Source organism: Eucalyptus grandis, chromosome 8, assembly GCF_016545825.1.
Source record: "Eucalyptus grandis isolate ANBG69807.140 chromosome 8, ASM1654582v1, whole genome shotgun sequence".
Lineage (NCBI taxonomy): Eukaryota > Viridiplantae > Streptophyta > Magnoliopsida > Myrtales > Myrtaceae > Eucalyptus > Eucalyptus grandis.
This window is the reverse complement of record NC_052619.1, coordinates 14,059,522-14,202,302: the sequence shown is the minus strand read 5'-3', so window position 1 is coordinate 14,202,302 and position 142,781 is coordinate 14,059,522. Positions and strand designations below refer to the sequence as shown.

The following is a 142,781-nucleotide window of genomic DNA, read 5'->3' as shown; positions in this document are numbered from 1 at the left end:
GGGAGGAGGAAGAAAAGGGGCGCAACTTTGCAATACCTATTTGAAGGCCAAACGTAAATGAAATTAGCTTAAATTTGAGATTGTTCGTAAGATCGAGGATTATGAGTTGAAACCTTTTCCAAATTCTCCAATTGTAGTTAGAATTTTTTGTACTCCATTTATGTTAATCTACTTTTATAGTGAGGAAATACGGTTATATTGTTGATATTAAGCCTCCAATATATAACTAGAGAATAACACTTTTTGTATTTTACTATTCTTAGTGACTAATGTAAGTTTTTGGGTAGTTTGTGATTTTTTTTCGCATTGAATTTCCACGTAAAACCTTGGTGTTGTTAGTTTTGTCTCCTTATCACTTCCACGTTATATTTACTTATCGCGAAGTTGTATTGACTAATTGTTGGGGTTAAGTGGATTTTGATCAATTTAATTTTAAGGGAGAAATTGGTCATAGATTAGGTTTAATTCTTAGTGAATTGTTAATCTGGTTTTCTCCAACACAAAGGACCCCAAAGTTCATTGGCTCTCATCATCATTGGAAATAACACCCCTCATTTATATTACCCTTAAACTTGGTTATCAGCGCTAGGTTTACAAAAAGATAAATGAAATAGAAAGGAAAAAGAATTAGTGGTAGGCGGATTCTGGATCGATCTTGCTATCGGTTCAAAACCAGCTGCTGGTTTGGATTCAACCTTGTTCCAATTGATAAATTTGTTTAAACTAGTTTTAGTCAATGCATTTGATTCTTAATTCCAAAAATCGAGAATAGAATCTAACATTGTGATTTCAGATTTTCGATCAAGAACCTACTCACTTTGAAATCGGCTGCCTCTACCAACTCTAATTATCACTTAGAATGATTCACTGGAAACAAGTCGAGAACTTCATAAATTGAGACCTGAAAACTCAGGTCCGATCTAGATTCAGTTAATTAGACAAGAATGACCCAAGCTTTACCCAAATCAATGTCTTTCCCAAGATTTCACGACTTACTTTTTCACTTTTCACCCAGAACTGGACAATTTTCCTAAAGCAAAAGGCTAAGTTGTTGCTGACTGGCCTAATCATAGCTGTTTCTGTCAAATTGGTCCTGCAAATGCAGCAGATGGCATTAATGTTTTTCAGTTTCTTGTTTTTAGATAACAGCACAATCAAACTTCATGTCCCTGTTCTTGATCGATGTATTGCACCTAACTCGATCATGCTTACGAACCCCAACGCGCCAATAGCACAAAGGGCCTCCCATCGCCTAACCCCTTGTTCCACCAAATTTGTTGTTTGGTTCACTTCGGGCAATTCCAATCCTCACTCGTGGCCAATTTAGAAGTAGACATTGAAAACCACGTTAGGGAGAAGACTCAACTCATCTATGTATAAAAACTACATGTGCCTAGTTCTTGCTTATGAATTCACCGTGAAGGTCCATCGAAACCAACCTAGATGCTCGGGATTCATCGAGTTCCCACGTGTAATGCATGTGAAAATCTTTGATGCATTGCGATGCGATAAAAATGTGAGAGTATGCATTCATTCTGATAAATTATATTTTGAGTTTGAACTGTTTATGGAACTCAACTCATTTAGAGCATTCCATCTTGTTCCTAAAAAATCTGAGGTGGATGGCCTTCTAATCCTGCGCAAATCTTGGATATATACAAAAGGAAGGGGCTCAAAGATATTCTCCAAAAGAAGTCGTCGAAGTCTCTGTTAAAGGCACGGGGGAAAGAAAAACTGAGTATTTGGTGGGTCTAGGACAAAGGTAAAAAAATTGTTGAATCATGTAAAAAGAAAGGGTAAGGGCACAAATGGTTCATGAAATGTGATCATTGAATCTTTAGTTTGTTCAATGGGATTGTTAAACTTTGGTCCAGTCTAAAACGTGACCCTTGTATCTAGACCTTTGATACATGTTTAATTTAGTTATACTTAATGTTATTATTTTATCGATTCAAATTTAGCGACAATGTAATTCAAAAGACTAGATTAAATATATTTAAAAATTAAGGTATCACAGTGTATATTGAATAAATGTTCAGAGATCACATTATGTATTTAGTCAATGTTCAAATGTTCAATTGTTTATAGACTATATTATATAAATTAAAAATTTAGAGATTTATTATACGACAAACCAAAACTGGGAACGGAATTTGTTATTAGAGATTTCAAGTTTTGTATAAGGAAATCTGCTCGGCTCGAAACCAATGGCCCCTTTTTTGTTTTGGTCGAAACCAATGGCCCCTAGTCAACTCTAGTTATTACCGAGAACAGTTCATTGAGAACAAGATGGGACCTACATAAATCGAAACCTAAAATCTCAGGACCGATTTGTATTCCATTAGCCAGACAAGATGACCGAAGCTCCAGCCAAATCAACGTCTTTCCCGAGATTTCACGACTGGCTTTTTCACTTTTCAGTTTTCACCCACAGACGAGGACACTTTCTCTAAACCAAAAGGCTCAGGTTGATCCCGACCGGCCTAGGTCACAGCTGTATCAGTCAAATTGGTTATGCAGCGGATGGCCTTTAATGTTCTCTCTTTCTAGTTTTTAGATGACAGTCCAATCAAAATTTAAGTCCCTTGTTTCCTTATCAACGTAATGCGCCTAACTCGATCGTGCTTAGGAAGCCAAGCGGCACGAAGGGCCTACGATGCCTCTAAATTATGCCCATCTTTGTGGAATCAATCGCCTAACCCTTGTTCCACCAATTTGTCATCTGGTTCACTCTGTGCAATTCCAATCCTCACTTGTGGCAAAATTAGAATGAGGCATTGAAAACCACATTAGGGAGAGGACTCAATCTACTCACCTACCTATGTCTAGTTCTCGATTACGAATTCACCACAAAGATCCACCGAAACTAATCTAGACGTTCGGGATTCATTGAGTCCCCGCGTGTAGTGCATGTGGAAGTCTTCAATGCTATGTGATAAAACATGTGAGAGTGTATATTCGTTTTGTTAAATTATGTCTCGAATTTGAGCTGTGTATGGAATCGGACTAGACTTGTTTGGAGGATTTGATCTTGTTCATAAAAAAAATCTGGTGTGGATGGCCTTCTAATCCTGCGCAAATCTGTATTCTTTGGGCGAAGGATGTTGATTTTCTTTTCCGTTGGAGAATGCCATCTCTGACAAGTTTTAACTTCTTGGATTTTAGTTTAATTACGTACAAGAGGAGGAGACCCTTCTTTTGGATAAATACGAAAGGAAGGAGCTCACGGATATTCTCCAAAAGAAGTCGTGGTCGTGGACGTCTTTGTTGAAAGGCACACGGGAAAGGAAAAATCGAGTAATTGGTGGGTCTAGGACAAAGGTAAAAAATTTGTTCGACTCACATAAAAACAAGAGATAATGACATAAATAATTCCTTAATTTTGAACAAACGTGTAATGTAATTTTTGAACTTTTAATTTTTCAATATGATCATTGAACTTTAATCTAATGTGTAATATGACTATTGAACTTTTAATTTATTTAATGTGATATCTAGTTTTTTTTTTTTTACATATTCAATTTAGTCCTTGAATAGAATTTTCAATATTGTCCTTTCATAATTTAAGTTTAAGAATAGCAGTGAACATTTTCATATAGTTCAAAAACTAAATTGAACATGCATGAAAAGTTCAATGATCATATTAAACAAATTAAATATTCTCAGACCACATTTTTATGGGGCAAAATTTTAAATTACATTGAAAAATTGAAAGTTTTTTGACCATATTACACAATTGAGCTAAAGTTCAATGATTATATTGAACAAATTAAAAACCTAGGGACCACATTAAGCATTTGTTTAAAGTTCAAGAACTATATTGAACAGATTAAAAATTTAGGGCCATATTGCACATTAATGAGCCATTTTTGTCATCATCCCATAAAGAAAATAATAAAGGCTTGGATGTTTTTAGTGAAAAAGAGCCGCTGCATGGAGAAAGGAAAAAAAGCAGGATGGGATTGACTTTAGTACGGGAAACACTCAAGCACAACTCAAATTCTCTTAATATTAGTGAAGTGTTTGTTGTTGGCTGTTCTAGTGGATTGGGTATCTAAATTTCCGACGTCTTTAATGTTCTTTATTTATTTCTCCAGTAATTTTGCGCCAATTAAACTACAAGATTCTGCCCATTTTTGCATTGATATCACGGCACATCCCGACAAAGATGTTATTTGTTTATAAACAGTATCGGATTGACTTTAGTGCGGAAAATACTCGAACATATGAGTCATTATAATTCAAATTCTCTTAATATTAGTGAATTGTTTGTTGTTGGCTGTTCTTGTGAATTAGGTATCTAAATTTCCAACATCTTCAATGTTCTTTATTTATTTCTCCAATGATTTTGTGTCAATTAAATTGTAAGATTCTGCCCATTTTTGCATTGATATCACGGCACATCCCGACAAAAATGTTATTTGTTTATAAACACTATGAGATTGATTTAAGTGCGAAAAACACTCGAACATATGAGTCATTATAACTCAAATTCTCTTAATATTAGCAAATTGTTTATTGTTGGCTGTTCTTGTGGATTAGATATCTAAATTTCCGACATCTTTAATATTCTTAATTTATTTCTTCAGTTATTTATTTCTTCAGTGATTTTGTGCCAATTAAATTGTAAGATTCTGTCCATTTTCGCATTAATATCACGGCGCATGCGGACAAAGACATCTAACAATCTCACTGTCTTTTTCCCCTTATCGATGAAGTACTGTTGAATCGTCCATTTCCACTGATCATTAGGTCGGATCAGGATCCACGTCTCGCCTGGTTCTCGAAATTTCGGCGACGGTCCCATGCACGTGCCGCTCTCACGAATCCTCGGCCTCTCAAATTCGAACTTTCTTCAATTTCTTTTCAGAGTTCCTCGTCGAAGTCGACAAAAAAGTCTCTTCGGTTCAAACTCCAAAGAGTCAAAAAAGTTTTCTTTATTCACAACGTAGAATCGGAACCCAGCCAATTCCCCCACCGAAACTTCAAACCCGGCACGATAATAGAATTTTTTACTAAAAATAACTCGTGAAAAAGGCCTATTTTGTCCATTACCAACATGCAGAACTAGCAAAACACCTCAAACTTTCTTGACTGCTTCGTATGTACATCTAGCTGCCCACAGATCGAGACCAGTAACTCCGTAGCTTTCAACGACAGGAACGAGATTATACTAACATTAAGTACAGAGAGAATTGCTCAGTTATCCTCGGCTGGATGGTGCTTCACGATCACGACGGGACACCGGACGTGCTTCGAGCAGTAGTCGCTCACGCTCCCCAGAAGAGCCCTGCCCACGTCAAAATAATGCACTTAAGAAAGCTGTCTTGGTCTCCTTCTCTCTATCTCTCTTTCTTCCTTAACGTTTCTGGTATCGTCTGTCCTTTTTATCAATCGAATGGAGGAGAAGAGAAGAGAAGGGACGGTAGAAAGAGATTTGTCGAGAACGAAAGCCGGCCGTTGAACGATGAAACGAAAGCTGATTTCAAAAGGGTTCTTGAGGAAACTGAATATAAATGACGTTTTTGCGTTTTCCCTTTGGGACTGAAAAGAGATGTATGAAGGAATCGAGTGGAGGTACCTCTTCATGAAGCCGTAGCCATGGCTTCCCATGACCAGGGTGTCCGCTCTGAGTTTCTCCACCGCGTTGCATATCACGGCTTTCGCTTCCCCTTTCCCAACGTACCTCTCCACTTTCATCTGCAGAATGAATTCCCCGAATATGAATTTATCGTCGGAAAACCAGAGTAAAGAAAATGAAAGAAAAGAAAGGCGCGATCTTTTGAATGATAGGAATATCGGAAATCAATCAAGAAAAGGGAAAGGAGGATCGAGTAGAGAGGAATACGTTGGCGCTGAAGCTCCTGTAGATCGCCTCCGCTCGTCCCATCACCGAGCTCACCAAGTCGCACCCGTACTTTTCCAGGGCCGCGTTCACGTCGCTCGAGAACATGTAACCTGCAAAAGGAATGAATTGATTAACCTCGAATTCGGTCCTTGAAGAGAACTCATCAGAGCACAACCCCGCTCCGCTTTGACCCAATCACTAATTTCCCTCAACATGCTTTTACAGCAGAAGACCCTTTTTAAGAAACAAGAAAAAGAAGCGCGAAGCAACTCAAGAAACGGCGAAAGAAAAAGAAGAAAGGAAGAAGAGTGCGATGCTCTGTTCTGTATCGAAATCACTAATTTGCCTTACACAACGCTTCCATAAAAGAAGACCCACTGAGAACAAGGAAAAGAAGCACGAAACAATTGAGAAACAGGGGAGTGTGGTACCGACGGTTCATGATGATTACCTGCGGCGTCGAAGACGGAGAAAACAGGGGGAGGGGGCTTGACGTAGAGGAGCACGAGGGTGGTGGTGCCGCCGTTGCTGGCTTGGTCGGCGGAGATGAGGTGGTTGAGACACCACGAGAGGGCGTGCATGCTCTCCTCGCTCTCGTCCACCGCCACCACCACTCTCTTCTCTTTCTTCATCGTCATGTTCATGTTCACCTCTCCGTCCATCGAACCTTCAAGAACGAACAGTAAATCCCTCTTGCCGGCCTAGGAGATCTGAGAGATCGAGAGGTTTTCTGCTTGTTCAACTGGTTTGGAGATGATGGGGAAGAACTGGCGTCCGGTCTCGTCTGCTTTATAGGAGGAAGGATTGGAATTTTTAGTAAGTGTAGCTTTTGTTATTTGGGTCTTGTGGGGCTTCTTTATGTGGTTCTCAAGACGAAATCACGAAAGTGACGGCTAAATAAGTCAATTCCGAGATTAAGAAAAAAAATTATTACACTTGTTTCCACATGAATCAGTATCTCATGAACCCCACCAAAAAAAGAAGAAGTATCGGTATCTTCGAAAAAGGAATGAAATTAATTTCCTTCTTGAATTTCTTTTTTTTTAAAGAACACGTATCTTTTTCTTTACTTTTCTTTCTTTCTATTATTTTCCCCTTCATCCTATCCCTCCTCATTCTCCTCCTTGAGGTATCGATTTAGGATCAACCCTAAACCGACCCTAAATAGGCCCAACTCAATTGATCTTGATCCAATTCTCAAAGGAATTGGGTCGATTCTTGGTCCTAAAATCCTTGAATCCTACGCTATGTGAGTTAGTCTTTAGTTCTAAAAGTTTAGGGTTTGATCATCCCGAATTAACCCTATACATAATATATATTATATATAATATATAATTTTGTTTATTCTAAATTTTAGCTTCTCATTCTCTATTCTATTCAAAGTTCAGTTTGTCTTGTAAATTATAAAGTATAAAGAAACCCAACCCTAATTTGACCCAAAAAAAAAAAAAACTCTCTTCTCTCTCCTCGATCTTGCTAGCTTGCTCGCCTCTTTTCCCTTGCCTTGTGTGTTTGTTTTTATTGTTTGTTACTTTTAACAAGTGTAAATTTCTATTATTACCTTATCTTATATTTATGTTTGATATGTATTGATATTCATAATTTGATTGTTTAATGTCGCATTGTTGATGGATAAGTAATTTGAAATAGTATGTTTGTTCTTTTAAATAATAAAAAAATGAAATAAAAAATCAATTCATCCTATCCTGAAGCTAAGGCAGACCCGCAGGGTCGGTCCGGTCTTTGATCCCAGGTTCAATAAGATCGGTCCTTAATCCTAAAAATTAGGGACTAACATTATATTAGTTGATCCTTAAGTTAGGTGCTAGACCGGACCAATCCAAATTATACTCACTCCTACTTCTCCTTCCCTAATGAAAGCCTCTCTTGCCGCCGCCAACTCTTAGCTCCACTCCATCCATTGTGCCGTGCTGTCCTCGTTCGGCAATGCCACCCACCTTGAGTGACACGGCAATAGTTATGCCAGTTGCCTCTAAACGTGGTGATAGCTTGGACAGATGTAATCGTAGTGGCTCATGATTTATATGTGTTTATTATTTATTTTTTAGAATGCAATTTTAATCATTTTCTTGATTTTACATTGACGGTTCTATGGATTAATCTTCCCCCTTAATTTGGTTGTTAATGTCTCTACGGTTGATAAGGGTAAACTTAAATTTACTCACCACTCAAATTATAGAATCTCAATCCTTCCAAACACTTCACAAAATAAGGGTGTCATTAATGGGAAATAATAATAAGTATCCACATGTGTGAATTTCTCAATTGGTTGGGACATAAAATGAGGTCTTGCTTAATGCTAAATTAAAGCTGATTGTGCAAACCTCTTTTTTATCTTAAGCGATCAAATGATATTCATAGAGAAATGATAGCGTGACAGTTTATAATGTATTATGAGAATAACAATTTATTATAAGTCACAAAAAATCAAATTACAAATAATTATAAATTATTATGGAACCTACTTCTTCAATAATTTATAACTCACAATAGATTATTATTTTTACAGTACCCAAAAACTGTTATGTTAGTAAAATACGGTATTTGAGTCAAATTTTGCATATCTCAACTTCTGGGTACTTTTAGGATGCAACCCCTTATCAATCCGGAGCATTCACAATTTTACTTTCGAAATGCTCCCAACAAAACTTAAATCCAAAACCATAAGGATAGGGCAAACTTTGTGTCATCAAGCCAACACATTTTGGTTGAGCAACCCTTGTTGGCCTTTAAGGAGATTTCACACACACATATAAAAGCCACTACAAATCTCATAAATAGGTAACGTAGAATGCATTTCGCAATCGTAACTCCCCGATTCTTAAAAAATATCACGAGAGTCGTAGCTTTCATTTTAAAGATTATGCGTATAAGTTCATTGCCAAGATCTCGTGGGACTAGCAACAAACCAAATGGTCAATAGGACATAAATTAGGTTCGGGCACATGTCGCTGTTTCTTCAGTTCAGATGCATAAACATGCCATGTCGAGGAAATGCATTTGAGATCTTTCGAAACTCCCGTTTTGTGTCAGGTACCTTTCTCATTGCCCTCAAATGCAAACTCCACAAGCGAACGGTAGAACAACCTCGCACGGCTTCTTCACCTGCAATTCCGATGCCCGAGCATGGATCTTCTTTTCCTCTCGTGTCCCTCTCATCCAATATTTCACATTGCATCAATGGCGATCCCCTTCCAAACCCGGCAACACGTCCAACGTTGCCTTTAAGTGTCCTTACCGGCTCAAGTACCAGGACAATCTCATCACAAAGCATCTCATCTCGATCGCCGGATCAACTTCGCCCGCAGTCTCTATATACTTGCAATCATGTAACCCAATACTACGTATTTTAATTATCCAATTTATTATACTTTCAAATTTTTTTTTTCAGTTGATGCACTTTTGACCGTCATCCGATTAATTTTTCGATGGAATGCTACATGGGGTCTCGTTGGATTGACGTGACATCCCACCGAACCAAAAAAGAAAAAAGAATAAAAGAGTTTTAAGAAAAATTCAAGCAAATCTTTTGAAAAAAGAAAGTAAGAGAGGGCAGGTTGCCATGTACCATCATTTGAAAAAATTATTCAAAAAATCCTAAATCTATTACATATTTACAAATTCAATTCTAAACTTTTTAATAAATTTTTTTGAGTGGAATAACAATACTAATTTGTAGTTTTTTAAACATTTTTAGTTAGGAGAATTATTCAAATTTATCTTTTTCGAAGTTTTGATCCTTTTAAGGACGCAATAATATTATCATTCTGATTAAAATAACATAAAAAATTAATTTCGTCAGAGGATTACTCGTGTAAAGTCGAATGTTCGTACTCTTGAAAAAAAAATTAGAAGAAAATTTCGTATTGACTTGTATATTAAAAAAGGATAAGAAAAATTGAATAGAAAGAAGACCAATTCAATGTATGGATATAGTCAGCAGTTTGACGGACACCTCTCTGCCCAAGAAGTTATAAATGCAAAATGGAATTGCTCTAGGGGTTTGAGGGTGGCGGCAGCCGGTTTGAGGGTGGCGGCGGCCCCTAGTCGCCTCCTCTCCGGTTGTATCCAGGTTGAAATTCGAGCATAACCTTCATATCAAACAATCACTTTTCTTATTTCATTTCCTTTTAATAAGTGCTTCGAGAGCATTTACTAAATACCCCAATAAAAAGCTTGAGTCCTCCGAAGTGTATTTCGGTGCATCGAAAATGCAATTACTTCCTTATTATATACATTAATGAGTAGTCGGTGTCCAGATAAAACGAGATGTTTTGCATTATTTGTACTTTGGTTGTAGCTGTGGAGAGTGGAAAGTTCGTGGAGGCAAGGGGGCCCAAGAACTAGCAAAGTCCATCCGTAATTTTCTTTGCGTCGACATCTTGCATTGCAAATCAAACCCAAGTGATATCTGGCTGTACCATGTCGTATTGCATATGGAGCTATGCTAGATAGAATGCACCAACTCAAGTATATTGATCATGATTTGATAATAAAAAAATTATGTTTTCAAATATTGATTTTTTCGGAAGAAAAAAATCGAGAAAGAAAAAGGTTTTTGATTTTGATCGGTTTTATCTAGGAACTTTCCATAGAATCGCTAGTATTTAACATGATCTAGTCTATTAGATAAAGTCGATACTAAATTATTCCTTTGACATGCGGGAACAAGGGCTCCAAAGCTTCCGTTACCCGCAAAGAAAAAGTGATTACTAAGCATACTTAAGATGAAATAATTAGATTTTTAAAATAATGACGACACATGACACAAGAGAAATCATTTCATTAACTATAAATTACAAAATTATCTTGACTAGCTACTCGTGGCATGTTTGGAAGGCGTCTATCATCTATAGATATTTCTAGCGCATTCGGGAGACATTGAATTTAATTGGATCGGGACTTGGCGGTCTCTTTAGATTGTCAAGTTTGAAATTCCAATGACGGAAGGTGCCTCACATCATATGGCATCCTTAGAGATTAAGAAAAAAGGAGGGTCCAAATCAAGTGCTGTTGCAAGTCACAAGTAGCCAGTGAAAAAAGTGCTGAAGGAAAATGGGAGTGCGACCGATGGCGGTCCCTTTCTTCGGCGGTCTGCGGCCATAAAAGCGCATCTTATCTCCTCTTCCTCATCCCATATTGAGTGGTTTAGGAGCAATCCTAGGCTAAAAAAGGCTTCAATCTACCTAGAAAGTTGCATCATCTTTCTTTCCGGTCGCATAGAAGGAAAATAGACCAATGATTGTATTTATTTCGTAAAAAATGAATAATTTAAAAAATACTTTTTAAAACATAATCGGTGTATCACTTTCAAAATGAATGAATGAAAATTTTTATTCATCGTCGACGAAATTATTTGAAAATAAGTTGTTGATAATTAAAATATTTTTTATTGACTAATTATTTCAAGCAATACAAACAATTATTTTTAGAAATATATTCTCTAAATCATTTATTTTTTACGACATAAACGGAGTCAAAGGCTACATTTAGTCGTTTAGATTTTTAATCAGGAGAGGACTGGGTTGGCTAAGATAGGATATGAAGTCCGATGATTTTATTATATGCTATCTAATATTTGATGAATTGTAGTAATAAAGTCGAATATATTCATATCATATTATGTACATTATTTAGTATAAACGACATATCAATGTAAATAAACCTAAAAGTTGCTCAAACGGAGATGGTAAAAATCTTTTCCGATACTCTTGCCTATTTCATTTTTATTTTTTTTCCATTTTTTGAATTATTTTATTTTTTATTTCTTTTTCCCTCTTCCATCGTTTTCTAATAAAACTTTATTAAATAGTAAACACACTATACTAACATTCCTAAAAACCTAAAATATGTGATAAATATAAATATAAATTTATATTTATATATTGAAATTATATTATAAGATATAATTAAATTAGAATATTCAAATACAAATGAGATTAAATTTAAAAAGAAAATTTTATTTTTTTGTTATTTTAAATTTCTTATATTATATATTATTTATATTGAGATATAATTTTAATTTTATTAATTCAAGAAGTTTGTGATTCACGAAAAATAACTTTTTTTTTATTATGAATATTAAAAATCCTATAAATTTTTATTCCACCTATTTCATAAGATAATTTTGAGCAAACTCGTTAGCCTGGCATAGCGGTACACCACCCTAGAGCTTGAGTAAGTTGGAGTGATCTTTATCCATCGCAAACAAGTCGAACCATCGCCCTTAAGAAACTGCGATTTCTTGAAATGGAGGAGCGACCAGGGGTCCCGACTTCTCATCAAATGAGATGGGAGTCACTTTTAACCAACCGGCCTACAGCCTCAATGCAGTCAATCCCAGATATTCAATTGGAAACGAAGTTTCATATATCATGTATACGTAATTGCCGCACAAATCCCGTCACAAGCCTGTCATATTTACTGTTGACTTGATGGTCACCCAGGGCAGATAATTACAGCTCTCAAATCAATGACGGATAAGATTGCTTTCGGAAAGTATTCTTTTACGCCGCCTCTTTAATGTTTATGCTCTCGTTTTCCCTTGTTTTTGGGCTCAAACTTTGTGGAATAGACTCGTCAATAGAAACCGGGCAGCTCATAATTGAATCATTTTTTGATAACCGGCAGACCCATCTAACTAGTGGGTCGAGTCGGGTCACAAATAGTCCAATCCATTCAAATTCATTTAACTCATTTTCCACACATTGCAAGTCTAATGATTCATACTTGACCAACCTACAATGCTAGAACACTTTCATAATATCCAAATTAAAGTGAGAGTATCGGCGAGCAAACCTAAGATTGAGTGAGGGCACGACGGAATGAAAAGAGTCATACAAGTAGGTTAGGTTTAAGTAAGTCTTATATTATGATGGGTTTTATCATTATAAATTCATTTATGACCCGTTTATTGCATATAACTAACTCATAAACAACTCAACCAATCGTGTATGGGTTAAAAAATAAATCTAATAACCCATTTTGATTGGTCCAATCGCCGGACCCAAAAAAGGCTCCGTTCAGCTGTTCAGAGTGTTATTCCCCAGCCCATCATGCCGTGTTCGCTCGATTTTCTTAGGTGAAATAGAACACTAGACTATAAAAATTGAAATATGGTTGAGATGGGCCTAAAAGTTCTATTGGAAAACAATCGCGAACCTAATTCCGAAGTCATGGGCCACACCCCTACCACAAAAGTTGTCCGACGGTAGGTGAGCTTCTGAAGGCAACCCTTCTCCAATCCGGCGGTTCACCCACCATCCTGCCCACAAGCCAATCAATTCACTAATCTTAAATGTACTCCATGCATTTCAAAATTTATATTACCCATCCCCACCAAGATATTCATTGACATGTTGGCTGCCTTCTTCATTATCGTACTGCTTTGTCTCTGCTTTTCTGTTAGGCAAGTGAATGAGATGGTGAGTGCCTTTTGTCCTTATAGGACAACGACTTCATTTTGAACCATTGGTCATATAGGTTTAAGAATCCCACGCCTTAAAACCCTTTTCTTAATGACATAAATTTAAGCTTTTCTATATCTTGACTTTTTTTTATCAAGTTTTTCGATTTTCAACTTATATGAAGTCATCAATTCGGATTGAATAACGATGTAAATTCAGTGTTTTTAAGTTTTTAATCATTTTATGCAGTCTCCACTAACAAAAAATACGGTCCAATGTGAGCTCGAGTCCATATGTTGGTATAATGTGCGTCCCAAGCTTCAAAGTTGACATTTTTCAAGCTTGCTTCTAAGGAAAACCTCGTCAACATCTGACCGGTCAAAATCCGCCCTCCATTCTTCTTCTTGGTTTTCCTTTTTGTTGTAAAATCCGCCCCCGGTCAATGACATGGAAAACAAATTTTTTTTTTTCGACTCCCTAAGCATGTTTCTCCATCAAAGACCGTATATCTCCCTGCCTAATCGCACGAGAATTGCCGTTCATATTTTAATTACGGTTATCTCCTGAACTATCTTCCAATGCCACCACGTGGCCGAATCCCCATGATTCAAAGAAAATCACTTCCCACTTTAAAATAGAATAATTTAATTCAATCTGAGGATGTGGAGGACACGTATTGATGGTGGGGAAAGCCGACTGGAATTGGGCAAAACCCAATTCCGCCACCGCAACCAAGTGGAGGCCCCACATAGCCGACCACTTGCTACGTTCGTGTCAAGGTCTTCAATGGCCCTCAAACTTCAAAATACATTTTAAAAAAAATATTAAAAAATTTCAAAAATAACAATAAGAAGATCGCCGAACCATCGAATCATCAATTCTTGCCATTTGCGTAACCATAAGACTGCCCCCAAATTGATAATAGAAAATCCAAAAAAAGCAAAAGGGGACGAAAGAAAATGCATAAAGTTTAGACATAAGAAAGAGAAATGGCGACGGACAGATGATAAGATCGAGAAGAAGGGGATAAGCACAAATGTCAGCGTCCCACGTAATCCCAAATCGCCAAATATTTGTCCCTTTTCTTTTCTCGGAAAATCCAAAAACGTTACTTTTCTCCCCGGGGAGAGTACCGTCGTTTCGCCCCCGCAAAAAATCAAAGGGCGAGAAAATAAAAGAATTATCACGCGATCAATTAATTAATTAAATAGATTCTGGGAGAAAAAGAGAAATTGAAAAAAAAAAAAATAAAGAAAGAAAGGCGCGTCATGGAGCTCGGTGGTGGGCCCCGCTGGATCACAGCTAACCTCGAGCTTTTTCGGCGACCGCGTTTCGCCCGTTTCCCCTGCTCCTTTCGTCTCCGACGGGGGGGCCCCACTTCTCGTTTTCAAATTCTCGGCGCCTCGGTGCCGTTCGATGCGGGATCGGACGGTCGGCGTTTGGACCAACCCGAGGAGGCGACGTTTTGAAATTTTGAAGTGCTCCGCATGGGGACAAGAAGTGGAATTATTATTTTCTAGGTACTATAATTGCATCACCTAGGTCGGGAGGAGATTTTTTTTTTTTTTTAATTGCGACAATCATTTTTGCAAATAAAATAATTGGGGAATTAAGGTTAGGCACGAAAATGATATTTTAGCCTTCATATGAACTTATCAGGTTGAAGTGGATGACCACGAAAATGATATAGATGCTAAACTTTATCCTAAAATTTTTCTTTCTTTTTTTTTTCCCCCTATTTTTGTACATGAATACTCTTTCTACACTTGTCATATTAAGCATAGACTCTCTTGCCGCTCAAATTCGAGTCTAATCAAATCGAATCAAATCATATTTTCCAACGATAGATTTGAGTAAGAAAATGAAATCTCGAACCTTGGAAAATGAGAGGCAAGTTCATGAATGAACTTCCTTTTCCTAGTCCGACATCAAGTTGATGCAAAGCGGGAAAATAGTAATGACAGTCGTATCAGATGTCATTGTTCAATCAAGTCAAATACTAGTTAATTAAGTAAAGTATTTAGGAGATGGATTCGCTTTCCGTTTTGATTTTTCGGGTTGTCGATTGATAAGAGCCGTTTAAATCTCATGGTCCCCTAATGTTCCGAGCGAGTCTTGCATTATTTTTGGATACAAGCGTGACTTTTAGGTTTTTCCACTTGTGCGAGATGAGACCCCCACGATTTAGACAAATGATAATGATGAGATGACAAGCACTTTTTACTGAGAACAAAATATAGGTTTTGGGTAATCATGCATATGAAGAATATGGGTTTTGGGTTTTACCAAAAAAAAAAAAATGAATATGGGTTTTGGGTAATTACATTGAAGTGGGCGATCATGAAAATCTTGAAATAAGAAGCGAGGTATATGTCATTTTCCGTACTTCTATGAAATTAATGAAAAACGATTTGCACTTTCCACTTCACAATATACGAGTTTTTAATTTTTTTTTATGCCGCCTAATTCACTGTGCCTACGCCATGAAGAACCAGTTCCTTGCGACACGCCTAATTTCATTATTGAGGGGTGTCTCCGCGACCGGATTGGGGAGGTGGGCTCAATCTAATACCCTTCACCATTGAGAAAGAAAAAAACCAAAAAAGGGTGATGAACGGTAATTCTCCAATAAGGTAACTTATAAGAACAATTTCGTGATCGATTTGTCGTTTTGTGCACTTTGTTAATCTCGCGTAGAGAGATTTGCTACTTTCTGATGGGCCGGTGATAACGGCTCCTCAGGTTTATAAAATGAACTGGACGGTCATGGCTCAGAGCGAACATTTCTTGATTGGGGCGGAATTTCGATAAGAAAGTCTCGCCCGACCTCATTCAACGGTCATTTTCTTCCCTTCAAATCGCGGCAATCCATTTGCACACGAGAAAGAGGAAGATTCCAGACCTTGACCAAAAGCGAGATGGGGTCGGCCCTATACAGCTATGAAAACTTGGAAAAAAATGGTTCAATCCCATGTTCCTGCCCCCCATTCAGTACGCTCTTCCCTGCCAGAGAGCTCGCTTCGTCTCTTTCGACTGCCGCGGTCGCGTCGCGATTCGACGGTGCCCTGCCATTGCATTAACCCGGTCAAACCCTTCGCCTTCCCATTCCCATTTACGCGTCGAATCCTCTCATGCAACACACCCCACAGAAAGCGAAAGAAAAAAATAAAAATGATACCCGAAATCGACCATTCCTTGGAAAATATTAAAGGAGCCCTCGTCCTTGAAATTCCAAGGTGAGGTGGACATTGCGGGCGTATGGTGGGAGGGGCATTCTCGGAAGTTCGTGGCCGGCTCTTTTCGTATTTAAAAGTCTAGCTATAGAGGCAGGGGCGGAGGATTGGGGAAAAGAGAAAAACAGGGAATCGAGAACAGGAGCAAGTTCGAATCATCATCATCTTCGTCATCATCCTCATCGGCCTCATCATAACACACGCCTGCGCAGAGGGAGAAGCGAAGGACTGCTCGGAAGAAGGAAGATGGGAGACGTCTTGCTGTTCGTGGATGATCTGCCGTCGAGCTCCCCGGTCCCTTACTGCAGGATTTGTCACGACGCGGAGTTCGAGAGCGAGCAGAGCTTGGAAGCTCCTTGCGGCTGTTCCGGGACCGTCAAGGTGAGAGAGCTCCGCGACTTCTTCCTCCTCTGTTTCGAGCTCGTGGTTCTTGCCGTTGCTGTTGCTATTGATTCTCCGTTCTCTGTTTTGATCGCCCTCCTCTGGAATATGTATATTTTTCCTTCGTTTACGCTTTGGTTTCGCACGCCGGAGCGGTTCTGATGTTGTCTTGCTCATCGCAGTACGCGCACAGGGATTGTATACAGAGATGGTGCGACGAGAAGGGAAGCACGACTTGTGAAATATGTCTCCAGGTAAAATTTCTAAAAAAGAAAAAGAAGGAAAGATCTTGCTGAGCAGAACAAGACCGAAAAAGTGAAACGATCATGCTTCATCTCCTTCTTCTTTCCCATTTCCCTGTAGAAGATAGCTGGGATTCAGATGAAATTTCGTTGCGTGATTTTCCGTGCATGTGTTCTGTTGGCGAATTCGAATTGGACTTCTGCTCCTTTTGTTTTTTGTTCTTTCCCAAACGTTCAAGCTTCTTTCTATTTTAAACTCTCTCAGACGACGTCTTCTGTTTCATGTGAATTTCAAGATCGTCTCAAATCCGTCTCAATTGAAGTTCCGCTCTCTGTCTGAATTTCTCTGTTCTCGCTCTCTCTCTCTCTCTGCTCATGTCATTAGAATCGGTGCATGTGTTCATTGCAAAGATTACCATCCAAACAAATTTGGGTTCTTGAAATTTCACGTTCTTTTTTTTTCTCTTTTCTATCTTCCCTGGAGTTTTCTTGAAGTGAGCTTTCTGGCCATCCTTTTCGCGTTCCCATCCTTGCCATCTTCACATGCTTGAACGCCAAGGGTTCGTTCTAATCTGCTCTGTTTTTCTCTTCATCTGTAAATTTTTTACAGAACTACGAACCTGGTTACACGGCAGCGCCTTCGAAGAAGTCTCAATTGATCGAAGCAGCTGTCACCATCAGGTAACTTTCCTCTTCATTCGCTAGCCTTTTACTTTATCAGCCTAAATCCATGGCCTATCACCTGCAAATTAAGGTGATTTAGTCTTTTTCCTTTCTCTCTACCAGCCTTTTCATTCTAATTAGTGATCACCACCCTTTTTGGCGCCGCTTTCGGAATGCTGTCCCCAGAAATGAATTCGTCTTTATTGACTAGATCCATATAATAAAGCCGGACATGCTTGACAACTAATTATTCTGGTAACATGGGACTACTTGCATTACAAAATGTCTATTAAAAAAAGTAAAAAATCCTTTTTTAAAACCAATTTCTGGATTCTTGGAACTTCACCTTGATTGAGTATTCGTGGCATTATGTAGTCCATTTCAAAACGGATGATAATCTATTTCGATCATGGCCTGCAATGAAAGATCTCGCGCTTGACGCCCGTCTGAAAAACTTCCTTGTCCTTTCAGGGATAGCTTGCAAGTTCCGCGAGCCGAGCCCGAACCGCAGAGCCCGACGAGCTTGGCCCCCGGAGCGCCGATCGAAGCTGTCTACTCCGAGTGCGCCTCGGCCGCCGACCGGGGCGCCGCCTGTTGCCGGGCATTGGCTCTCACCGTAAGTCCATTTGCACAATTCATGCTCCACCACCATTGATCATTGACTTATTATAATGAGGAAACAGTTAAATTAAGGCATAAACACCGTATTGCGTGACCACAACTTTGAAGGAACCGAGCAGTACCCACGACTTGCCACCTGGCAGGTGGGCAACCAAACTGGATTCTGTAGTACCGCACTTAAAACAATCTATGGCCTAGAAATCCTACTGGGTTAGCGTAAATTCAATAAAGAAAAGGAGATGAGGTCCATACAGCGCAAGAGTTTAGTTGATTTGGTGCCAGTTTGGTGGGGATCTTTCTTGTCTACCTTTTTCCATAGGAGTCTATCGATTTCCATGTTTTCCTACAAAAAAGTTTGCTTAATGGGTAGTTCGATGTGGCTGCGGTTCCAACTTCCTAATCATCTTTTTTTCATGGGCAGTTTACGGTGTTCTTGCTTCTAAGACACATGCTCGATGTGCTGTCCGGCAGACCGGAAGAATACCCTTTTGCCCTTGTCACCGTAAGTTCCGAGACCCGTGCTTGAAAAAGAGGGGAAAAAGATGGAATTTTGTCTTGCTTGATTTGGTCTGAATTCGATGTTTCTTGTGGGTGAACAGGTTCTTGTTTTGAGAATGAGTGGAATTGTTGTCCCCATGTATATATTGATTCGGACAATCACAGCAGTTCAGAACAGCATCCGGCAACGTTACCACGTGAGCTTCTTCCCCCCTTTTTCATAAGGAAAAAATAGAGAATAAAAAAGAAAAGATTTTTTTCTTTTTTTGTACTGCATGCGATAATTCACGCTAAAAGGATTAAGTACTAATAGAACCATTGTATGTTCTAGGTTGTGGGTGATGAAACTCTGAATGATGAAGAAGAAGATGAGGACGATGACGACGATGAGGACGACGACGACGACGATAGTGATCGGCGGCGTCAACACATAGTTTGACTCTCTTGTTGATATTCTGGCAATTTTTATTTTTTGGTTCTTCTTCTTCTTCATTCATTCGGTGTAATATATTGAATTGCTGCTCTCATTATTTTGTGAAGAGCTTCCTCGTGTGAGAATGATCATTAATTAAAGAGAAGCAGAGAAATAAATGTAACTTCATTCTTTTAATTGAGAAAGGCGAAGTCATGCGTATGATTAAATGGCGGATTTATGGAAGGATGAATAATGCACGTGCTCATTGTAGATTGCTATTGTCATCTATAGTAAAATAAAAGCACCAAAAAACAAGAAATTAATTGAACGGCGACTTCAGTAATGGCCCAGTAATCATTCTTAATCCATAATCAAACGAATTAGGGATGAACAAATTATCCTCGTTTACGTCTCCTTAAGCTAAAGTAATGGAAGAAACGAATTTGTGGAATTCTATGTAAATATTCATTATAATTCCATAAAACGAAGAAATGATAAAAGAAAATTAGGTAAGGGAAAAAGCTACACATGTTCAGATGGCAATTGATTTCTTGCTTTCCGAAAGTCACGGGGCCTCGGGATTAGGTCACGAAAGTGTAATTCTTAGGCTTGATTTACCCGTGAAATATGACTCTTGCCTGTAAAACGTTTGCAAAGGAAGTGATTAGAAATGCTTTGATTTCCCTTCTTCTTCTTTTTTTTAAAAAAGTGACATGGAGCTTATTTTCTCATATTAATTGCAATTACGAAACATGCGTTTAAGATAAAAATTCTTGAGTATTGCCATAGTTCCCGACCTCATGGGTCTTGGGCGTGGGGGGCCAAGTCGTTAGTGATTTGGGACCGCCCGTCAGGTTGTCGGGTATGGTCAGCAAGGGTCCCCGGGAAACAAGATTGGCTGATAGGGTCTCAAGTTCGGGTGGCTTGAAGTTTCAATGACTAGGTTTAGGCATCTAGGATGCGGTGCAGCAAATGGGGAAAAGGATTTCGCCGTCGGGGTCGGGAGCGTGGGGTACCTCTTCTTGGATTTTAGGTCCCTAGGTCGATCATGTGGGTTCCGGTTTTGGAGGCTGAGGAGTCAACTATGGAGCTAGGGACCTAAGTCCGATTCCTTAGGATAGTCTGGCGGTAATGGAAGCTAGGGGTACCAAAAAATTCAGGAATCACCCGGACTCCTCAGAATCAGACTGGAATTGGTGGTTTGACTCCTCAGAATCAGACTGGAATTGGTGGTTTTCAAGGAAATTGATCTGGTTCTCAGTTCCAATTTATTGGAACCAGTAGGTAATGGTCCAATTTCCGATTTTAGGGTCCATTCGGATCGGACCGGTAATATATATAAATATATATTAAATTTTTAAGAAAAATTTATGATCATTTTTTTTTAAAAGAAAAAGAAAAATCCTAAAATCTCTAATTCGAAGCTCAACATCCATTAACTGAATGCTCTTCTTGTCTCACTTTCACCTCCTATAAGTCATCTCTCCATCTCTCATTTATAATCTTGACTCACGGCATCAACTCTCAACTTTTAATATGAGTCCAATCTTTTTACTAATCTTGCAATTGAGAATAGGAAAGTTCTTTTTTTCTTTTACTTTGGCTTGTCAGAAAATGTTGCATTGAGTGTGTGAAGCTTGATGGGATCGGTTCCATGGACCCACCAGGAACCTGATCAGACTGGCGGTCAGGTCGTCGGGTGGATCCATAAAACTAAGAGATGGTTCCTAGTTCCAATTTTTTTAAACTAGTCCTTGGTGGGTAGTTTTCAATTCTAAGGTGAGAACTGCTTATCCAGACCATGCTCATCCTTAATGAAAACCAATTCATATTAAGAATATCTCTCTTACCATATCAAAAACATGTCATTTATATTAGAGTTAATACCCTGAAAAACCCCAAACTGGTACACTTGTGACAAGTTTATCCCAAACTATTTTTTTTTACCGCCAAAAACTCCAAACTGGTATACCTTTGACAAATTTACCCCAAACCGGTACACTTGTGACAATTTTACCCCGTGTTAGTTTTCGTTAAATTTTATTATCAAATTATAAAGTTAAATGACACGTGACAATTGACTAATATACCAATTTGGGATTTTAGGATCCATTTGTCAGAGTTTACAATTTTTATGATTTTTTTGTGGTATTAATCCAATTTAGCGAAAGGTATATTTGTCACAAATTTATCAGTTTGGGATTTTTTGCGGTCGAATAAATTAGTTTGGAGTAAATTTGTCATAAATGTACCAATTTGGGATTTTTTTATGGTTAGTCGGGATAAATTTGTCACAGGTGTACCAGTTTGGGGTTTTTCATGGTCAAAAAAATAGTTTGGGGTAAATTTGTTACAAGTGTACCAGTTCGGGGTTTTTCAGGGTATTAACCCTTTATATTAAGATAAAATGATTCATAAATTAGACACTTGTTTATTTCATGCATAATTCATTGTCTGAAAACACTATTCTCATTTTTCAACTTTTGGATTGCCTAGAAAAATATGTTATGTTTGTTTTGAGAAAATTGAAAGATTTATAAAATATTTTCTTCAAAAGAAGTTACTTGTATCACTTGAAATAATTAGTTAATGAAAAAAGTGTTCATTAGCGATAACAATTTATATTTAAGCATTTTTATGATTATTTTTGGGAAAATATTTCAAAATTATTTATCCAAAAGTGCCACCTTTGTGTGTGTGTGTGTTTTTTTTTTGGTCGGTCCAAACACCTGAATGTTAGGAAAAAATAGTAGAGTTAGTATCTGTTTGTTTCACAAAAAAATTTGGAAATTTATGTTATCTTCCAAGAAATTTATGTTATTTTCCTATGTTTGACTGAAATCCGAAAATTACTTAGATTTTGTTTTTAGGAAAATCTAATTTGATTTTTCTTTATAAATATACACCATTTAGGTACTAGTGACTTGTGTACAAGCAATTGGGCATGGACACTAGGTCTAGCCTCAATAGACCCCCAACTTAAGCGCCATAGACCTAGTCACGGGCACTTGAGTCCTTAGCACGGCACAAGCACTAATCCCAATACCCTTACTTTAATCCGTAACACTAGGGCCCAAATCCATTGAGGTCGGGCCTAAGTCCACAAAGGCCAAGTGTGAGAACCCGGTGGCCAAGTCCACAAAAGCCAAGCCCAAGACCTTGACTCCATGACCATAGTCCACTGAGGTCGAATACTAGAGCCCATGATCAAGCCCTCGAGCTCAAGTGCATAGAAGTTGGGCTTGGGACCGTACCACTCATGCCCATGCTCAAATCCCCAACTCTTGAGTTTGACCCTAGGCACCTGAGCTTAAGTCCATTGAGACCTAGCTCGAGACCTTGATGCCTAGGATTGGGTCCTTGGACTCGACCTCAAGGGACCAAGGTGTGAGCATTAGGGACTGGAGCATTGGCACTGGGTTTTCATACCCAGCCTCGATGGTTGAATCCAATCTCAATGGACCCAGTCCAAGGTGCTAGAGACTTGGACACTAGCAATAGGGCTTGTGGCCCCACCTTGATGGACCCAGGCCCAGGTGTTAGGATTCTAGGCATGGGCACCGAGATCTCGAGCCTAACCCCAATGGACTTGGGCTTGAGCAATGTCACTAGGGTCCCAAGCCCGACCTTTGTGGAATTAAGCTCAGCCTCATTGGACCCGGGCCCAAGCATTAGGGACCTAGTCTTGAGCACTTGGGTCTTAGGCCCACAATTTGTAGACCTGGGCCTAGCCTCAATGGACCTAAGATCAGGCACTGGGGATTTAGGTATGGGCATTGGAATCTCGAGCCTGGCCTTGCAGACCTGCATAGGGCACTTTGTAGACCTAGGCCTAAGCGCTTAGGACTTGACCATGGGTGCCCGTGTCCCGAGCTAACCTTTCTGGATGTGGGCTTGGGCATTTCGGTTTTGGGCTTGGCCTCTTTGGGCTTAGGCTTTGCCTTGATGCACCCTTAGCCTCTAGTCTCTGGCTTACTGTCAAGGGCCTAGGAAAAAGTGTTGGGGTTCTTGTGTCACATTTTGGAAAATATTTCCAATTTTTTAAAGTTGAATCATTTTCCTAAGTTTAAGCATAAATTCTTCATTAGTTAGGAAAGCATTTTATGTTGACTCATTTTTTTAAGTGATTTAAATGTTGGAGGTTCGAAAATGAGGAAAATATTTACCTTGAAAATATTGAACTAGCGGGAGACACGTGATGTCAAGTCTAAGCATGACAAATATGCAATTAGGCAAGATCCCTACGTGGATCTGACTTGGGTGCTCTACCAAGAGATGAGAGCATATCAATTGTATTATTAGCTGGTTTATACTATCTATACTATTATAACAAACGTTCGTTATAAGAGATCAGAATCCTTTTTTCTTTCCAAAAATATCCTCGATTAGATATTTTATTAATGTATGGTCAATGGGCAACTACGTAAATTAATCGTTATATCCTGTTCCTAACGCATTTCAATTTTAAACTTTCAATCATTCCTATCTTATACACAAACTCTCAAAAATAGATTACATCTTGAAATATGATTTTGCTTTCCATATACATGCGCTTTCGCTAATTATAATGAATGAAAGAGGCTCTCCAATATCAAATATTTAGTACCAGATCTTGCACCGGATAGAAGTAATTTTAGTATACCTTCCTTAGACAGTTCTGTGATATCAGATCCCCCCATTAAATATACTTATATCTTCTATGTCCATGTATAGAAGATACTCCTTTAAAGAACAAAGACTAATTCAATTGGGTCGAGGATTTTTCTTTTTATCTTCACATGTTCACTCAACCATAATTTCAATCAGCACATTGAATAGCCCTTATACGATCTAATTGTGCTGAAATACTCTGTCCACGTCACAATTTCATCAACGGATTTAATCATATATGGGAAAAATTTGTATTAAGGATTTGAAGCAATGTTATTTTCTCAAAAGATGGTTCAAAGTAAACTTTATTTTAAATAAGATCCTGAAATTATAAACTATGTTTCAAATAAGGCTTCTAGTTTATCTATCAATTATATGACATCGATTTGTGTCGGTTATTTGACTATCTTTACAAACTAATACGACAATGAAGAAACCAATTTCACATGTGATAGAATAAAAGATAAAGATATCGGTATTGTCTAAACTCAAAACTTTTTCGATTTTCATAATAGAGGTGTCGCAATTTTGACTAGCTACCAACTTTTTCAAAAATTTCTCTCTAAATTTGCATTTACATAAATCTTTGATTAAGTGAGATTAACTTAGAAAAAATAAGACACTTGCCCTGCTATAAACAAGTAATAAAAGAAGCAAGTCTAAACTTTCATCCCCAATCCCTAAACTAATCTTCTCAGATTATCCTTTTTTCTCCTCCTTTATTATTTTTTGGTAGTAAACATTTAATATAATTTGTCATTAATCCTAAGCTCTTGTTTTTTTTTTCTGTGGGGTCGCGCCCCTGGAAGAGATTTAGAGATACACTTCTTAGGGAGTTTACAGAAAAGGTAATGAAGATCATAATGAGATTTGTTTCTCTTTCTTCCTTCTTTTTTATTTCTTACCGCCCACGGTTTTGCTACGTTATCATATCATTACCAAATTTTATAGTCTCCTGAGGAATTAGCAAAAAAGAGCAACGAGCATGATAAAACTAGCATATGGTAGAATTCTATCTTAATCACATTTTTAAGAATCATCAGCCATTAGGAGATTCAAGGTACATTCTGTAATCTGACTAGCTATGAGGTCATCATGAAGATCCAAAGGTGTGAGATACTTGTTGGAAGGTAGTTTCTTGTGTTGAGAACTTTGATCAAATGGCCTTTCAGCATTCTTGCACTTGAAGATGGATTTTTAGCTATCAATTTTCGTCATGAGTCAATTAGTCGATGCTCTATCAATCCTCGAACTTGATCAGATATGCTCCATCAGAGGTCTGTGAAGTCACGGTCGGGAGTTGATGGCGTAAGTTTGCAAGCGCGTCGAGTTAAGCGATTTTGGCTAAACAATCCTTTTAGGCATCTGCATAACCATCGTAACATTAGAAAAAAACTAGATTTATTTCTATCCTATCGCCGAGCATGGTGCGAATGCTCACTTACATCGCGTCGATAATGCTAAAAAGCAATCTATCGTTATTATCTGAATAAAATTTTTGGAAGTAGATGTTCACTCTTGCTATTGACTTTCTAAGTAATTGCCCTTTTGTAATAAACTTACCTATATACTTATCATGCACGTGAAAAAAATTTCTATGTCATGTCCTAGCTTCCTAAACAGATTTCAAAGGCATACCGACGCAGCTAGTCTGCTGAGAAAGGGAAGATTTAAGAGGAGATGATTTGTTCTGATTTTATGCCTTAAATAATACAAACACGCCTCTGATTTACATGATTTTTCGTGTTGGATTCTCTACTCTTCGAACCACAGATGCAGAAGAGTCCCAGATTCTCATGGTCATAACTGGGCGATCCAATGATCAGTTTCATTTGCCATGGGAGCATGCCCTTGCTTCTCGTGATACCGATTGCTGTGGGGGTCATCGCCATATTAACTGTCATATGCTTGATTGCAAGGACTCGGGTTACGGTGATGCACTTGCGAGCTACGCTTATAAAGCAAATGGAGGCAACTCGACAAGCCGAGAGCAAGAGCATGAGCAAGAGCAATGCCTTTGCTCAAGCCAGCCACGATGTCCGCGCGTCTTTGGCTGGGGTAATCGGCCTTATAGATATAAGTTATGATGAAGTTTCTCCTGGTTCGGAGCTCGAGAAAAACTTGAAGCAGATGGAAGCTTGTACAAAGGACCTGATGGGTAAAACCAGTCGATAAACTTTTGTAGTTCCTTGAGCAAATCGACGAATTTTGTAGAACTGATGGTTTGAACATTCCTTTTTTCAGGTTTTTTGAATTGCATTCTCGATACGAGCAAAGTTGAGGCCGGAAAAATGCCACTGCAAGAAGAAGAATTCGATTTGGCTCAGCTTCTTGAAGATGTAGTTGATCTGTATCATCCGGTGGCCATGAGAAAAGGTGTGGATGTAATTCTAGACCCTAATGATGGCACAGTGCTCAAACATTCACTTGTGAAGGGAGATAGAGGAAAGCTTAAACAGATACTATCTAACTTGTTGAGCAATGCTGTTAAATTTACGGATGATGGTCACATCTCGGTCAGGGCATGGGTTCAAAAACCCAGCTTAGAAAATTTGATACTGGTTTCCACGGGGAATAGCTGGTGGAAACGCTTAATGTGCTCGTCCTGTAAGAAGAATGACAGGGAAAGTGGTGATGAAGCTGTGAACGAATTCCGGCAAAATCCTAATTCTGCTGAATTTGTATTCGAGGTGGATGATACAGGCAAAGGAATTCCCAAAGAGATGCGAAAGTCAGTATTTGAAAACTATATCCAGGTCAAAGAAACAGCTCAAGGACAAGAAGGCACTGGCTTGGGCCTTGGCATCGTTCAGTCTCTGGTATGTTCCCAATTTCTGTACCTCTTATTTATCAGCATACCGTATTCTGTATTACATTCAGTAACCGTACTACAGCATTAGGACTATTAGCCGCTATGATCAATTGGAAACAGCTTCCTTTATAAAACTCTGCTGCTTATGATCAAGGGGTTTCATCTGATGGAAAGAGAAGTTATCATCATGCCATCTTTGATAGTATAAGTAACTATACGCCTTCGCTAATTGAGACGCTGTACCAGGTCCGCCTCATGGGTGGAGATATAAAGATCATGGATAAGGACATGGGTGAGAGAGGAACGTGTTTCAGGTTCAATGTTTTCCTTGCCCCATTTGATGCTGGTGCTACAAAACCATTAGAGGAAGACCTTGAGGCCGGAGGTTATGGAGCAGCGCATCATCTTGGGCTAACCATCCATGCCAATAGTCCTGGGCTGAGCTTCCATAGTTCGAGCACCAGACAAGTGCGTAGCCCCAAACCAGAAGGATCTCCTGTTGTGTTATTGATACAGAATGAAGAGCGGCGGAGAACTTGTCAGAGTTACATGGAACGACTTGGAATAGAAGTTCTCGTACCTAGCCAATGGAAGGATCTTCCTATTATTCTGAAGAAGGTACAAATGAAGATCATCAACAATGCATATCATAGTTCTTCAGGAAAATCAGACAGGAGTTGGAGGATTGAAAGATTCAGTAAATCCGCTTCGTGCAGCAAGTCTCGCGGTAGAGTCAGTGGCGTATCTCTCAGTTCACTTGATGGAGCAGACCATATTCTCCCTGTCTGCAAGAGTCCTAGTCACAAAAATCAAGCGGGCTTCGTGCTACTTATAGTCGACGCAAGTGCTGGACCATTTCAAGAAATATTCATGGCAGTGACTGAATTTAGGACTGAATTTAGGAAACTCATACCGAGCACTCGTTGTAAGGTTGTGTGGTTAGATAAGCCAACGATGAGAAGTATTGACCAAAGGGCCATTAATGGCAAGCTCGACCCTGACGATATCATCATGTCTAAGCCCTTTCATGGGACCCGTTTGCTTCAAGTGATAAGACTTCTTCCAGAATTCGGGGGCTTTTTGCAGAGAAGACCAAGCAAACAGGTGAAGGAGAGACCAGTCCAAAATGCGGAAGCGACCAAACCTTCAGCAGAGGAAACTGGAAGTACCCGCAGGGAGAAACCTTTGGGTGGGAAGAGAGCATTGGTAGTCGATGACAGCGAGATAATGCGAAAGCTGGCTCAATGTAATCTTTCGAATCTTGGAGCAACAGTTCAGCTGTGCGAAAACGGAAAAGAAGCTTTACAATTGATTCGTGAGGGCATTGATGAACAGAGGGAGTCAGGAGTTTCAGATATTCATCGTCCTTACGATTACATATTGATGGATTGCCAGGTACAGTTTTTTTAGACTTACGACCATTTTTAAGTTCAGCCAAACTTTGCTGTCATATTAGAACACGATTAAACTGTCGTAAATATTAATGTCAGCAATGAGATCATATTTTTAAACTCCACTGAAGAGCTCAAAGGATGTTTAGGCCTCTCGAAATTTTCCTTGTTGAATTCAGATAATGGTTACAAGATTTGAACTTTCTAAAGATAACTAAAGTGATGTTAAGCTGGCATTGTCACTGATTTCCCGTGTTTGTCTAGATGCCCACAATGGACGGTTATGAAGCGACAAGAAAGATCAGAAAGGAGGAGAAACGATACGGAATCTATATGCCAATCATAGCATTGACTGCTCATTCTTCAGGCACCGAAGTGAAGAAGATATTCGAGGCCGGCATGGATTTCCACATTGAAAAGCCTGCGAACGGGGCTCGCCTGATGAAAGCCATCACTGAAATTCAAAGTAGAGGCGGGGGTGCATAATATGGTGCATCTGAAATTTTGCTCGTAGAACCTATGCATCACATGAATGGACTTGAGCTTTGTATGTTTCTATGTACAGTCAACTTAAGAATTGCCTTACAAGATGGCAGAATCTGCTTTTTGAAAGTATACCCAATCCAACAGCACTAGGAATCAACAGTTTCTAAGAACTTGTACAGATTGTAGTGAAATTGCCAGGTTATCCACAGGAACTATATACAGAGTCATGAAATCATTCGTTCAAGGACAAAAATTAAATCTCTCTCTGGTCTTCAGTGAATTTTAAATAAATGCTTGTCCAGATACTGCATATAATATTGTAGGCCAAACGTTTATGATACATATATTAGCCCGTAGAACCTATTGCAAACAATTGAGGCAACGTTCAGGGTGATTTTCAAATTCTATAACAAGTGAGATTTGCGGGTTACCAAAAGCAAACGGGATTTTTGCTTGTGATTCACCATATAAACCTCATCTGTGTCTCCAAAACCTCTACGACAAAGAAAGAGTAGCACATATATCGAATACCAGAATTATAGAAAACCAGAATTGCGAGAATGCCAAAGCACATTGATATCAGGCAACTTGATTGAGCAGCCGCTTAATTGGCATTTAAAAACTAGTTTACAACAGTAACTAGGTCAAATGAGCTCCTCGTACACATTCTAATCGGCATTCTAATGAATAGATTAATTTAATTTTGTTTTCTTTGACTTCACTGATGGCTTCTCGGTGGCTTCAACGTCATCTTCTGAAGAGCTCTCAACAAGGTCGTCTGGAACATCAGTGGGGACATTATGTTTGGTGATGTATTCCTTGAATATCCTCATGCTTTCCTCTTTCATTGAAGCCAGTTGCTCCGAAAGAGTGCCGCCATTAGCGGCTGCTGCAAAGGCATATTTTTCTGATCCAAGTTGAAGCGTGGCTTGAACAAGCGGCTTTGGATCACCTAGAGTTTGGACCTCCATCATGAACTTGTGGGCCTGTACTGATCAAAGAATTAGATTAGAAACAAATTGGAGGCGAGCAACTCCTACCAACAGCCAGCCAGCCAATTTGCACCGTCAGTTCTGTCATTTGAATGTAAAAAGTACATATAACAACTTATTAAAGGAAAAAGAATCTGAAAAAATTAACCAAGAACAGAAATCTGGCAGCATTACTTTCAGCAACCTGGGCAGAGCGCTACTCTGATATGAGGATGTTCAACTCATATGAAATTCACTTCCATCTATTATTATACTTAACCAGAATTTTCAAAAAAGGAAAAGGACTCGCGCAGTCCAAACACCCAAACTTGTATATGTTAATCCAACATTAACTTCTAAATCCCTGACACACTTGGGAATGTCATACTCCAAACGTTTTTGTTTTTCTTTCTAACAGTGTACTTAAATGTTAAAACTGGCCAAGCAAATGATCGAGTGGCTAGATGACCATTTGATCAGTTGCAGTTGAAAACCTGATGACAACATGGTCAACGTTCAAGTAGCAAGCGAAAGGTACGCGAGCACTGAGACTAAAGTGTCAGGGTAGTCAGAAATGCACGAGTGCACATATATAACAAACAACATTCATATTCCCACTTCCAAGGCAATAGCAGATGAACGACTCTTCTTAAGCTCGTGGATAGATACTAGAAAAGTTAAATGGTATCGACTAGCTCACAAGCTACGCTATGCATATAACCCATGCCTGCAGATGTTGAAGTTAAACTAGAGCAGCCCTAGATTTTTCTCCCCGCTAGTCAGGAAGGGTAAGCTCTATTTTGCAAAGTGATCACTAGAACCTAAGTATGCCGACACTGTGACAGAACACATATCATTGTAGCATGATCATAATGCCCCCAAGAGATCTGCCACTTCATTAACCTACAAGCCCTTTGCCGCTCGAACACACTTGCCCTTGCTCACTTCAACGCAATTAGTGAACTCCTAACGCATTTAGACAATGAATACATATTCTCAAATCTTTTTGCCAAAGGAGCCAAACAGCTGCAGCTGCTACGTAATTCCCCATAACATCACTAACTACAACCATGAAACTTCTCCTGCAAATACTAAACATTCCATAAATTTCGGTTAATGGAGAACCCATCTCTGGCACTGCCATGGATAACCTCAAACGCACTTTCGCGTTCATAATAGTGAGCCACCACACAAAACCAACCCAACACCGAAATAACACGCAGAACTAAAACAAAGAACAGATGCTGCATCAGCATCAGTCCACTGAGTCGCCAACACCCAACAGGGCAGGAGCCATCGCCAGCAAGTGAAGCTCACGCGAGCAATTCGAGCGAACAATACTTGCGCAAATCTCTTCCGTCCTCGTGAAAACGAATAAAGAGGAGAGAGAGAGAGAGAGAGAGAGAACCTGAAAGGAAGGGTTTTTGTCCGAAGATGAGCAGCGGCGGGCGAGGGTTGGGGCGGGATCTGACTCTCGCCGCCAAAGCTTCGATCTTTCCCTCTTATTCCTCTTCTTCTTCTTGGGGTTTTTATATCATATTCGATGCACACGCAAGAAGCGTAGGACCATAAGAAATTATCTAATTCTGATCCGAAAATCTTGGCCCCCCTCCAAAAAATTTGATATTTTCGTTACCCTTTTTGCTAGATGTGGCAATAACGAATTATCATTACCATGATTTGAGAAATGCTCTTGGCAGAGAATTGGCCATTTCGGTCTAAGAATGGCTCGTGATGCTATTTTTGGTCAAGAAAAATAATTTAATAAATAAAGACATCAACAATCACTTTGCTTTCGACAAATAAAAGCGCGTTTGATAACGTATTTGTTTCGAAAAACAACTTTTGAAAAGAAATATTTTTTTTTGTTTGTTTTTGTTTCAATGAACAATTTCTAAGTATAAGAATGTGCTTGATAACTGCAAAAAATTTATATTTCAGAAATAAAAATGCATTTGGTAAACTTGTATCATTTTTTTAGCTTTTAATTTTTCAATATTTTTATTATATTTATCTTTTTTTTTTCTTCTTTCTTTCTTTTGGCCGGTTGCCAGCCTTGGCCATAGCCGGCGACTGGCCAACGACCTTGCCGGGCCATCGCTAGGTTGGCTTCGCCTAGCGGTGGCTTGGTGAGACCGAGCCTCGCTGGTGGCTAGGCGAGCTCGACCTCGCCAGCCACCGCCGGGCAACGCCGACCTGGCGGTGGCCTGATAAGGCTCGGTCTTACTGGTGGTTGGGCGAGCTCAGCTTCGCAGGATTTGGGTGAGCTCGAGCTCGCCTAGCCAAGGTGAGGCCGAGCCTCACTGGAGGCCGGTGACGCTTTGGTGAGGTCGCCGGCCATGATTGAGGCCAGAGACCAACCAAAAAGGAAGAAAAAGAAAAAGAAAAGAAAGGTATTTCTCGAAAGTGTTCCCGAAAACAAGAAACAAATTTTTCTACTACTTGATTCTATTCTCGAGAACAAAAATATAAATAAATGCATTTCTGTTTTATTTTTGTTCTTCGAACAAAAATTTGTGTTTCGGGAACAAAAACACAAATAAACAAACACACCTAAGTAATTAAACTTCCGAATTTCTTTTGTCATTTGAACCCTTGAGCAATATTGGTTTTTTTGCTTATTTTTGTCCTTCTGCTAAATAACTTATTAAGTAACTTGAGTTTGTAAAGCAAATCGCCACATTAGTACCACGTTGGTTGTGACCACGGCAGCAGCGGTGCCCAGCCACAAACCACAATCATGGAACGGGCGCCCCTCACCAGGCTCAGGCGAGGTCGCCGCTAGTGTTGTCGATGGAGGTCAGGATTACCGACGATAATCGTTCCTTCCCCATTCCTTTAATTATATATATAAAAAATCATGAGAAAATCTTTGATCCACCACCATGTTCGAATGGAGCCCGATTCCACTGCCACACTAAAAACTACAAGAAGACGGAGACATGCCACTGATTTGAAAACGCAAATCAACTCGGTTTTCAATTAACGAAAGGAAAAGGAATGGCAACAGCAAATCTCAAAACTTTTTCATTTAATTGATTTAACTTGATGCGGACGAACTCATGAGTGTATTCTGATCTCCACCAGTAAATGCTTACAAAAAATTACTCTATCTGCCTGTAAAGAGGGTCTGTTGACAAAATTGTTTTCTATGTAACTGTAGTTCAAGCTGAGACCCAAAAGAAGTTAGGAGTTAGTGAATTTTGAAAAGGAACACAAGAATCTAAAATCCTGACAAGGTCTTAGTAAACCAATCGGACAGGCGCCTCATCTTAACAGACAACTCAGCGTTTGTTGTGAAGTATGATTGAGCATTGCGCATCAGCTCGGTTATGTCATGCTTCACCGCTTCCCCTCTTCGATAATAGTTGTTCTCCAACCTCAGCTGGATCAATTCTGGATCCAAACCTACTGGAAATCTGCAATACGAAACATGAGAGGAGCACAAGGAGGTCAGTAATTAGGTTTACCCACTGTCCCAAAACCAAAGAACATTATGATACAAAATTGCATAGATTACAGATTTGAACCACAAAGAAAGCAGCTGTGATCCTATATACGGAACCTCCATTAAAATGGCTAATCTTATGGCATCTTTGCCCATTTGAAAACTACACATATTAGTGGCTGAACCACCTCCGTTCTGTTTCTAAAGAAAATTTCCACAACTTGCTAGATCCATAAAAATTACACTTCCAAATTTGCATGTTTAAGTGACATGTCAGAAGCTGGCTCGATACAGGGAAGTTACCTATTCAAAAAATCCAATTTCTGAGCGGTTTCATTCAACTTTTGATAGCCATAGTAGTCCTGCCACATTTGCACAAGAACACTTGTAAGCATCCAGACTCTCATTTCTAAAACAAACTTTTGGATGCATGACAGGACAAGCAAACAAAAACTGATGTTAAGATATGGGACAGAAGAAAAACCTGGTTCTTGCCAACTGAACGCTCTAGTTTGGAAAACACGGACAAGAGCTTATCTCGGGTCTCGGAATCTATATGAGGATGATCCCAGGATACTTCAAGATCATGCAATTCCCAAGGGCTGTGAAGATGGCTTTCAGGAGGATCAGTCCTGTAACGAACAGAATATCTTTCCCAAGGACTGTCAGGAAAGTCAGGCGACTTAGCTTGTACAGTTGTTATTCGACCCTCCCACCAACTTCCACCTGTCCCATTCTCATTTCTCCACCATACAAGGCATTTATCCCTAAGGCTCCACTTTCTAAACATAGAATTATCAAACCATGTCTTTTCAACCAGAAAATCAGGGAAATTGATCAGCTCTGGCAACATCAACTTGAATGTCCGTCCAAACACGTTAGAAGCAGAATTCACAAATTTAAGAGTCAGTTTACAGCAGCTCTCCCCAGAGCCTGGACTATTGGCATACTCAAGAGCTTCGACTTTGCAAACTTCCACAGCACTCAGACTCCCTCTAAGCGACCTCCAAGGCCCAACATCTCGCGAGCAACTTGATTCGATGAACTCTTGATGTCCCTGAAAATCAAATAATCAATAATTGCCAAGGAAGCAGCCAGTAGAGCATAGTATTCTTAGTAAGAACTGCTTGCTGTAAGTAATCAAACAATACCTGTCTCAAATAAACAACTTCGTCGCCTAACTGAGGTATATAGCGATAACCCTCCTCATGCTCTGCCAAAGTCAGCCATGACTTTTTCCTGAGATTCTGACTTGACTTCCCCCCCAAAGGAAAACCTTGATCATTATTATTACTATCGCCCCTTTTATTCCTATTAGACCTTGATCTGACCATCATTTTTGAACCTGACAACCAATCTTTAGATATAAGCTGATCACGTGCTTTTCTTGTGGATGTCTCTGCAAACTTTGATGTCCTTGAAGTTTCATGTCCTCTAACGTTGAAACTGTGGTTGATTGTATCCGGCTCTGTAGAAGTTGCCTTCATCTTCAAGGATCTTGCTCTACGTATTGCATCTGTCGCAACTTCAGGGTAGTCGATAGCAATATCATCGGGATCTCTGAAAGCAGTGACACCTTCCTCCCTGCAGGAATCAAGATCTTCTGCATCTGTGTCAGAGCTTTGTCGCCTTTTCCCCTTGAAGTCTGTATCAGACACCACCGCATTTGAATTCAGGTGCAGTGGCTCCATGGGGGTCAGCCGTTCAGCAAATATAGCCTCTTCAGGAGCCTCAGGGTTTTGAATGTGCTCGGCAATTGGAGGATGTTTTATGTTTGTATTGCTTTCATCACCGGTTGAACCTTCGACTCCAGTGGCTTTCAGTCTGGACGGACCCCTCGTTTTGATTCTCAAAATAGTTGATCTTTGCGGAGGATCCTCTCCAACTGCACCTGAATTTCCATCTTGTTGGCTCTCTGGGGGAAAGCCGGCTGATGAAAATGTATGTGCACCCTCAAGATTTGCACGGTTATCTGTTCTCAGTTCCCCAGGTTCACGTACATCAGCTCCACACTTCTCCTCACCCCTGCAAGACAAAAGTTACCCAGAATATACTACAACTTCTAGAAGTAAGATAGTTTAAAATTCCTCTCAGATCATACCTATTCAGATCAGTATCATTTTCCTTATTCACATCACAACTTGCCCTAGTTCCTTCCAATGCATCGGTTGGCAAAATGTCTGATCTCAGACGCACTGATGACCGCATCTTGACCTCTCCCCATCTGATCTTATTCTCGTTGTCCCCAGCAGATGCAATCAGGATGTCGTCAATATTTTCCGATACTTCTTTATCCTCATGTACATTACTCGAATTCACAGAACGGGAAGCTACATCATTGGATGTTGTAGCATTCATGTTCTCTGTCATTTCTTGAGAAAGATGAGAAGGTACATTCAGCAGATCAGCATCATTGTGCGTTATCATTCTGGGGTTTTCTGAAGGCACAACTTTCTTAGAATCACGAAGTGAAAACTTCAGAACCAATCTTTTCCTGTTTCCAGCATTTGATTGATACTCTGGCAATTCATCAGGTTTGATGATTCGTTCTTTGCCTTTTCTGGATTCCTTCTGCAGACCAGGGAAGTTCCTGTCACTATCGTCTCTTTCTTCGTTTGGGTTTAGCTCCAGTAGCTCACTCTCAGACAATGAGTCCCCCGAGTCGTCAATATTTTCTCCTTCAGTAGATGTATCACTGATTTCACAAATCATGTTCAAAGCGTTGCGTGCTGCAACACGCTGAGGCCTCAAATTATGTGCTTTGGTAGACTGCCCCTTTGAAGATTTCCTGCGATTTTTTGATTTTTTATATTGAGTATCCCTGGATGCAGAGCCTTCACACTCTTCCAAGTTCCTTTTCTTGACACGTCTCCCTGACGAAGTTACCCATTCAACCTTAACAGCAAATGAGGCTAGATTCAGTCCCAAGAACATGCAAAAATAAAGAAAAAGAAAAAGGAATCAACTTAAGCACACAAAGAATGTACCTCAGTTCTATGCTTTTTCCTTCCTGCTCTACGGCGGCTATCTCTATGGCTTTGTTCGGTTTCACTGTCTCCTGCACTGCACTCAGGATCACTGGAAAATCCAGCACTTAAACTACCCCTCTCACCTTCACTTTCCTCAGTAACGTTGTACTCCGAGTCATTATCTTCACTGATAATTTCATTTTCGGGTTCCCAGAAAACGGCATCAATGAACTCAGGTAAAGGTTCAATCATTCTTTCCAAATCTGCTAAGGGCAGCATCTGATACTCCTGCCCGAGAATAAAGTCGGGGCCAACAGCAAATCTAACGGTGGGAGGACGCCACTCAATACCCAACGCACCAAGTCGTCGTTGCTGGTACATAGTTTGATAGGGTTCTGGATATGGAACCAGACCTGGAAGAGGATCGGAGATTATGGTGTTGCCTATCAATGTCTACAATTAAGCAATCTGATTATAAGCATGACATAAAGAAGCCACTTACTGGAGTCACAAAGAGGATCTTGGACATTTCTTCGATGTGGTGGAAGTTGTGACTCCTGTATGTAAGACAACCGTACTGAAAGTGTATCTCTAAGTAAATATCTAAGACAACCGTACTGCAAGCATATCTCTAAGTAAATTCAGAGGGTGGAACTATATGAGGCGCCAGAAACTTGAATCCTAGGTTTAGGTGAAATACTAATTTATAATGCCTGAGCAGTGAGTTCTCTCAAGAGATTAGAACAAGAAAGATAAAACAAGTGAGACATCAAAAAGCATCACTAACTAAGATGGTCAACTATTGTGCCAGCTGTCTCCAATGCATAAGCATCCCTTGCTAAGTGATTCAATGTCCAACAGCTTATGATTAAATATTTAAAGCTGATGTTTCATCAAAGAGCAAGCAACACCCTGCTGCTAAACTAGATGCCCACACTACAATGGACACTGCAGATTCAAATAGATTCATAAATTTGCCTCCAACCAGTAGTTAGCATTAATAATCAACAGAAACTGGAAAACTCACCTGATCAAGAACATTTCCAACAGCGTCACGTATAAGTGGGCGGTAGTCCCCAAGGAAGAACTGTATGGAGAAAAAAGGAATCATGGATTTATGAAAAATTAAAGGATGAAACTGCACCATGGAGTGAAGGAAATAAACTAGCTCAAAAAAAAAAAAAAAAAAAAAAAAATTTCAGCTACCTGATCATATTTGGCATCCTTTTGGGATTCACCTTCACCAGTGTTTATCAGATGTATTTGCCCAAAATCATCAGAAAGTACAATTGAAGTCCCATCCCTATATAACAAAGCTCTTTCAATAGATAAACATGTACAGTAAGCTTCACTCAGTGACGTACAGTGGCAAAACTAACCAGAGGAACAAAAATAAAATTGAGAGTCGCCGTCGATCCACACATGGAGAAATTCAGTAACGAATTACAGAAGGACTTCAAACATCAAAAGACAGTTTTTTGGCACTCTGATATAACATCCATGGTCAGAAATCAGACAGTGTGAGAAAACCAAAGATGGTTATACTCACTTGAGAGCCCTCCCTATTAACAATTAGCTTAAGATTTAACTGTAACTTATTAACAAACAATTTGTATCCTTTTAGCTTTGCCAGGCGTGAGTTGTGTTCCAATCCCGCTGACTTTTTAGTTGCTTATAGTTTACTGAGACGACAAGTTGTGAGCATCAGCATGGTTTGTAAAGGCAGTATGCCCCCATTCCTTGATAAATTCCATAATATGACTACTTTTGCATTAAAAATGTAAAGGCACAGAAACAGCAACCTTGATTAAGTTATAGCAGCTGCGATGGCCTGTGTTACTAGTTCAGTAACTAATGCATCCCAAGCAACTCAACAACATGAGATCAACTTGTTTCTCCAATTCTCAATCAATCAATATTGATTTTTGCTAGTAATCTAAGAAAGATGTAATACTTGGTTATTTCTGAACCAACCTTATTAAATCTTTTCTACGATTGAACTATGAAAGACTCTGATGCTAAGGTTATTCCTGGCTTCTGAGACTCCATAAGCCTCTTCATACAAACATTAGGAAAGTTGATAATGGTCAACAAATACCAGAAAATTATCTGAATCAGCCCAAACTAATTATGAGCTGCTCGCAAAGAAATTCTCAGATGAATACGAATGATAAATTTCGCATGTTGATAAAGCATCCCAAGGCTCAGGAGTGAAAATATAAGTTAAAAAAATGAACTAGCAGCAAGGGAGAAAGCCTTTTGCTCTTCTCTGTGCGTGTGCATGAGAGAGAGAGAGAGAGAGAGAACGATTACTCAATAATAGAAGATATTCAAACTTACGGAGAAAACTTTCCATCAACTAGCTTGACACGCCCAATTTCATACACCCGAATAGGTCTGCCTTCCCATATCTACAAACGAAAGGAAAGTATCTGAAGCAACGTATTGACGAAAAGGAAAAAATCATTGGCATTAATGGTTTTGAGAACCATAGAACTTACATCCCAAACAATAGCTTTTCCATCATACCCAGCACTCATTGCTATCCGGGGATTGAATGGATGGATATCCAGCACATAAGACTGCAAGTGAACAACAACTAAGTTCTGAGCCGGAGCTTTTTCTGAGCCGGAGCTTTTAAGTCAAATCAGACTGTAAATTGGATGAAATTCCAGAATAAAGATGTTAAAACAATCACAAGGCAGTCGATTGTGCTTGGTACTCCTTCTCAGTCAAAGACACCAACAATACAACGACAATGATTTCTTACGGGTTTGTAATATGATTTTTCTTGTACACCTAGATTCTTCCCTTTGTAACACCAGAATATAAATCACCCTCAGGTCTCAATGCTAATTGCGAGTCTAGTTCAATTGAGAATTTTCTTTATGAACTTTAGATGCTCTTGGGCAAAACTAAAGGATCAATCCCTCCTGTACACTTCAGCGGTTCTCTCCTGATGATACTTTTTCGATTCTGAAGATTCAATGGCAATTTGGAACAACGTGAACTGAGTTCCCAAAATCTCATCCTCAAGCTTCTGGTCAATTTGGTCCTAGGGTTCTCGGTAAGATGAAGGTGAATCAAGGGGTTTTCCCGCTTGATCAATTTTTTTCTAGTTGAAGGAAGATCTCTAGTTTGATGATCATAAACAAGGATTTGCCCACCATTGTGAGATCAGCAGCAAAAGAAAGATGAAATTAATTACTCCAGAGGGGCCAGGCTGCAATTTGACTTCAGCATATCATATATTATGTAGGAACATCCTTTATACCCATCAAATTCAACAGACATGTTCAAAAAGTAATATCCATCCACAGAGATTTATGAATAGGGAAATTTATCTTTCAGACAAACTAAATGACATGCTTCTAGTCCAACAAATGTTTTCTAGATAGATTCTTTGAGGGTGGGGATAATGCCCATAAGGCTTGAGGAGTCAAAAAAAGAAAAAAAAAAGAAACTAATCAAAATATACTAAGAAGAACTCCATAATAAAGGAGAAATTGAACAGTAAAATGACATAAATGGAAATAGAACAATAAGCATGCTGTTGACAGACAGAATGTGGTGAAATAAACAAAACATTGCTTTGTATAATATTTTTGTTATTTTGTTCTTTGAATGGGTTATCGGTGTTATTAATTAGGAGACTGCTATAACTTAAACATGACAGGATCAAGAAGCTACTTACGGAGGCACTGTGACCAGTCAAACAATGAACTAAACTACCGTCACCAGCATTCCACACGCATATCCGACAGTCTGCATTGATCGTAAAAAAAGTAATAATAATGAGTACTCAGTTAAGAAAAACCTGCAGAAATCAGAGGGAAAATAAAGAGACGAGTCGTAGTCAAACAACTAAAAACAAGCACATATGGGGTACATTAATTGCTTGACTAATGATTAGTTCATTTACAAACTGAGAAAATGCAATAAGATGAGGAGGCCAGATTGCGTAAGAGACTGGAGGAAGGACCAAGATCTTGCACTCAGACAAGAAGGAATGCTTATTGCTAGTCATTAAAGAACGTTGTATGTTTGTCAAGACGGTTAAGTCCTAAGCAGACTGCCAAGGATCACAAGACAGGCAATCTACTAGAGGGAAGTGACTTCACTATTTCTGGAGAATTTTTCATACTTTATGAGAAAAAGATAAGGTTCCATCATAGTAGAAGGACATTGCATAAAAGAATTAGCATATGACTACACAATAACTGCAATAAAAGTCTTCATCAATTTAAGACAAGGAAATCACATTTTCATTTAGACATGTTCAAGTTTAGTAGGCCTTTACCCATAATAGCTGCAAGAACAAAGCGATTATCCAAACTCCACACAATCATATTAACACCACGAGGAGTCGGAAGAAATCTCTGACGTGGACCACCTCGAGGAGGTTGAGGTGGCAAAGGAGGAGGTGGAACTTTCAAATGGTACGCTCGCACCCAACGTCCACCTTTTCCCTATAAACGCAAAAGAGACCAAAACCAAAAAATAAAAAATTACCTCAAAACAAAAATCCCCAAAAGATTGATGGACAATGCAATAGCAAAATGAATGAAAATGCTCCATCAAATTCACAACTGACAGTTTTCTTGTTGGATTGTTTAGAAGATACTCACATGGGATTTGCGGGATCTTGGCACCCAGATAATGGCACTTCCATCACGAGAACAAGTGACAATGTTGTCATGACAGAACCTGAGAATCTCAGTGTCATTAAGGCATGTGATTAATTATCAACAAAGGGTTAAGCAAGAAGCCACAGATCAAACAAATGAAAGAGGACAGTTGCAATTTAGAGTGTCATAAGATATGCAGTCAAATTTCAAAAAATAAAAAGACAAGATACCATGAATTTCTAAACTTCGGAAAATTATCCTCCTTCAAATTATCAGACATTGATGATCGAGGAGCTACAGAACAACCACTGCATGTACAAAAGAAACCAAGTAAAGATCCAGACCAAACCTTGGCCAAAAAGAAAGATCCAGTGACAATTGCCAAATGAAATAGAAAAAGGTTATATTTTCATGATTAACTAACCCAAACTGGACATAATTTACATCATTCTCATGCCCACATAACAAATCCATCTCATGAACCTGTTGTTCTTGATTATCCGAATTGGGTTTACAAGCATTCCAGACCTGCAATATATACATATATATCTTCATAAGAAACTATGACAGAAAAAATAAAGTAACCGTGACACAGTCCATAGCACAATTATTTTTCGCAAATGATCCACATCACTTACTGGTATAATACTAAGAACAGCATAAATAGAAGACATGAGAATGTCATTAGGCAGATCATGAGAATAAACTTGCCCGTGCAATGGTGTCAGAGCTACCAGTCACAAATACAGTTCCATTGGCATTGTAAGCGCAGCATAGTATTTGGTGGCTTTGCGGGGCAATACTAGAAGCAAGGTCATTGTTTGAAGGACCACTACTCTTCCCTGCAACATGCTTGAGAGTTTTTAGGCTCATTCTCATTGCCAAAACCAGTTTTGAAGTAACAGATCTGGAAGCAAATATCTGACCGGCAATAGCATCTGGTGGTTTTGGCAGGTATATTCTTGGAGTGCACTGAGAATACCTAGCATCCCAGACTCGACAAGTTCCATCATCCGATGACCTACAAATGATAGAAACAATGGCTTACTAGAGACGCCAGAAGAAAATCAGCAACTCCACCATTCTGATAATGGACACTTCATAAATTGGAGGACGAATGTGCTGCATAACTTGTTGGGATAGATTTTTTACAGAGGCAAAATCATAGTGCGCCCCGTGTTTGTCCAGTGTCTTAGAAAAACCAAACAGAGCCTGCCTGCCTGCCTGCCTATTTTATAACAAACCATATGCCTCACTTGTGATCCACTTGACTTGGAGATGATAAAAGATCCAATCAAAACCACAAGATTACTGCTGGTTAACTTGGTTAAACGGCAATAATAATGACAACCAAACTCTTCATACTAAGGAAAGTCTACCACATGGATCCTTTCATGCCATGGGGCTGCACTCACAATCATATCCTTCCTACTATCTAAGTACTTGAGATCCTTCCTTAAAGTAGAAGCCTAGGTTTCCTAAGGTCTTCCTGTCTCCTTTACCCTGCACCACCGTCACAAAGTCACTCTTTTTACTGAAGGATCTGAATCTACCACTTGACAAGTCCAAACCCCCTAAGAGAAAATCTCTCATCTTATTCTCAACTAAGTCACACAGATTTTTCCTTCAAATATTCTCATTCTGATTATTTTCTTCTAAAGTGCACAAACTCCAACTAGACTTTCAACTTTGCTACACTCTTTCTGTGAGCACGTTGGTACCTATTGCTAAATCATCACATATGTGGAGTTCATTATAAAAGGATTTTGTTAACAAGTGCCCCAGGAGCATTTGTTAAACACTTCAATGAAGAAACTTTGTCATTTCCAGTACACCATCATCCTCATTTTATATGTAATAAGTGCATTGGAAATGAAAACATTTCCTTATTAAGTATGGTAAACCACTGCCCCAGTGCACTTGTTAACAAGATCCATTTGCGAAAGTATAAAAAATCAAGAAAAGGAATGCAGAGGTAAAAAGATGAAGTCTGCATACCAACTATGAGTTTGCATTGACCACTACCTACAAATCACATCAGCTTTGAATTTCAACTTCTTGTCAAGCATTGCATTTTAAGCACCGCAACCCACAAATAACAAGAGATTAGTGACTTATGTATTCACTGCAACTGAGTTAAATAATTACCCTTTGATCATACTCTAGATTTAAATAAAGAGCTATTATGTACACGAATTTTTTTTGTATCTTTTCTTCTAGTTTTCTCAATGTTTCTAATTTCAAAATGATAATGAATTGCAAATACCATGTTGGCCTCAATGGGGTTGAACTAATTAGTGGAATCACAAAGCAGACACTACATTTTGGTGGTTAATTGGAAAATATTGATTTTGATCCTCTCATTTAAAAAATCAACCATCCCCCTGTCCTAGCCATTGGAGCATCAAGATATGTACTGGATAATTATAAACAACATAATCCATTCACTCTGATAAGTTGGCTATTGTGACTCAAGAAAGACTGTTGTTATATGTTATGCAAAGTGTTTTAAGCAAAAGATGTCTCGGTACAAGGTATAAACTGTGTCTGTCGTTCCAAAAGTTTGAACATGGAGAAACTACATGAAAAAAATTAAATGAACAAAATTATCCTCCTTACACATACAATCACAGAAGGGGTAAATCATTGGAAAAGTAACAAAAAGAAGAGGTCTCACGATAATAGCTGATATACAGCGCTGGGCCTCGGATTAAATGCAATAGCAGTGACAGCTCCAGTATGCCCCGCAAGACTGAGATTGGAAATCCATCAGGCAAGCGCCACTGTAAAGCAAAAGAACAATAACAATCGTGACACAGGATGCGCATAATGAAAAGAAGAAAGTGCAGTTAGCTACAGAGCAAGACATTCTTACAACTCGTATAACAAAGTCATTTGAAGCAGATGCCACCAGTGCATTGTTTGAACTTACAGCTAGGTCAGTAATATCACCCTTCAGATTTTGCATGAACAATGAGGAAATTAGCATTAATAAGGGGGGAACATCTAAGTTTCACAAACTGATTTCATTATGCAGAAATAAGTAACTAACTTCATGTCCCCGACAGCTTGCCAAACAAAATGCAGTTTCCATTGACCAGATCTTCACAAGACGATCATCTGACCCAGTTATGACGTATCTCCCTGATCGATCAAATATTGCTGCAAGATACAAGGACGTTGGAGAAAATATCATAGTGAATCCATGCTTTATCATTTGAATATACTAAGAACTACCCCAGTAATAATAAAATTCTGGGATGTAACTAGACAAAGGACCGACTAGACAACTAAATCACCTTCTTGGGACAAGGCTCAAGGACACATGAACGGAAGCAGTCAAAAAGAGTGGAATTTTAGAGAAAACCTGGTATTCCCAGGGAATTGCAAGTAAAAGACCAGTCAGATTTCTGGGAAACCCCAATTACTAGAAAACAGTCAGCTTGTCAATATGTTTCCAGCAAAGGGAGAGGAAAACTACCCAAAGCATAGAGTATAAGTGGGCATGAGAGAGGAGAGGAGAAAAGGACGGCAGAAATATTGTCAACAACATGATGCAGCTTTACAGTAGGATAGGATAGGACCTTACATCTTCCAGCTAGAGAAGGACAAAGAATTCCAAGGAATAAAAAATGTAATAACACAGAATGTTTAGAAAGACATAAACAAATGCAGCATACTACTGAATCAAAGAAAATAGAAGAGATGAATACATCCTCACTCTCAAATAAATTATCATGAAATCCTACCACAATAGACAGCAACTCGATGTCCCCTTAGCTTCTTAATATTTTGCATCCTTTCAACCAACATCAGTGGCTTCGCCATAGCATAACATGCAGAGTGAATTGATGGGGCACGATGGTGCTTTCTAAAACCTCCCCCTATTTCCCTTAAACCAAGCCCACGGACCTGATCAGCCCGCATATGTGGCCAGTGCAAGTAAGCTGGTAGACGCTTAAGTTGCTTATTGACCTTGCTCCTGTCAGCTGTAAATCATCGATCAGAAGTTAAACTTCTTATCGATAGGTCAAATTCAAAGTGTATTTATTAGATCAAGCTAAGCATAAGAAAAAAAAAGGTGATATCAACCTATATAGATGATAGAATTTAATATATAAAAAAAGCCAGATCCAAAAGAACAACAAAAATAATTTTAAAGAGCACGTTTCATCATTATCCCTTACATAACTTTACAGCGAGCACTAAGGACAAAATCAAGGCTATATGCTGAAATGCAAGCTCAAGCCTCATAAATGCCACTTGAGGGACAGGAAAGAAAACCTCAATCAAGAACAATTCAGAACAGTAGACCACTGCTGCAAGAAAACTGACTATTGTAAAAATAAAGATATAACCAAAAGACCCACCCCATTGGTGGTCGCGTGGTTTGCACTCAATCCCTCTTCCAGAAGGGAGCGAGTTCAAATCCCCGCGGTCACTTGTGCGACTCACCCATGGTCCAGGGGAGGTGGATCCCCTCAGGTCGCCCTGGGTTTACGCTGCCGGCTGCCGGCTGCCGGCTGTCGGCGGTTCCCGGGTCACCACAAAAAGAAGATATAACCAAAAGCTACCACATGAAATGGATAACGAACCTCCTATGCTGCACTTCCAGGGAGAAAAGTATGATTTCATTCATCAAAGATAGGCTACAAATATGCATATTAATAACTTTATCGATCTTTACCTAAATACATTTACATAAAGTAGCATGACTATGGTGCTAATCAAGGAAAAGAAAGTCACTTTCTAGCCCAAAGATAAAAGTAGACATCCTAGGTGAGAAAGACAACAGGCCAGAATAAACTAAAATTAGAGCACTTAGCAAAAACATATCACTCATGCATAAAAACAGGAATAGAGACCTGATATTTTCAATATTTATAGATACATTTAAAGTAGAGGTTCATACAAAATGCCTACCGCATCAAAATGCGCGCAATGACATGCCCATGATCACTTTTTCTACACATTTTGCTCTTCATTTGCAACACATATGCCAATCTGGACATGCCTTTTTAAGTGTAAATTGCGTTTATGCGATTGGCTACATTACTTTAACATTTTTTACATGTCCATCATTGAGACCTAATATGAATGTAAATAGTCTGCAAATTTGAAAAAAGCACTAATATTGAACACGATTTGCACCTGATGAGTCTAATGTGGATCAGATAAGGATAGAGCAGTTGTCATGCAAAGTGTGAATACGATAAGTCCTTTGGACCTATCTACATAGTTCATTACCAATATAAATTAAAATAAACAACAGTGAAGATGTCGTAAATTACTTATAAATAAAATCAATCATGCTGCCATATTTAATCTATTGAGTTCACACAATAAGTACCTGGAAACCATCATAAAGGTAATAAATAGCATGTGCTAATGCTGTGTCCAAATGCTATGTCTACCATAATCTAAGTGAATCGTACAGATGCATCAAAAAGAGAGAATTCACTCATATATCCAACAATGGACATGCATGGGACTTGATCTTATCTGTAAAGTATGTTTCATTTGTCATAAATTCAGAATATCTTATTTTTGAAGTTCATAATATTTAAATTAGCTCACTATTAAATGGTGCAAAACACATAATGTGTTTCTTTGATTCATCCATGGCGTATATTTGACTTGCCATTTATACATTTTTTCCCTCATATTTTAAATTTATTAGACTGATCATAAAACTCAAGTAAGCTTTGCGATAGTTTTAGTACTAAATACATTTAATTAATTGTACGTATGTTAATAAAATGTGGAACCCGTGCAAGCACAAGGCAGCAGACTAGGATATAAACTTGAGTTTTGCTAAAACTGTTGTAGTGTTGATGCGTGGTGCATCCCTTGTGTGCTGAGTGTCCTCAGTCCTCATCTCCTATTTCGACACATTTTAACATTCATTTTCAAGACATATACCAACGTGGCACATATCTTTTTTTACATTGCACTTTTTTTGTCTGTATTTTATTTGTCTATTTTGTTTTGCCCTCAAGTATATTATACATGACTACAATTGACACCTATTATGACCATACATAATCTAACAAAGTAAAAAATGCTTACGATAAATTTAATTGACAGACAGTGAGATTAAGAAGGCTTATATTAAATAAATTTGTCCCAAGTTGGACTAAAATGAATAATAATAGGTATGTTGTTGCGCAAGGTGCAAATATACTAAGTCTCTTCAACTCATCTATATAACTCATGAGCCCATTATGACAAATCCCATATAGGTGCAGCTTGTCCTCTATTGTCTAAGACCTCAAATACTTTATGTTGAATACAATTTGTTTATGTGTGTGTTTCATGCAAAATGCAGATATATAGGAGCTCTTACACTTATCTAGATAACATATGAGCCCACCATTAATTTTGGACAAATCATATTTTTGGTCAGTATAATCTGTCTTTTAGTGTCAAGTTTATTGGTTCAAATCCTATGTGAGCCCTCCTCTATTTGGCAACAAATTTGGGCTTTATGAAGCATTTTTTGGGTGCCTATGTGGAGCCTCCTCTATGTGCAATCTATCTTTTAGTGTCTAGTTTATCAGTTCAAATCCTATGTAAAACCTCATCCTCTATTATGAAACATAAATGGTTCGGGAGTAAATGAAAAAAAGCTTACATTACATAAAACTTATGTGGTAAGCTGAAAATATATAATAACAGGCAACAGTATGCAGAAAATAGATTACAACTGTAAACAGGGCACAATGTTGAACAAATAGATGGATTTACTTTATCAGAAGAAACAGTAAATAGGAAATCGAACTGCCACAGAACATCACATACCATCCAACAAGGAAAAGGAACCAACTCCCAGCAATGTTGGAACATCAGCAGCACTGAGTGAATTTATCCCAACGTTGTCTTGCACTAAATGGCCTGTATACTGCATCAGTTGCTTGAGAAGCTTTACCAGGTGGTCTTTCCCAATGTGAGGATACCTATTCATACACAGTGTCAGGTGGTTCAGTTCCCATTATCTATTGAAAAATAATATGAAGGAGCACGCTGCTGTAAATGACACTGATGTCTCGTGCTTTTAGATAACTACAGCCTGAATTCAATCTCCTTCTGCGTCTCACTTTCTGATTCTTTCCCCCTCAAACTACAGCCCCACCACGTGAACTCTAAGAAGCTTTGATAACTCTCATGTTGATTAGAACAGTCAATTCTAGACAAGATCACAAATTACCAAAAAAACTGGGCTTGGATATTAACAAAGAACATCATTTGAATACTTAACAAGTAGCAAAAGAAAGTCGCAAGAACAACTCCAGATAACAGGTCATGACATTATATCTAGCTTCTATCTACTTTATATACTATTTGAGATATAGCAAACTTATAAAGCATGAGGTTAACACCAAACCACGCAATGCACAGATGTTGTGAATGCAAATCCCACGATTGATTCAGATGGATGATAGGAATTTAAATTCTATTGGTGCGAAAAGATACAAGGCTAGAAAGTAGAAGCTAACATACCTTTCCACCAGATTACTATAATTTAAAGGGAAAGAGATGCCATCATCATCCTCATCCCCACTTCTAATTCCACTCCTAGAAGCCCAAGCATGATACCTTCTAGGAAGCAGCTGATGCTCCAAAAGTTCATTCTGGAGTTGGCCAAAGGTTCTCTGGCATGGTCCAGTTGACAGAAAATGCATGATCAAGAAGTATATTTCTCTGAGGTCTACATCAACATCAGTCTCAACAGCATGACCAGAAGCTCTCGCTGGCCTTCCAATTTCAACCACTTCATGCACCTTATTAGAGAAAATCAAAGGTCCCATGCTAGAAGAAAGTGCTCCACCAGAAGAAGCACACTTCGGAAAATCCATCTTACTAGTGGCTGAAGCAACAGAATAAGCACTTGTTCACAACTCTAAGTTATTAAGAATGCATCTAGACAAAAAAGTTATTAACAAGAATATCAACTTGTCAATGCAATTCTTCTGAAGAAATGAGGATCCCAATATGCCATCGACCAAAACTCTAAAAACATTATTTTGAACCTATGGTTGAAACTCAAACCGGTAGCAAAAGCAACAGAAACATGAAGCTAGAACCACATATCTCTATTCAAAGAATTGAATATTGTTCTTTCTTGTGTTATTTAAGACATCAATTGAGAAAAGCATCTTCTTTGTTGCTAATGGCCTGGGAAAGATCTGATGACTATACCTATTCCCATACCTTTTAGAAAGAAAGACTCCCAGAGAAAGGGATGACAGTATGCTTGGATGGCAGTGCTGTTTTTAGCTCTTTGACTACCGGATATTACAGCAGTTAACAATAAATAATGTCTTCATCTACCAACTCAAGCTCTAGAGAAATATAATATGAGCCTTAAAAGAGGAGCCACAAAAGGAATAATATATAGGAAAGGAAATCATAAAAATGGAACTCTTGACCAATACTGTAATACCCTATTAGATGACTGCTTTCCTCTACAACCTAAATTAAAGTACAGACCACAATATGTCAAACATAATTGCTTAACATTGGGTACAATCAATAAATGAACCAGCATTCTTTAATAAATCTACATATCAACCATACTCATAAGCATTTTTGCAATTTGAAAAACATGAAATTGAGTGGAGTAAGGGTGCCATGGATAAAGCTCAAGCATCATTAAGCTATGATGGCAAGGCCAATTATCGGGCTTAATCAGTTAAGACAGATTAAGAGAACCAACAAACTCAAGGTTGGGCTGCCATTAGAATGATACAGCAGGAAAGCAGTAAAGACAAAATTGATGTCTCCAAAAGAGAACCAACAACATTTTAAATAAGATCAAGTTCCTTATAACAGCTTCCCTAAATAAGCACGGTAATAAATTTCATTCACTCTTTTGAGGTGCAAATCAACATGGCCAGAAAACGATCTTATGGGAATTAAGCCACAAGAGAAGGGGCTTAACTCAAGTAAGGAATAAATGCATTTTCAACAGACCTTCACATCACAGCTGAGCTAACCAATGAGTTAGGCATAAAAGAAAGGAAAGAAGAGAGAAACTTCCTGTTACACGTGTTTCATTGACATGGCTTTTAGGGCACAGAACATTCATGCACACAGAGACTAGCTCAAAAGCAACTGAATCCCTTCTCACTCTAGTCTCATGCTAACAGAAGGTACGGCTTCCGACTACCTCCTTCGATCATTGTATTCTCTGATTACATTTCATACAAAAGCTTTAGGACTTGTGGGGTAATTTACCCTATTTTGTTCAATTGATGAACTTTTTCCAAAGCAACATGCAGTTCAGCTTCATTATATATTCAGTTGAATTCCATGTCATATGGGGAGGATCATGGTAATTCGAATCAAAGTGATTTCAATGTAAATAAACTCTCGCCACGAAGTATGTCAATAAAAACATGGGAGCTGATAGCATAGCCAGCTGCTTCAATCAATGAAAACATGAGGGTCTCATTGACAAGCAGTCCAATTTCTTGATAAAATCACTGGATTCTTCCTTTTAAATTCGAAAAATAGAAACTGTCTCTAATGTGGTTAACCCACCCCTATCAATCCCCAAGTCAAGCAAACCCCCACTACTCAATGCATTGGCATATAAAAGATTTTCGAAAGATCAAAACAAGACGTGTGACTAAATTCCATAAATTTATTGAAATAGTTAGGTTAAGAGGCAACTCCTGCCGATAGGTATATTTCTTTAAAAGATTCTATCCATCATAGGAAATATACAAGGACGCCTTAAAAACCCCATAATATTGTACAAAGAAAGTATTAAAGTCCATTTGATCTCCACTCCAACGAGTAAAGTTATGTTGGATAGAGCATCGTGAACATTTCCAGTCAAAAGAATGAATGCACTTTCCATAGTTGGCAAGTTGTTTCTGTTGTTGATATGAAGAGGAAAAAGTGATCTCGTGCGGCAAGTTCATGGACATGAATTTATGAAACCTAATATGTGTTTCATACTCCAAGGCTCCATCTGATTGTTCCACCAGAGCAAACTCCAACATCAATCCTCGAGAATATAGGAAATAACATTTCTTTGTATCTGAAGGAAAATTTTAATGCGATTTATGCAAACTTGAATTAATCCCTCGAAATAGGGAGCAGACATCCACATAAAGCAGCCTATTTTATATCATAGCGTCAGTAAATGATATTTTGGCAAATGACTGAAAATGGAGTTCACTAACAGAGCGGCTCCACTCTTTAAATGGGATGCTTCTGTGAATCAGACCACTGTAAAGCCTGAAAACAGCAGTCATCCCGTCCTTTACCCTGTCGACTTTTCTCCCACTTTCATCCAAGGAAATAAATTTATTAATCTACAAGCAGTGACACACTAACTTGAACCTAATCACTAGCGGGAAATTCCACTAGTTCCTCCTTTGCAAACATTCAGCAAGTGGAGATAAAGCAAGCAAACAGGAGATAGTACCGACCAGTGGCCACCAAGAAAGGTAAGACAACAACTGAAACAACAAAAAAACCACAAGCTCGGCGTGAAATCGCACAAGCTGCACTAGACTTTCCAACAACACCCATCCAATTGCGCGAAATTCCTCGCTCAGTCGCAGGCTATAAACGCCAACACCGAAGAACCACCAGAAGTAATCATGGAAATGCACAAAACCATTGCGGACTAAAGACGCAGCAGCCCTCAGTCAGGCGCTGCAATTCGTGCCATTCTATCGGTCGATTTCCGCGAGAACCCATAAAAATTCCCAATCCCACAACAACAGCTCCACCCCCAAGTCCCTTTTTTTTTTTCCGGTTCGAATCTCCACCCCAAGTTCACATGCTTTAAAAAATCACCAAACCACGAGACGGGCACAAGATCTAACGCATAATCTGATCAAATGAAACAGACCCAACCAAAAGAATAATAATAATAATAACGAAACTGCCGAAACCGAAAGCGGCGATTACTGCCACCGGACGAAGATGGCTTGCTTACCCGAATCGGAGCGGACTCGAACCGCCGCGGCGCCGCCGGCGAAGACGGGAGACGAAATGCGGAGCTCGCATTCAGGCTTCGAGAGAAGCGAATCTGTCCTCCATCGACATGGACGAGAATCCAAGCTGCACGCCAAGTTGCTCGGAGAGCGAGAGAGCGAGAGCGAGCGAGCGAGCGAAAGCAAGAGAGAAAAGGATGGTGGAGAGAGAATCGTTGGGATGATACGAGAATTTGCTTTGGATTTTCCTTTTGCAGAAACGCGCGAGTAAATTACGAAAATAAAAGAAGAAGAAGAAGATGATAATAATAATAATAATAATAATAATAATAATTAGGGGAAAAAATCGATTAAAAAGAAATTAGGGTGCGCCCCGGAGTTTTTGGTGGCCGAAGCCGCCGCGCTCGCCCACCTAAATTACCGGAAAAGCCCCGGTCGGAGCCCGGAGATTCGGGCGGTGGTAAGGGCAAAGGCGTCTTTTCGCTGTCCGAATGCAGCCCCGTCGAGCCACCGTCTCTGTCTCTCTCTCCCCTGTTTTCCGGGGAATTTACGATCTTGCCACGTTTCGGCAGTTTTTCAGACATCATGATTACGTGAAAATGCTTTTTTGGTCTCGCTGTTCTTCCAAATTTTGGGCGGTTAGAGATCACGTGCCCTTTTCTCATTTTCGATTGGTCCATTTTAAGTAGATTTTAATTTCTCATTTGGAAGTTTCCAGCCGAAAAAGAAAAGAGTACTCGTTTGGAAAATAATATCTCGTCGTTCTTCACAAACGCTTCAAGGCTCTTATAAATTGAGAGAAAAGGAAAATCAATTTATTTGCAAAATTTAAACTTTAAACATCGTTTAATCGAAAGAGAATGCGTAAATAAGTTCGATTTGTCGCCAAAATAAATTTGAAAAAAAGCATAATAAAATGTTCCGATTAATAAAATGTTTCGATTGGGCATAGCACGAGAGAACTTTTGGTTAGAGCTTTTCATGGACCGGTGCAAACAATGCTCGATTTAGACAACTACAACGAGGAGTAAGCCGACAAAGAGAGAATCGAGCTTCCTCTTACCGAAATGGAATTCACAAAAAATTTGAGTGATTAATTGTGGTTCTTATTTGAATTGAAAAGGAGGTATTTTTGGCATGCACTTGAAGTTGAGGTTTAATCTTACATAGTGTGCGTTGAGCGTTGGAATAAACAATACCCATATTCGTTATTTTTTAAAGATGTCCAAATTATTCATACAAATTGCAGTTGCAGTTCATCCTGTTTAGTTTAGATCAATTCATGTATGGAATTTTCTTTTTCGCATGAACCTAGTAGATGTATTAAAAGTAATATAGACCATTAAAAATGGAAGCTTCTATCAAATATGTCGATCCAAATTTAATTTAGCACAAGTGTCAAGGCCTGCAATAATAACTCGGATGAATATACATAAGATAATTTGATCATAAATATCAAACAGACAGTGACACAATTTCCTCGAGACAGAAAAAGATGTTGATAACAGAGTAAGCTTTCTTAATTTTTAGCCCAACCCCTACCAGCTGCTTTGATCCTCCTTACATACACGTTCATCCACCAATCTATCCATTAAGATTCTTCTTAGGAATTTTGTAATATTAGGTTAGTGGGCCCCAAAAAGAAGAAAAAGAAAAAAAAGAAGTCGAAAAGTCAATAAGCAAAAGGAGAGGGGAGAGGGGTCGGTTAAATAGAAGTTAAGAGGTCCCGACCAAAAAGAAAAGAAAGAAAAAGAAGAAGAAGAAGAAGAAGAGAAAGGGGAAGAAAAAAAAGGGGTTTTGGCACGTGCACGTCACAAATGCCTCGCCAAGTCGACTCGACTCCATAATGCAGCACCCAGTAAGAGATTAGGCCCATCGTTCGTCCAATTGAAGTAATTTATGGGTTGAGGGTTCAAATTCGGAATTTTTGAAAAATCAAGCGGCGAAGTCCGATTTTGGAGTCGTTGAGCCGCGTATTTTCATAGGAATGGTAGTTTAGGGTGTTGTGAAGCCGTGGGATTTTACGAATCATGATTTGAGCTTATGGTTTGTTCAAAACAAAATTTTAAAGTTTCCCGAATGCAGTGAACAGTACCGTCCAGCAGCTTTGGGCCCCTATATTGTCATTTTTCAGCTTGATTTTGGGACGGTCAAGTTTGGATTCTTGTAATATGTGTCAAGTACGTTCGGAACGAGATTCAGAGGAAAAAGTTATTGCATAACTAAGTTTTGCGCTTAAACTCCGCATCACGAATGACTTGAACAATTGTTTTGGTTATGGAATTTGTTAACGAATGGCTTGAACAATCGTTTTGGTTATGCAATTTATTAGTGCGTAGAAGTTCTTTTGTTAGAGTTAAGGCATAATTTAGTTGTTTCATAGTTGAGATAGAGTTTTATTAGATTTTAACATTTTTGTTAGTTATTTGATAGGGCATTGAGTTTGACGATACGAGTATCGTCGTCATTTGGTCACGACGACGAGATGAGTAGTACGATATCTTCTTTGGTTTTGTAAAATCATGTATTGAAGTATATATATGTATATATATTGAATCGAGAAGACCATTTTTATTGCATAAAAGCCAGACTGAGCGATTGCTACTCTTTGGATGTTTGAAAAGCGTATTATACAAAGTAAGTAGAGAAATATATATGAAATTGCTTTACGACTGATTTATGAAAATGTTTATGATGATTTGAGAAATGGATATGAAATGGATGATGGGCTGTGCCATGATGTTATTTGTTTGGTTTAAAATATTGATTTCGGATTTGATTTCTAGTATTGGAAAATGGTTATTTATGCTCAATATGAGTGTCCTAGTGAGAGGTTTTTGGGGTATGCATACCAGGTTTAAGATATCCTTCTAGGCCCAGCCATAAGCTTTGTAGGTGAAGACCTTGCCAAAGGGAAATCTTGACCGCCTTGTCACAAGGCGTTGTGTCTTGACCATAGTTAGTTATTGAGCAAAAGATTTGTCAATTGATGGACCATCGACATGTGTTTGATATGAGATGAATCAATGGATAGACCATTTGATATGTGTTTTTAATGGAGATTATTCAATGGATTCGACCATTGATGCTTGACTTTTGATAGCGATTTAAATGAGTTTTCCATATTAGGGCCCGTTTGGTTCGGTTTTAGGGAAATGCTTTTGGCCAAATACAAATATCTTTAGGGTAAATGGGTTTTCGGGAATGCTTGGACATTTGACAAATTACGCATTGGAAAGTGACTTATGTAAAAATACCGTTTAGTAAAACTTATTACAAATGGGCTTTTGCTTTTAATTTTTTTAAATTGAAAATCAAATCCGGCTAGATCCGGCTGCACTCGAGGTCGCAACCTCAAGCGCCCGGAGGTGCGGAGGCCGATCGGCCTCCCGGACCGCGAATCTGGTGGCCCGAGGTCGCGCGGACCCGGCGGCGTCGCCTAGTTCGGCCCGAGGTCCACACCGCCTGGGTCGCGCGTCACGCCTGTTATAGATGAAGCCGAATATTTGTTTTTAGGGGTTTTTTTTTTTTTTTTTGTCTTTTCTATTAGATTTCATTTTAGGTTAAAAGTGGTATCTTTATATTAGCGATGGAAAAACCCTAGCCGTCAAGACGCTGAAAAAGGAAATAGAGAAGCAAGAAAAAGAGAGAAGAAAAAAGTGAGTTTTTTCTTGATGAGGGTTCTTAATCTTTTTGTGCCCTAATCTTGAGAGAAGATTGTCGTTGTATTCCAACTTTTTGAAGTTTAGTGGATTCACGAGTGTCTTTGCGCGAAGACGTAGCCCGTGTTTGGGTAAACTTCGATAACAAATTTTTGGCGTGTTCATCGATTATGTTCTTTTATTACTATATTTTGTCTGGTGAATTGTTTGCAAGCGTTATTTTCTAAAATCGTCGTGCGATTTCGTAACAAGCGGTATCGAGCCTGGTTAGCTAATCGAGAACATCGAGGGTTTTTCGGTGACGTTCAATTGAAAGCAAATAGGATGGCGGAAGATAAAATCAGAATTGATAAGTTCAATGAGGAGGATTTCGGATGGTGGAAACTACAAATAGAGGATTATCTTTATCAAAAAGATCTTTATGCACTACTTGAGATTTGGAAACCCGAGATGGCGGAAGTGGATCCGACAGGTAGAAACCGGATGGAAAATTCTTGATCGAAAGGCATTAGGTGCGATCGTCTAGGGTTGACGAAAAGACAGGTACCATATCACGAAAGCAAAAACTGCAAAAGAAGCCATGGATATTCTAACGAATATTTATGAAAGCTGTCCACATCAAATCGGTATTTTTGCTGAAGAAACTGGTTAATATGAAGTTATCGATAGAGGTTACGTGGCAAAGCATATTAATAGTTTCACGCGAGTCACGGGTCAATTGGAATCTGCAGGCATAAATTTAGACATAAAGCTTCAAGCTTTATTATTTTTATGTTCTCATCCGAAAGCTACAATACCGCAATGCGGGGAATTTTGAGCACCATGAAGAATGATTTAACTCTTGATGATGCTGTGAGTAGTATCATGGATGAAGAGATGCAAAGGAAAGTCTCGGTGGAGATAAATTTTCTGCATCTACATCTTCAACGACACTCACAGTGGAGAACCGTGGAAGAAGTAAAAGTAGATGAAATTTCAGTAATCGTGGCAGATCACAATCAAGGGGTAAGAGACAGGTTGCAAAAGATGAGTGTTGGTTTTGTCACAAAACCGGACACCGGAGGTTTTAGTGTGAAGCCTACAAAAAGAATTAGTAAGATGAGAATTAAGGTGCTAATGTAGTTAGCGATGAATCTTTGCTAGATAACTTGTGTTTGTCGTAGGGTTTGACTTGACAATAGATAAATGATTTATTGATTCTGGCGCTTCTTTTCATTGCACCCTCGCAAAGAGACATATTTGATGATTATGCCGGTAAAGATTTTGGACAAGTGGTTGTGGAAACGGCCACATGTGTCCAATTGTTGGGAAAGAAACCGTGACTTTGTGAACATCTCAAGTGGAGGACATCTAGTTTTGCGTGAAACTAGGCATATTCCGGAATTAAAGAAAAATCTGATTTCAACTAGTAAACTTGACCAAGAAGGTTTGGTAATAATCTTTGGTTGCGGAGAGTGGAAAATAACCTCAAGGGTAAGAGTGGTAGCAAAAGGAAAGCGTATGAGTACACTTTACCTTCTCCAAGGAGACAATATCAGTGATATGGTTGCAACTACAATGGTTACAAGTAATTTATCTACTCTTTGGCATTATCTTTTGGGACATCTTGGTGAAAATGGTGTAAAGCAGTTACACTTGAGAAAATTACTCCCAGGTTTGCAAAAAGTCGAGCTAGATTTTTGTGAGATTTGCATTTATGGAAAACATAAGGCTGTTAGTTTTCAATTGAATGGGCAACAAAATAAAGGCCATAAGCTAGAGTTGGTTCATATTGATGTATGGGGACCTGCTCAAGAACTCTCTTATGGTGGTAAGAGATATTTTGTCACATTCATTGATGATGCAACAAGGAAGACTTGGGTCTATGTTCTTAGGGAAAAATCAGAAGTATTCAGGATGTTCAGAATGTGGAAGACCGTGATAGAAAAATAAACAGGTTATCGGATTAAAGCTCTGAAATCTGATAATGGTGGAGAATACACAAGGAATTTGCAGAATATCTGAGTCGATAAGGCATACACGGGTTAAAGACTATTCCTAGAACTCCTCAAGAGAACAGTGTAGCTGAAAGAATGAACATGACTATTCTAGAACGTGCGAGATGCATGAGACTACACGGGTCTCCGGCTACATTTATGGGCTGCCACATTGATGTAGCTATTTATCTTATCAACGAAATCCATCTAGTGCGTTGGATGGAGAAATACCACATGAGCGGTGGTCGAGTAAAAGATTAATTATTCACATCTAAATGTGTTTGGTTGTATTGCATATGCTTTGATTGACAAGGAGAATAGGAAAAAGCTTGATGCTAAGTCCCAGAAGTGTCTTTATCGAATACGGTGGCGATGAGTATGGCTATAGGCTTTGGGATTATGAGAATAACAAAGTCATCCGCAATCGCAATGTGGTATTCCATGAAGAAAAGATGTACAAGGATCGTCAGACAGAGACAGAGCATGAGAAGGTAGCACAACCGGAATATGTTGAATTAGACACAATGCCCGTGAAGATGTTTCCAGTAGATCAAAGTTCACCTGAAAGAGAGATTCAAGAAGAGCCTATTATTAGTGAAGAGGTAGTTCAAGAAGAACGTAGTGATTCGGAGCAAATGAATGACCCTGAAGTACCTGTCTTGAGAAGGTCTACACGTGTGAGAAAGCCAAAGGTAATTTTTGATTCATCAGCTAATACTGTTCTGAGCCATGTCTTATATACAAATTCGAGAGAATCGGAGATGAGGCAAAGCGGACACGTCTAACTTGCGGTGGGAGTGTGCTATGAAAGACGAGATGAACTTGTTACTTGAGAACAAAACTTGGGAGTTGACCAAGTTGCCCACGTAAAAAAAGCTTTATTAAACAAATGGGTGTATAGGATTAAGAATGAAGCATATGGTAGTATTAGATACAAGACGAGACTTGTAGTCAAAGGATTTTCTCAAAAGAAGGGATCAACTACTCCGAGATTTTTTCACCTGTAGTGAAAATGATATCAATTAGAGTTCTACTGAGTATAGTTGCAATGGAGGATCTTTATCTTGAGCAGTTAGACGTAAAAACAACGTTTTTACACGGTGACTTAGATGAAGAACTATACATGGTACAACCTAAAGGTTTTGAAGTCAAAGGTAAGGAGCACATGGTAAGTTGCTTGAAGAAAAGCTTGTATGGCTTGAAACAAGCTCCGCGGCAATGGTACCTAAAATTTGATGGTTTCATGCAAGAAAAGGATTTGCACATTGTGAGTCGATTCTTGTGTTTATTTTTGCAAATATGATGATGGTGACATTGTGTATCTATCTTTATATGTGGATGATATGTTGGTGGCTAGTTCCAATATGAAGAGAATCGTAGAAGTGAAAAAGATGTTATCATCACAGTTTGCTATAAAAGACTTGGGAGAAGCCAAGAATATTTTAGGCATGAAAATCATTAGGGACATGAAAAATAAGATATTATGGTTGTCGCAAGAAGACTATGTGAACAAGGTGTTAAAGAGATTTGACATGGACAAGGCAAAACCGGTTGCAACTCTTCTAGTGAGTCACTTCAAACTTTCTAAGGATATGTGTCCAAGCACTCAGGCTTTGAAAGATGAGATGGCGGTAGTTTCATATGCATCGGCGGTTGGGAGTTTGATGTATGCCATGGTGAGCACGAGACCGGACATTGCACATGCGGTGGGAGTTGTGAGTCGATATATGCAGAACCTAGACAGAGAGCATTGGAATGCAGTAAAATGGATATTGAGATATCTAGCAGGTACTTCCAATTACTCACTTTGTTATTGTGGTACATCTCTAGAGTTGCAGAGTTATGTAGATACAGATTATTCGGGTGATCGAGATAGTGGTAAGAGTACCACTGGATATGTCTTTACAGTTGTAGATACAACAGTGAGTTGGGTATCTCAACTACAAAAAGTAGTGGCTTTATCGATGACAGAGACAGAATATGTAGCAATTACAGAAGCCTCCAAGGAAATCATGTGGTTACAAAATTATATGGAGGAGTTACATCGAAAACAGTCAATCAGTACATTTTGGAGTGATAGTCAAAGTGCAGTGTACTTAGCAAAGAATGCAACTTATCACTCAAGGACTAGACATATTAAGAAGCGTTATCACTTTATCAAGTTAGCATTAAAAGATAATGAGTTAAAGTTACGGAAGATTGATGGCTCGAAGAATCCAAGCGACATGATGACCAAGGTAGTAGACGAGAGAAGCATATTTTCGTACTATTACCATTGGTATTACTCCATGTTGATTGATGAGGAGTATCGCGAGAGGCATAAGTTTTTTCAACTACTATTTCTTGAAGAAGATGGATGCAAAGTTGCTTGGTGCTTGTGTCATGGGCCGAAAGATGGACGACCTGAGAGGTTCCCCAGAGTCGACCCCGACTTGCCCGTGGACCTCCTGCTCTCACTCGGATTCCCACCAAGCCTTCTCTTTGAAGATTGCAAGGGCGGACGAAACCGTCATTGAGTCATATTACGGGGAGCCTGTTCCTTTTATTTATGTCGGTAGATGGTAGTTGACATTATGTCGGTAGTTGAGGCGGTGCGACTCGTCCACCAATAGAATTCTAGATCAATGGATGTAATCTGAGGCCCTCAACTATAAAAGGTGTCCTCCTTCATTTGTAGACATCCACTACTTCCGCAATACAAAGCAAGTCTTCTTTCCAAAGCTCTTCTCTCTAGATTCTTTCTCTCTCTATGATCCGGGTAAGGCAAGCGAGTGAGCGTTCGGCGTAAGGCTTGGCTTAGGTGCTTGGCGATCCAATCCGATCCTAAAGTGCCCAAGTCGCCGCGCGGTCACGATCCCAATCGATCGGCTCGTGACACTTGGGTGTATTTGTCTTCAAGTGGGAGATTGTTATAGATGAAGCCAAATATTTGTTTTTAGGGGTTTTTTTTTGTCTTTTCTATTAGATTTCCTTTTAGATAAGAAGTGGTATCTTTATATTAGCAATAGAAAAACCCTAGCCGTCAAGATGCTGAAAAAGGAAATAGAGAAGCAAGAAAAAGAGAGAAGAAAAAAGTGAGTTTTTTCTTGATGAGGGTTCTCAATCTCTTTGTGCCCTGATCTTGAGAGAAGATCATTGTTGTATTCCAACTTTTTCAAAGTCTAGTGGATTCGCGAGTGCCTCTGCGGAGACGTAACCCGGGTTTGGGTGAACTTCAATAACAAATTTTCTGGCGTGTTCATCGATTATGTTCTTTTATTACTATATTTTGTCGGTGAATTGTTTGCGAGCGTTATTTTCTAGAATCAACGTGCGATTTCGTAACGCGCCACCCCCAAACGATGGTCACGGCGACACACAACCCTCAAGCGGCAACAGCGGTGGTGCCTGCCGGAGAAGCTAAGTGGCCGGGAAGAAGAAGAAAACGACGATGGGGAAAGAGAAAGATGAACAATAGGTGTGGCCTTTCCCAAATGCCGAATGCTCAATGCTGCCCCTCCCTAGCTTTCAGCATTGAGCATTCGGAATGCTCATATTTGGGCAAAAGAGCATTAAAAAACATTGCCAAACACCAAAAATTTTCCCTAAGGGGCTTTAGGGGCCCAAAGCCCAAAGCCCCTTGGGAATACCCAACCAAACAGCCCCTTAGTAAGAAATAACTCCTATAAGATTTGATATATATTTTATATATTAAGTTGACATTATGAAGTTTGGTATTGCTTTGTATACATGCATAGTGGTTGTTCGATTTACTTAGAAGATATATACTACTCACTAAGCTGTTGTTGCTCATTCCACTCCTCCTTTAATCTTTTCAAATTCCTCGGTTAGCGGCAAATAGAATGAGAGCATTGTCGGTGGGAAACTTTTGGGGAGTTCTATTTTTTTCTTTTTTCTTTTTTTGTATGATTTAAGGAGGTGGTGCACATGATCCTTGCTAGTGGTTGAATTGTATGAGTTATAAATGTATATCTCTTTTTGGTGGATTATAGAAACTCTAATATTGCAACCAATTTGTTGGTTTATCATATATGTATATATATGGTTTGAGATATATATAAGTTGATATCAAGTTGTTGGTTGTGTTTGAGACTGCGACATTTGCGTGGAAGGATGGCCGTGTCATTCCCATTCTTTGTAGTTTTGGGGTGTGACAAGTTCAGAGCCGTTGGGAGTTGATTGGAGCAATCACTAAGATTTAGGCCACCCGGACAATCAGTTCTTACCGGCAAAAGCTTGGTTTCCCAATATGAAGTTTGCTTCTACTATTACATCAAATGTTCCTCTAATTGTTGACCAAAACTTGCAGAGCTGTTCTAACTTATCTCCGGTCCTCTTGCCTTGGATTCCAAGCCTTGTTAACGGCTACTTCCTTCCCGTTCAACTGTCATCTGGAGATCAATGAGTGACCAGTATCTTCTAGGATTTGATAGTTGCATAACACGATGCTCCTTGTCACCTGATAATAGCATATGCCTTTATCTACGATTCGATGGTGCTGTCCAAGATATTTCTTGCATCAGCTATCTACGGATCTTCCTGAACATATCAACACCGAAACACTTTACTAAGATGTCCACCTGATTATAGCACTTCGAAGTCTATGAGCACCTCATTCCATCGGACTTGTTCTCCTCTCATCAAGGTCCTCATCTTCGTAAACATCTTTCCTTCGAAGACCAACAATCTTAATCAAAGTCTTGTTGATGTTATCACAATTTCATCATAAAAAAAAAAAAAAAATAAAAACTGTAATTATCAAATGAATATGAGAATAAGGATAATTTTGTAATCATCATGATACCATAAGGAGTTCTCCCAACAAATTAATCTCTGCATGTTAATTATTATGCCACCCTTTGTAAAGAGATGCTCCATTTACAATTATCAATTGTTATATGCAAATTATTCTCGAAGTGAAAAAGACAAAGGGCTGCTCTTTAAATAGGAAAAAGAGTAGAAGCAGTGAAGCAGATATCTACGACAGGCCAAGCAGCAAGGAGTCTGAGGTCTTTGTGACCAAATCCATTTTGAATTTGATAAATGCTAATAGCAACAGATTTTGCAACAGATAATATTTACTTCATCAATCGTAAGCCTCTTTGGCCCTTAACCCCCACAAACATAATTCGGGCATCCCTTGTGCTTTCACCTCGGAAAGCTGGTAACATTGCTAAAACAATGTAAGATGCAGGAAGCGTTGTTATAGCAACAGATTACTATCAATTGCACAAAGCCATGCGATCATCTTGTCTCTTCAGTTTAATTAGTTGACACAGAAGAGCATTTATATATACACACACACAAGAACAGAGAGAAAAGGATTCTACTAACATTAAAAACCGACCAAAACATGACCGAAAGATGGGAAAAAAAAAAACCCACATCATCAAACACTTTTCACCTGTTCTTATAAACTTTATTGACGTCGTTCATCCCTGCAAGACCTCATCTACTTAAGACACTACCTGCACAATCTAAGGAGAAAGTTTTGCTCAGTATTCGGGATACGTCAGATAAATGAAAAAGAAGAAGCTGTTCTATTAGTTAACTGAAGCATCATCAGATGCAGAGCCTAAACCTCTTCTCAAATGGCTCAACGGAGGACCCGGTTGCTCTGTACGGAGGTTTTCAAGAGATTGGGCCTTTTCAGGTCCTGCCGCACGGGGAACTTTCTAAGAGACAATCCTCATGGAACACTGGTAAATTCTATTTAAGCAATTCTTGATGTAGTAAATATGTACTAGTACTCAGTCTATTGAATGACGTGAATGGTTGTTAGTATGGGTGAAGAACTATTTGGTTTGTTGACAAGGGAAAATTCAAATCCAAGACCATTCTGGTTTGCTTCTCTCTCTCTCTCTCTCTCTTTCTCTCTCTCTCTCTCTCTCTCTGTGAAAACTCCGTTGAATGTGATGAGAATCGTAAATAATGGTAGAACTAGTGTATGTACTAGTATATGTGCTGGGTATGGTTTGGTAATGTTAATTTATGATATTATATGACATTGCCAATACGGTCTTTAGAATCCAAAGTAACGAACATTTTTTCCATGTGGGGAGCTCAATGGTTCATTTAGTTGTCCTATTTGAATAGATGAAAGTTGTAATGAGTGTTACTTCTTTCAAACTCATGGACATCACGGCATCATATCATCTTGTTGTTTTGTCGCAGAGGTAAATTTGCTCTTCCTTGATTCCCCTTTCTGTATTGGAATTTCCATCTGCAGTGTTGTTCAGCCTGATGGAGATCATAGCACAGGTCGGGACTTTCGACTCGCTTTATCTCTTCATATTGTTTTCACGGTTCACTTTTATCTCTTCCTGATACATTTCTTTCAAAAGATTAATTGATGTCCCGTTTGTTCCGATCTCAGCCATGAACAGTTATGCATTTCTAAATAAATGGCTTGCAAGTCTTCCCCAAATTTAAGTACGGAGAGTTTTATCTAGCCGGAGAGAGTTGTGCAGGAACTTGTGTTTTGTCACAATTGTCTTAATGAACCGGCTTATACGGTGCGGTTTATGTGGCTCACAAGTTCAATGTTGACCTTTGTTTGAGGCCATTATGCTTCTCAACTCGCTTGAATAACAGTAAATCAGAACAATGGCATCACCCAACCAATTATCAATATGAAGGGATTCTTGGTGAGATGATTGACATGGAATCTCCGGTCGAAGCAGATTCTCTTCATTTCTGAATTAAACTAAATTTTGATCCAGGAATGTATGAGTACTTTTGGAATCACGGGCAGGATAGACTGGAGATATATACCTATGATGGAATTAATTGGTAAGAGTAGTGCACATTTATACGTGGAAATGAATATTTCTTCTAATCCATGAATCGTTGTCTTCTCTTGAGAAGTGGTGCAGAGTGTTATCTTTCATGGATTATTGTCTTCTCTTGAATAGTAGGACAATGGATGCAGCTGTTCCGTCGTCAACAACCCGACGCAACATTGCAGCACCAAAGTTGAAAGCACAAGATAAATGGTTCCTCGGGACCATAACAATCTAGTAAGCGCTATTCAAATCAAGTTAAAGAAAAGCTTTAAAACTAGGCTCTTTGGTTAATCAGATTACAGATTCGATTGAGGTATATGAAGGATTGATTTTGGTTGCCTTAACTGGGCTCGGGACATGGAGTGCCGATGTCTCTCCCATCTCGAGCAAATGCTCTGTTTAAGAGCTTATTGTCTAATGCACCCCCCTGCCAAGGGCACCTTCTAAACAACAAGAAGCAATGTGAAAACGCTCAGTGATGATTTAACAAGATGTTCACGATCATTATAAGATGACACGGTTGATGTCAATCTTTGTACTTGATGCAGAACTGTTGAAGCGATTGCAAAATACTAGAAGCTTGGGAATTCATAATGGATAGTTGGTTGGAAGTGCTTGATGTTTCTTGTTAGAATTCGAAAGTTCTTGGCTACCATATGCGGAAGGCTAGTGATATGAACATTACCAGTTGAATGAAATTGATGTAAGATCAAGAGTCGATTTTTTCCTCCTACAAATTCACGGAGAATGATACATGTATTATCCTAGAAGTTACTTGACTAACACAGAGAGAGCATTAGAATAAAGCATGATTTTATCTAATAACTTAAACTTTTAGAATAGTTGGTAGTAATTCTAGAACTGAAAAACTGAAAATCCTAAGTTCGAATTTTTCAGGTCAATATTAAACCACGTTAGGGACTGTCAATCAAAAGAGGTTTGTGTTTTTCTATGTTACAGTTGACACTCAAAATGTGCATGACAAAGTCGTTTCCCATGATTTTGGCCCTTAAAATTTTTCTGAAACTCTTTATGTGTTGAATTGGCCCGACTTCAAGCTCTCTCATCAACCAAAATTATTTGAAATTTTTGTGACTTTCGAGGGACTAATTCACTAATATTAATCCCATTTAGTGATTTTCTCTCTCATACGTTCTTCAAAAAGGTCTTCCCATATTTCTAGATTCAATATCTTTTTGTTAAAACCGAATGTCTCTTCGTTTACCTGATTCTATCCATTTTCTTTTCGGTGGTAAAGAAATGGTTTTTAACTTAACCGTCAAATGGAAAATGAGGTCAATTGGCAAAGTGGTGAAGAGCATAAAGACAGGCAAAGGTTCTGGCTTGAAGGGCGGAAGCCGCTCAGACCGGTGTTTGATAGGTGAGGACTTGACTTTTGTCAGTCTTGTACTGGGTTTTGGGAGACTAATTGCTCAACCAGAACTACTTGTAGAACGGTATGGTAGGATAAGAACGTGGACCTGCAGACTTAGACTTGGTGCTTGCGGGTCTTGCGGGTTTTCCACAATGATGTGACTAAGGCTCCGTTTAAAATGGAAAATAATTTTGGGAAAATGTTTTCCGAATTTTCTATCGCTTGTTTTATAGAAAATGAATTCATTGAGAAAAATGTTTTCCATGAAAGGAAAAAGTCTTCTAAAATTAAGGGAAAATGGTTTCACTTTTGAAAAGTGGAAAACATTTTCCTCACTTGAATCTCTTTTATTTCACACTTCTACAAACCTTCACTTCATTCTCCCCTTTCTTCTTCTCCTTTTCATTTTTTATAGGAATGATTTTTAATTTTCTTTTTCTTTTTAATTCAAATTATTTTTAATTTCCTTTTTCTTTTCTATTTCTTTTTTTTTCTTTTTCTTTTTCTTTTCTTTGTTTCCCATCTTCTTCTTTCTTGGGCTAGTCGTCAGGCCGTCGTGGTGTCGCCGAGCAAACCTCAAGCTCATCAATCTCAAGCTCGCGCTTGTCGATATGGCGAGCCTCGAGCTCAATGCTTGCACTCGCCAATCTAGTGAGCAGCAAGTCTCATGCTTGCGGTGAGCTCGAGGCTCGCCGGTGGCCGGTCGCGGGCCATCGTCATGGCGGCGACCGGCCAAAGGAGATGGAAAATAAAGAAAAAATAATATAGATTTTAAACATTAAAAATAATTAAAAATGAATTTTGAAAAAATAAGAAAAATCCATTTTAAAAAATAAAATAAATGAAAAAGGGTATATGAAGGAAAATATTTTCCATTTCATTTTCAGGTTTTATCCGAACACCATAAAATAATTATATTTTCTTGAAAAATGACTTCCTAGAAAATATTTTCCAGAAATGCTACATTTTCCGCGAAATGAACGGAGCGTAAGAGAAGTTGATTTTAGCCGTTGCTTGGAGTTATTCCTCGATTTTCAATTTCACAAACTTTAATTGAAAGAAACGTGTAAACTTTCAATTGTAATTGGAAATCAAGGTGATGATTAGATTCCCTAAACTTATTAGATACGCTGGATGCATGCGTCCATCTTTCACACGGCACATACATCATAAGTGTGCATAATATCCTATGAGATGGGAACACACCCATACATTCAATTATAAATTCTATTTGCAATAGATGCTTGTGAAAGATGTGAAAAGAAAAAAAGTCTTGCAATGAATTTATAAAGCTCAGAGAAACAATTGATAATACTTAATAAGCCGTAATTTAGTGATTTAAACTTTTGAATGAATGTGAGTCAAAATAGGTTGTAAATGAGCTCAAGTTATATACTCTCTCTTGGATCTCTTTTACCAAGGTAATAAAATTTTGTGGTGTTTTCAATGTTCATTTGTTCAACTGAGTTGCTATCTTTTGTAGCGACTGTGATACTCCAATTAAGACTTTTATTTCAAAGTCTGTAAGTGAATAAAATATAACGTGAAATAGACGGTATATTGATAGTTACGCATGTAGACTGAGAAACGACCTTGTATGACTAATGACATGGGCCGGAAGACTTAACATGGTCCGTGTCTGGCGCTGGGACATTTATTCTCAAGTAAAATCTCTCCATGCCTTGCTATATAAGTGATTTGGATTTGATTACAGAACCCTCAAACCCACTCTCTAAAGCATAGATTTATTCTCTTCCTTATTGCTCATGGGGAGTTATTGTCCTCAGGTGCTTGCACTAATAACCCTTTTGCTTCTTTTAGATAATTCGTGTGTATGTTTCTGTAGAAATTCAACATCCATTTGCATAAAGCAAGAAAGAGAGGCTCTGCTTCAACTTAGACAAAGCCTCTTAGACCACTATGGCTTGCTTTCTTCTTGGAAAGGTGAAGATTGCTGCAACTGGCAAGGGATCACTTGTGATAATGGCCATGTCATTAAGCTCCAACTTGTACGTCATACTGTAAGAGACACAAATGGAAGTATTGTTAGTCCCACGGAGCAAAAGTTCTCCATGTCTGGTGAGTTGAACTCCTCTTTACTCAACTTGAGATGCTTAACTTACTTGGACTTAAGTGGGATCTATTTTGAACATGGGAGAATACCCAAATTCCTTGGTTCGATGAAACAATTGAGGCACCTTGATTTGTCAGTGGGTAGCTTTCATGGAACGGTTCCTCAACAATTGGGAAACCTCACCGAGTTGCAAGTCCTTCATCTTCATGATGATGACGGAGATTTGGTCATTGATGATATCCAATGGGTTTCTTATCTTCGATCACTAAATTACCTCGACATTAGTGGCTTAAAAATTGCCAGAGCAAGAGACCTAATGCAGGTAATCAGCACGCTCCCATCTTTATCACATTTGGGCATATCAGCTTGCGGTCTTCACAATTTTCATCTTTCTTCTATTCACTTGGGCAACTCCACTTCTCTGGTTCATCTTCAATCCCTTGATCTTTCAAGAAATAGACTCGGAGGTCCCATCCCAAATGATGTATTTTATAACATGACTTCTCTCGAGTACCTTGATCTTTCTTTGAACTCTGTCAACTCTTCAATCCCCATGTGGTTTGACAAGTTTCCAGGCCTTGTTCATCTCCAATACCTTGATCTTTCATATAATTTCCTCAAAGGTACCATCGCAAATGTTATATCCCGAACATGACTTCTCTCCAGCATCTCGATCTCTCATGGAACTCTCTCGACTCTTCGATTCTGTGTGGTTTGACAAGTTCACAAGGCTTGTTGATGTCAATCTTGAGGGAAACCATTTTCTCAGCATAGAAGGAGGCTTATTCTTATTCTTGAAGAACAAAAAGGACCTCAAATCATTGCAACTGGGTTATAACCTAATTGGAGATGATATTTCAATGTCCCAAGGGATTTCGTCAGGGTTCATAGAGAACAACCTAGAGAGTCTAATCCTACGTAGTAATTCTTTTAGAGGTGCTTTGCCAAACTGGTTGGTGCACTTTACACTCTTGAGAATTTTGTGGCTTGGCTACAACAACTTCTCGGGTCCAATTCCAGAAATCATTGGAGCATTGCCAAAATTGGTAATGGTAGATCTTTCCTACAATCAATTGAACGGGACCATTCCATCATCGTTGGGCCAACTACGGGCTTTACAAGACTTGCGTCTTTACCACAATCATTTGAGCGGCACCATACCCGATAGTCTTGGAGAACTTTCCCGACTTTCGGTTCTTTATCTTTTTAGCAATTCTCTGGGAGGAGCGATTTCGGAAACCCACTTTTCTAATATGTCCAAGCTGAAGTATTTAGATATCAGTAACAATGACAACTTGACTTTTAAGGCAGAACATAGCTGGATACCCCCTTTTCAACTTAAATTCGTTCAGATGGATTCATGTATATTCGGAAGCACATTTCCCCAATGGATGCAGACACAAGTGGAAGTTAGCGATGCATATCTCTCAAATGCCTCAATTTTTGGGGCTTTGCCTAAATGGTTAGGCAACATGACATTCAGCCAATTCAATCTCTCGTTCAATCAGATTACTGGACCGTTGCCCAACATATCTTCTGACTGTGCCATTTTAGATCTCTCCCAAAACTCGATCTCTGGACCTCTTCCAGCCCATATCGGTGAGATGTATCTAGATACTTTGTATCTCAATGATAACCATTTCAATGGCACGATACCATCATCCTTATGTGACATGTCGGAGTTGTCTGATTTGAATCTTGGTGGTAATGAGCTATCCGGGAGTATTCCTAACTGTTGGAAGGGTTCTAAATTATCTCACTTGACTTTGTCGTTCAATAAGCTATCTGGAGTTATCCCGAGCTCAATTGGATCCTTATATCAACTTTCAACCTTGCACTTGAATGGAAACCGTCTCAATGGGAAGCTTCCTCCGGCTTTGGGTAATTGCACAAGCCTGGTAATTTTAGATCTTGGAGAGAATAACTTCTTTGGAAGCATCCCGACATGGTTCAGTGAAAGCTTTTTGCTCTTGATGATCCTAAGGCTACGAGAGAATAGTTTTACTGGCAGCATCCCTCCGCAACTTTGCTCACTCTCAGGATTGCAAATTCTGGATATGGCAGTGAACAATTTTAATGGGACCATCCCACGTTGTCTTGGCTATATCAGTGGCATGAGAAACTTCAATCAAGACAATCTATCTCATCTAGATTGGCATCGAGAGCATGTGGTTGAGATCATGAAGGGAAGATATAATGAATACACCAAAACTACTCTGCAACTTGTGGTCAATTTGGATCTCTCGAGCAACAACTTGATCGGGCCGATCCCCGAAGAACTTACTTTCCTCGTGGGATTGCATGGTTTGAACTTGTCGCACAACCTTCTCTTTGGAGACATTCCCATTGGCATTGGAGACATTAAGTCACTCGAGTCTCTTGATCTTTCCAACAATCACCTCTCAGGAACAATTCCAGAGAGTATTTCAGCGCTAACATCTCTAAGCCACCTCAACCTTTCGCACAACAACTTCATGGGGCAGATTCCAAAAGGCAATCAAATCCAAACCCTTGACGATCCTTCCATCTATGCTGACAATCCTCTACTCTGTGGGGATCTTCTAATAAGAAAATGCCCTAGTCCTGAGCCGCCTCAAGCACCGAATATCTCTCACCCTGAAGATACACGTGAAGAGGCTAAGTCTAAGCTGTTGTTCTATTTGGTTGTAATGCTTGGGTTTGCAATTGGGTTTTGGGGCTTTTTCGGAGTTTTGCATTTCAAGAAGGACCGGAGACATGCATATTTCAGCTTTGTGGATCAAGCAATAGACAAGGCATATGTGGTTATAATGGTGAAGGTAGCTAAATTGAAGAGACTGAGACAGCCCAGCAGCACTTAAGTAATGAGCAATGCCCCGCCCTATCCCTTGCCTTTGGTTATTCATTTTGGGTGCATGGAACTTCCTGTGCCTGTGTGACCTCTTCCCTTTTATATCGTCGCCACTTGAGTACTCCTTTTCATGGTCTAACTCATGTAGGCTAGACTAGGTAATCAAATCAATTCTCCTCCAACCCAGAATGGCGAATGACTACATGTAGGTACACTTTTCATCAATGTGAGTTTCCAAGAATAAATGCTGTTACAATTTAATAACATAGTGATACTCACGGCATTGGAATGTCGCCCGATTTTGCACCGCATTTCATCTTTTTCTCTTGCGAGCTTCATCATTTCCGGATCTCTTTAATTAGAAAGGTGTTTAGATTCTTCTCTATGCATCTCGTAGACGTACTACAATGGGTAAGGCTAGAAATGAGAACATTTCCAGCTAAATGATATGTGATGAAAGGTCAAAAGTCAGCTTTTTCTTGCAGCAGAGAATGAACTTACAGCAAGCATTGCACTTTTTCTCTTCTTTTTTTCAAGGAAAAAAGATACTGTACGATTGACTTGATAAACTGCATTGTCCACCAAAATATTATGAGAATCCATGACATCAACATGTATAATCCTCGAAGTTGCTTGATTTACACAAACAGAGAGAACATTCATTTTACCTGGGAGTTATTAGCTCGATCATCAAGGGATTTTTCACTAGTCTCTTGTACACAAGAACGCATATTGTAATGCATGTACGGAAAATGATTTTCCTACCGTCGCATCATTCTTCGACGAACAATTGATGTTAACAGAAAGATTTAAGAGCGTGTTCTTGTTGGAAAATTAGAGAGGAGTAGAAGAAGAAGAACACGTATTGGGGAAGAATTTGTAACACTGTCTATTATAACCAGAAAATTAATTCGCGAAAGTGATAACAAAATAAATAAGAATTGGAGGTGAGGTATGACTAACTGAATCTCTTTAAGGCGATTATTTCCCGCCAACAGTACTAAGTAGCTTCACGAACTTCACTTCCCAATATATAACATCTCGAACCTTTTGGTATTAGAAAATATAAGAACAAACTTTATCAAATTTCTTGAAACCGACACATTTAGAGAATTTGAAGAGAGGAGATGTGGGAGTTTTTCACTTCTTCGGATGATTTTGGAATGAAGAATTTCGAATCTATTATAGAGTTTTGGATTTCATGTATGGAAGTGGTACATGAATCATGAATTAAATAGATATAAGAATTTAGAAGATACATGAATTAAATGGATACAAAAGTCAATGAGATACATGAACTATAAATTAAGTAAATGCACAAATTCAAGAGATACATGAACGGAAACTACGTATCTCGTTTTTGCTCTTTTTCATTGATCCATTAAAATACATAAATACAACATTTCTTTCGACCAGAAAAAGATGCTCGCGGGAGTTCATTAATTTTGTGCCACATTTTATTTGTTTCCTCCTGTAATTCGTCATTTCTTCGTCTAAACAACCCGTAGACGTACTATGTAGAAGGAATATGAGTTCATACTTAAAATCCATGTCGACGACTTGAGTAGTGGCTGAATTAGGCAGTCTCGAAATCCTGTTAGAATTTGCATTATCCAAAAGATATGCAGCCAGATCAATCGAAAGAAACGTGCAACTTCCTTTCCAGTCTCTCAATTGAAATGTTGGGCAAGGGTCATGAAATCAAGAGCATGCGGAGCAGATCATGAAAGGGTTTGACCTTGACTACACTACGCTTGATCAACAGCTTGCGGTCAAATTTATTTTTCCTTCTCTCGACCACCAAATTGATTGGGTCGATCCCTGTAGAGCTTGCTTTGTTCTCAGTATTGCGAGGCTTGAACTTATCGGACGACCTTCTCTATGGAGGCATTTAAACTCGAATTGGAGATATAAAGTTAATCTGAATCCCTTGATCTTTTGAATAATCACCTGTCAAGATCAGAGTCCCACAGAGCATAAGCAAACTCTACTCGTCGCACAACAACTTCACAAGGCCAATTCCAAGCTGGAACATAAGGCAGACCCTGGATGATCCTTAGGTCTATGCCGACAATCCTCTGCTGCGGAGATGCTCTTCAAAAGAATTACGCTAGTGCCGAGGTGCCAAAAATCGCTCATTCTGAAGAAGATACAGATGGGGGAAGGTGATGTTCTACATAGTCATAATGGTCAGGTTTGCGACTGGGCTTTGGGGAGCCGTTGCCAGGAGAGTTGGTGTTCAAGAAGAATGGGAGCCGCGCGTGCTTCGGCTTTGTGGATCCTAAAATAGACACGGGGTACGTGATTGTTGCAAAGAAGGGAGCCAGTTGAAGAGGAGATTGAGAGGCGCATAAAGAACGAAGAATGGCCTCTTCTCCACCTCATCAATTGATCCAGCCGTTCTCTGATCTCACTTAGTTCTAGGGCTTTCTTGTTCTGGCAGAATCATCTTTATAGTTGGCTTGTTTCTCTTTTTAAGTAGTGGCCAACGTTTGTTATCTTCAGTATCTTTAGTTTCAAGCTTGTCCGAGCAAGCCGTACCTTGCATCGTTACATTCGTGATGTTTCGCTTGTTACTGATGTGAAAATACGTGGTAATTCCATTTAATCATGTTTATGCTGTTGCTGCTACTTGCGTGATGAGGCAAATTTGTGAAGGATACAAAATAGGGCCATGAAATTGTTAGAGGCTCAGTGCCCCCACCATACTTCTTTCCCAAGACAGATTTCCTTCCTCAATTTTGAGACACCGGAAAAAGTATGCATGTTATAAGACTAGACCGAACAGAAACTATCCCATTGACTGCAAATAGACCCATCAATCTTCCTCTGACAAACAATGAATCAACTCAGATGGATTTCTAAAAATATGCAGGCCTGAAATCACCCAAACATGGCAAGAAGTCGAGTAGTATCAGTTGCTAATGCAATACCAGGGAGACTATACCCAAACCATCTCCGAATGGAGCTTCCAAATCTGTAGGGTACAACATATACAACATAAGATTGTGTGGATTTCATTAACACTACTTTGAATGTAATCTTTCTTTCACATTCTGATAAAGATATCTTAGGATCTCGCAGAGACAATCTACGCTGTCATTGTCCAGTGTTAATAAGGGTTATGTTTCACCAGGTAGGGCAGTAGTCTTTGCAGGACATGCTTAACAATTGACATTCAGTGTGAAAGTAGATGAAGTATAATCAGAGGCCATTCTAGTGATCGCCATTCTAAATAAGGTGTCCATTACATCCTTTCTCTATCATTCCACCGACTGCATGCTGAAGGATAAATTGCTCTCTTGAATCCACAGATCCACTGCTCATACGGTGCTCCATAAAATTACAGTCAAAGAACAGGAAGATCAACCAAGCTGTCTCAGGAGCAGCATTTACTAAACCTTCAGACAACTGTTAAAAGTCACGGGGGCTTCAGTGGCATTATAAGAGCAGCTAAGAGATAAATAGTTGATAGCCGGAATGAGCACACACCAAGCGTCAATGAATCTGATATCAAAGGTCTGGGGATGTATCTGCCAAACATTTAGGGAAGCATTTTCCTCCAAGCATTCTTTCAGCTGGGCTTCACTATAACCCTGTATGAAGGGACATGCCTCGATCAGTTAGAAACAATATAAAAAAAGACCACTATAATTTCATCAGCTGTCAAAGTAGTCAGTTTAAAGAGCATGGAGTTGCTAGCAGTGCATAAGGGGATAACAATAAGCAAAAACGAAGGTCAAAAACCTTTGGGAAAAAAACTAGCTTGTCCATAAGACAGCTTATAATACTAAATATCCAGTTGAAATAAGAAGACTGATCTGGCAATGCTCTTTTCTGACAATGTGGTTTCAAAAGCGAAAGATTACCGATTCATTTCTTATTGAAAGAGAGCTCATTATCAGAGGAAAAAATATGTTTTCATCTTGCAGAGAACTCCATTTCATTCTGAGTGCAGTTGAAACTTGGAAGACGTTCATTGCTGCAGCAGTTAAGACATTCGATCATCAGAAAGCACACTGCAATTAATATCTGAGAGCTAACCTTTCTAGAATTCCAGTTGAGTGCATCAGAATAGATCACACTCATCCTGTTTGTCCAAGCAGCTTCATCCTGTAGGATGGAATAGATGTCAGATATAGCATCAGGACCAGCTCGCTGCCAATCATCCGAGTACAAAGAGAACTTCAACATCTGCATTAACCTGAGTGCTTCATCCGCATCACTCTGGGTGACAGATTCAGAGAATCAGAGTCTTGCTAATGCCTACAGGCAATGACAGTCATATAATTAATTGAAACAACACTAACTCTCCATTAAATGAGCAATAGTTTTACACCCTTCTGCTTAGTGAACTAAGACCAGATTAGAAAAACATGCTAGAGAGCTATCTCAACTTATATGTTGATGCGAACCATGATTTTGATAAAACTTTCAGATCTATATTTATTGTCTGAAAAGAAGTTCAGAGTATTTTAAAAAGAAGTGTTCAAGTTTAGGTTAGTCATACATGATAGTACATGACAGTGCAAAGACATGATTACTTACAGCTGATATGCACAGAATGCTTAGCAAAGTTCTCACTGTGGTGTGGCAATGGGGGGCATTTGTCTTAGCTTCTTCCTGTCGAATGGAGGAATGAGCACTAGCAATATACTCTTCGAGTTCCCTTGGAACACAAGGAGACACTCTTCTTGTAGCGGATATATATGCACTACAAAAAATGAGGAGAGCCAATTAATAAACAAAGTGAAGGGTTAATGGAGAAATAATTGATACAGAGCATATGTTCTCAGGCAAGACAAGAGAAAAGATATGTTCCTTTGCAAATACTAGATTTTCACCATTTCATATAAAGGTACCTTAGTCTTCCATTATCGAGACCTTCTAAGTCAAGATTCTGAGAAAACATACATAAAAAGTAGCATAAACTGAACAAGAAAAAGGATCAGTCTCTGCACAAGCATAAAATCAGCATTTTCGCCTAATTGGCATGATAAGATATTCATGGTGGCACAGAAGTTATCCAGGAAGACATACATTAACAAAAAATCAAGCTGCTAAAACTTATACAATCAAGACGCAAAGGCATCTTAATAATTTTAATAACTAACAAGCAAGCTCTCTATTGCAGTTAGAGAAGCAGCTTCACAGTGCATAAGCACAAATCTCAACAACATTCATTTCTTCCATGAGCTAACATTACTGTTACTTCTGCTGTCGAAATGAATGGACAATTAGCCTAAGTATGGTAGCCTTAGCACAAATTAGACTCAAAAGAACATTAACTCTGCATAACGTGTGATATCCAGAAAAGTTACACATTAATGACCAGGAATGCTTTTTGACCTTGTCATTATCAGGCAGCTGTTTGATAAGAAGAATGCCTTAAACATGCACTTCCTGCATGAGAAGCTTTATTTTGAAAGTAAAGCAGATGCCAACTCATGACATTAATTTGCTCTAGACATGCTTTGTTGAGTTCGTATTGAATGTATCTTTGATATGAGAAGAGATGGAGGAGCTTACCAACGAATGGATGGGTCAAGAGGAGTGAACCCAAGAGCAGGAGATTCTCTATTTTGGTGGACATAAACAACTTGCCTAGCCATTTCAAGATCATTATTTATATCTGCACGATCAAGGATCAACCACAGAAGATCAAACCTAGACAGCAGTGCTGGAGGCAGATTAATATTCTCAGCTGGAGTTCTGCAGAGATCCTACCTTCCCCTGTATTTCGGAATTAAATAGTGCCTGATGTTAGTAAACCTGGGGAAAGGAGGGGTTATATGTAGGAAAAGTAACACAAGCATCACTGCTGAGTACAGTGAAGAGCCATACCAAGCTGGATTAGCAGCAGCTAAGGCAGCAGTTCCAGCATTCAATGATGCGGTGATCCCAGCCTTAGCAATACTAACGGTTTGCTGCTCCATCATTTCATGTATTGCTGTACAATCTGACTCGTCCATCTTGTCAAACTCATCTATGGCACATATACCCATGTCTTCCAGTACCTGTTTCGATTTTCTGTTTTGTATATGAACATATTTAAAAGATGCACAAGTATTTATATATTGCAACTGAGCTATCCCAACTGTCGTGACTATTCATGCACTTCCTACAGGTTGGGACTTTTGACTCACTTTATCTCTTTATATTGTTTTCACGGTTCACTCTTGTGTCTTCCTGATACATTTCTTTCAAAAGATTAACTGATGTCCCCTTTGTTCTGATCTCAGCCATGAACAGTTATGCATTTCTAAATAAATGGCTTGCAAGTCTTCCCGAAATTTAAGTACGGAGAGTTTTATCTTGCTGGAGAAAGTTGTGCAGGTACGTGTGTTTTGTCACAGTTGTCTTAATGAACCAACTTATACAGCGCAGTTTGTGTCTGCTTACAAGTTCAATTTTGACCTTTGTTTCAGGCCATTAGGCTCCTCAACTCGCTTGAATAACAGTAAATCAGAAAAATGGTATCACCCAACCAATTATCAATGTGAAGGGATTCTTGGTGAGATGATTGACATGGAATCTCCAGTCGAAGCAGATTCTTTTAACTTCTGAATTAAACTAAATTTTGATCCTGGAATGTATGAGTACTTTTGCAATCACGGGCTTATTTCAGACACTAGGTACGAAAATATGAGCAACTTTTGCACTGTCGATGAGATCCTAAACGCTGCCCAAAAGGCATGGATGGAGCAAACCTAAATGAAGTGGGAGATGTAACTGGCTTTAACATAGATGTGAGGCAATGAATGAATAAGTCCATACAGGTGGGTGTCTCCCTAATTTATTTTAGAGGCAAGAAGAAAAATCAATAGAATTACCTTCAAATTTATCCATTTCCTTTCTCTGCGAGCAGAGATTAGATGTATAGAGATGGGAATGAATTGTGCCTGGAGACCGACACTGTGAAGGGCGTGAAAAAGAAAGAGGTGCAAGAATCGTTCCAGGTCGACACCTTCTATATTTCATTGAACTACACTCTCTTCCTGTTTGTTCTTGAGGCAAGAACTTTGTTCAAACCGAGAGCGTGCAAAACTTCTGGAGATTAATCTTATGATTGGGCTTATGCAATGAATCAAAAGTAAAAATCAGATACAGCAGAAGTGACAGAATCATCGGTCCTGCCAATCCTAAAAGAACTCATAGGTACCCACCTGCGGGTTTGGATATATAGGTGAGGTGTATCAAGTTACCCGAAACAAGAATGTATCATAGAACATGCAGGATAGACTAAAGACATATACCTATGATGGATTTAATTGGTAGGAGTAGCGCACAGACATTCATATGTGGAAATGAATATTACTTCTTATCCACGAATCGTTGTCTTCTCCTGAGTAGTGGTGCCGAGTGTTATCTTTCATGGATTATTGTCTTCTCTTGAATAGTAGGACAACAGATGCAGCTGTTCTGTCGTCAACAACCCGACCATTGCGGCACTAAAGTTGAAAGCACAGGATAAATGGTACCCCGGGACCATAACAATCTGGTAAGCGCTATTCAAATCAAGTTAAAGAAAAGCTTTAAAACTAGGCTCTTTGGTTAACCAGCTCGCAGGTTGGATCGAGGTATATAAAGGATTGACTTTCGTTGCTGTAACTGGGCTCGGGACATGAAGTGCCGACGTATCTCCCCTCTCGTGCACATGCTTTGTTCAAGAGCTTCTCGTCTAATGCACCCCCGCCGAGGGCACCTTCTAAACAACGAGAAGCTAAACATGAAATCGCTCGAGTGATGATTTAACAAAATGTTCACGATCATAATAAGATGAGACGGTTGATGTCAATCTTTGTACTTGATGCAGAACTGTTGAAGCGCTTGCAGAATACTAAAGCTATGGAATTCATAATGGATAGTTGGGCGGAAGTGCTTGATGTTTCTTGTTAGAATTCGCAAGTTCTTGGCTACCATATGCGGAAGGCTAGTGATATGAACATTACCGGTTGAATGAAATTGATGTAAGGTCGAGAGCGTTTTTTCCTCCTACAAATTCACAGATTATATTAGAATATTTAAATATTAAGCAACGCTTTTATCTAACAATTTAAACTTTTAGAACAATTGACAATAATCCTATAGAATCTTACATGACAATATTAAATCACATTACGGATTGTCAATCAAAAGAAGTATGTGTTTTCCTACGTTATAATTGACACTCAAGCTGTGTTCATGTGCATAACAAAGGCTCTCCCCATGATTTTGGCCCTTAAGAATTTTTCAAAACTCTTTATGTGTTGAGTTGGCCCGACTTTAAGCTCTCTCGTCAACCAAAATGACTTGAAATTTTTTGTGACTTTCAAGGGACTAAATCACTAATATTAATCCCACTTATTAGTGATTTTCTCTCTCCATTCATTCTTCAAAAGGGTCTTCCCATATTTCTAGATTCAATATCTTTTTGTTAAAACCAAATGTCTCTTGGTTTATGTGACAGCTTGAATTTTTAGATTTCGTTTTCGATTAAATAAATCGGGCCTTTTGTCGACGCGCCGATAGTGCTATTCTTTGAGCTGATCACTCACAAGATAACTAGACTATCTAGGGAAGCAATTAAGGAATCTAAATGCAATGGATTTGAGAATTCGACCATGAATCGACTGCTCGACCGTGTTGATCTGCAAAGGTTATTACGGCACCGTCAAAATCGATCAGAGACTGGAGATAGGTCGATTCGATGGAGATATGTGATTAGTGTGTGAGTGATTCTACCTAATTGCAAAATTCTTGTCGAACGGCACTAGACCGATTTTTCTGTCATTTTTGTACCCAGTGCCCGTATTTGAAACCTCGAGATTTTCATGACAACTGAGAGTCACCAATGAGTCGAAGATGTACATTGTAACTCGAGCTAAATCGATCACGGGTCAATTGCACCAAAAATTCCTAAAAGTTACCTAGTAGTATAGGTCACGCTAAAAGCGTGCCAGAGTGAAATTAACTGTAAATTTAAACATAATTTTAGAAGTTAAAAGTTCTGTGATGTCATGATCTATTTTAGAACGTCAACTCATTCTCCGAAGAATTTTCAGAGATTCGGGATTTTTACGGAAAACCGTTTCAGACGTTGCGGAATATTAGTGGAAATTCACGGGCCAAATTAAAGAAAAATTGGACTTCTAAGCCGAGCCTTTGAGTATCGGGGACTTACAGAAAATTATATGAGATTTTTCTTCATTGAAATTGGACGTCGAATGGAGAAATTTCATGGGGAAATTGAGAAATTCGGAGCTTGGGTTTGCGGCAACAATTTTGGGCTTCAAATGGATTATTTGATGGATTTTTATTCTAGAAAGAAATAGGGAACAAAGCATTTAAGAGAATGGGAACCTGACCAGTTGGTTACTAGAACCGGCTTCACGGGGATCCAAGCCCTGGATCGACTCGAGGGTTTTCAATGCCCGGGCGGTTGGACATGAATCTTTATCGAGGACACGTCCACCTCTATCCTGTCTTTCCAGGATGTTAAAGCGCTTTTAACATCATGCTTAAGACGAGTCTTACGGAGGTATCCCAGCCGCTATATTTATCGAGGCACGGGTGCTGCCTCTACCCCTTCTTATTTAAGGTCGGAAGGGGACCGACCCTGACTTTGGCTCTTCATCTCTTCCATAATCTCACGTCTCTCTTTCTCTCTTATCCGTTCCCCCTCTCCTTCGATTTCTTTCTCACACCAAGCAAAGCGAACCCCACCTTCTCAGCCTCTACCTTTTCTTTTCATTTCCTTGAAGCTCGAGAGTTTTCATTTCCCTCTGCCTTTACCGCCTGCATCTCCACCAACTTTTGTTCCATCCAGTCAACTAACTTCAAGCTGCTCCAACGAAGTTGACCGTCCCATCTTCACGCGGCCACTTGTCCGCATCTCCGTTTCCTTCGGTCAACCCCTTGCCGTGAAGCCCCCGTCGAAGACCGCCAGCTCGTGCTCATCTCCACGCGGCCAAGGATCCAGCGGCCTCCTCGTGTCTTCGTCCGCGACACCCTCCAATTGACGCCAGCAGCTGCTTTCCTCTCGTGCGCCAGCGAACTCCACAGCAGCTCCGTGTCCGCGCGTCCTTCAGCAGCTAGTCCATGCACGAAGCCGGCTCGCGTCTTCAGCCTCCGCCTGTCTTCAGCCCGTGAGTTCAGCGAGGCCCATCTTCACAGCAGCATTCGGCCCAGCTTCTTCAACGCAAGTCAGGCCAGAACCGGCCCAATCCAGCAGTCTCCAAGCCCACGTGAATTGCAGCTCAGCCCATAAGAAGTCAGCCCAGTTCAACAACTCCATTGAAGTCCACGAGCCCAAGTGAATTCAGCCCGTCGAGTCCAGCAAGCCCAGTTTTTGAGGCCCAATTCCAACTCACTTGAAGTCAGCCCAAGAAGCCAGCGAAGCCCGGTCCAACATAATAACAAATCTCAGTTTAGGCTGAGATTTGTTGGCAGTTAGGTCAGGTCCCAACAGTCCGCCGAAAAATCTGCAAAATTCGAATTTCAGCCGCCATCGTCGCAGTAAACCGGTTTCTGCAATTAACTGGTGAGTTTATGCACTAAACTCTTCTTAATAGGCTAATAACGTTTAAGGGGTGTTTAGATTTATTTAAGTGTAATTAGTTTAATTATTAATTTAGTTAGTTAAATTAGGATAGTTAGATTAAGAAATTAGGTGGTTAGAAACTTATATTTAATTAGAGTAGTGTCTTGTTACGTAGCTAGGATGATTAGAATAATTTAGTTAGCTCAATAGGTGGTTAGATTAAATTTATTTAGCCTAAGTTAGTATTTTGAATATTTAATGCATTTATTTAATTAATTTTAGAAATTATTTAATTATTAAATATTTTTTCCGTGAATTAGGCCGGGATAGTCGGTGACCGGAATTTCGTACTGATTGCAATGATGTGGTTAAATTTTGCAATTGAGTGATAACTTCTGCAAATTGAGTGCTGATTGGATTTTTGATATTTAATTCCAAAAATTGTGAATTTCCAATATTTATTTAGAAAATCCCAGGTGTCGGATTTTGACACCAAAAATAGTTTTTTATACTATATAAAATAGTGGGATTTTAAAAAGGGAGAATGTCAATTTTTTAGAGTCGAGTTGACCGTGTACCTACACACGACTAATTTACAATGCATTTCTAATACGAAGAAAAAAAGCCAAGATCACTATTTTAATTGAGGCATTTGGGTGCAATACACGGTGCCCTGGGCCGAGATTGATTGGTCGCGTGTTGGTTAAGAGAACCGTCTCGAGCAGTTAAGCCAAACGTTACTAAATCTCTTTTCGGATTGCCCATGCATTAGGATATCGGGTCGCAGTAGATTCTGGACCTATGCTCCTTCGGGAAAACCATCAATGAGACGTAACCGTGCTCAATGAGGAAGAGACGTTGCCTGGCTATGCCAGTAGACAGCTGAACATGGGAGTCGGTTGTGCCTTGAGTGGCTTAATTAACAATTGAAACGTATGAGTGGATGATTTTGAAGACAAAACTGTGTGGCGTGGTATGAGACGTGTCATAACGGTTTGGCCTTATAATCGGGACTCTTGTGATTAATTGAGTTATTGAGGTGTTTTAGTTGTTATGTGCATTAATTATATGCTTTGTTAAGTGAACTGTGCTCACTTACAGGGTAGAACTGAGGTGAGGTAAATCCTCTATGCTAAATTCGTGATCGTGTGGTTATGACGTTTCTAGGCGTATTTCCCTCCTAATTAGGGTTTATAGCATGAACTCACTAAGATTTATATCTCACCCCGTTGTGGGCAAAATTTTCAGGGTCATCGAGTGGAGGACCTGGAGCCGAGAGGAGGTGATGTGAAGTGTAGGTTAGCTAGGACCGTCTCTTTTTGGAAAGTCAGTTTTTGTAGTCTTTTGGTCATAGACCTTGTACAAGACTCAATGTATTATAAAAGCATGTTTGTTTGTGAAGTGGTTGTCCTGCTTTTCTATCCCAAAATGATTATTGTCGGGGGATTTATTTTCGCTTCCGCATGTGCAATAAAATTAAAAAGGGTCGACGACTCGTCCTAGGAAGTCACAAAATATTATCGACCAGAGAGAGATGGGCACGCGCTCGGGGTTTGGGGCATGACAGTTTATGTGATTCTCTTCATTTTCTTTTTGGTGGTAAAGAGATGGTTTTTAACTTGACCATTAGGTGGAAAATCTACTAGTCTCTTTTATATATGGCGATGTGTATCCAGCCCTTAATTCCTTTGACCGCGTCGTACCTCGATGAAGGGATAATTTAAGACCATGTTCTTTCGACCCAAAAAAGATTGGAAAATTACCAAAAAAACCCTAAATCTATTGCAATTATCTTTGATTCAATCATAAACTTTTCAATTATGCTAATTCAGTCATAAACATTTTGACGATTTGTTAATATAATCATTTTGGTCAATTTTGACCAAAAAATGTTGATGAGGCCGTTTAGTCAGCGATGGCAATCCTACATAGTATAGCGGTGCTACCATGGACAATTTTTAAAACTTTTTCTTATTTTTTTATTTTTTTTCAAAATTGTTTTCCTTTTCCTTTTTTTTTTTCTTATTTCATTTTTTTCTTTCCTTTTCGCCGATAGTTGGTCTCAAGCGATGGCTAGTCGCCAATGCCTAGAGAGGGCTAGGTGAGGGCCACAACCCATGCTAACAACCAGCGAGGGTTTGCAGGCCATCACCTAGTGGCCAATGAAAGTCACTAGGCCCTCGCCAATTGCAACTGGGTGTGAGCAATTCCAAGGTTGGTCCAAGTTCCACTTAGAACCTAAAATCTATCCATCGAAACTAATTATCAATTTTTTCAAACTTATGATCTACCCCGCATACCCTGAAACCTAGAATCTACCTTATCACAGGTTTTACATGTATTCTTAATTGAATAATTGTAGTGAATCATCACATTTAATGACCATCATTTGCTATTACAATTCATTGACCACAACTCATTTTTAAACACGCAAAAATTACGAACATTAACAAAGTAAAAGTCTCAATCATGGATGTCGCCGAAAATTGAAGTTTAGACTAGTGGTTTCACATTACACACTTATCATAGATATCATGCAATACTACAGAATTGCGCAAACACATAGAATAAGAAAAACACAAAAAACTTGCTACAGGTTCCACTAGAGCCTACTTATCGGAATCCCTCCTCGATTTTTGGAACCTATAACCTATCCTACCTACCTTGGAACCTCGATTCCTAGTTCTACCCTGAAACCATGCTCACCCCCAACTACAATAAAGAAAAAAAAAGATAAGAGAAGAAAAAAGAATTAAGAATTAAAATATATAAAATATATAAAATTGCAAAATTGGTCCACATCAATGCTAATAAGGCCTTGTAGGGCCGTTTGCGTATGTCAGCAATTTCCGACCAAAATTGGTTGGATGGATTATATTGGCAAATTCTCAAATAGTTTATGACTAAATTGGCCAAAGTAAAAAAATTATGACTAAATTGACAGTAAAAAATTTATGACTTTTCTTTATTAGTTTTCCCAAAAAAAAAGACACTTAGGGATTGACCGGTTATTTTATTTTTCTCTTGTAAATTTTCGTCTTTTCTTTATCTATACACATCCCATAGATGTGTAGTGTAGAAGAAATATGAGTTTATACTATTAAAATCCGTGATGGGTATGTTGGGTAATAGCATAATTAGGTATACATCTCGTTAATATATGCTTCCTTGCTTTTGTTTGTGCCGTTTGTTCTAGTGTTGCTTGGTCCGTTTGGAACTTTCTAACAATTTTCAGCACAATTAGGATCTTGTTATAATTCGAGGTGAATGATGGTTTTTGGTGTTTGATATTTTTTTTTGTCAAAATAAAGATTATCATTTCATTAAACCGGAGCCCACCTACAAGAGTAAGGGGCAGCAAAACACAGGATCTCCCAAAAAGGGGGAGGGGAATTAGGAACCCAGTTTAAGGAAGGATTATATCTAGAGGCCTTTACAACCAAGTCTGCTAATCTATTTGAGTTATGGGGGCAAAGGGCCAATTCTAGACTCTCAAAAAGGGTCAAGAGGTCAATACATTTAGTGATAATTGGCTCAACATTCCAAGGACAGGGGGAAGAATCTTTCAAACAACTCACCAAAGTTGAATAGTCAAACTCCAGTGTCAGTTTCAGATGAGGTTGTTTGGCAAAGTGGTGGAGAGCATAAAGACAGGCGGCGGAAAATGCTCAAACTGGCGGTTGATAGTTGAGGACTTGATTTTTGTCAGTCTTGTACTAGGTTTTGGGAGATTAATTGCTCGACCGAGACATTTGTAGAAAAGTACAGTCGATTAAGACATGGACCTCTAGACTTAGACTTGTTGCTTGCGGGTCTTGCGGGTTTTCCACAGTGACGTGACTAAGGGAAGTTGATTTTAGCGGTTGCTTGGAATCATTCCTGGATTTTCAGTCTCACAAACCTTAATTGAAAGAAACATGCATACTTTCAATTGCAATTGAAAATCAAAGTGAAGATTAGATTACCTGAACTTATTGGATATGCTGGATGCATGCATCCGTCTTTCACGCGACACATACACCATAAGTGTGTAGAATATCTTATGAGTTGGGAACTCACCCATACATTCGGTTATAAATTCTGTTTGTGATAGATGTTTAAGAGAGATGTGAAAAGGAAAAAGTCTCACAATGAAATTGTAGAGCTCAAAGAAATAATTGATAATACTTAGGTAGGTTATAACTCAATGATTTAAACTTTTGAATAAATATGAGTCAAAATAAGCCATAAATTAGCTCTAAGTTATAGATTTTATCTTGGATCTCTTTTACCAAGGTAATAAAATTGTGGTGTTTTCAATGTCCATTTGGTCAACTATGTTACTATCTTTGGTAGCGACATTTATTTCAAAGTCAGTAACCGAATAAAAATATAACGTGAATCAGATGGCATATTGATAGTCACGCATGTAGATGGAGAAACGACCTTGTATAATTAATGACATGGACCCAAAAGTCTTAAGGTGGTCCGTATCGAGCACTGGGAGACACGCGTTCTCAAGTAAAATCTCTCCCTACCTTGCTACATAAGTGATCCGGATTTGATTACAGAACCTTCAAACCCACTCTCTAAAGCATAGATTTATTCTCTTCCTTATTGCTCATGGGGAGTTATTGTTCTCAGGTGCTTGTACTAATAACCCTGTTGCTTCTTATAGATAATTCATGTTTATGCTTTTGCAGAAATTTAACATCCATTTGCATAGAGCAAGAAAGAGAGGCTCTACTCCAGCTTAGACAAGGCCTCTCAGACCCATATCGCTTGCTTTCTTCTTGGAAAGGTGAAGATTGTTGCAAGTGGAAAGGAGTCACATGTGATAGAGTGTATGGTCATGTCATTGAGCTCCAACTTATACCCCATACTATAAGAGACAAAAATGGTGGTATTGTTAGTCCCATGGCACATAATTTCTCCATGTTTGGTGAGTTGAACTCCTCTTTACTCAACTTGAGATGCTTGACTTACTTGGACTTAAGTGGGATCTATTTCGAACATGGGAGAATACCCAAATTCCTCGGTTTGATGAAACAATTGAGGTACCTTGATTTGTCATTAGGTAACCTTCATGGAACAGTTCCTCAACAATTGGGAAACCTCACCGAGTTGCAAGTCCTTGATCTTCATGATGATGATGGAGATTTGGTCATTGATGATACCCAATGGGTTTCTCATCTTCGATCACTAAATTACCTCGACATTAGTGGCTTAAAGATTGCCAGAGCAAGAGACCTAATGCAGGTAATTAGCACGCTCCCATCTTTATCACATTTGGGCATATCAGCTTGCGGTCTTCACAATTTTCATCTTTCTTCTATTCACTTGGGCAATTCCACTTCTCTAGTTCATCTTCAATCCCTTGATCTTTCAAGAAATAGACTCGGAGGTCCCATCCCAAATGATATATTCCGTAACATGACTTCTCTCCAACACCTTGATCTTTCATTGAACTCTCTCAACTCTTCAATCCTTACGTGGTTTGACAAGTTTCCAGGCCTTGTTCATCTTCAGTACCTTGATCTTTCATATAATTTCCTCAAAGGTACCATCGCGAATGTTATATCCCATAACATGACTTCTCTCCAGCATCTCAATCTCTCATGGAACTCTCTAGAATCTTCGATTCCTACATGGTTTGACAAGTTCACAAGCCTTGTTGATGTCAATCTTGAGGAAAACCATTTTCTCAGCATAGAAGGAGGCTTGTTCTCATTCTTGAAGAGCAAGAAGGACCTCAAATCATTGCGATTGGGTTCTAACCTAATTGGAGACGATATTTCGACGTCTCAAGGGATTTCGTCGGGATTCATAGATAACAACCTAGTGTGTCTAACCCTGGATAGTAATTTTCTTAGAGGTTCTTTGCCAAACTGGTTGGTGCACTTTACACTCCTGAGAATTTTGTGGCTTAGCTACAACTTCTTCTCGGGTCCAATTCCTGAAATCATCGGAGCATTGCCAAACTTGGTAGCATTAGATCTTTCTGGCAATCAATTGAACGGGACCATTCCATCATCGTTTGGCCAACTACGGGCTTTACAAGGCTTGTGTCTTTACAACAATCATTTGAGCGGCGCCATACCCGATAGTCTTGGAGAACTTTCCCAACTTTCGGTTCTCCATCTTTTCGGCAATTCTTTGGGAGGAGCGATTTCGGAAACCCACTTTTCTAATCTATCTAGGTTGCAGTACTTGGATATCAGTAACAATGACAACTTGATTTTTAAGGCAGAACATAGCTGGATACCCCCTTTTCAACTTAAAATCATTCGGATGGATTCCTGTAAAATCGGAAGCACGTTTCCCCAATGGATGCGGACACAAGTGGAAGTCGATGATATCTCTCTCTTCAACGCTTCAATCTCCGGGGCTTTGCCAAAATGGTTAGGCAACATGACATTCAACCATTTCAATCTCTCGTTCAACCAAATTACTGGACCCTTGCCCAACATATCTTCTCACTGTGACATTTTAGATCTCTCCTACAACTTGATCTCTGGACCTCTTCCTGCCCATATCGGGGAGATATATGCAGATACTCTGTATCTTAATGATAACTTTTTCAATGGCACGATACCATCATCCTTATGTGACATGTCGAATTTGTCTGATTTAAATCTTGGCTATAATGAGCTATCCGGGAGTATTCCCGACTGTTGGTGTGACTTGTTGAAGTTGTCTGATTTGAATCTTGGCGGTAATGAGCTATCTGGGAGTATTCCTGACTGTTGGAAGGGTTTTAGATTATCTCACTTGACTTTGTCGTTCAATAAGCTATCCGAAGTTATCCCAAGCTCGATTGGATCCTTATATCAACTCTTAACCCTGCACTTGAATGGAAACCGTCTCAATGGGGAGCTTCCTCTGGCTTTGAGTAATTGCACAAGCCTAATAATTTTAGATCTTGGAGAGAACAACTTCTCTGGAAGCATTCCGACATGGTTCAACGAAAGCTTTTTTCTCTTGAAGATCATGAGGCTACGAGAGAATAGTTTTACTGGCAGCATCCCTCCACAGCTTTGCTCGCTTTCAGGATTGCAAATTCTGGATATGGCGATGAACAATTTTACTGGGACCATCCCACGTTGTCTCGGCCATATTAGTGGCATGAAAAACTTCAATCAAGACATTCCATCTCATCTGGGTTGGAATCGGGAGCCTGCAGTTGAGATCATTAAGGGAAGATATAATGCATACACCAAAGAAAATCTATCTCATCTGAATTGGAATCGAGAGCATGTGGTTGAGATCATGAAGGGAAGATATGATGAATACACCAAAACTGTTCTACAACTTGTGGTCAATTTGGATCTCTCAAGCAACAACTTGATTGGGCCGATCCCCAAAGAACTTACTCTCCTCACCGGAATGCATGGTTTGAACTTGTCCCACAACCTTCTCTTTGGAGACATTCCCATTGGTATTGGGGACATTAAGTCACTCGAGTCTCTTGATCTTGCCAACAATCACCTCTCGGGAACAATTCCAAAGGGCATTTCGGTCCTAACATTTTTAAGCCACCTCAACCTTTCACACAACAACTTCACGGGGCAGATTCCGAAAGGCAATCAAATCCAAACCCTTGACGATCCTTCGATCTATGCCGGCAATCCTCTACTCTGCGGGGATCTTCTAAGAAGAAAATGCCCTAGTGCTGAGGCGCCTCAAGCACCGAATACATCTTACTCCGAAGATACACATGAAGAGACTAAGCTTAAGTTGTTGTTCTATTTGGTCATAATGCTTGGGTTTGCGACCGGGTTTTGGAGCTTTTTCGGAGTTTTGCATTTCAAGAAGGATTGGAGATGTGCATATTTCGGCTTTGTGGATCAAGCAATAGTCAAGGCATGTGTGGTTACAGCGATGAAGGTAGCCAAATTGAAGAGACTGAGACAGCCAAGCAGCACTTAAGTAATGAGCAATCTCGCGCCCTATCCCCTGCCTTTGGTTCTTCATTTTGGGTGCATGGAACTTCCTGTGCTTGTGTGACCTCTTCCCTTTTATATCGTCGCCATTTGAGTACTCCTTTTCATGGTCTAACTCATGCAGTCTAGACTAGGTGATCAAATCAATTCTTTTTTAACCCATAATGGCGAATGACTGCATATAGGTACACTTTTCATCAATGTAAGTTTCCAAGAATGAATGCTGTTACAATTCAATAACATAGAGATACTCACCGCAATGGAATATCGCCCTATTTTGCACCTCATTTCATCTTTTTCTCTTGCGAGCTTCATCATTTCTGGATCTCTTTAATTAGAAAGGGGTCTAAATTCTTCTCTATATATCCCGTAGACGTACTATAATGGGCAAGGCTAGAAATGAGAACATAACCAGCTGAATGATATTTGATGAAAGGTCAAAAGTCAGCATTTTCCTGGAGCAGAGAATGAACTTACAGCAAACACTGCACTTTTTTCTCTTCTTTTTTTCAAGAAAAAAGATACTGGACGATTGACTCGATAAACTACATTGTCCACCAAAACATTCTGAGAATCCATGACATCAACATGTATAATCCTCGAAGTTGCTTGATTTAGACACAGAGAATATCCATTTTAGTTGCAAGTTATTAGCTCAATCATCAAGGGATTGTTCGCTAGTCTCTTCTACGCGAGAACGCATATTGTAACGCATGTACGGACAATGATTTTCCTACCGTTGCATCATCCTTCGACAAACAATTGATATCAACAGAGATTTAAGAGCCTGTTCTTTCGACCCGAAAGAGATGCTCGGGGGAGTTCATTAACTTTTGCGCCACATTTTATTTGTTTCCTCATGTAATTCGTCATTTCTTCGTCTAAACATCCCGTAGACGTACTATGTAAAAGGAATATGAATTCATACTTAAAATCCATGTCGACGACTTGAGTAGTGGCTGAATTAGGCAGTCTTGAAATCCTGTTAGAATTTGCATAATCCAAAAGAAATGCAGCCAGATCAATCGTAAGAAACGTGCAACTTCCTTTCCAGTCTCTCAATTGAAATGTTGGGCAAGGGTCATGAAATCAAGAGCATGTTGAGCAGATCATGAAAGGGTTTGACCTTGACTACACTACGCTTGATTTACAGCTTGCGGTCAAATTTATTTTTTCTCTCGACCAACAAATTGATTGGGTCGATCCCTGGAGGGCTTACTTTGTTCTCAGTATTGCGAGGCTTGAACTTATCGGACGACCTTCTCTATGAAGGCATTTAAACTCGGATTGGAGATATAAATTTAATCTGAATCTCTTTATCTTTCGAATAATCACCTGTCAAGATCAGTCCCACAAAGCATAAGCAAACTCTATTCGTTGCACGACAACTCCACGAGGCCAATTCCGAGAGGGAACATAAGGCAGACCCTGCATGATCCTTCGGTCCATGCCGACAATCCTCTGCTGCGGAGATGCTGTACAAAAGAATTACCTTAGTGCCGAGGCGACGAAAATCGCTCATTCTGAAGAAGATACAGATGGAGGACGGTGATGTTCTACAGTCATAATGGTCGGGTTTGCGACTGGGCTTTGGGGAGCTGTTGCCAGGAGATTTGGTGTTCAAGAAGAATTGGAGAAGCGCGTGCTTCGACTTTGTGGATCATAAAATAGACACGGGCTACGCGATTGTTGCAGAGAAGGGAGCCAGTTGAAGAGGAGATTGAGAAGCGCATAAAGAACGAAGAATGGCCTCTTCTTCACCTCATCAATTGATCCAGCCGCTCACTGATCTCACTTAGTTCTAGGGCTTTCTTGTTCCGGCAGAATCATCTTTGTAGTTGGCTTGTTTCTCTTTTTAAGTAGTGGCCTTATTATCTTTAGTTTCAAGCTTGTCCGAGCAAGCCGTACATTGCATCATTACATTCGTGACGTTTCACATGTTACCAATGTGAAAATATTTGGTAATTCCATTTAATCATGTTTATGCTGTTGCTTCTACTTGCCTGATGAAGCAAATTTGTGAAGGATACAAAATCGGGCCATGAAATTGTTAGTGGCTCAGTGCCCCCACCATACTTCTTTCCCAAGATAGATTTCCTTCCTCAATTTTGAGACATCGGAAAAAGTACGCATGTAACAAGAATAGACCGAACACAAACTATCCCATTGACTGCAAATAGACCCATCAATCTTCCTCTGACAAACAATGAATCAACTCAGATGGATTTCTAAAAATATGCAGGCCTGAAATCACCCAAACATGGCAAGGAGTCGAAGAGTATCAGTTACTAATGCAATACTGGGAAGACCACGCCAAAACCATCTCCGAATGGAGATTTCAAATCTGTAGGATACAACATATACAAAATATGATCGTGTTAATTTCATCAACACTACTTAAAATGTAATCTCACTTTCACATTCTGATAAAGATATCTTAAGATTTCGCAGTGACAACCTATCCCGTCATTGTGCCAGGGTTCATAAGGGTGAAGTTTCACCGAGTAGGGCGGGTAGCCTTTGCTGAACACACTTTTACAATTGACATTCAGTGTGATAGTAGATGAAGTATAATCAGAGGCCACTCTAGTGATCTACATTCTAAATAAGATGTCCATTACATCCTCTCTCTATTGTTTCACTGACTACATGCTGAATAAAAAATTGCTCTCTTGAATCTACAGATCCACTGCACATACAGAGCTCCATTAAATTACAGTCAAAGAACAGGAAGATCAACCAAGCTGTCTCAGGAGTAGCATTTACTAAACCTTCAGACGACTGTTAAAAGTCACAGGAGCTTCAGTGGCATTATAAGAGCAGCTGAGAGATAAATCGTTGACAGCCGGAATGAGCACACATCAAGCGTCAATGAATCTGATATCAAAGGTCTGGGGATGTATCTGCCAAACATTTAGGGAAGCATATTCCTCCAAGCATTCTTTCAGCTGGGCTTCACTATAACCCTGTATGAAAGGACATGCCTTGATCAGTTGGAAACAATATAAAAAAAGACCACTGTAATTTCATCAGCCATCAAAGTAGTCAGTTTAAAGAGCATGGAGTTGCTAGCAGCGGATAAGGGGATAACAATAAGCAAAAACGAAGGTCAAAAACCTTTGGGAAAAAACTAGCTTGTCCACAAGACAGTTCATAATTCTTAATATCCAGTTGAAATAAGAAGACTGATCTGGCAATGCTCTTTTCTGACAATATGGTTTCAAAAGCGAAAGATTACCAATACATTTCTTTTTGAAAGAGAGCTCATTATCAGAGGAAAAAATATGTATTCATCTTGCAGAGTCATTCTGAGTGCAGTTGAACCTTGGAAGACGTCGTTAAGACATTCAATCATCAGAAAGCACACTGAATTAATATATGAGAGATAACCTTTCTAGAAATCCAGTTGAGTGCATCAGAATAGATCACACTCATCCTGTTTGTCCGAGCAGCTTCATCCCGTAGGATGGAATAGATGTCAGATATAGCGTCAAGACCAGCTCGCTGCCGATCATCTGAGTACAAAGAGAACTTCGACATCTGCATTAACCTGAGTGCTTCATCCACATCACTCTGGGTGACAGATTCAGACATTCGGAGCCTTGCTAATGCCTACAGGCAATGACAGTCATATAATTAAGTGAAACAACACTACCTCTCCATCAAATGAGCAATGATTTTACACCCTTCTGCTCAGTAAACTAAGAACAGATTAGAAAAGCATGCTAGATAGCTATCTCAACTTATATGTTAATGCAAACCATGATTTCGATAAAACTTTCAAACCTATATTTCTTATCTGAAAAGTTCTCTTAGAGGATTTTAAACAAAAGTATTCAAGTTTAGGTTAGTCATACATGATAGTACATGATAGTACAAAGACATGATTACTTACAGCTGATATGCGCAGAATGCTTAGCAAAGTTCTAACTGTGGTGTAGGAATGGGGGGCATTTGTCTTAGCTTCTTCCTGTCGAATGGAGCAATAAGCACTAGCAATATACTCTTCGAGTTCCCTTGGAACACAAGGAGACACTCTTCTTGCAGCGGATACATATGCACTACAAAAACGAAGAGGTCAATTAATAAACAACGCGAAGGGTTAATGGAGAAATAATTGAAACAGAGCATATGTTCTCAGGCAAGACAAGAGAAAAGATATGTTCCTTTGCAAAGACTAGATTTTCACCATTCCATACAAAGGTATATTAGTCTTCCATAGTCGAGACCTTCTAAGTCAAGATTCTGAGAACATATGCATAAAAAGTAGCACAAACTGAACACGAAAAGGATCAGAGTCTCTGCACAATTATAAAATCAGCATTTTCACCTAATTGATATGATTAGATATTAATGCTAGTACAGAGTTATCCAGGAAGACATACATTAACAAATGATCAAGCTGCTAAAACTTATACAATCAAGATGCAAAGGCATCTTAATAATTTTAATAACTAACAAGCAAGCTCTCTACTGCAGTTAGAGAATCAGCTTCACAATGCATAAGCACAAATCTCGACAAAATTCATTGCTTCCATGAACTAACATTACTGTTACTTCTGTTGTCGAAATGATCGGACAATTAGCCTAAGCACTATAGCCTTAGCACAAATTAGACTCAAAAGAACATCAACTCTGCATAACATGTGATATCCATTAAAGTTACACATCAATGACCAGGAATGCTTTAAAACCTTGTAATCATCAGGCAGCTTTTTGATAAGAAGAATGCCAAAAACATGTAGTTCCCGCATGAGAAACTTTGTTTTGAAAGTAAAGCAGATGCCAACACTCAAGACATTAATTTACTCTAGACATGCTTTGTTGAGTTCATATTGAATGAATCTTCGACATGAGGAGATAGAGAAACTTACCGAAGAACGGATGGCTCAAGGGGAGTGAACCCAAGAGCAGGAGATTCTCTATTTTGGTGGACATAAACAATGTGCCTAGCCATTTCAAGATCATTATCCATATCTGCACGATCAAGGATCAACCACAGAAGATCAAACCTAGACAGCAGTGCTGGAGGCAGATTAATATTCTCAGCTGGAGTTCTGCGGAGATCATATCTTCCCCTGTATTTTGGAATTTAATAGTGTTGATGTCAGTAAACCCAGGGGAAGGAGGGGTTATATGTAGGAAAGTAACACAAGCATCACCACTGAGAACAGAGAGGAGCCATACCAAGCTGGATTAGCAGCAGCTAAGACAGCAGTTCTAGCATTCAATGATGTGGTGATCCCAGCCTTAGCAATACTAACGGTTTGCTGCTCCATCACTTCATGTATTGCTGTACGATCTGACTCGTCCATCTTGTCAAACTCATCTATGGCACATATGCCCATGTCTGCCAGTACCTGGATCGATTTTCTATTTTGTTTATGAACATGTTTAAAAGATCCACAAGTATTTATATATTGCAACCGCGCTATCCCAATCGTTATAACTATTCATGCATTTGAGCTCAATATTTAAGCGAGATCCTTCAACTATGCTGCTTCCTCACAAAATTATTAATAGTTTCTGTAAGATTGTAAGTGACATCTCCTTCATGGGTGCCATTTAATTATCTGTCATTGTGCATGAGAGAGAGAGAGAGAGAGAGAGAGAGAGAGAGAGACTGACCAGTGCTCCTCCTTCCAAAACCATCTCATTTGTCACCGGATCCCTCTGGACTGCAGCAGTGAGACCTACACCACTGCTTCCTTTGCCTGTGGTGTATACCCCTCTGGGTGCAACGTTTATTATGTGCTTCAGAAGTTGACTTTTTGCAACCCCAGGATCGCCCATCAGACAAATATGTAGATCTCCCCGGATCTATAACGCGTGAGTATTCATTAAAGTTTTAAAAAAACACAGATGAGAAGTATAAGAACGCTTCTGAAAGTACAAACCGGCCTTGAATGCTCGATACAAACACAAGAAATGAGAAAAGGAACAGGACGTGAATACTTGTCAAAGCTGCAATAAGCAAATCACATAGGTCCAGCAAAAAATGCTCAAGAAGGAAGAAAAAGCATAGCCAAAAACTGGCTCCTCATTATAATTTTTTTATAAGTGAAACTCATGTTGTTACTCATCAGCACATCTATTGGTTAACTACATAACCTCTACCGTCCTAATATATGAAAGGAGAAACCAGCCAGTCAAGAAGATGAAAGTCCATCATACAACAATACAACTGTTTTTACCTTCATCCCATCCTTCAGCTTCCGGTGAGGGGCTCCGACAAGAAGGAGAAGCAGAGCCTTTTTAATGTCCTCATGTCCAAAAATTTCAGGTGCTAATGAGCGTGCCAACTTGTTATACAAATCACCATCCTCAGCTAAACGAGCAATCTGTTCTTCCTCGTCCTCCTTAAGTTCATAACTGCAGTGGAAATTATACAAATTAAAGATAGATGATGATCGTTTCATCGCTGAAAGATGCAAGTGCAGGAATTACAATTATAAAAGAAACTATATTAGTCATCTGTCCTTGAGCTAGTCTAGACAAGGAATGATTTGACACCCACTTTTTTACCAACAGTTAATCAGAATGGTTGGGTACTATGCAGTAAGCACATTACACTGCACCCAGCCTTGCATTCAAGAAATTGCCATTCCATGTCTCTATTTAGCATAAAGGTGAAAAAGTCAAAGCAGAAAACCTTGGAGAGTAAACAAGCATATGAGCACATATAGTAGGAAACTTCCTTTGCACATCATATCTACTGCATCAACAGCATTAACAATAATCTGATATTCTCTTCCTTACAATATAATCCGAATCACCAATGATTGACTACCACACAGGATGAATAGAACAGAAATTCACAAGTGTTTCATAGATGGAATATTAACGCAAGAATAATTTGATCATGGAAAGTGACAAGAATAGGCCTCTTACTAGCATCATTTCAGTATTATGATGCTACTACTCTCTCCCCAAGGAATTCTTTATATTGTCCCAACCATTATTTCCCACAATGCAAGCTTGAAACTAGTCCTATCCACTCTCTGGCGCACCAAACCAATAAAGAGGGGGCAAAGCAGGAAGTAAATGGCTCAGTTCAAGATAATTCATGCAACTGCTTTATACTGAGGACCTAGCAGTTAGCAGCAAAGGGTTGGAGTTGCTTACTCCTCATATTTTTTCTTGAAATGGGAAACGGACATGGCCTCCAGGTACGTATCCGCAACTAAGCCAGCACGCATAGCTTTAAAACCAGTATATGGAATCGGAAGGAAAATTCCTGACAATTCCACGACATCGCCTGGTGCTACCTGGTAATGTTCAACAATGACAAATGGAAGTCAAAATATCCTCTACAGCAAAGTCCATTCAAAGAGTTTCTTCAGCTTGTCCGACCAAAAGCACTATGCCTTCTAGTCAAAAATAGATCAAAAAATTAAGATTCTTGGGAATCCAACCTTTCACGCTACTCATCTATGCCATCTCAAACTCCACTCATTCTAGGGACATCTTTTAGATGACTACATATGCTCAATTGGTGTTACCAAAACCAGGAACTATGGTGACTTTGTAACTAAACTATCATGCTAAAAATTAGCCAAATCAGAACCGTTCACTAGAAGACCTCAAATTTAGCTACAGAAATTACTTCAGGCCTTTAGAGTATATGACATAATACATATAGATTATCATAATTATATCTCAAATTGCAAAATCTTCTAGTAAGAAAAAATTATGATGTTCATCAAACACTGGTTAAGAGTTACGGCAATATACTAATAGAAATCCTTACAAAAGCAGTATATCTGAAGTATATATAAGTCAACTAAAACAAGTTGCTATGATTAAGCTGTTATTTATACTAACTGGTGATCATTAAATAATTATTTTGAACAATATGTTTGGTTCAACCAGACAAAATCCACAAGCTACTCTAACAAGAAGTAGAGAGACAAAACCACGTTCACTAAACCAAATAGGAAGATTCTTCTATTCCAACCTTCCTCGTGAGTTCTCCCCTCAAATGAACGGTCATAGTCCGAGGAATATGGCCTTTTGGGACGTGTTCAGCTAACTCTTGAATTTTTGCCTGCATTACAAAGTGGAGAATTTCCTCATGAGAAATGAATACCTTCAAGACCATCACATGAAGATATAGACCAAAATACTAGCAAAGCTCCCTTCACTAGGAAATATTGTAGAGCCCAATATGTCAAAGAGCAACCAACCTCCTGAAATTTCAAAAACTTGGAAGCTCTTAGTTGAAGGATAAGGTTGCCCTTTGTTTTGTTAATTGTGCATTTCTTTGATGGGCACTCAAGCAAAGGCATGAAAACTCGAGCCGTGACTTCCTGTATCAAGAGTCGACAAAAAGAGTAATTATTCAACACTCTGTTCAGCGATGGTTTGAGAAGCCGATGCAACATGTGGGCTGGATATGGCTATATAACAGCTTCCATGTTTTAATCTCTTCGCATTTTATTGACTAGATTATTTGAAAATGAAGATATGGCATTTGATGAATCTTAAATTGGATAATGCCAGATAATACCAAGGAAGTTGGCAGGGAATAGTTGCAATTACCTGATAAATTTCAAAACCACAATCTTCACACGTGTAAACAGCTACTTGCATCAATGGCTTGACATCTGAACAACGTGTAATGATCCCAGATGTCCTTACTAGCTGCCCGATATAAGATGCTTTGACCTCTCTAATAGTGAATGGCCGTCCTTTCGGAGATGCTCTAATGTAAACTTCACTGAACAAAAAAATTCAAGAGGAAGTCACAACTACTGAAGAAACAAAACATGATGTTTTGCTTGGATACAGACAACATGGCATGCAATGATCGTCAGCAGCCTAAATTCCACAGTTTTGTTGATGAATACTGATGCAAGAAAATCAAATTTCTCTAAGGGGCCCTCAAATTTCGGCTATGAATGCATTGTTATAATTGGACTCGCAGTCGATAGTAAACAAATTAGAAGTTCAACGTATCAAAGGACAAGGCCTCTAATGAAGCTTACAAGTATCGTTTGATTTCAGAAGGCATCTTCTGAAGTGGATCCACACCGTCCACATTATCCCTCCTATCCTCAGACCTCTGGGTTAAGAGTATGTCGTGATCATCATCCGGAAAGGGCTCAGTGGATTCCGGCATGAGCTCATCGACGGCCTCACCAAAAATTCCAATATATCGCCGAGTATTTTCAGTGACCCGTCTAAGAAATGCTTCATCCAAGTCCTTGTACTGCAGACACATCACCACAGCATCGGAAATGATTTACAGAGCATAAGCAAACTCAGCACTCATGACAGCAATAAGTGAAGCGCAGAAACTTACATCGACTAAGTCCTCGAGCTCGATCTCAACAGCACGAGTTTTTCGATTTGCAACTTCTTGCTGAAATCAGGAACGGCGACCCTCATGTGAGCCATTTAAATTGCAAATAAAAAACGAACTACGCTCGACTCAAATGTAAATCTAGGGTTAATCATTTTTTAAGTACTAGAGCATTATTGCGCACGGAAGAGACTCCGCAGCCGCAGTTCATGGACAACAGAAAAGGATAGGGCACGACGTGCGATCAAGCACGCGCCTTTAACATTGATTTCGCCTCAATTCTGCAGCGCTTAAAAGGATGTCCGAGTATAAAAAGGACAGTCGAGAGAGGAGGAACTTACGAGGACGTTCATGTACTTGGCTTCTCCATTCGCGTCGGCGAAGTTCGAGAGGAAATCCTTCGCGATCGCTGTCGGCATCATCACAACATCAAATTGGATCCCGGATTAAATTCCACGCATACCCACGAAAACACAACGCCACAGAGAGAGAGAAAGAGAGAGGAACTGACCTTTGTCGGCCTTGAAGTCGAGATCCTTCATGGCTTCGCTTCACCGGAAAGACAGGGAGAAGGCGGCACAGAGAGAGAGAGAGAGAGAGAGAGAGAGCGCGAGAGAGGGGGTTTAGGTTAGGGAAGAGAGGGAGGGAGAGAGAGATTTGGCGGTAAATGAAGGTCGAGGGGGACGGGTTTCTGGCGGGAAATTGGGAAGGAGAGAGACGGTGAGCTGCGATCCGGTGTGCGCGGACGCACTTTAGTCGGTGAGCCCGTCGCCTTCGAGTAACGGTCCTGATTCATCCTCAGTCTCGCGCCTCGACCCCATTTGTCAGGGAAGTCTCATCTGAACCGTGACAGTTAAATAAGAAATGAAAAAATAAGCCATATTTTCTCGTTAAGGCCTGCGTTTATATTGCTTAAAATCATTAATCAATAAAAATACTTTTGTTATTGATAATTTTATATCAAAATATTTTCATGAACAATAAAAAATATTTTGGTTAATAACCTAAAAAACCCCCAAACCTGGTACATCCGTGACAAATTTACCTCAAATTATTTTTTTAATCACCAAAAACCTCAAATTGGTATATCTTTGGTAAATTTACAACAAACTAAACTAGTATACTTGTGACAAATTTACCCTATGTTAGTTTTCGTTAAATTTTACTGTCAAATTATTAAGTTAAATAACACACGACGGTTAATTGGTATATCAATTTGGGATTTTACTCTCAATTTGTCACAGTTTACAATTTTTGTGATTTTTTTGTGGTATTAATCAAATTTACCAAAGGGTATATTTGTCACAAATTTACTAGTTTATGGTTTTTTGCGGTCGAATAAATTAGTTCTGGATAAATTTGTCATAAGTATACATGTTTAAGATTTTTTATGGTCAATCGGGGTAAATTTATAACATGTGTACCAATTTGGGATTTTTCATGGTAAAAAAAATAGTTTGGAGTAAATTTGTCATATTTATACCAATTTGAAATTTTTAGGAAATTAACCCAAATTTTCCATTCATTAATTTTTTTTAAATGATTAATTTTAAGAAAATATTTTTCAAATTATTCATTTTCCGTGAAACAAACACACTCAAAATTATTGTATTCTCACGTCATGCTACGATGCTGTATTATAAACTCATTAACATAAATCTAATAAGTTAACCCCAAAAAATGCTTAGGTTGCCTGATTTTTTTATTGTGCCAGCCAAAAATCCACACTCTGAGGCAGACACACTTTCCTCACAAATCTACATTTTCAAGATAGCCAATAAATTTGGTGCACCAATATTTTCAACGAATTGATTTTATAAATTTTAAGTTTAGATGGTAATGAGAAAAACTATTACTTTGGCCACGCGTTTTCGTGTTTCAGATCATACAAGTAAGAAAGTTTTCGGAGAAAAAGGTACCATTTCCTTTACCACAATAGCAATAGTACTACGACATGATTTCATCTATGGCACCCCACTGGTTGATATATTTTCATTATCCAATCAGATCAATGAGTACTACACGCTATAGCATAACTACAAAGTAATTGAAAGATCTAACTCATGCATTTCTCTTTTGTCAAAGCAGAAATCGAAAATAAGAATCTTTTTTTCCATAAAATTTCAATCCGACAATAACATCAATTGAAGAAAATATATTCCGTGAAGTCTATTAAAAAAAATCCTTAATCGATTTTTTTTTCATATTTTATGAATTAATAAGGGGCAAAAGGAATGGAGGGTCTTATAGCAAGAGCAGTTCGGGTCGAGGTGAGTTAGAAGACAACCTCGGCCCGTAACGCACGATGTCCATTAAATCCTCCGCAAGTTTTCTATTACGTTATAGCACATGTCGGTACAAGCTCACATTAAGACCTCGATTTATATTAATGTAAAGATGATCTTTGTTGGGTCTTAGCTTTATGCTCTCAAAGCGCGCACGACACATTCAGCCTTTCCAGAGCGCCTAAATTAAGGTTCACTTACCAATGTTTTAGCCTTACTCGTTTGGTATGGTGAAAAGGTGGGATAGGATCCCATCGCTAAACACAAATCTGCCTTCTTTGCAGCTTGCTTTGTAGCTATATCTTACAGTCACCATTAACAGTAACATAGCAATCCTGGCATTAACAACATAGCAACCTTGGTGCTGCCAGTCGCAGCATGTAGTGATCATTCACGCGGAATGACCGGCCAGGAAGGAAACGCTCTTCTATCCTCAATTCTCAGCTTCCTTTTTTTCCTTCCTTGAGAGTGGCACGAGAATGTAACTTCTCATTTATAAGTCACCTGCAAATCCACAAAAGATAAATGAGTACAGGCAGTTCGGGCACTTAAAAGAGAGAAGGGAAAGAAAAACATAAACCAGAGAAGCAGGGCAACTGTTGCCTGTAGCAAAAGGGGCAACCTTCAAGCATGGCGTATGGTATCTCTCATAAACTGAGAACTTTCAATCAACTCTACTTTTCTTCTCAATACTTGATTTGCTGAGAATTAGCACACCAATCACTATAAGAAGTGCACCTGCAAACCACTAAGAACGGGACTTTATGTGAATTTCGTGAAATCTGCATTCATAGACTAAGTGGAGTGAGAATCTCAAAATCATTGCCTCCTTTCAATCACAATTTCACAACCATATCACAACCATAATGCGAGTCAAGATAGCAATGATTAAACCTAAACTCAAGTCATTATCAGGAACTAGGAAGTACTCAATGCCTTTTATCACAGGCTGGAGACTACACCAAGAATCCCTGAACAACAGGTTTGCATGAAGCAAACTAGCTCTATTCTTTAGCAACCACATTGATCTCAGAAGCTTTCGTCTGAAATATAAAATCCTTCTCCATGCTGTTGTTCCCCACTTATGATGGCATAATTATCCTCAATGCATCCATGAGATAATAAACTCGGAAGTTATCTATTGCATAATTTGACTCCCAACTTTTGGCCTATTTGCCACTTTCAAGATTACCAGTTCCGACTCCATAGAGAGAATTCTTCTCTCGAGGGAACTAAATGCAGTCATGATATTACTTGTGTATGTGAAAAAACTTTGGATAGTTCCAGGTATAACAATAAGAGCTCGCCTCTTGTTTTAAACAAAATAAAAAATCAAACCTTGAAGTACATAACTTTGCAGAACAGGGCAGGAAAATAGTTAATCAAAGTACCTGGTATCTCAATGACTCATCAAACAAAAAGAACCCAGCTAATCCAGAAGCGAGGAAATTTGTCGAGAAGTTCGTAACTGTGGCTTGAAGAGACGAGAGACTCTTTAGGCTGTTGACATAACATCCCCACATCGTAACATTGAACAGTATGACAAAACCATACTTAATGACCTGCTAACAAATTCGGATCTCTGAGTGTTAGTCCAGGAAAAATATGTCCGAGTTCATGAACTGCACAATTTATTAACAACACCAATCTAACAGCAACAGTTACTGGGAAAATTCATCGCAATGATGTATCATGACAGAATAAATGCTTAACTGTGCATCTTAGATAATCAGTAAAAACATGAAAAATATCACTAGACAATCTGCTCCAACAGTGCAAAGAAATGGAGGAAGAAGAAGAGGATGAGGAAGAGATTCCTGTCAAATAACAGGCTTCAGTGCAGTGCAGTGACCAATCATTGTCAAGTCCTAGGAATCTAATTAACCGGACTCAGACATTGAAACTTCTTCCTCACAAAGAGAAACAAACATCTACTTCTTTTCACGTAATTCTGCCAGGGAATGACGACTTAACATTTAAGGTAGATACAACCAAATGAACTCCGTTCATGGTAGAACTTAACTAGTTTGCTGCTAAAGCACCAGATCTCAGACTGAGTTGACTAGGAAATGCTGACATCCTCGGCTAATAACACCGCAAACAACAGATGCATGTACCCACCGGGAAAAAGAAGAGCAACAGTAAATAATCAAATGATGCTTCTCTATGATCTCTCTCTTTGCAATTCTTCTTCATCCCGGTGAAGATATAAACCTGACAGATAACAATCCAGTCTGCAAAGCTCACATTCGAGAAGATGATTGTACAATAGTTATCCCTTCTAAATATCCGGTCTGTGTTCTCCGGATGCCCCAAACCCACCCGGCCCACCTGCTAGGTGTTCGGCACATTTTCTACTTCCTATGCTATCTTCTTTTAAATTTCACCAAAAATCTCTGTCCGCATCCCCATCTCATAAACTGAGATTTTGCACGAATTTCCTATGCTTGTCCCCTCAACTTTCGAAACCCTCTGCTACTGAGCAGGCGTCGACCGATTGCCACGACAGGCCGCTCGGATAGCTTCCAAGCTTCCCTCTTGGTAATTCAACTACTCTCCACAGAAGTAGTAGAATTGGCAGGACCTTTCCTTAATTAGAGCTCCCGCTAATCCTCAAACAACCAAAAATTGGACGTATCGCCATGCACCGGCTACCGGCTGCAGCTCACATTGCGCCACGCGACGTTGAGTGCTTCAGCCGGAGATACATTAGGGATACGGTCCAACACACATGCCAGATTTCGATTTGCATTAGCTGGAAGGATAGCACAGAGCGACTGAAGTATGTCCTGAATAAATAAATGGCTTACTTAGTGTAGGGCCAAGGGAGATACCTGAGTGAGATATTGGCAAAAGGAGGGATTGTAAAGCAAGATATACGTTCATGTGACGAGCACATAGTCAATCACGATGCAGCGAATGTGCGAAACTAGGGGCCAATCTTTCCCTTTCTTCAGCTGGCATCTTTTCGCCAGCAAAGGGCAGTCATTGATAAATAGATTGGAAAGGGAGGATGACAAGCCCTCCGCTGGCATGGATCGAAGACTTTCGCAGAATTCTATGCGAAAGGTTTTGAGACAAGTGAGGTGGTGGAGCCCTAAGTTATCCAGTGATTTTAGAACCACATCATGAATCGACAGAGAGGTAAGAGAAGCGGGCAGAATTTGTCCCTCTTTTGGGAAGGAATGGAGCTTAGGACATCTGCTAATGGAGAGGTTTTCAAGGGAGCTCAGGCTATGAAGCCCTTTGGAGTTCAGGGACGTCAGATTCTCAAAGCGAGATATATCCAGAGAGGTAAGAGAGGTTGGCAGAAGCCCTATCTCGGGAAATGACTCCATATTTTTGTCTTCCCTAATGAAAAAAGTTTCAAGAGAGCATAGTGATTGAAGACCCCAATCCTTGTGACTAGTGATGAGCTTGTCACAATTAGAGAGTGAAAGTGCGACCAACTTGGAGGGTAAACCTGGCTTGGGAAATGACTCGAGTTGTGGACATGAGGATATTGTCAGTGACCAAAGCGAAGGAAGGAGAGCCCGCATGTTTTCTGGCAGATACTTTAGATGACGGCAGTCATTCAACTCTAATGAAGTGAGGCATGGGGCAGCCAATCCTCCCGCAGGGAAAGATCTAAATTCAGGGCAATATCTAATAACCATCGAATGGAGAAGAAGTGGAGAACCGTCTGAATTTGAAAGATGCTCCAATTTTTCAATCCTCACCAACTGAATACTCTTAAGCGAGGGGAAAATTTCCAGGGGAAAGGATATAAGTGAATTGCAGCTCCACACCAAGCTTAGATATTGGAGAGATTCATGGCATCTGTGCATTGGCAACCCTATTTCATGACTGCTTCCTAGATAGAGTCTTGTCATAGTAGGAGGAAGAAACCTCAAGGGAAGGGTCGAAAGATTCATGATTTGTATATCTCGTAACTCAGTGCCATTTAGGAGAGGCTCAACTCCAGAAACCTTTCCACAATCATCCAAATTGATCTCTCGGAGAAGTGGTGCAAATGGTAGAGAAGACGTTAGCTGGGGGCAATTTTCAATGGACAAGGCTGTTAGAGAAGGGAGATGGCTGGGTAAACCTCCACTCAACTCAGGGCAATTTCTAATACGAAGCTCCTGCAGAGGTGCACAGGCAAGACCTCCTGTCTCTATTGCAAAAGAAGCCCACTCTTTCCAGCTGCGCATGTTAACAAATTCCAAGTACTTAAGTGACTGAAAAGGTATACAATTACTACCATTGAATTCAGTACCCACACTTGTAACTCCATCAAATCCTTCGATTATCAACTTCTCCAGAGATGGTAGCTGTCCTAAAGGAGGCAATGACACACAGTGCTTGCAAGATTCAAGACGCACAACTGACATAATAGAGAATGAACTGTGTCCCAGCCAATCGGAAAATGACCTACCACTATAGGATGTAATGATAAGCTCTCTCAAGTTCCAGTGAGGTTGCAGCTTGTCCAATACATTTACGCTATTTTGCTGCATAATATTGTTGTCAGAACCCCATCGCAGTACTAACTTTTTTAAGTACCTCTTTCCCTGCAAATTGACCATCTCGGCATCTCGGTAACTATCAACATGTTGCAAACCCTGTATGGAGAGTGTACCCATAAGATCCCTTAGCTCCCCTATCTCCCTAACCCTGGTCCCACCGTTTTCAGCCACCACGAAATTAGTTAATATCTGCAAATTCTTCAGTCTGGTCATCCCCCACGGCATTCTCTTGAGGGATGTCTTCCTTATATCAAGATGACGCAGACAGGTTAGGCTGCCCATGTTGCTCGGTAACTCAATGAGAGACCGACAGTAAGCAAGAATTAAGGTTTGCAAGTTGTATAGAGCGGTAACTGAATCAGGCAATCTGATTAGACTTTCATTATAGGAGAGATTCAAATAGCGCAGATGCTTCAAACATCCAATTGAATGGGGCAACGTAGAGATTTTCTGATAATGAGACAAAGATAGCACCCTTAACCGTCTCAGGGTCGGCAACAGAACATGCAGTACCTCATCAGTCAACCAATTGAACCAGTAAAATCCCACATGACCCACATTTAGCGGCAGGAAAGTACGCAAATTCATTGCCCCGGCTAACACTCTGAATCTAGAAGCGACATCATATCGAGTTCTTACAAATGACAAATGGCGAGTGCTTGAGGACACCTGGTGTGCATTGCCTCCGTCCAAGCTAAAAAAAGATCGACCAGCTACATATCTTGCTAAGTCATTGACCAGGTCATGCATCGAAAAGCTCGATTCGACATCGCTTACTTCCAGGTCATGCATCCAGAAGCTCGATTGGACATCACTTACTCTATGAAGCAAAGATCTAGACACAAGATCACAGAAGCACTGATCACCTATTTCCTCTAATGTCCTGCTGTCGTTAGGTTGTTTTATCAAGCCCTCAGCAATCCAAAGTAAGATCAGCTGGTCCTTTTCATATATACAATCCTTTGGGAAGACTGAACAATAGGCAAAACATCGTTTCAGTTGTGGAGGAAGGTAATGATAACTTAACAACAACGCAGGGAGAATTTCATTCTTTCCAGGTGCCAAATCCCAAATATCACTCTCTGCAATAATTTCCCACTTCCTGATATCAGACTCACAGCGTAACAAGCTACCTATAGTCTTCAGCGCAAGAGGCAATCCATCACATCTCTTTACAATTCTTTGCCCGATGTCTTCAAGTCTCGTGCGCGCCTCGAAGTTATGCTCGTCAAACGCATGTTTTGCGAACAAGTCCCAACATTCCTTGTCTTGTAACTTCTGTAAATAGTATTTTGAGAAGGCACGAGCAAGCGATGCGACACTTTCATTTCGTGTCGTCACGACGATTTTGCTGCCTCTTGCTCCATAGGTAAAAGGAACTAGGAACGCATCCCAAAGCTTTGAGTCCTCATTCCAAACATCATCCAACACCAATAGGAATTTCTTCCCTGTCAAGAAGTCCTTCAGTTGGAGCTGAAGCTGGTTGAGATTTTCAGTCTCCTTCTTAGACGAGGAGGAGAACTCCTCGAGAGCCGTGGCCGTCAGCTTGCAGATGTCGAATTGGTCGGACACGCAAACCCACGCCCTCAACTCGAAACTCCCTTTCACCACACCATCGTTGAACACAAGCTGAGATAGCGAGGTCTTACCGACACCGCCCATCCCAACGATGGCCATCACGCTGGTGTTCTTTTCGCCCCGATCTGACAAGAGCAACTCGATCACCGCCTCCCTGTCCTTCTCCCTCCCGAAAACTCCCGATTCCTCGACCAACGAAGTGGTCACTCTAGCCGTCCTCCCGCGAATACCTTCCCTTAGGCCCAGCACTTCTCTCTGCTTCACCACGCTCTCCAATCTCTCCAGAACCCTCTCTAACTTATCCCCCAAGTTACTCCTACAAGCGTCCGCAGCAAAGCTCCAGACCTTACAAACGAGAGCCCGAGGCTCGACCCCGGCTTCGCGCTTCAGATCTTCAGTGGCGATCTCGTCGAACAGGTCGTCGGCGTCGTACACGGCGTCCTTGAGCTCGTCGAGCCACTCCCTGACGTGGTCGTTGGTCATCTGCTTCTCCTCCGCATCGTCCAGCACGGCGTTCGCGGACAGGAGCGCGGCCTTCAGCTTCTGCAGCAGCCTCCCCTTGCCGAGCTTGCGCGACCGGAAGAAGTCGACGACCTCGCGGGAGGCCATCCGGTCGAAGAGCACCTGGAGGAAAGCCGAGAGAAATGCCCCGCCGACGAGCGCCCCCGCCATAGGGAATTTCAGGATGCAGGACGAAGCCGGAAGCGATTGGAGAGGAAGTGAAGACGATCGCCGACGGAAGAAGAAGAAGAAGAAGAAGCAGCGATCTGTGAAGTCTTTCTTCTTCGAAGTGGACATGGACAGCGCTTGCTGGTTGGCATATACATTGAGTCATTGACGACCGATGGGTCAACGTGATGGACCATCTGGTTTCGACTGTTTTTTATTCAAAAATAAAATAAAATCGAAGTAAGTGTTATTTTTTGGAAGAGAAACATTGGAAACCTTGATGCAAACATCGACGTGAGCACATGCGATTGGATTTGGAAGACTTTTGAAGAAATGCGGAGTCATTTCCCCTTTGATTCGAGGTGCATTTGCTCAAGATAAATAGTATCTGATCAAGCGGCTTTTTTAATTGAAAAAAAAAAAAACAAGAGGTAAAAAGAGTAAATTTTAGTTCAGTCCTTGGACAAGACTTGCAACCTAAAATAAAATAAATAGAAGACCTACTCGCATTTGAAATCGGGGGCAAAATAATAATAATGGAACTTTAATTGCCCCACGGACAAAGAGGCCTAGCTCTGCGCTATGTCGAATGAACCATTTTTCTATTAAATGAAATTTAGATTTCGTTCTATCCCAACATAAATTAATCGACCAAGGTATATGCTTAAGATGCACATTTAATCTCATGCAATCTGCATGAGACACATAACGTAACTCAATTTCCCTTTAGTTTCTAAGAAAATTAATATCCTCAGTGATGATATTAGATTTTCATGAGAAAGTACTTTATGGAAATGGACATCGGAGGACGTGATTCAGATCGTCATGAAAAATGGAAATTGAATTATATTGCCCAAAAAGAAAGGAAGATGTATGCTGGTCCGGCAAAGCATAATAAAGCGGTCGTCATAAGAAATCATTGATCGTGATGGATGAGGAGTTTATACAAACGATAAACTTTGGATGGGTATTCAACTTTTTGTCCCTAAAAACTTGATTGAGTCATTTATATCCTAAAACTATTTAAATAACAACGATTATCGCCTTCCTTACTTTTAACATGAAAGAAAGTCATAAACTAGTGTCACAGTCCGAGAAGGTGACATGATCTTGAGGGTTTCTGTACGAATAACCGTGATCGATCCATGAATAGGCAACCCTTGACTAACTCCCGAAATCCTAGGGTTTTTCAGAGTATTCTATAATACTCTTAGAGGTGGGTGATACAGTAATGCAGCGAGTGACAATTGAGTCAATGTGATATACATATGTATTGTTGTGAAATATTGTAAAGCTAGAGAGTTAATATGAAAGACAATGTATGTATCAGAAGATTGTTCAAATTAAAATTTCTGAAGCATATGGCAATTTGATATTAACATTGAAATTTTCACGCCCAGATGAACTAGCGCAATATATACTGACCTAATACATTAGTATGATGTAGTTCAATTACCATCTTGAATTGTGAATAATTTGTTCCATCTTGGTCATTAAGAAAACATTGTCCGCACAATTTCTACTGAGGTCTACAAAATAAACTCGAGCTTAAGGTTAATTCATTCTTTCTCTCTGTCACGATGAGGACCCAATAATTTTGGTGCAAACTGCATCAAATTACTTGCAAATAATTCAAATTGGGCTAGACGATTGATCGCCTCGACTTATTTCAAGTGGAGCACGAGCTTGAGCTATTTAAGTTTAGCTCTAAGATTTCCAGCTTGCCCCTACACAAGATCGAATAAATTTAAGGCAAAACCTGTGTTTTGTCTCATCTTTATGATTTAGCATTCTCCCAACATCAAACATGTAACTGTGTCTATCAATTGATAAAACAAAAGAATGTATTAATTGACGATCAACAAATAGGAGTCCGGGCACGGGGGGCCCGTGGTGGAGTCCTTGGTTACCAAAAAAAAAACAAATAGGAGAGCATATGGATAAAAATTGGTAATTCAATGGTTGTTAATTTAATGGATTTGAGTGTATTCCCCAGTAAAAAGTCCCTTAACCGTTATCATGTACCGGTTCTTCCATTGAACTGAGTGATTCACCTACTTTCAATGGATTGAGTGGAGATCATATTTTGGTTCAATCTTTTTAACTAAAAGGACTACGCTGATTAGTCAAGAGATCCTCTTGATTATCACTTCATTACAGGCTACTATTTCTTTCTAAGTATCTCACTTATCTCATAGCATAACAACATATAGACCATCGTCGCTCCATCTAGCACGAAAGCTAAATATCGTGCTTTTGCTAATACGACATCAAAATTACTGTATTTGCAATGTTCATTAGACGGCATATAGGTGTCATCTTAACGGCAGAATAATTATTTATTGCGACAATTGGACCCAAAAAGTTGTACAGTTTAAAAATGTCCCGATCTTTTCGCCAAATTGATTTTATGAATTTTAAGTTTAGGTTGGTGATGAAAAAAGCTATTATTTTCGCCACACATTGTCACGTTTCAAATCACAATTTAACCGAGTTATCCGAGGAAAAGGTATTATTTCCTTTACCACGATAACAATAGAACAGCATGATTTCATCTATAGAGCCACACCCATGGACATATTTTCGTTATCCAATTATTGCTACGAGTACCACACACTATAACGTAACTACCTTTTCGGCAAAGTAATTGAAAGATCCAACTCGCGCATTTCTCTTTTGTCAAAGCAGAAATTGAAAAAAAGGATCTTTTCCTCGATAAAATTTCAATTAGACAATAAAATCAATTTTTTTCATATTTTATAAATTAATAAAGAGCAAAAAAAGAATGGACGGTGTTAAAGAAAGAGTAGTTCGGGGTAAGTTAGGGTCGTTTGTTTGCGTTTACTTAAAAATTTTAGCTCCGGAACAAATAAAAAAAATGTTTCTGTTCTGGAACAATTTCAACAAAAACGCGTTTGTAAAAACTTGTTCTAACAAAAATAAATAAACACGTTTGCTAAATTTGTATAATTTTTTTATTTTTTCTTATTTTTCCTTTTTTCTTTTTTTCTTCTTTTGGCTTGGTCGTTGGCCTCGGCCATGGCCGGCGATCGCCGACGGGGCCGGGCCTCGCCCGGCACGGCGAGGGTCGGCCTCGCCTTGGGTGGGCGAGCTCGAGCTCCTCGGGGGGCCGGCGAGCCTCGCCGTGCACAGGGCGAGGCCGCCGCCTCGTCGGCCGATCGCCGGCCATGGCGAGGCCGGCGACCGGCCAAAGAAAAAAAGAAAGAAAATAAGAAGAAAAAGAAGAAAAAATAAAAAAAAGTGTTTCTAAGTTTTGTTTCTTTTTTTTTGTTCACAGGAACAAAAGAAAAAAAGAAAAAAACGCACCCAAACGCGCGTTTCTTTTTTTTGTTAAAAAACAAAAAAAGAAATTTCTGTTCCTGGGAACGAAATAAATAGGTGCCACCAAACGCACCCTTAGAGGACAACCTTGCCCCAGTAATGCCCGATGTCCATTAAATCCTCCGCAAATTTTTTTTTTAAACATTATAGCACATGTCGGCATAAGCTCACATCAAGGCCCTGATTTATATCAATGTAAAGATGATCTTTCTTGGGTCTTTTAGCTTCACGCTCACGAAGCGCTCACGACACATTCAGCCTTTCGAGAGCGCCTAAATTAGGGTTCACTTACCAATGTTTTAGCCTATTCGTTTGGCATGGTGAAAAGGTAGGATAGGATCCCATCTCTAAACACAAATCTGTCTTCTTTGCAGCTTGCCTTGTAGCTATATTGTACAGTCACCATTAACAGTAACATAGCAATCCTGGCATTAACAACATAGCATCCTTGGTGCTGCCAGTCACGACAAGTAGTGATCGTTCACACGGAATCACCGGCCAGGAAGGAAACACCCTTTATATCCTCAATTCTCAACTTCATTTTCTCCTTTCCTTGAGAGTGGCACAAGAATGGAACTTCTGATCTCTACTAAGTCACCTGCAAATCCACAAAAGATAAATGAGAACAGGCAGTTTGGGCACTTAAAAGGGAGAAGGGAAAGAAAAGCATAAACCAGAGCAGCAGAGCAACTGTTGCCAGTAGCAAAAGGGGGCAACCTTCAAGCATGGCGTATGGTATCTCTCATAAACTGAGAACTTTCAATCAACTCTACTTTTCTTCTCAATACTTGATTTGCTGAGAATTAGCACGCCAATCACTATGAAAAGTGCACCTGCAAACCACTAAGAACGGGACTTCATGTGAATTTTGTGAAATCTGCATTCATAGACTAAGTGGAGTGAGAATCTCGAATCACTGCATCCTTTTAATCACAATTTCACAACCATATCACAACCATAATGTGAGTCAAGATAGCAATGATTAAACCTAAAACTCGAGTCATTATCAGGAACTAGGAAGTACTCGACACCTTTTATCGCAAGGTGGAGACTACGCCAAGAATCCCTGAACAACAGGTTTGCATGAAGCGAACTAGCTCTTTTCCTTGGCAACCACATTGATCTCAGAAGCTTTCATCTGAAATATAAAACCCTCCTCCATTTTATTATTCCCCATTTATGATGGCATAATTACCCTCGATGCATTCATGAGATGATAAACTCGGAAGTTATCTATTGCATAACTTGACTCCTAAATTTTAGCCTACTTGCCACTTTCAAGATAACCAGTTCCGATTCCATAGAGAGAATTTATCTCTCGAGGGAACTAAATGCAGTCATGATATTACTTGTATCAGTGAAAAATACTTTTTGACAGCTCCAGCTGTAACAATAAGAGCTTGCCTCTTATTTTAAACACAATAAAAAATCAAACCTTGAAGTATATAACTTTGCGGAACAGGGCAGGAAAATAGTTAATCAAAGTACCTGGTATCTCAATGACTCGTCAAACAAAAAGAACCCAGCTAATCCAGAAGTGAGGAAATTTGTCGCAAAGTTCGTAACTGTGGCTTGAAGAGACGAGAGACTCTTTAGGCTGTTGACATAACATCCCCACATTGTAACATTGAACAGTATGACAAAACCATACTTAACGACCTGTTAACAAATTCAGATGTCTGGGTGTTAGTCCAAGAAAAATATGTCCGAGTTCATGAACTGCACAATTTATTAACAACACCCATCTAATGGCAACAGTTACTGGGAAAATTCATCAATGATGCATAATGACAGAATAAATGCTTAACTGTGCATCTTAGACAATCAGTAAACACATGAAAAATATCTTTAAACAATCTGCCCCTACATTCAAAAGAAATGGAGGAAAAGGAGGAGCATGAGGAAAAGATTCCTGTCAAATAACAGGCTTTAGTGCAGTGCAGTGACCAATCATCGTCAAGTCCTAGGAATCTAATTAACTGGACTCAGACATTGAAACATTTTTCTTGCAAAGAGAATCAAACGTCTAATTCTTTTCACATAATTGTGCCAGGGAATGACGATTTAACATTTAAGGTAGATACAACCAACGAACTCCATTCATGGTAGGACTTAACTAGTTCGCTGCTAAAGCACCAGATCTCAGACTGAGTTGACTAGGAAATGCTGACATCCGCAGCTAATGACACCACGAATAACAGATGCGCTTACCCACTGGGGAAAAGAAGAGCAACAGTAAATAATCGTTCTCTGTTTTCTCTCTCTTTGCTATTCTTCTTCGTCCCAGTGAAGATATAAACCTGACAGATAACAACCCAGTCTGCAAAGCTCACATTCGAGAAGATGCTTGTACAATAGTAATCCCTTCTAAATATCCAGTCAGAGTTCTCCGGATGCCCCAACCCCACCCCGCCTGGCCAGCCTGATAGGTGTTCGGCGCATTTCCTATTTCCTATGCTATCTTCTTTTAAATTTCACCAAGAGTCTCTGTCCGCATCCCCATCTCATAAACTGAGATTTTGCACGAATTTCCTAAGCTTGTCCCCTCAACTTTCGAAACTCTCCTCTGCTACTGAGCAGGCGTCGACCGATTGCCACGACAGGCTGCTCGGATAGCTTCCAAGCTTCCCTCTCGGTAATCTATTCAACTACTCTCCACAGAAATAGTAGAATTGGCAGGACCTTTCCTCAATAAGAGCTCCCGCTAATCCTCAAACAACCAAAAATTGGACGTATCGCCGCGCACCGGCTATCGGCCGCAGCTCACATCGCGCCACGCGACGTCTGAGTGCTTCGGCCGGAGACACATTAGGGATACGATCCAACACACACGCCAGATTTCGATTTGCATTAGCTGGAACGATCGCACAATCTCGAGTGCCAAAGCAGAACGGCGGGGGACAATCATGGATTAGCTCGCACGGACAAGCGCGCGGATGAGGTTGGGTTACCTGAGAGGAGAAGAACTTGGCGGAGATGGCGGAGATGGCGGCGAGAGCGGCCATGAATCCGGCGGCGATGGCCCACGCATAGCCTCTTCCGATGCGAATCTCCATCGCAGCCTCGCAGGTCGTCGAGATCTGTTACAGAACGGAAGACGATGAACGGTTTGCAACGGATCGGAAAATTTTCCCGGAGAAAGCTAGAGAGGGGAAGAAGGTTTTCCCGGGAAAACATGAGAGGAAGAAAATCAAGTCGGGTCGGGTGAACGGCGGGTCTCTCCCGGCCCAAGATGAGGATCAATGGGCTTCATACGGGTATGGGTTTTAAAAAATAAGAACAAATTTGACTTCTTTCTCCTGCTTCTTTCTATTTCCTCTTGTTTTTGCCCCCATATTTTGGGCTTTAGTATCTTTGGGATGCAACTTAAGAGGTTTAATGAAGTATTTCTCATCAAATCTTGCTCTCACTTGATATTTTCTCAATGCGGGTGTGTCATAGGCACGTCATACATTCACACTTAAAAAATAATCATTCCAAAAACAAAAAGTCTCGAGCTTTTCTCGCTTTGCAAAATTTCTTGCCATCTCCCATCCATTTAACGAAACTATTACAAGAGCGGGGAGAGGACAATGGGCAGATGGCAGAGTGGGTGAGCTTGGCAGCGATAGGGATCTTTGGCTCAAGGTTTCCCACCGCGAGGTGCGCAAAGGATAGGGATCCATCCGGGGCAAGCTTGTCGCCAGAGACTCCGAGTGTGCTCTTCACTGCGGCCGACAATGGCGGTGGGCTTAGGCTCGAGGTTGGAGAAGGGAAAAGGGGTCAAAAGGACCGGGGGGAGGGAGAGATGTTGAAAGAGGGAGAGAGAGGGAAGATGGTGACTGATAGGTGTGCTCGTGCACGTCACGTGCCACAATGTGAATGGACTAATTTTTTGCTAAATTGACATAAAAAATGCATCTAATGTTTTCTCCTTACGACCAAGGGCTGCATTTTTTTTACATGTATCTTGTTCGAATGATAGGCCCAATAGTGATGATGATGCAATGTTAATGATCAACCAACATACTATAAATCTCACCATACCAGAAAAGAAAATAAATAGTGCAAATCTCTTATCATTCGGCCTTACATATGTTATGCATCTCGAGTTTGTTAAGTCTTGTGCCAATACAATGTAATTTTAGCCTTATTATGAAATATGTCTGTCAAGATTGCGAGTTTGGGCACAGTGTCCTAGGTTTGCCCCTTGGGAGTCGATAGTCAGCTCTTAGTTATGGCGAGTATCATTATCAAGCTCCATTTTTTCAAATAATTTATTTTTTGTGAAATAAATGAATTGCGGTGATCTTTTTCCAGCAGTATTTCATGATGCAATGCTTGCATTGCCAAATACACTATCCACTTTTATTTCCATCCCTATTTTCTCATCAAGAGCTGACCTACATATTTTTGCCGTCAATTTCCAAATGGCTATCCTCTTTCATCAAATCACTTGCGTTTTCTTTTCATTCAATTTCAATTTCGGAAATCCAAGATTTAGCGTGTATTTCACACGTCCTGACTGATTTCCATTGCGCAAGTCCTTTTATACGAAAATAAAAAGGAATCGAGAAATTAATGTCTCCAAACAGAAAACATTAAAATAAATATATCTCTTTTATCACAACTTGGCGCTCGGGTGCATTATTCTAGGGGGATGTATCCCAAGAAGATCCGATATCCGATGTTTGACCCGGTCAAACCCACGGTTTTTACCTGCTTTATAAAGTGTGATGCTACTGGCTAATGTCCCAAACAACGTGCGCATTACATTTTCATGGGCAGCACCAACTACCACGACGACGACGAGGAGATCCGACCAATCCCACGCCACATCAGACGTGCGCCATGACGTCATCTTTTGCCCCCTAATTTAATTTAATAATATCCATTATCCCACGTATTGTAGCTACACAGTCGCGTAAAGAAAGGACAACACAAGCACTAAAAAGGAAAAAAGATTTTATGAATAGTTTAAGCCAGATATTAATTGTCCATCGGTAAATTAAAAGATAAAAAAAAAAACCACCATCGACAAGATAAAATCAGAAGAGAATCTCTAGAATCCTCCACATCTCCGATATAAATTTTCAAATTCGTTCATCCCTCAAGCATTTCATATATATTTCTTCTTTTATCGATTCGTTAAAAAGATAAGTTCAGTTTTCTTAAGAAAGAAATATTACTTACACTACCGAAAGTGAATGCCGATTGGCAACCGGGACACGCCTTAGCAAAATCCGCCCTAATAAATTAAACCGCGAAATTGCACACAAAAAGGAATATTCGTTTTCCGGGCGGACCAGTCGAAGCCCGCGAGCCTCCTCTATATAAACCCCTCCTCCCCTCCTTCTCCCACCTTCCTCGATTTCTCTCTCCTTCACGCGCTCCGCCGTCCTCCGCCGCGCCGCCGCCGCCGCCAGTTAAGTATTCGTTCCCCTTCTCTCTCTCTCTCTCTCTCTGCCATCTTTCCGCTGCGTCGCCTCCATCTTCCCGATCCCTTCGTTGCGTTGGGCTGAGAATCGGGGGTACTGGTTGAGGGCTTGGAGGAGATGGTCTAGGGTTTTCCAGATGTGGGAAACCGAGTCATGAACTACGCGATCCTCATGTTCCGGGTGCGGATCGTCCACTCCTTCTCGGTGGTGTTCCTCTACTGGTTCTACGTCTTCTCATGAACGCTCGTCTCTCTCTCCGATTGATCGCGATTCGTACCTCCCTTTGATTCCATCGGAATTCGTTGTCTGAGAAGCAAAAGCGAATTAACTCCCGGCACGCGGAGACCCTCTGATCGGTCGTTTTCTGAATCGAGTAATTGATTGCTCGCGGGGAAAGGCCCTCGAAAATGGGTTCGGTTCGGCGTCAGGCGAGCTCGGGATCCGATGGCGACCCGAGGCTCGGTGGGGTGGCCGATGATGAAAGGAAGAGGAAGAGGATGGAGTCCAACAGGGAATCCGCCAGGCGCTCCCGGATGAGGAGGCAGAAGCAGCTGGGGGATTTGGTCGGAGAAGTGGGGCAACTGCAGCAGGCTAACGCTCAGCTCGTGGCGGGTATCAATGCTGCTGCGCAGAAGTATGCCGAGGTCGAGTCGGCGAACAATGTCCTTAGGGCCCAGGCCATGGAACTTACCGACAGGCTCCGGTCCTTGAACTCCGTGCTTGAGATCGCGGAGGCGGTCAGTGGGCTCGTGATTGATATTCCCGAAATACCCGACCCGTTGATGAAGCCGTGGCAGATCCCATGTCCGATACAACCCATAATGGTATCCGCAGACCTGTTTGAGTGTTGATGCATCGATTGCTGTTGCAAATGTGGAACAGCGATTTGGATTTTAGAGTCTCTTTACCTCTGTGGTTGATGTGAATATTGTCCGATGTCTCTGATGTTCACACTTCATCTTGTCGGCAGTGGTAAAATGTCGGTTTCGTGTCTGATGACTGGATTGGCTCTTTTTTTTGTACAATCGGGCGGCGTTTTTCACCCTCATTAGCTTGTGAAATTTGCATGATGATGAATGGTTGTAACGAACCTATATTAGCAGTTTGTGGACAAAGACATGTTGCTATGCTGTATCCCCGTGCTTCTTTGAGTAGGATATGGATTTCTCAGTTTTTCATGCTAGGGCCAGGATACAATTTCTTCATTTCTTCCACGGTAATGCTGGGGACCTAGGGTATACAGATTGGTTTGTAAATTGCTGTTCATCAAGTGATACGGTAAACTATAAAACTGTATCGAGCGAGAGGGACGTTTTTGAACAATCCGATAGGAGTTTGCCTCATGATTATACATACTCATAACCTTCTTTGTTTTTGAGGTTCCGTTGGATCATTAGGTGGTTTTCTTGTGCTCTGTTTGTGGCACAATCATGCACGACTTCATTCCTTGGGCGCGCGTCTAGCCTAGTGTTCGTGCTATGCTGTTCCTCAGTTGGGCGAGTTAAGACCAGGAGATGCTATTTTTTAACTGCTCCGAAGATATTTTGTTGTGAGGTCTTTTTCCCAATCCGCGTCCAAGTTGCTGTTGTTATTTTGGTTGGATGAATGCTAGTGATATGAAGATCACAATTCTTGTTGTTCTATATGTCCAAATCATTTAGCAAGCGAGTTAGTTTTTCTGTCTTAGATGCTTCAACTCCCCTTCTTGCTCAGCGAATTTGTGCGAGCTAAATTAGCATCGGCATCTACTGCTAGTTGTTCCAGTGTTGATTGGCATAAGACATCACATCATTTCAAAATAATTGTCTGTATTGCGTAGCCACAAGGTTTTTGGACTGGTTCGCCATATCGGGAAATGACGTCTTTGCAGATTTTGAAGTTGGAATGAAGGTTATTTGATTAAACTTTCTCGACTATGTTATGCATACTAATCAGAATGCTCGTCCTTATATATACATACACAGCCACTGTTGATTTACATATGATGACTTTCAAACTTGAACATGATAAATAAGACTCGTGCATGACCTTAAATTTCACTTATTCACTATATGTTACACCCTCCGATAGCACGAAATGGGTACATGCTTGCATGCACGAGTTATTCTCTCTTTGCTTAAGTCTGTCCCAGAGAACTAGAGGTGCTTTTGAAGAAGAGAAGAACCACTCAACCAAAGAGAGAAGTATCACCCAATCAATTCTCCAACCCCTCCTAATCTTGTATAGGCTATGAAGCTCCACTCAAGGCCCATGTGGTACAATCATAGTTGCGATCAGTTGGTAACAAACGGCGACAAAGCTGAAAGCTAGATGGGACAGCTTTCTAGTTCCAGATGATAGCTTTGAGATGTTACCTTGCGAAAGCGGAAGCATACAGTTTTACGTGTCACAGCTACAATCGAAAAGCTGTATCAAACAATATCTCCATAACCCACTCTTCTCATGCCCATCATCGGTTTCAAATACGATCCTTGCTTCCAATGCTACAACATCGAACACCTGGGATGTACCTCTACAGACCATGCGTTAGCTCCGTTTCACCTTGAATGGTTTCTTATTTCTCCATTGTGACAAGTATCAGCTTGCTAAAACAACAATCCAACCAAACCATCAGGCAAATACTTCTCAAATGGCATGTCGTTGCATTCAACTAAACGTTGCAATTGCATTGGAGTGCCTCTCCTGCACTCGCACTCATTGGTAAACAATTTCTCACAAGCTGCAAACCGACAATGAAATTTCAATACTCCTAATTGAGCTCGATTATGACATTTCCAGAGTCGATCACTTGGCTTGCTGATTGCATGAAAAATGGATTTGTTTTCCTAGCCGATTTCCACCATCCCATTGTCTATGTTGCTCCTGATCCTCATAATTCACTCGTCTTGTGAAGTCTGAGCAACATTTTGTTTTCTCACCACAACCCTCTTACTGAAACTATCTTGATATCGTGGGAGAAGAATAAGTCCATCCAAAGTAGCATCCGGCATCCACCGTGGCATGTTGGTAGTGTCTAGCAGAAATTTGATGCCATCACATGGGAGATCGCCAAGGAACAACCCAAGTTCGACCCTATCAACAAATATAGTTGGACCTAACATATACTCAAAAGCTTCGGTCAATGAATCATGGGTCAACTAGGAGATAATAAGTACTCTACACCACATCAATTTTTATCTCCCTCTTACTCCATACCACATCAATTCTTATCTCCCTCTTACATGTAAGCTCAATGTTCTGTATACTTCTCCCTTAATCCAAGCATTCTTTTGCAACAACAGGTTGCCACCAATTTGGCTTGGGAGCGCGTAGTGGAAGCCAAGAGAGAGCCCAAGTCCAAAACTTTCAACATATCTAGTTAGGCCACTTTTACTCAAAAGCTTTGGCCAAGTAAGATATATTAACTATTTCACACCAATACTAATCCCACGTTGTTGGACTTTTTCTAAAACAATTCACACGTCCATCTCAACACAGCATGTGCATGTATTGCTACTCATGGATGCATCATTTATTTTTTGGAACATTAGTTAGTCTTACCCCATCTAGAAGCACTCCACCTGCAATGATTGAAAGACAAGTATTAACAACTAAAGGATACTCTAATCGAGCTAAAAGTTAGCAATACATTTCCAGCTCTATCTCCATCCACAGAAGCTCCTCAAAAGTCAATGGACATAAAACTGCTTAAATTCCCTCAAAAGAAACTAGATTCTCTCAAAATAGGGTAAATTACAATAAGTCCATATATTTTGATTGAATTGCATTTTGAGATGCAAATTTTCAACTTCAACAAATAAAATCCTAACTTTTTCACTCTTTTTAGACCTTCAATTTGATGAATTTAGTTGATGTCATGATATAATTAGTGAAAAAAGTGGATATGCCACTACAAAATGCTGGGTCACTCGCATCTCTTAAACTGTTTCATTTTCACATTCCATGGATCAAGATTCTGCATGCAGTGAGGGAAATTGTTAAATTGTACAACCATAGAGTGATGTTTAGCTGAAATTGACAAATAAACATACAAAGCAAATAGAAATATGCTCCACCTATGATACCACACTGTTCTGGCCGTTGGAATTTTGTTTGTTAAAACAAAATGAGTGCTTTTTACTTTGTCCCACATAGAAAATGTGGGAGCAGGAGGGTCAGTTTAAAAATGTGGGATTTCTCTTTTGTAGTTAAATGAGTGATTAGGTGGGGCTAGATCCCACCATACCGCGCGTGTGGGTGCGCGAATAATTGTGCAATTATTTGGCGCACTTAGCATTAATCCCTTGCTATTTATTTATTTATTTATTTTATTTTATATTTTTAGTTCAAAGGTTACCTTTTAATTTGAGAATTTTGGAAATGAAATATAAATGAAAATTCGAAATTCTATTTAAAAAAAATTATTCTGAATTTTATTTGTGTCTTTTCAAGACAAAAATTACTTATTCGGTTTTAATTTTTTCGAAGGATTGCAATTGTTCGTTTTTCGACTTCTTCCGAAGAGTCACATTTGTTTATCCGAACAACTTTCTAAAGACGTGTTTGTTCGCAATTTTCACGAAGAGTTGCAAGACTGTTTCATATATATACTTGTCATTTTTCGGAAAGAAAAGTGTGGTCATTTTTCGAGTCTTCTTTCTGAAAAAACTGCAGCCAAATTTTCGATTGTTTTCCTAGAGAGATCCTGGAGAAATACTAGAATTGTTATTTAGTATTCTCATCCGAGACTTTGTTGTATCTTGGAGGATTTTTAAGGGTGACCATTAGCAACGTTGTGGGGCAAATAAATCCTTAAAGAAAGTGATATCACGCCTCAAAGTCCGAGTTATTTTACTCGATCCGATTTCATTGTACTACCCAATTTCGAAACATATTTTCCCAACAATTTTAAGGATTTATCTTGCTACAATGGAGTTGGAGACAATCAAAGTTATGAATCAAGATATGGTCAAACTAGACCGGTTCGATGGGAACAATTTTGCTCGATGGAGGGATAAGATGATGTTCTTACTCACCGCTCCTCTGAAGATCTCCTACATTCTGGATCCTAACTTGGTGCCTACGAAGATCCTAAGCCTACTTTCGATGGAGGACAGCCAAGTGTGGAAGCCATTGAGAGGGTTAATAAGGAAAAGAAGAAACGTGCGGAGGATGAATTACTTTGTCGAGGACACATTCTGAACACACTTTCCGATCGTCTATACGACTTATTTACTGAAATGAAGTCGGCCAGAGAAATTTGGAATGCATTGGAATTCAAGTACAAAGCGGAGGAGCAAGGTACCAACAAATATATAATTGCAAAGTATTTTGATTTCAAGTTTATTGATACTAAGCCCTTGCTGGAACAAGTCCATGAATTGCAAGTGATTGTGAATAAGATTCGTGCTCTCAAGATTGATATTCCAGAAGCTTTTCAAGTTGGAGCAATTATTGCGAAATTGCCTCCAAGTTGGAAAGACTATGGAAAGAGGCTGATTCACAAGTCGGAGGACTTTACTTTGGAGCAAATACAGAAACATCTTCGCATTGAGGAAGAGTCACGTTTATGTGATAATTCTGTTTTGTACAATTCCAAGGTGAATTTTGTGGATAAAAACGGAAACTCGGCCAGAACTTCAAAGTAAAAAGCGGGGGCATAAATTCAAGAGAACACAAAAGAAGCAAAAAGGTTGTTGTTTTGTATGTGGCAAACTACGCCGAGGATTGCATTCACCGTAAGAGCATTTCAAAGGATAAGAACATTCCGGTGGTGAAAGCAGATGCAAATCTGGTTGAAGAAAATTATGTAGCCATGATTTCGAACATGGAAATTTCTGAAATAAATGATGCGATGGCTATGGTCTCTGAAATTAATTCTACCACTGTCCAATCCGGTTGGTGGATAGATTCTAGAGCAACTGTTCATGTGTGCAAGGACAAATACATGTTCAAGTCATTTGAAGAGATTGTTGACTCAAATGTTCAAGAGGTCCTGATGGCGAATAATGCTCTTGCAAAGGTTGCTGGAAAAGGCACGGTGGAGATAGACTTCACTTCGGAAAGAAGATAACTCTTCTTAATGTGTTATTTATACCCGAAATTAGGAAGAACCTAGTTTTTATTGATTTACTTTGTAAGAGGGGGTTTCGGGTTTTGTTTGAATCCGACAAGGTTATCCTGTCGAAAAAATGGGCTGTTTGTTGGGAAGGGTTATGCCAATGATGGCATGTATCAACTGAGTATCAATAATAATATTTCTAGTTCTGCTTATATTGCCGAGTCTTCAATTTTATGGCATAGTAGGTTGACACATATAAATTTTCGTTATTTGAAGAATATGAAAAAAATTAGACTTGATAAATTTTAATGGCGAATTTGATAAATGTGAAATATGTGCTAAGTCAAAACTTACTAAGAAGCCATTTCCTAGTATTAAAAGAAATTCGAATTTATTGGATTTGGTTCATAGTGATATATGTGAATTTAATGGTATGCTAACACGTGGAGGTAAAAGGTATTTTATTACCTTTGTGGATGATTGTAGTAGGTTCTTATATGTTTATCTCATGAGATCGAATGATGAAGTATTTACCATGTTTAAGAAATATAAAGCTGAAGTAGAGAATCAATTAGAAAAGAAAATCAAAGTTCTACGATCGATAGAGGTGGAGAATATTTCTTAAATGAATTCTCTTCATTTTGTGAAGAACATGGTATTATTCATCAAGCTTCAGCACCATATACTCCACAATAAAATGGTTTAGCTGAAAGGAAAAATCGATCTCTTGGAGAAATGGTTAATTGTATGCTTTCAAATTCAAAGCTACCAATTAATCTTTGGGGAAAAGCATTACTTACTGCATGATGTATTCATAATAGAATACATTCCAAGAAAAATGACATAACCCTTTATGAAATATGGAAAGGTAGAAAGCCAAATTTGTCATATCTTAAAGTGTGGGGGTGTTTAGCATACTACCGAGCTCTAGATCTTAAGAGAACAAAGCTCGGTCCTAGAGCTATCAAAAGTGTCTTCGTAGGGTATGCTGAAAATAGTAAAGCTTATAGACTTCTTGATTTAGAGTCTAATGTCATAGTAGAATCGAGAAACGTCGAATTCTTTGAGAATAAATGTTTTACAAGTTTTGAAATGATTGAAAATAATTCAAGATCTAGGGAAACTCAAAGTGATTTTCAAGAGAAAGAAACGAATTCTAAAGATATGATTGAACTAAGGAGAAGTACTAGAGCTAGGAAAATAAAAAGACTTAGGTCCTGATTTTATTACTCATGTTTTTCTTGTTGAAGGAGATGGAGATAATAATGTGGTAAATAAATACCCTTTAGTGTTAAATTTAGAAGATGATCCTAGAAGCTTTGATGATGCTATGTCTTCTAGAGATGCTTCTTTTTGGAAAGAAGCTGTGAATGATGAAATGGACTCAATTATGTCCAATAATACTTGGGTATTAGTAGATTTACCGAAATGATCAAAACCTATTGGATGCAAATGGGTTTTTAGAAGAAAATATTATTCTGATGGTTCTATTCAAGCTTTTAAAGCTAGGCTTGTAGTTAAGGGATATAGACAAAAAGAATGAATAGATTATTTTGATACATATGCTCCTGTTGCACGTATAACTTCCATTTGAGTTCTTTTTGCTCTAGCTTCCATTTATGATCTTTGTGTTCATCAAATGGATGTTAAAACTGCTTTCTTAAATGGAGACTTAAATAAGGAGATTTACATGGAACAACCAGAGGGTTTTGTTCTTCCTGGAAATGAAAGAGAAGTATATAAATTGATTAAGTCTCTTTATGGACTTAAGCAAGCTCCTAAGCAGTGGCATGAAAAGTTTAATTCGGTCATATTGTCAAATGGTTTCATCAATAATAGTGTCGATAGGTGTATATACTCTAAATTCACTAAAGACTATAGTGTCTTAGTGTGCTTGTATGTTGATGATATGCTTATCTTTGGAACGAATATGACTGGAGTTAATGAAACTAAGAAGTATCTAACTTCCATGTTTAAAATGAAGGATTTGGGTGAAGTAGATACTATCTTAGGTATTAAAGTTAAGAAAATAGTGGGGTTATTCTTTAAGCCAATGTAGTTATGTTGAAAAATTATTAAATAAATTTCAACATCTTGGTTTTAAAGAAATAAGTACTCCATTTGATTCTAATATTAAATTAAATTATAATACTGGTAGAGCAGTAGCACAACTAGAATATGCAAGTGCTATATGGTCTTTAATGTATGCGATGCATTGTACTAAACCCGATATTGCTTATTCTGTATGCAAGTTGAGTAGGTATACAAGTAATCCAAGTACAGAACATTGGAGAGCTATTACTAGAATTTTTGGTTATCTTAAGAGAACTAAAAATTTATGATTGTTCTACAATAATTATCCGGTTGTATTAGAAGGATATACCGATGCTAGTTGGATTACAAGTGTGGGAGATGAGCGTTCCACTTCTGGATGGATCTTCACACTAGCTGGAGGTGCTGTATCTTGGGCGAGCAAGAAACAGATATGTATAACTCACTCAACAATGGAATTTGAATTTATTGCTTTGGTGGCAACTAGGAAAGAGGCTGAATGGATTAGAAATTTGTTGTTGGATATCAAATTATGGCCTAGTCCTATGCCTCCTATTTCTATCCACTGTGATAGTCAGGCCACTTTGGCAAGAGCCTATAGTAGCACCTATAATGGTAAGTCTAGACACATTAGTCTAAGACATGAATATGTGAGACAATTGATTAAAGATGGTACCATAACAATTGTCTATGTGAGGTCAAGTAAAAATCTTGCCGATCCTTTGACGAAGGCTTTACCAAGACATATGGTAATAACGACCTCACAAGAAATGGGGCTGAAACCCTTTAATTGAAATCACCAATAATGGTAACCCGACATTTTTCTAGAATATCACTAGTTACAAGGTTTAATGGGTAAGAACAAGTTATTGAATGTGATTGTTTGATACTGACATAGCCCTGATATGAGAAGTCAGTATTGTTTGTTGTTTTGTAGGCTGAATTGAATTCTTAATGAAGTATGATACAAGTTTGTAGTGTGTTGATAGTAACAGAAACACATGATAGATACTTCACCTATATGAGCTTAGAAGTGGTGCCGCTTCTTACGAAAATGAGGATTGCTTTCTAGAGAGCTCATGAAACAGGATCAAGCACAAGGCCATAATAGTGCGGAGTAATATAGAAATTCTCGCTGAAACAAGAGGTTAGTGTATGTGTGGTATGTTCGGTTCTATTACATAAAAGTACAAGTTTAAAGCCGAGCTACTGATAGAGCTTTGATATACTTGCACTAAGTAAAGGTTTAACTCAAAAGAGACCTTTATATATGTATATTAATCTTACTGAAACTTTGGCTGTATGGTTTTTAAAATTTTATTTTGAAATCTTTGTTTTACAAACAAAGTGGGGGATTGTTGGAATTTTTTTTGTTAAAACAAAATGAATGCTTTTTACTTTGTCCCACATAGAAAAGGTGGGAGCAGGAGGGTCAGTTTAAAAATGTGGGATTTCCCTTTTGTAGTTAAAGGAGTGATTAGGTGGGGCTAGACTCCACCATACCCGCGTGCGGGTGCGCGAATAATTGCGTGATTATTTGGCGCACTTAGCATTAATCCCTTGCTATTTATTTTTTATTTTATTTTATTTTTTATTTTTAGTTCAAAGGTTGCCTTTTAATTTGAGAATTTCGGAAATGAAATATAAATGAAAATTCGAAATTCTATTTAAAAAAAAATTATTCCGAATTTTATTTGTGTCTTTTCAAGACAACCTTTGGAAAATTACTTATTCGGTTTTAATTTTTCCGAAAGATTGCAATTGTTTGTTTTTCGACTTCTTCGGAAGAGTCACATTTGTTTATCCGAACAATTTTCTAAAGACGTGTTTATTCGCAATTTTCACGAAGAGTTGCAAGATTGTTTCATATATATACTTGTCATTTTTCGGAAAGAAAAGTGTGGTCATTTTTCGAGTCTTCTTTCTAAAAAACTGTAGCCAAATTTTCGATTGTTTTCTTAGAGAGACCCTGGAGAAATACTAGAATTGCTATTTAGTATTCTCATCCGAGATTTTGTTGTATCCTGGAGGATTTTTGTCGGTGACCATTAGCAACGTTGTGGGGGCAAATAAATTCTTAAAGAAAGTGATATCACGCCTCAAAGTCCGAGTTGTTTTACTCGATCCGATTTCATTGTACTACCCAATTTCGATGCATATTTTGCCAACACTGGCAAGCGTAATACAAGTCAATCATGAGTCATGCCTGGTCTTAAGAATTTACGTCTCCCTCGTAATATTATACAGCTTTACACAACATAAAGCATTTGTTGATAAGAACAAATTTACTCTCTTTTTAACTTGAGGACGTGCCAGAGTTCGAGAAAAAATAATTTCATCTAGATAGCCTAATCAAGGCTAGGCCTTCTTTAGATGACCATGAATCTCTTTGCTCTATTTACTATTGTCAGCTCACGCACAAACGGTTCTATAAGTTGGCATTTGTAGGTGTGGACAATAGTGAGATCTTAAAGCTGAAATAATCTGATGGCGACATAAAGTAGCAATGAAATAATCATTCCCAGGTGAGACTATAAAGACCATGACAGACACTTAGCTGAAGTATGGTAGTGTGATTTATATAGAGAGAATGGAGAAGGGGAAAAGCAGACGCTCCAGCTAAATAACTCGGCAACCAATAAAGAAATTATGCAGCCCAATCGTAGGAACAACAATGGAAAGCCGGTGAAACTACAAATAATCTCCATTGTGAAGTGTTATTAGAGTAGCATGCGGCAAATACAGTCAGATGTTAGTGCTTGACCACAAAGCGACTGAAGTATGTCCTGAATAAATAAATGACTTACTTAGTGTAGGGCCAGGGGAGATACCTGAGTGAGATCTTGGTAAAAGGAGGATTGTAAAGCAAGATATATGATCGTGTGACGAGCACACGTTCAATCACGATGCAGCGAATGTGCGAAACTAGGGGCCAATCTTTCCATTTCTTCCAATGGCATCTTTTCATCAGCAAAGGGCACCGATGGATAAATAGATTGGAAATGAAGGATGACAAGCCCTCTGCTGGCAAGGATCGAAGACATCGGCAGCTATCTATGCGAAATTCTTTGAGACAAGTGAGGTGGTGGAGCCCTAAGTTATCCAGTGATTTTAGACCCACTCCATAAATTGACAGAGTGGTAAGAGAAGCGGGCAGAATTTGTCCCTCTTTTGGGAAGGAATGGAGCTTTGGACATTTGCCAATGGTCAGGTATTCAAGGGAGCTCAGGCTATGAAGCCCTTTGGAGTTTAGGGATGTCAGATTCTCAAAGCCAGAGATATGCAGAGAGGTAAGAGAGGTTGGGAGAAGCCCTATCTCAGGAAATGACTATATTTTTCTCTTGCCCAATGACAAAAGTTTTAAGAGAACATAGTGATTGAAGGCCCCAATCCTTGTAGCCAATGATGAGCTTGTCACAATTAGAGAGTGAAAGCGTGACCAACTTGGAGGGTAAACCCCTCTCGGGAAATGACTCGAGTTGTGGACATGAGGATATTGTTAGTGACCGAAGCGAGGGAAGGAGAGCTTGCATGTTTTCTGGCAGATACTTTAGACGACGACAGTCATTCAAATCTAATGAAGTGAGGCATGGGGCAGCCAATCCTCCCGCAGGGAAAGATCTAAATTTAGGGCAATCAGCAATGTCCATCGAATGGAGAAGAAGTGGAGAACTGTCAGAATTTTAAGATGTTCCAATTTTTTAATCTTCCTTAACTGAATAATCTTAAGTGAGGGGAAAATTTCCAGAGGAAATGATATAAGTGAATCGCAGCTCCTTTTCAAGTTTAGATATTGGAGAGATTCATGGCATCTGTGTATTGGCAACTCTATTTCATGACTGCCCTCAAGATTGAGTCTTGTCATAGAAGGAGGGAGAAACCTCAAGGGAAGGGTTGAAAGATTCTTGATTTCCATATCTCGTAACTCGGTGCCATTTAGGAGAGGCTCAACTCCAGAAACCTTTCCACAATAATCCAAATTGATCTTATGGAGAAGCGGTGCAAATGGTAGAGAAGACGTTAGCTGTGAGCACCCTTCAATGGACAAGGCTGTTAGAGAAGGGAGATGGCTGGGTAAACCTCCACTCAACTGGGGGCAATTTGTAATACAAAGCTCCTGCATATGTGCAAAGGCAAGACCTCCTGTCTCTATTGCAAAAGAAGCCCACTCTTTCCAGCTGCACATGCCACCAAATTCCAAGTACTGAAATGATTGAAAAGGTATACGCTTACCATTGAATTCAGTACCCACACTTGTAACTCCATCGAATCCTTCGATTATCAACTTCTCCGAGAGATGGTAGCTGTCCTAAAGGAGGCAATGACACACAAAGTGCTTGCAAGATTCAAGACACACGACTGACATATTAGAGAATGAACCGTGTCCCAGCCAAGTGGAAAATGACCTACCTCCATAGGATATAATGATAAGCTCTCTCAAGTTCCAATGAGGTTGCAGCTTGTTCAATACATTTAAGCTATTTTGCTGTGTAATATTGTCATCATAACCCCATTCCAGTACTAACTTTTTCAAGTAGCTCTTTCCTTGCAAATTGACTATCTCGGCATCTCGGTAACTATCAACATTTTGCAAACCCTGTATGGAGAGTGTACCCATAAGATTCTCTAGCCCCCCTAGCTCCCTAACCCTAGTCCCACCGTTTTTGGCCACCACCAAATTAGTTAATATATGCAAATTCTTCAGTCTGTTCATCCCCCACGGCATTCTCTCCGGGGATGTCCACCTTATATCAAGATGACGCAGACAGGTTAGGCTGCCCATGTTTCTCGATAACTTAACGAGACACCAACAGTAAGCAAGAATTAAGGTTTGCAAGTTGTATAGAGATGTAATTGAATCAGGCAATCTGATTAGACTAGCATTATTGGAGAGATTCAAATAGCGCAGATGCTTCAAACATCCAATTGAACTAGGCAATGTAGAGATTTTCTGATAATGAGACAAAGATAGCACCCTTAACCATCTCAGGGTCGGCAACAGAACATGCAGTACCTCATCAGTCAACAAATTGTACTCGTAAAATCTCACATGACCCATGTTTAGCGGCAGGAAAGTACACAAATTCATTGCCCCAGCTAACACTCTGAATCTAGAAACGACATCATACTCAGTTCTTACAAATGACAAATGGCGAGTGCTTGAGGACACCTAGTGTGCATTGCCTCCATCCAAGCTAAAAAAAGATCGACTAGCTACATATCTTGCTAAGTCATTGACCAGGTCATGCATCCAGAAACTTGATTCGACGTCGCTTACTCTATGAAGCAAAGATCTAGACACTAGATCACAGAAGCACTGATCACCTACTTCCTCTAATGTCCTGCTGTCGTTAGGTTGTTTTATCATGCCCTCAGCAATCCAAAGTAAGATCAGCCGGTCCCTCTCATATCTACAATCCTTTGGGAAGACTGAACAATAGGCAAAACATCGTTTCAGTTGTGGAGGAAAGTAATGATAACTTAACAACAACGCAGGGAGAATTTCATTCTTTCCAGGTGGAAAATCCCAAATGTCACTCTCTGCAATTATTTCCCACTTCCTGATACCAAACTCACTGCGTAACAAGCTACCTATAGTCTTCAGCGCAAGAGGCAATCCATCACATCTCTTTACAATTCTTCGCCCGATTTCTTCAAGTCTCGAGCGCACCTCGAAGTTATGCTGGTCAAACGCATGTTTTGTGAACAAGTCCCACGATTCCTTGTCTTGCAACTTCTGTAAAGGGTATGTTGAGACGGCACAAGCAACCGATGCGACTCTTTCATTTCGTGTCGTCACGATGATTTTGCTGCCTCTTGCTCCATAGGTAAAAGGAACTAGGAACGCATTCCAAATATTGAAGTCCTCATTCCAAAAATCATCCAAGACCAATAGAAACTTTTTCCCTGTCAATAAGTTCTTCAGCTGGAGCTGAAGCTGGTTGAGATTTTCGGCCTCCTTCTTAGACGAGGAGAACTCCTCGAGAGCCATCGCCGTCAGCTTGCAGATATCGAATTGGTCGGACACTGAAACCCACGCCCTCAACTCGAAACTCCTTTTCACCACACCATCGTTGAACACGAGCTGAGATAGCGTGGTCTTGCCAACACCGCCCATCCCAACTATGGCCATCACGCTGGTGTTCTTTTCGCCCCGATCCGACAAGAGCAACTCGATCACCGCCTTCCTGTCCTTCTCCCTCCCGAAGATGCCCGATTCCTCGACCAATGAAGTGGTCGGCAAAGCTCTAGGCGTCCTCTCGCGAATACCTTCCCTTAGGCCCAGCACTTCTCTCTGCTTCACCACGCTCTCCAATCTCTCCAGAACCTTCTCTAAATTATCCCCTAGTCCACTCGTACAAGCGTCCGAAGCGAAGCTGCAGACCTTACAAGCGAGGGCCCGAGGCTCGCACCCGGCTTCTCGCTTTAGATCCTCGGCGGCAATCTCGTCGAACAGGTCGTCGGCGTCGTACACGGCGTCCTTGAGCTCGTCGAGCCACTTCCTGATGGAGTCGTTGGTCATCTGCTTCTCCTCCGCGTCGTCCAGCACGGCGTTCGCAGACGGAGCGCAGCCTCCAGCTTCTGCAGCAGCCTCCCCTTGCCGAGCTTGCGCGACCGGAAGAAGTCGACCACCTCGCGGGAGGCCATCCGGTCAAAGAGTACCTGGAGGAAAGCTGAGAGAAATGCTCCGCCGACGAGCACCGCCGCCATAGGGAATTTCAGGATGCAGGAAGAAGCTGGAAGCCGATTGGAGAAGAAGTGAAGACGATCGCCGACGGAAGAAGAAGAAGAAGCAGCGGTCTGTGAAGTCTTTCTCCTTCGAAGTGGACATGGACAGCGCTTGCTGGTTGGCATATACGTTGACCAACGATGGGTCAACGTGATGGACCATGTGGTTTCGACTGTTTTTTTTATTAAAAAAGAAAAACTGTAATTTTTTGAAACAGAGACATTGGAAATGTTGATGCAAATATCGACATGAGCACTTGCGTTTGGAAGCCTTTTGAAGAATGCGGGGTCATTTCCCTTCTAAAATAAGGTGCATTCGCCCAAGATAAACGATATTTAATCAAGTGATACGGTAAACTATGGAGAACTGTATTGAGCTAGGTGGTCATTTTGGAACTGTCCAATAGGAGTTTGCCTCACGACTGTACGTACCCATAACCATTTCTGTTTTTGAGGTTTGGTTGGATCAGTTAGGTGGTTTTCTTCTTGTGCTCTGTTTGCTGCACAATCATGCACGACTTCACTCTTATGCACATGTCTAGCCTAGTTGATGCTCGGGAATGCGATGCTAGAAATTGATAAATTTCAGTTTAAAACAGGGGTCGTGCTATGTTGTTCCTCAGTTGGACGAATTGAGACTAGGAGATGCTATTTGTTAACTACCCTGATGATATTATGTTGCGAGATATGACTTGCGTCGTGCATCTTGTCTTGCAGTCTATCTTTTTCCCGATCACTTTCGAGTTGCTGTGGGTGTTTTGGTTGGGTGAACGCTAGTGCTAGGAAGATCACAATTCTTGTTGGTCTATATGTCCAAGTTATTTAGCGAGCGAAAGAGTTTTTCTCTTTCTTAGATGCTTCATCTCCCCTTCTCACTTGCGAATTTGTGGGAGTTAAATCAGGATCAGCATCCACCTACTAGTTGTGCTGGAGTTGATATATTACACTACATCATTTCAAAATAGTTACATCAGGATCGGCATCCACTGCTAGTTATGCCGGCGTTGACTAGTAGAATACACTACATCGTTTCAAAATAATTGTCTATCTTGCATAGCCACAAGGTTTCTGTACTGGTTCTCCATATCGAGAAATGACGCCTTTACAGATTTTGAAATTGGAAATGAAGGTTATTTGATTCATCTTTCTTAACTATGTGATTCATTCAAATCAGGTTGTTCATCCTTATATATACATACACCACTACTTTTGATGTACATATGATGATTTCAAACTCAAACATGACAAATAAGTCGGACTCGTACAAGACCCCAAATTCACTTATTCATTATATGTTATACCCTCCTATAGCAAAACGAGTACACACTTGAATGGGGGTACACGCTTGAATGGAGGAGATATACCCTCTCCTTGCTTAAGTCTGTCCTAGAGAATTAGAGGTGCTTTTGAAGAAGAGATGAACCACTCAACCAAAGAGAGGGAAGAATCAACCAACCAATTCTTCAAACCCTCCCGATCCTGTATAGACTATGAAGCTCAACTCGGGGCCCGTTTGGTATAATCGTAGTTGCGATCATTTGGTAATGTCACGCCTCGAACCCTAAGCGCGTGCCCATCCCTCTCTGGTCGATAAAATTTTGTGACTTCCCCAGACGAGTCGCCGACCCATTGATTTTTAAGCACATGCGGAAGTGAAAATAAATCCCCTAACAATAATTATCTCAGGATAGAAAAGAATGATATCAATTCATAAAAGCACACTTCTATAAACAACGAGATTCAGGCACAAAACGAGTTTAGTCGAAAGCCTAGAAAATGATCGACTCTCACAAGAGGCTGTTCTACGACATACTGATAGGACATATCCACTGGTCCTCCATATTTCTCCTCCTTAGACTTTGAGACCTTGGTCTTCCACGACCGCCTTCTAAGGACCTGAAAATGGTTATTCAATAACCAGTGAAACAATGTTTTAGCAAGTACACCCATTAAACCCTGATTAGGAGGGAAATACGCTTCAGGGCGCTCTAGCCACACAACCATACAATTAGAACAAGGAACTTACCTCGCCTTAGTTCCTTCATGCAGGTCAGTATAATTCATATCGCAATGCATATAACTAATGCACATAACAACTGGAACATCTCATCAATTCAATTAATCACTAGGAACCTGTTCCACGCCACACAGTTTTGATCTCATAATCAAGTGCATCAAACTCAACCATCATGTGTTCCAATTGTTAATTATACCCGTTAAAGGTACGGCTAACTCCAAAATTGGCGGTCTTTTGGCATTGCCAGGCGTCGTCTCACCTCCTTTGAGCATGATGACGTCTCTCCATTAGACGACTTCCCCGAAGGGGCGTAGGTCTAAAATCTACTGCAACCTGAGTACAACCTACTCATAAGTTTGGTGTCTTCTGGCATAACCAGGCTTTGTCTCCCACCATGAGCACGATGACGTCTCTCAATTAGACGGCTTCCCCAAAGGAGCGTAGGTCCAAAATCTACTACGACCCGAGTCCCAATGAATGGGTAACGTCCGGCTTAATAGCCTATGACGGTTTTTCTTAACCAACACACGACCAATCAATCTCGACCCAGGACACTGTGCATTGTACTCAAATGTCTCAATTAAAATAGTGAACCTGGCCTATTTTCTTCGTATTATAAATACACTGTAAAATAGTTGTGTATGGGTACACGGTCAATTTACACTAGAAAAATTGATATCTCCAATTTAAAATCCCACTGGTTTATATAGTGTATAAAACTATTTTTGGTGTTAAAACCTAATACTCGGGATTTTCTGAATAAATATCGAAATTCATAATTTTTGGAATTGAATCAGCACTCAATTTGCACAAATTAACATCCAACTGCAAAAATTGAACACACCATTGCAATCAGTACGCAACTCTAGTCACCAGCTATCCCGGACTAATTTCCGAAAAAGAATTAATTATTAAATAATTTCTAAAATTAATTAAATAAATCAATTTAAATACTAAAATGCCAACCTAGGCCAAAATCACTAAATTAAATACCAATACGGACCCGGAAAATTCCCGAACCCTTCTAGATAAATAACACAATTTATCTAGGCCTCACTTAATCTAATTTAACCACCTAACATGCATAAGTACATAATTAAATCACTAAATTAATCTAACTAACCACCTAATTTCTAATTAAATAAATCTAAACACCCCTTAGACGTCATTAGTCTACTAAGAAGAGTTTAGTAAATAAACTCACCGGTTAATTGCGGAAACCGGTTCACCGCAATGACGACGCGACAACGGCCGAAATCTGAATTTTCGGCGGCGTTGGCGAACACTCGGGTCGAGTCTAAAACGGGCCCAACAAATCTTAGTCCACTATGAGATTTGTTTTTGAATTGGACCGGGCCTGAAGCGGGCTGACTTTGTGGGCTTGGGCCCCAAAATTGCGGGCTTCTGATCTTGTTGGGCTTCGCTAGATTGGGCCAAAATCCAATGGGCCGAAGACACTTGCTGGACTTGAAGACTTCAACTGGGCTGAGAACAGGTTGGATGGGCTGCAGACTTTGTTGCGGCTGATCCACGAGATGAAATAGACCGAAGCTGCTGGACGATTCGTGGGACGGCTTCGGTCGATGATGGAAGGGCTTCGACTTGGGGTTTTGACCGAAGAAGCTGGGAGGTGTAGATTCGGTTGCTGGACAAATGGAAATCATGGAGGCGTTGGTTTGCTCGGTCTTCAAAAGGCGCTAGCATGGAGTGGCAGGCAGCAGCACGTTAAGAGATGGGATCTCGGTGGATGAACGGAAGCTGTTTCGTGGCTTCAGTGGTCTTCAGCTGTTGTTGAATTTCGGTGGAGAAGAGGGATGGAACTTCGGACGTGAGATGGCAGAGGGTTCAACGAGAGAGAGAGAGGAAGTGGTGGAGCTGCAGTCTCGTGGATTGAAAGACGCCCGGCAAGAGGAGTCAACAACCAAAATAGGCCAAGAAAGTTTGACTTAGTGGAGGCTTCGTTCGTGGGCTTATATGGCTGCGAGGAAGAGAGTGAGTGGAGAAATTGGTGGACGTTGGATGATGGATTGGTGATGATGATGGGAAGAGGCGTGAGGAATAAATGAAAATGGGGATGAGGTAGAAAGCAAATAATGAGAGCGAGAGCAAAAGCAGAAGGGGTCGACGGATTGAAACGCAAGAAGGAGGAGGGCGGCGGCCTTGACTTGCTAAAGAAGCCCACCAATTCTATCCCTTCCATTGATTGCTTGGTCCCCTCAAACTCCTCACAAATATTCTAATGTCTCATAATACTTTCCAGCCTTATAATCCACAAAATAAACCACCAATTATCCAATTTTTGAAACCAAAGATGCTGCCCCATGCCTTAATCCGAATTTTACCAATATTAACTTCAATTCCTCACTCAAATCTCCATATTGAGGTCCAATTTTGCCAAGGAAACAACCCAAACAATTTTCTGTAAGTCTCTGATGCTCAAAGGCTCGGCTTGGAAGTCCCAATTTTTTTTAATTTGGTCCATCCGAATTTCCGCTAATTTTCCGCAACGTCCTGAAACAAATTTCCATAAAAATACCAGGATCTCCGAAAATTCTTTGAAGGATGAGTCGAAATTCCTAAAATAGATTGTAACATGACAGAACTTTCGATTTCTGAAATCAGGTTCCAGTTCGCGATTAATTTCAATTCGGCACGCTTTTAGCATGACCGGATAACTTCTAGGAATTTTTGGTGCAATTGACCCGTGATCAATTTATCTCGAGTCACATTGTATATCTTCGACATATTGGCGACCCTCAATTGTCGTGAAAATCTCGAGATTTCATTTACGGGTACCGGGTACCAAAACGATAGAAAAATCGGTCTAGTGTCGATCGATGATTATTTTGCAATTAGGTGGAATCACCCACACTCTGGTCCCTGATCGATTTCTGGCAATGTCGTAATGACCCTTGCAAATCAACACGGTCGAGTAGTCGACTCTTAGTCGAATTCTCAAGTTTATTGCGTTAAAATCCATTAATGATTTCACCCATGAGGGCCCCTCTCAGAGAATAAGGCTATAAGCGCGTCGATGAAAAGCCCATTTCATCTCATCGAAATCAGACTCGAAATCAGGATGTCACAAGTAACACATAGCAACAGCTAAAAGCTAGACGGGACAGCTTCCCGGTTCCATATGATAATTATGAGATGTTACCTTGCGAAAGCAAAAGCATCCAGTTTTACTGTCACAACTACCATCGAAAAGCTATATCAAACAATCTCTCCATAACCCACTCATCTCATGCCCATCATCAGTTTCCGATATGATCCTTGCTTCCAATGCTACAACATCGACACTTGGGATGTACAACTACAGGTCATGCTTTGGATCCGCTTTACCTTGAATGGTTTCTTGTTTCTCCACTACGACAAGTGTCAGCTTGCATAAACAACAATCGAACCAAACCATTAGGCAAGTACTTCCCCATGGCATGTTGTTGCGTTTAATTAAACGTTGCAATCGCATTGGAGTGCCTCTCCTGCACTCGCACTCATTGGTAAACAATTTCTCACAAGTTGCAAAGTGACAATGAAATTTCGATACTCCTAGTTGACCTTGATTCTGTCATTTCCAGTGATCACTTGGCTTGCTGACTGCATGAAAAATGGATTTGTTTTCCTTGCCAATTTCCACCATCCCATTGCCTATGCTGCTCCATATCCTCAGAATCCACTCATCTTGCGAAGACTGAGCATTACTGTCTCACAACCCTCTTACTGAAACTATCTTGATATCGTGGGAGAAGAATAGGTCCATCCAAAGCAGAATTCGACATCCACCACCGCATGTTGGTAGTGCCTAGCAAAAACCCAATGCCATCACATGGGAGATCACCAAGAGAGAACCTAAGTTCGACCTCGTCAATAAATATAGTCGGACCTAACATATACTCAAAAGCTTAAGTCAATGAATCATGGACCAACTAAGATATATTAAGTCCACACCACATCAGTTCTTATCTCCCTCTTACATGTAAGCTCGATGTTTAGTATACTTCCTCCTTAATCCAAGTATTCTTTTGCGCCAACAGGTTGCCACCAATCAATGATTGGCTTGGGAGCGCGTAGCGGAAACCAAGAGAGAGACCAAGTCCAAACCTTTCAATTAATCCAGTTAGGCCACTTTTACTCAAAAGCTTAAAGCAATGGCCAACTAAGATATATTAACTATTCCATGCCAATACTAATCCCACATTGTTCGACTTTTTCTAACACAATTCATTCATGCATCTCAATAAAGCAAGTGCCTGTATTGCTAATCGTGGATGCATAATGTATTTTTGGAACATTAGTTAGTCTAGCCCCATCTAGAAGCACTCCACCTGCAACGATTGAAAGACAAGTATTAACAACTAAAGGATATTCTAATCGAGCTAAAAGCCAGCAATACATTTCCAGCTCTATCTCCATCCACAGAAGCTCCTCAACAGTTAGTGCACATAAAACCACTTAAATTCCCTCAAAAGAAACTATATTCTCTCAAAATAGGGTAAATTACAATAGGTTCATATAATTTGATCAAATTGCATTTTGAGATGCAAACTTTCAACTTCAACAAATAAAAACCTAACTTTTTCACACTTTTTTTAGACCTTCTGTTTGACGGATTTAGTTGGATATCATGATATAATTAGTGACAAAAGTGGAGATGTCACTACAAAAAACCGAGTCACTCGCATCTCTTGAACTGTTCATTTTCACATTCCATGGATTAGAATTCTACATGTCGGTAGGGAATATTTGTTAAATTGTACAACTTTAGAGTGATGTTAAGCTGAAATTGACAAATAAAAATATAAAGCAAACAGAAACACACTCCACCCATGATACCACACTGTTCTAGCAAGCGTAGCACAGGTCATTCATGAGTCATGCCAAGTCTTAAGAATTTACGTCTCCCTCGAAATATTATCCAGCTTTATGCAACAGAAAGCATGCGTTGATAAGAGCAAATTTATTCTCTTTTTAACTTGAGGACGTGAGAAAAAATAATTTCATCTGGATGGCCCAATCAAGGCTAGGCCTTCTTTAGATGGCCATGAATCTCTTTGCTCTATTAACTACTGTTAACTGATGGCAACATAAAGTAGCAATAAAATAATCATTTCCCGATGAGGGTATAAAGATTGTGACAGATGCTTAGCTGAAGTATGGCAGTGCGATTTATATAGAGAGAATGGAGAAGGGGAAAAGTAGACGCTCTAGCTAAATAATTCGTCAACCAATAAATATATTATGCAGCCCAATCGTAGGAACAACAATGGAAAGCCGGTAAAACTACATATAATCTCCATTGTGGAGCATTATTAGAGTAGCATGTGGCAAATACAGGCAGATGTTAGTGCTTGATCACAGAGCGACTGAAGTATGTCGTGAATAAATAAATAGCTTACTTAGTGTAGGGCCAAGGGAGACACCTGAGTGAGATCTTGGTAAAAGGAGGGATTGTAAAACAAGATATAAGATCATGTGACGAGCACACCTTCAATCACGATGCAGCGAATGTGCGAAACTAGGAGCCAATCTTTTCCTTTCTTCCGCTGGCATCTTTTCGCCAGCAAAGGGCACCCATGGACAAATAGATAGGAAAGGGAGGATGACAAGCCCTTCGCTGGCATGGATCGAAGACTTCCGCAGCCAACTATGCGGAAGTTTTTGAGACAAGTGAGGTGGTGGAGCCCTAAGTTATCCAGTGATTTTAGACCCACATTAAAAATCACCAGACTGGTAAGAGAAGGCGGCAGAATTTGTCCCTCTTTTGGGAACGAATGGAGCTTAGGACACTGGTTAATAAAAAGTTTTTCAAGAGAGCTCAGGCTATGAAGCCCTTTGGAGTTCAGGGACGTCAGATTCTCAAAGCCAAATATATTCAAAAAGGTAAGAGAGGTTGGCAGAAGCCCTATCTCAGGAAATGAGTCTATATTTTTGTCTTGCCCAATGGCAAAAGTTTCAAGAGAGCATAGTGACTGAAGACCCCAATCCTGGCGGCTAGTGATGAGCTTGTTACAATCAAAGAGTGAAAGCGCCACCAACTTGGAGGGTAAACCCCGCTCGGGAAATGACTCGAGTTGTGGACATGAGGATATTTTCAGTGACCGAAGCGAAGGAAGGAGAGCCTGCATGTTTTCTGGCAGATAGTTTAGATGACAGCAGTGATCCAACTCTAATGAAGTGAGGCATGGGGCAGAAAATTCTTTCGCAGGGAAAGATCTAAATTCAGGACAACAACTAATGTACATCGAAAGAAGTGGAGAACCGTATGAATTTGAAAGACGTTCCAAATTTTGAATCTCCCGCAACTGAATTTTCTTAAGCGAGGGGAAAATTTCCAGAGGAAAGGATACAAGTGAATCGCAGCTCCGCCATAAGTTTAGATATTGGAGAGATTCATGGCATCTATGTATTGGCAACTCTATTTCATGACAGTCTTCAAGATGGAGTCTTGTCATGGTAGGAGGAAGAAACCTCGAGGGAAGGGTTGAAAGATTCTTGATTTCAATATCTCGTAACTCAGTGCCATTTACGAGAGGCTCAACTCCCGAAACCTTTCCACAATCATCCAACTTGATCTCACGGAGAAGTGGTGCAATTGGTAGAGAAGACGCTAGCTGTGGGCACTTTCCAATGGACAAGGTTGTTAGAGAAGGGAGATGGCCGGGTAAACCTCCACTCAACCGCGGGCAATTTCTAATACAAAGCTGCTGCAGATGTGCAAAGGTAAGACCTCTTGTCTCTATTGCAAAAGAAGCCCACTCTTTCCAATTGTGCATGTCAGCAAATTCCAAGTACTTTAGTGACTGAAAAGGTATACAGTTACTACCATTGAATTCAGTACCCACACTTGTAACTCCATCAAATCCTTCGATTATCAACCTCTCCAGAGATGGTAGCTGTCCTAAAGGAGGCAATGACACACAGTGCTTGCATGTTTCAAGACGCGCGACAGACATATTAGAGAATGAACTGTGTCCCAGCCAATTGGAAAATGACCTACCACTATAGGATGTAATGATAAGCTCTCTCAAGTTCCAGTGAGGTTGCAGCTCGTCCAATACATTTAAGCAATTTTGCTGCATAATATTGTTATCAGAACCCCATTGCAGTACTAACTTTTTCAAGTACCTCTTTTCCCGCAAATTGACTGTCTCAGCATCTCGGTAACTATCAACATTCTGCAAACCCTGTATGGAGAGTGTACCCATAAGATCCCCTAGCTCCCCTAGCTCCCTAACCCTAGTCCCATCGTTTTTGGCCACCACGAAATTAGTTAATATCTGCAAATTCTTCAGTCTGTTCATCCCCTGTGGCATTCTCTTCAGGGATGTCTTCCTTATATCAAGATGACGCAGACAGGTTAGGCTGCCCATGTTGCTCGGTAACTCAACGAGAGAACAACAGTAAGCAAGAATTAAGGTTTGCAAGTTGTATAGAGCTGTAATTGTATCAGGCAATCTGATTAGACTATCATTATGGGAGAGATTCAAATAGCGCAGATGCTTCAAACGTCCAATTGAACTGGGCAACGTAGAGATTTTCCAATAATGAGACAAAGATAGCACCCTTAACTGTCTCAGGGGCGGCAACCGAACATGCAGTACCTCATCAGTCAACAAATTGCACTCGCGAAATCTCACATGATCCACGTTCAGCGGCAGGAAAGTACGCAAATTCGTTGCCCCGGCTAGCACTTTGAATCTGGAAGCGACATCACATTGAGTTCTTACAAATGACAAATGGCGAGTGCTTGAGGACACCTGGTGTGCATTGCCTCCGTCCAAGCTGAAAAAAGAACGACCAGCTACATATCTTGCTAAGTCATTGACCAGGTCATGCATCGAAAAGCTCGATTTCACATCGCTTACTCCCAGGTCATGCATCGAGAAGCTTGATTCGACATCACTTACTCTATGAAGCAAAGATCTAGACACAAGATCACAGAAGCATTGATCACCTACCTCCTCTAATGTCCTGCTGTCGTTAGGTTGTTCTATCAAACCCTCAGCCATCCAAAGTAAGATCAGCTGGTCCTTCTCATATATACAATCCTTTGGGAAGAGTGAACAATAGGCGAAACATCGTTTCAGTTGTGGAGGAAGGTAATGATAACTTAACAACAACGCAGGGAGAATTCCATTCTTTCCAGGTGCCAAATTCCAAATATAACTCTCTGCAATATTTTCCCACTTCCTGATATCAGACTCACTGCGTAACAAGCTACCTATAGTCTTCAGCGCAAGAGGCAATCCATCACATCTCTTTACAATTCTTCGCCCGATTTCTTCAAGTCTCGTGCGCGCCTCGAAGTTATGCTCGTCAAATGCATGTTTTGCGAACAAGTCCCAACATTCCTTGTCTTGTAACTTCTGTAAATAGTATTTCGAGAAGGCACGAGCAACCGATGCGACATTTTCATTTCGTGTCGTCACGACGATTTTGCTGCCTCTTGCTCCATAGATAAATGGAACTAGGAACGCATCCCAAAGATTTGAGTCCTCATTCCAAACATCATCCAACACCAATAGGAATTTCTTCCCAGTCAAGAAGTCCTTCAGTTGGAGCTGAAGCTGGTTGAGATTTTCGGTCTCCTTCTTAGACGGGGAGGAGAACTCCTCGAGAGCCGTCGCCGTCAGCTTGCAGATGTCGAATTGGTCGGACACGGAAACCCACGCCCTCAACTCGAAACTCCCCTTCACCGCAACATCGTTGAACACGAGCTGAGATAGCGTTGTCTTACCGACACCGGCCATCCCAACGATGGCCATCACGCTGGTGTTATTTTCGCCCCGATCTGACAAGAGCAAGTCGATCACCGCCTCCCTGTCCTTCTCCCTCCCGAAAACTCCCAATTCCTCGACCAACGAAGTGGTCGGCAAAGCTCTAGCCGTCCTCCTGCGAATGCCTTCCCTTAGGCCCAGCACTTCTCTCTGCTTCACCACGCTCTCCAATCTCTCCAGAACCCTCTCTAACTTATCCCCCAATCTCTCCCGAACCCTCTCTAACTTATCCCCCAATTTACTCCTACGAGCGTCTGCAGCAAAGCTCCAGACCTTAGAAACGAGAGCCCGAGGCTCGACCCCGGCTTCGCACTTCAGATCTTCAGTGGCGATCTCGTCGAACAGGTCGTCGGCGTCGTAGACGGCGTCCTTGAGCTCGTCGAGCCACTTCCTGACGGAGTCGTTGGTCATCTGCTTCTCCTCCGCGTCGTCCAGCACGGCGTTCGCGGACAGTAGCGCAGCCTCCAGCTTCTGGAGCAGCCTCCCCTGGTCGAGCTTGCGCGACCGGAAGAAGTCGACGACCTCGCGGGAGGCCATCCGATCGAAGAGCACCTGGAGGAAAGCGGAGAGAAATGCTCCGCCGACGAGCGCCGCCGCCATACGGATTTTCAGGATGCAGGAGGAAGCTGGGAGGCGATTGGAGAGGAAGTGAGGACGATCGCCGACGGAAGAAGCGCCAATCTGTGAAGTCTTCTCCTTCGAAGATCGATGGTTGATCGCTTGGTTCACATTCTTCGCCTGTGACGATGAGATCGAGACATGGACAGCGCCTGCTGATCGGCATGCATTGACTGTTGATGGTCAACGTGATGCGCCGTGTGTTTTTGACTTTTTTATTTTATTTTATAAAATACGAAAAGAAAAATCGCAGCAACTATACTACTTTCGAAACAGAAAGGTTAGAAATCTTGATGCAAATGTTGACATGAGCACTTGCGTTTGGAAGACTTCTGAAGAAATGCGAAGTCATTTCCCCTTGATTCAAGGTGCATTTGCTAAAGATAAATAATATTTGATCAAGCGGCTTTTTTAAGCGGAAAAAGAGAGAGAGAGAGAGAGAGAGAGAGAGAGAGAGAGAGTATATTTTAGTTCAGTCCACGGGCATGAATTGCAACCTAAAATAAAATAAAGGGAAAATTTCAAAAAAAAAGTCTTGTAGTGCCTCATTTTTTCAAATAAAAACCCGAATAGACCTTATTTCAAATAAGAATTTGAAATTGCATCAATTGTTTTAAATAAAGGCATTGATATAGCCATTGTTGTTTTAAATAATGGT

At 39.9% G+C, this 142,781-nt stretch overlaps 14 protein-coding genes across 18 annotated transcripts; 5 read left to right on the top strand and 9 right to left on the bottom strand.

Moving 5' to 3' along the window:
* Positions 1-4,906: 4,906 nt before the first annotated feature.
* On the bottom strand, positions 4,907-6,660 carry LOC104456707 (universal stress protein PHOS34). Its single transcript, XM_010071562.3, has 4 exons — positions 6,300-6,660; positions 5,849-5,958; positions 5,582-5,700; positions 4,907-5,290 (listed from the first exon to the last, which is right to left on the bottom strand). Exons 1-4 carry the CDS (start codon positions 6,508-6,510, stop codon positions 5,200-5,202), a joined length of 531 nt encoding a protein of 176 aa, XP_010069864.1. The 5' UTR covers positions 6,511-6,660; the 3' UTR covers positions 4,907-5,199.
* A 9,608-nt stretch (positions 6,661-16,268) lies between these two features.
* Positions 16,269-19,527, top strand: LOC104456706 (hypothetical protein). The gene is made up of 7 exons (XM_010071560.3): positions 16,269-16,889; positions 17,072-17,143; positions 17,742-17,812; positions 18,266-18,410; positions 18,837-18,917; positions 19,015-19,110; positions 19,245-19,527. Exons 1-7 carry the CDS (start codon positions 16,755-16,757, stop codon positions 19,350-19,352), a joined length of 708 nt encoding a protein of 235 aa, XP_010069862.2. The 5' UTR covers positions 16,269-16,754; the 3' UTR covers positions 19,353-19,527.
* Positions 19,528-25,823: 6,296 nt separating this feature from the next.
* Positions 25,824-28,667, top strand: LOC104416406 (histidine kinase CKI1). Its single transcript, XM_010027807.2, has 4 exons — positions 25,824-26,136; positions 26,223-26,797; positions 27,037-28,185; positions 28,446-28,667. Exons 1-4 carry the CDS (start codon positions 25,824-25,826, stop codon positions 28,665-28,667), a joined length of 2,259 nt encoding a protein of 752 aa, XP_010026109.2.
* A 519-nt stretch (positions 28,668-29,186) lies between these two features.
* On the bottom strand, positions 29,187-31,197 carry LOC104456705. The gene is made up of 2 exons (XM_039299074.1): positions 31,047-31,197; positions 29,187-29,653 (listed from the first exon to the last, which is right to left on the bottom strand). The coding sequence occupies exon 2, from the start codon at positions 29,639-29,641 to the stop codon at positions 29,360-29,362; it is 282 nt and encodes a 93-aa protein (XP_039155008.1). The 5' UTR covers positions 29,642-29,653; positions 31,047-31,197; the 3' UTR covers positions 29,187-29,359.
* Positions 31,198-32,641: 1,444 nt separating this feature from the next.
* Positions 32,642-51,791, bottom strand: LOC104456703 (PH-interacting protein). The gene is given in 26 exon segments (XM_010071557.3): positions 32,642-33,057; positions 33,390-33,448; positions 33,571-34,143; positions 34,238-35,111; positions 35,188-35,981; positions 36,074-36,468; positions 36,558-36,612; positions 37,083-37,142; positions 37,262-37,358; positions 38,396-38,466; positions 38,557-38,637; positions 39,750-39,820; positions 40,356-40,524; positions 40,684-40,762; positions 40,914-40,991; positions 41,108-41,211; positions 41,395-41,525; positions 41,610-41,704; positions 43,361-43,430; positions 43,433-43,466; positions 43,559-43,636; positions 43,736-43,845; positions 44,433-44,672; positions 47,485-47,639; positions 48,184-48,550; positions 51,641-51,791. Coding segments are annotated over 25 exon segments (5,025 nt in total). The 5' UTR covers positions 48,540-48,550; positions 51,641-51,791; the 3' UTR covers positions 32,642-32,861.
* Positions 51,792-65,351: 13,560 nt separating this feature from the next.
* LOC104416405 (receptor-like protein EIX2) lies at positions 65,352-70,350 on the top strand. The gene is made up of 4 exons (XM_039299623.1): positions 65,352-65,518; positions 67,283-67,515; positions 67,648-67,832; positions 68,134-70,350. The coding sequence occupies exons 1-4, from the start codon at positions 65,352-65,354 to the stop codon at positions 70,348-70,350; spliced, it is 2,802 nt and encodes a 933-aa protein (XP_039155557.1).
* Positions 70,351-73,735: 3,385 nt separating this feature from the next.
* On the bottom strand, positions 73,736-76,345 carry LOC120286996 (DNA replication licensing factor MCM7-like). The gene is made up of 5 exons (XM_039299622.1): positions 76,185-76,345; positions 75,870-76,007; positions 74,889-75,054; positions 74,385-74,567; positions 73,736-73,936 (listed from the first exon to the last, which is right to left on the bottom strand). Exons 1-5 carry the CDS (start codon positions 76,343-76,345, stop codon positions 73,736-73,738), a joined length of 849 nt encoding a protein of 282 aa, XP_039155556.1.
* Positions 76,346-77,215: 870 nt separating this feature from the next.
* Positions 77,216-88,770, top strand: LOC104416402 (receptor-like protein EIX2). The gene is made up of 4 exons (XM_039299621.1): positions 77,216-77,340; positions 85,545-85,783; positions 85,919-86,100; positions 86,371-88,770. Exons 1-4 carry the CDS (start codon positions 77,216-77,218, stop codon positions 88,768-88,770), a joined length of 2,946 nt encoding a protein of 981 aa, XP_039155555.1.
* A 2,578-nt stretch (positions 88,771-91,348) lies between these two features.
* On the bottom strand, positions 91,349-98,735 carry LOC108954355 (DNA replication licensing factor MCM7-like). The gene is made up of 15 exons (XM_039298988.1): positions 98,600-98,735; positions 98,430-98,497; positions 98,089-98,148; positions 97,772-97,995; positions 97,326-97,503; positions 96,971-97,093; positions 96,742-96,831; positions 95,910-96,052; positions 94,979-95,156; positions 94,413-94,604; positions 93,972-94,144; positions 93,659-93,862; positions 92,680-92,845; positions 92,175-92,396; positions 91,349-91,750 (listed from the first exon to the last, which is right to left on the bottom strand). Exons 1-15 carry the CDS (start codon positions 98,628-98,630, stop codon positions 91,646-91,648), a joined length of 2,157 nt encoding a protein of 718 aa, XP_039154922.1. The 5' UTR covers positions 98,631-98,735; the 3' UTR covers positions 91,349-91,645.
* Positions 98,736-101,596: 2,861 nt separating this feature from the next.
* Positions 101,597-142,274, bottom strand: LOC104429361 (putative disease resistance protein At3g14460). The gene is made up of 2 exons (XM_039300522.1): positions 138,149-142,274; positions 101,597-101,935 (listed from the first exon to the last, which is right to left on the bottom strand). The coding sequence occupies exon 1, from the start codon at positions 142,103-142,105 to the stop codon at positions 138,197-138,199; it is 3,909 nt and encodes a 1,302-aa protein (XP_039156456.1). The 5' UTR covers positions 142,106-142,274; the 3' UTR covers positions 101,597-101,935; positions 138,149-138,196.
* Positions 103,256-107,131, bottom strand: LOC104416401 (putative disease resistance RPP13-like protein 1). Its single transcript, XM_018860204.2, has one exon. It carries the CDS (start codon positions 107,129-107,131, stop codon positions 103,256-103,258), a length of 3,876 nt encoding a protein of 1,291 aa, XP_018715749.2.
* On the bottom strand, positions 110,817-113,710 carry LOC104429359. Of its 5 annotated transcripts, none has more exons than XM_039300529.1 (4): positions 113,422-113,710; positions 111,959-112,129; positions 111,188-111,608; positions 110,817-111,068 (listed from the first exon to the last, which is right to left on the bottom strand). In XM_039300529.1, exons 1-3 carry the CDS (start codon positions 113,524-113,526, stop codon positions 111,564-111,566), a joined length of 321 nt encoding a protein of 106 aa, XP_039156463.1. In that variant the 5' UTR covers positions 113,527-113,710; the 3' UTR covers positions 110,817-111,068; positions 111,188-111,563. The 5 variants fall into 5 exon arrangements, with proteins under 5 accessions (XP_039156463.1, XP_039156465.1, XP_039156462.1 ...); XM_039300531.1 differs by having other exon boundaries at positions 111,188-111,303; positions 113,422-113,708; XM_039300528.1 differs by having other exon boundaries at positions 111,188-111,347; positions 113,422-113,703.
* Positions 115,820-117,065, top strand: LOC104429358 (bZIP transcription factor 53). Its single transcript, XM_010042229.3, has one exon. The coding sequence runs from the start codon at positions 116,295-116,297 to the stop codon at positions 116,736-116,738; it is 444 nt and encodes a 147-aa protein (XP_010040531.1). The 5' UTR covers positions 115,820-116,294; the 3' UTR covers positions 116,739-117,065.
* LOC120286995 (putative disease resistance RPP13-like protein 1) lies at positions 129,150-130,502 on the bottom strand. The gene has a single exon (XM_039299620.1). It carries the CDS (start codon positions 130,500-130,502, stop codon positions 129,150-129,152), a length of 1,353 nt encoding a protein of 450 aa, XP_039155554.1.
* Positions 142,275-142,781: the final 507 nt, after the last annotated feature.

Coding starts and splice junctions, on each gene's coding strand:
- LOC104456707 (XM_010071562.3), bottom strand. CDS start 6,510: ATGGACGGAGAGGTGAACATGAACATGACGATGAAGAAAGAGAAGAGA. Junction 5,959..6,299: donor CTCCGTCTTCGACGCCGCAG/GTAATCATCATG, acceptor TTCCTTTTGCAG/GTTACATGTTCTCGAGCGAC. Junction 5,701..5,848: donor ACAGGAGCTTCAGCGCCAAC/GTATTCCTCTCT, acceptor TTCATTCTGCAG/ATGAAAGTGGAGAGGTACGT.
- LOC104456706 (XM_010071560.3), top strand. CDS start 16,755: ATGGGAGACGTCTTGCTGTTCGTGGATGATCTGCCGTCGAGCTCCCCG. Junction 16,890..17,071: donor GCTGTTCCGGGACCGTCAAG/GTGAGAGAGCTC, acceptor TGCTCATCGCAG/TACGCGCACAGGGATTGTAT. Junction 17,144..17,741: donor CTTGTGAAATATGTCTCCAG/GTAAAATTTCTA, acceptor AATTTTTTACAG/AACTACGAACCTGGTTACAC.
- LOC104416406 (XM_010027807.2), top strand. CDS start 25,824: ATGCCCTTGCTTCTCGTGATACCGATTGCTGTGGGGGTCATCGCCATA. Junction 26,137..26,222: donor TTGTACAAAGGACCTGATGG/GTAAAACCAGTC, acceptor TCCTTTTTTCAG/GTTTTTTGAATTGCATTCTC. Junction 28,186..28,445: donor ACATATTGATGGATTGCCAG/GTACAGTTTTTT, acceptor GTGTTTGTCTAG/ATGCCCACAATGGACGGTTA.
- LOC104456705 (XM_039299074.1), bottom strand. CDS start 29,641: ATGATGGAGGTCCAAACTCTAGGTGATCCAAAGCCGCTTGTTCAAGCC.
- LOC104416405 (XM_039299623.1), top strand. CDS start 65,352: ATGAGGTCAATTGGCAAAGTGGTGAAGAGCATAAAGACAGGCAAAGGT. Junction 67,516..67,647: donor GCAAAAGTTCTCCATGTCTG/GTGAGTTGAACT, acceptor TTGATTTGTCAG/TGGGTAGCTTTCATGGAACG. Junction 67,833..68,133: donor GAGCAAGAGACCTAATGCAG/GTAATCAGCACG, acceptor ATTTCCTCAAAG/GTACCATCGCAAATGTTATA.
- LOC120286996 (XM_039299622.1), bottom strand. CDS start 76,345: ATGGGTATATGTGCCATAGATGAGTTTGACAAGATGGACGAGTCAGAT. Junction 74,568..74,888: donor GCATTCTGTGCATATCAGCT/GTAAGTAATCAT, acceptor TCTGTCACCCAG/AGTGATGCGGATGAAGCACT. Junction 73,937..74,384: donor TCAACTGGAATTCTAGAAAG/GTTAGCTCTCAG, acceptor CCCTTCATACAG/GGTTATAGTGAAGCCCAGCT.
- LOC104416402 (XM_039299621.1), top strand. CDS start 77,216: ATGTATAGAGATGGGAATGAATTGTGCCTGGAGACCGACACTGTGAAG. Junction 85,784..85,918: donor ACATAATTTCTCCATGTTTG/GTGAGTTGAACT, acceptor ATTTGTCATTAG/GTAACCTTCATGGAACAGTT. Junction 86,101..86,370: donor GAGCAAGAGACCTAATGCAG/GTAATTAGCACG, acceptor GTTCATCTTCAG/TACCTTGATCTTTCATATAA.
- LOC108954355 (XM_039298988.1), bottom strand. CDS start 98,630: ATGAAGGATCTCGACTTCAAGGCCGACAAAG. Junction 95,157..95,909: donor TTCAAGAAAAAATATGAGGA/GTAAGCAACTCC, acceptor TTTCCACTGCAG/TTATGAACTTAAGGAGGACG. Junction 94,145..94,412: donor TTTTGGAAGGAGGAGCACTG/GTCAGTCTCTCT, acceptor AAATCGATCCAG/GTACTGGCAGACATGGGCAT.
- LOC104416401 (XM_018860204.2), bottom strand. CDS start 107,131: ATGGCGGGGGCGCTCGTCGGCGGGGCATTTCTCTCGGCTTTCCTCCAG.
- LOC104429359 (XM_039300528.1), bottom strand. CDS start 113,526: ATGGAGATTCGCATCGGAAGAGGCTATGCGTGGGCCATCGCCGCCGGA. Junction 112,130..113,421: donor CCAAGTTCTTCTCCTCTCAG/GTAACCCAACCT, acceptor ATTTGTTAACAG/GTCGTTAAGTATGGTTTTGT. Junction 111,348..111,958: donor ACGAGTCATTGAGATACCAG/GTACTTTGATTA, acceptor CTATGAATGCAG/ATTTCACAAAATTCACATGA.
- LOC104429358 (XM_010042229.3), top strand. CDS start 116,295: ATGGGTTCGGTTCGGCGTCAGGCGAGCTCGGGATCCGATGGCGACCCG.
- LOC120286995 (XM_039299620.1), bottom strand. CDS start 130,502: ATGACCAACGACTCCATCAGGAAGTGGCTCGACGAGCTCAAGGACGCC.
- LOC104429361 (XM_039300522.1), bottom strand. CDS start 142,105: ATGGCGGCGGCGCTCGTCGGCGGAGCATTTCTCTCCGCTTTCCTCCAG.